Source organism: Diceros bicornis, chromosome 20 (assembly GCF_020826845.1).
Source record: "Diceros bicornis minor isolate mBicDic1 chromosome 20, mDicBic1.mat.cur, whole genome shotgun sequence".
NCBI classification, from domain to species: Eukaryota; Metazoa; Chordata; class Mammalia; order Perissodactyla; family Rhinocerotidae; genus Diceros; species Diceros bicornis.
The window spans coordinates 48,656,798-48,800,976 of NC_080759.1; the positions used below are offsets into that span (position 1 = coordinate 48,656,798).

Sequence of the window (144,179 nt, forward strand, 5' to 3'; positions counted from 1 at the left end):
GAAGCTACATTGATGATCTTAGTCACCTCTAGCAGCATAAGTTTCGTTTTTGGTCTGCCATCAATTAAATAACACAGGAGCCGTATACCTGAGTGGTTAAGGGGATGGACTTGGGGGTCAGACTGCCTGGGTGCAAAGGCAGCCCCTGTCCCTTACTAGCTGCCTGAATGGATACAACTCATTGTCTCTGGCCTCCTTTTCCTCATCAGTATAATGAGGATAGTAGTACCTGCACTGTGGTGAGGACTAAATAAATTAACATGTGAGGCGCTTGGAATAGAGCCTGACCCAATAAATGATCGATCCATTTTAGTTATCATTGGTAAGTGCAAAAGAACTGTTCATGTAGTTGAAGCCTCATTCATTTTTAACATAAATCTTCTTTAAAAGTCTTATGATCACTTCATTTCCCTTGTTCATCATGTAAAACTTTTTTAATAGCCATTACCTACCAGTGCATTTGTCCTAAGCACTGGGGACAAACTATAAATTCTACATGTGTATAAATGCTCTGGACTCGAGTAACTTGGGATTGGCTGGTGGAGATAGACCCGCGGAGGGAGTAAGAGAAATGCTGCTGGCTCATGCTCAGAAGGGCACTGCGCGATGGCGATCAAATAGGGGCACCGCCTGGGCTGGGGGGTGGAGGGAGACGCTGAGGGCGGGCCGGGGAGTGTAAGAAAACTTTTTAATCTGGTTAAGTGGGAAAAAGCTGTAATTAACCATATTGAAAGGAAATCTTCTGAACACGTGTCTCATCGTTCTTTACAGATTGCCCAGGCTGTGAACCTTTCTCGGACTCTCGCACCCTCCATTGTGAATATCAGAGATTATGCAAGGCTGCAGGGCAAACCTTCCTCCAGGGGCTTACTAAACTGCTCCTAGAGCTATTCGCTCTTAACGTGGACTCTCATTGCTGAGATTTTTAATTACTGGGTCTGCTTCTTTGGGAGGAGGGCTGGAATATTAGCTATTGCCTCCGGAAGCTGCTACTCTGCCTACATCTCCAAATTTGTTATTTGTAATTTGCTGTGGACAGGGAAATTAAGTAAGCATATTTATTAAGATTATGTTTAAAACCAAATATAACAGATCTAGTGGTCTCACCAGACAGGAAAGTGGAAGCATTAGTGAATGGATTTTTATGCGATGGTGTGTGGAGTGGGCTGAAGTGGTCTTTTGGAAGCTGATTTGCTTATTTCCCGGTTCTCAGCTGTTCTAGGTTGCATTGGATGGAACAGTGACTTCATGGAAATTAAATGGTCTAAATTCTTCTTATAGTGACATTTTTTCCAACAGAAGCTGTGCTCTTCTTCTAGTAGTTCAGTATGTAGTGGGTTCACTTTTTTCCTGTTTATCACCATCTTCATTTTTTATGAGCTTGAATGATATCTTTTTTACTCTTCCTTGTCTCTGTAGTCCTCATACTTAAGTCTAATATCCACAGCAGTTTCTCTATCCTCTTGATTTTGTTAGTTGCTGAAATGGAGCACATCTGGCACACACCTAGCTCGCTTTCAAAGCCCAGTACAAATGACCTACTCTGAGAAACTTTTTCTTAGGCTGAATCATCTTTCCCATGCAGAATTGTTTATCTCTATACTTCCATAACACTTTTAATTCTCCTACTATAACTCTTAATCTGTGTAACATGTTTATATCTATGTGACTATCTTCTTAGTTGGACTATGGCTTTTCTGAGGTCAGGTCCATCTATCTCTCAAAACGTATTACCAAAAATTTGTCACTTTCTAATTGTTGATTGCACAAAAGATGATGTTTTACGGTTTGCACTCAATCCCTTTCTGATGATACCTATCATTGTAGGATCCCCTACCTACCCATCTATTCACCCTCCATACACACACGTACACCAACATATAGAGCTCATGCTTATCGTATGAAAGATTATTTTTCTTTAACTGTGTTAGGTTCTCTTATTCAAAACTTCCTGCATTTAAGAACCTTGCATATAGCTGCAGTTTATAACTCCTGGTTTTGCATTTAGTATCTTTTGGAGTGCGGTTTCATGTGGTTGGCTTAGCTGGAAGCGGCTAAGTGAGACTTCAGGTGGACAGGAGGAAGAAGCTGACAAGTACTGTAAGTCGTATGAGCTAGAAGTCAAATTCCAAGATGTGGGGAGAGTTAGAATCTGTTTGTACCTGTCAAGCGGTCATTCCCCTGGAAACATTTCTCTTCCTTCGAGGAGGTGCTGTTTACCCACACCAACCACGTAATTCTGTTGACGGGATGTTCAGTGACCAGTCAGCAGCTCATGCTCCAGACTGGGTCAATCACAGTACTTCCCTGAAATTTTTAAAATCTGGAAAAGGGGTGGATTGGGGTGGAATTGGGGTAGGATATGAAATCTGTGGTCTAGTGTAAACATGGAGTGGCCTTCTCTTCTTGTCTGGACAAAGACTCTTCTAAGGCAGAGGAGAGCAGGCCAGTGCTCCTAATGTAGGCAGAGGTCCTGTGAAAGAAGTGGAAACCCTAGGATCCTATGGGTAGAGCAACCAGGATTCAGGCTGGTACCCTGCTGAAGCCAAGCTCCAGCACAGCATCCTTGTAGGTTTCTTGCTTCCTATCTCTACTCTCCTGTGATCAGGAGCCAGGTGGGTGAGATAAGTATCCCAAGGGAGAGAGGGCAGAGAAAAGGAGAAGAGAAAGGAGACTTGGGTGTTTCACTGTACTTATTAATATCACATTGATCCTTAGGGGCTCTGATAAAGGCATCCGTAGAAGAGTTTGTCTCTGTCTAGCAAGTTCTCTCTCTAGTAACCTAATTTTATGCTCTCCCTCCAAACATCATGGAAGCATGGCTATCTTCAAGTTGTTATTTGTATGAAACTCTATCAACAACTTTAAAAAAGTAAATAATAGTCCTTTTGAATGAAGATTTCAGTTAATATTCACTTATTTAATCCACATTTATTGACCTTCCACTAATGTCAGCCATCACAGTACATGCTTCAGAGAAAAGGTTCATTTAAACAGATACACTCAAACTGCAAGGAGCTTACAATCTAGCAGAAAGAGGAAGAAACCCAGGTAAGTGCACACCTAACCACATGCAAGGCATAATATGATAAAGATCATAAAAATTGCATTTAATGTGTGAGTTGGGTAGAAAAATAGATGATTTTCAGCTGAGGGGAATCAGAGCTGGGTTTATTCGAGATCCTTCTAAAGCCTGGGGGGTCTTATCAGGTCTTGCTGATCCAGTTGCATTCCAGATGTCACTCAGGGTTAGGATATCCAGTGTACACAGCAACCTGACATTTTCTATGTCCTCGACCTGTCAGGTAAAAAGCCTTTCTGCATTTCCAAGTTTCAAGGTAGGGAGACCAAGGGAGAATGCTTGTTACTCTTTGTAATTTTTTTTTAATGCAATATGATCCTTTACAAATCAAACATGCTCTTAAGATATTTTATTGTTTTGAAGGTCTCAAAGCGTTTTGGGGGAGATTGAAGGAAGTGCTTTTGATAGGAATTAGGAAGCTAATTATCTCATAGCTATGATGCTATTTGCATGCAGAGTTTACATCTCTGTGAGCATTCAGAGACTGGGAGAAATGCCAGGTCAAAGGAAGCTTGCGAGGATCAGGTCACCTAGTTAGAGGAGAGAGGGGACTGGCGGGCCAGCTTCGATTTGGAAGCCTTTACGAGTGGAAGAGCCAGCGGGACAGGGAACAGTGGAGAGATGCAAGAAGCAAAGAGAAAGAGTCAAGGGAAGAACAGTACCAAACTTATGAGTAGAATTGACAAATGCTAGAATTCAGTGTTGTGTAAAATCAAATGAGGAACACGATGGATGATCAATGAGACTGGTCAGATGTGGAGACCATCCATCCATACTCCTTCACTTCCCTTAAGACCAGGGGCATGCATTTTCAAATTTCTGATGTCTTCACTGAACGTGAGATCAAGGTCAACCAAGACTTTGACTTCACTTATACATGGTAGCAAATGACTAATTAGGCGGCAACCACGAATGACTAAGAGAACAGAATAATTTTAGTTAGTTAATTTGGTTAAGCAATGAAAAAAATATTTTGCATCACATGCAGTGCACCAAAGTGCTGGGACTGCATCCTTCATTGTCCTGCAGATTGTGTTCCCACCTGGAGGAACCGTGGTTTAACCAGCGGTGCAGTGCCTTAAACACAGAGGCTGATTAATAATTACCTGCTTGATTGCCTGAATTATTCATACGTTTGTTCAATAAGTACTGGCTGAGTACTTCTCTGACCAGGCACTGTCTAGGCACTGGGGACAGAGCAGTGAACCAAACAGTCTCCGATGGAGCCAGTGTTCCAGTGGATGATGTTAGATGAGAAAGGAAGCAAACAAAATACGTACAATATGTAAACCTGTAATGTTGAGTAGTAAAGTGATATGAAAAACTGGGCAAGGATTAGAGTTAAAATGGGAGTGGAGGATTCTATTTCAGATAGGAAGGTTCATGATGAGGTGCCTCTAAGCAGAGATCTGAGTGAAGTGAGTGAGTGAGCCATAATTGGAAGACAAGTGAAGAGGGAGTGTATTTGGGGAATAGCAAGGAGATCAGTGTGGGAGGAATGAATGACAGGGCAGGGGGATGGGGTGGTGGGAAGGGTATGGAGATATTTTCAGAGACATATCCAGGTAGATTGAAGATTTGTAGGGCATGCTAAGATTTTTGATATTGCACCAAGTGTGATAGGAAGCTATTGGTGGGTACTGAGCAGGGGGACGACATGATTGGCGTTACATTTGAATAGGATCATCCTCACTGCCACAGGGGATGGGTTCAAGAGTAAGAAACAAGGAGACAGGAGGCTATTTTGACAGTCCTAGTGCACCACGATGGTAGTTTGAATTGGGATGGTGGAGGTGGAGGGGAAAAGTAGTAGTGAAATTTGGAGTATATTCTGAAAGGATAGCTGAAAGAATTTTTTGATATGCTGAATGTATGATGTGAAAAATTAAAGTCAAAGATGATTCCAAGGATTTTGGTTTAAGCAACTAGATGAATGAACAAGTGGTTTCCTGGCATAATGAAGATTGGGAAGTGAGCAAGTTTGGGGTGTTGTTTGCGTTTGGACTGGGTTAGTTTGAAATGGCTTTTAGGGATCTAAGTAGAGCAGTCAAAGACAATTTGATACATGAGTCTGGAGTTCAGTGGAGAGGTTAGAATAGGAGATATAAATTGTGGACTGGTCTGCACACAGCATTGTGTTGTATGGTGATGACACTGCTTCAGTTTTGGCGTACAACAAAGCTACACTCTGCATGGAGTACTCACAATACACAGATTGCACTTTACTATCCCCTTTAAAAATCACCCTCCGACCCACACAACATAATCTTGTTGCTGTATAACACAGAGTTCTTAATTTCTTTTCTCTCACATATTTGAAGCAAATGAGAATTCTGTGTATTGTACTCAGTGACCACAGAGACAAATTAGTGCACCCCAAGGGTGCCAACTGAAAAATTTTGGAACATTCTTAGAGAGGAGCTATACTTACAAGAATTTTAAGTATATACTTAAGTAGTTTAAGCTATACTTAAAAGAATTGATAAGCAATTCTAAAGAGCTCTCCAGGCTAACTCTCTTACTGTTAACCCTCCTATTGGAGGGCATATCTAGGTCATCATACCTAATTTAGCTTCAAAGGCATTCTGAAATCACTCTGACCTAGTGTAGCCTGGATTGTTTTCTATCTAACATCCCTGAGGTGACTCCAGGGGACAGCTCCAGGATATGGTCACCAGGGAAGTTCAAGGAGAATATCCTACAGATATCCATTAATATCACCAAAAAACTTTTGGGGACATATTGCCTGGGCCCCTCCTACCTCCCCTCCATCCTTGGATTTAACTCAAGAAATTCCTGGTATCTAAAGAGTTTGCACCTTTATAGTGAAAGACCTCTTGGTGAAGGGTAACTTTTACTCTGTGTGTGGAGGGGAGAAGGGAGACATGAGAATGGAGACTTTTCAGGCACTTTTGTATTATTTATGTCTTTCTCCTCTTTTATATAGGTTGAAGCAGGTTGGCTGTGCCTTTCAGTATTTGCTTAATTTGATAGAATTGCTTCTCCTCTCATTCATTTTTTAGTGGTGGATGCACATCAGCTGTCGGATGGCTGTCAGTGGCTGCGGGTGCCCTGATGTTCGTTATCTGATGTCTATGTTTCGATCATATCTTCCACTTGGGTGCCAGCAGCTGAGAATGTCCCCCATTGTTCTATATTTTTTACAGCACAAGATGCAGTCAAAGTTACAAAGGTTTTTCCTTGATCCATTGAAGACTCACCGAGTAAACTGAAGATCATGAACAAATTTCTCTTTTGCAGGGAGAGGTCAGCTTTGGAGGCCATTGAAGCTGGGAAATAATGTTTTTTTGTGGCTACTCACCACATCAAAGTTAATTTTCTCTTACTGGAGTTATTTTTCAGAAACAACCAACTGAGAGGACACATCCAGCATTGTGGCCATTTCCTCTTTATCCATGCTACTCTGCTGTCTGAGTCATTCTGCACTGTTTGTACAGAACCCACAGCTTTTATGCTGTCCTTCAAATAGTAATGTACTTTATCACACCTAGTAGAAATTTACTAGTCATAAACTGAATTATTTAGGGGATTTTCTTTTTCTTTCTTTTTTTTTTTTTTTTACCAATTTAGACAGCTTTTAATTCAAGAACTTAGGATCAAGGCATATTATGATTATCTTAGGACTGTGGTAATATATAAACTTGTGCAATGTCATTTTGACAAGTGAAGACTGAAAATTAAAGCATATCTACAACCATATTTCTTCAACGTGATAAGTTCCTAGGGCATTCAGAGATTATTATTTAAAAAATGTGCTTGCTGCCTGCCACTCTGCTGCCAAAAATAAGCTAGTCTGAGGGGGCTAAGTGTTAGAGGACATTCCTGGGAACTATTTCATCTGGGACCATTTGTGACAAAGCATTCTTGAATTCTTTTTTACTACCTTCTTTCTCTGCCTTCCAACGAAACCAATCTCTGTCAAAAGAGGTAGGACTTTTTTTTTTTTAAACCAAATATACTTCTTATTGCCAAAATTTATAATGGAAAAATTAATTTAAGCTGGTAGTTTATTTCAACCATTTCAGAACATCTAACTGTTAAGAAGTCAGTGCCACCAAATGCACCATGTACTATAATACTGTTTTAGGAGGCAGGAGAGAGGATTGGAAAAAAATCATTGGGTGTCTGGGCTAGAAAATCTGGAGTCAGGGAACTCAAAAGTTCTTTGTTAACAGTCTGTGACCTTGAACAAGTTACTTTGCCTATCTGATTCTGGGTCTTCAGCTATGAAATGCAGCCAAAAATGACTGCCCTGAAAGAAAGCCGATTGTGTCAAAGACGTTAAGGTGTTACACTAGTGAAAATCACCATTGATTTGGATAGCCACATTGCAGAGCATAAATCCAGTGCTTTATGATTTTACACCATACGAATTTGGAAACTACTGCATATGCACGGTTTTCCGTCTACTTCCCTGCAGGTAAGGTAGCTTATTTTTGGAAAAGAACTGAGGAGAGTGTTGCCTGCTGGAAGAGAGTCCTAGAGAGGTTTTGCGGAGTAGAGTTATAGAGAAACTGGCTTCGGGGTGCATAAAACCGAGACTAGAGGTTGCAGCCACTTCTCCGGGAGAAGGAGGGATGGCATTTGAGTCCTTTACATGGCAAGGATGAAAGTGACCACGCGCCACAGAACGTTGGCACCAGGGTCACTAGGAAGAATTACTCCAGGAAATGACCCAAGATATTTACAATGTCACCAAGATATTTACAAACAAACCGGGACACTCACTGCAGGAGAGAGGGGGCGAGGAGGACAGAGGGAGAACATAGACTCCAAAGACTTCTGTTTTTAGGGCTCTGATGGATCAGTGCGAGTGCCCTTGAAGCAGAGGGCTCTGAGGGCTGGGAGCGATCGCCAGGCAGAGGCAGTTAGTCCTCAGGACCCGTGCGCTCTTTCCCGCGCCCTGCTCAGCGCACTCGGGCGCGCCCAGGGCACCCACCTCCCGCGCCCCTACTCCCACGCGGGTGTCCAGTTAGACCACCCTGGCCCCACCCACCCTGGCGCCACCGAATCGCACTTGCCCATCCAGTAACGGTTTCTTGACCCGCGGCCTCTGACCCCTCCCCGCTCGCTCACGAGAGCCGCAGTGCGCGCCGTTTGGAGAGGGGTAATCCGCCCCGGAACCGACGTGAGCGGCCCCGGGGCGGGGTCGGAGTCGGTGGAAGCGGCTGAGGGATCCCCCCTCCACCCCCGAATCCCGGCCGGTTGCCCCCGCACCCCACCCGGGGCTCGCACCTGCCTCCCTCCACATCCCCCCTCCGCCGGAGCGCCCCCTCCGCTCTTCCCCCCGGCCGCGCGCCAGCTCCTTCCATACGCCCCCTCCCCCGGCCCACCCCTCCGTTGCGCTGCTCCTCCCCCCACTCCTCGTTCTCCCACCCCCCGCCCCCCGCGGCGCGGCTCTCACGCGCAGCGGAGTTCCGCGCCGCCTCCATCAGAGCCGAGCCGGCGGCTCCGCGGAGCAGCCGCCCCTGCCGCCGCCGCCGGGCCCTCCGCGTCTCCTCCCCGTCCCGCCCCCAGCCCCTGGCACCCCGGTCCCCCCTCCTCACCCTCCTCCCTCCTTCCGTCCCTCCCCCACGCCCTCTGGTCTCCCTTCGGCTGCAGCCCGAGCCCGGCCCGCCAGCCGGGCTGGCAGGAGGCCGGCGGCGGCACCACCATGAGCTTTGAGGGCGGCCACAGCGGCAGCCGGCGCCGCGGGGCGGAGAGCAGGGACGCCGAGCCGCCCCCGCCGCCTCCCCCGCCGCCGCCGCCGCCGCCGCCGCCGGGAGAGCCGGCCTCGGTCCCCGCGCCTCCGCGCCACCTGCCGCCACCGCCCGCGCCGCCTGCATCCCCCGAGCGCGCCGCGGGGCTCGACGAGCCGCCGACGGCGGTGGTCCCGCGGCACAGGGGCGAGGACGAGCCGCCGCCGCTGCCCCTGCCGCCCGCCGGCCAGGAGGTGTCGGCAGCTGGCGACTCCGGGGAAGGTCCGAGGCGCCTTCCAGAGGCGGCGGTCCCTGAGGCGGCGGCGGGGAAGGGCGGCCCCGGGGAGCCCGAGGCCGGCGCGGGCGGGGAGGGCGAGCGGCGGGGCGCCGGCGACCAGCCCGAGACGCGCTCGGTGTGTAGCAGCCGCAGCAGCAGCAGTGGCGGCGGCGACCAGCGCCCCGGGCACCAGCACCAGCACCACCAGCCCATCTGCAAGATCTGCTTTCAGGGCGCCGAGCAGGTAAGGCCCGGCGGGACCCCACGGCAGCTGGCGGTGGGCTCGGGTCGCGGCTGGGCCGCTGTCTGTCCGCGACGGCCGACCTTTCAGCACCACGGACAGCGCTCGCCTCCTCGTTCCTCTGCTGCCGGGCATGTCCGGTCCAGCCAACTGAGCAGTGGCCGCTGTGCGTTCCCTTTCCCCTTCTGTGAAGACAGATAAAAATGCCCCGGTGGTGAACACAGAGTTTAATTTGATCTACACTCTTTTTTCCTACCTGGTCTTGCGGTTACACATTCCTCAGGTGCTTTAATGATAATGCCATAAGTATCTGTTTTGTGAATTACTAAATGGATTTTGGTTTATACTTAGCAACAAACCAATTTTCCTCTTTCTACAAATGTATCCTGAGACAGATACTCTTAGAATACAAACTGGGGGTGAGTCATGTCAAAACCAAAAGGGCAGGGTCTTTCCTTATTGCAAATTTTGGTGACTTCATCTCACTGATGTGAAAAGTGTGGTACAGTTTTTACAAGAGAAATGGGAATGTACTTTGACCTTGTGAAAGAAGGCTATTTAGCCAACAATGTACTTTATATTTTGTTAGAAACACAATTCTAAAATTATAAACTCCATTAGAGGCGCATGCAAACTTCTAGAGAGTAATCATGGAGACAACAGGATAATAGATCTTACAAAATGTGTGGTCTGAGAAAACATTAGGCTTAATATTTTTAAAAGTAAGGAAATTGCGTAAGAATATGCAGGCTTTCAGGAATATAGTGCCCTAAGTCAATATTTATGATGCTACATTTAGAAAAAAATAAAAGCATAATGCTATTGCAGGCTACTTTCTGGGATGCCATGCATTTCTTCTTCAGCAATGATTAAGAATAACTGCAGAGGAAATGCATTTGACCATCCACTTAAAAGTTATTAAAGAGATTTAATAGTACAGCTTTTCCCCAAGGGTATTGGGAGCTATATCTTGCAGACGTTTTGTATGTTGATAGAACATTTATGTCATAACTCTAAGCAATATCTTTGAAATAGTTTTAAGACTTTAGTTTCATTCCCATCAGAGGTATACAAATTTAATTTCATTTTCTAGAGTAGAGTTTGATGCTTGTATCCTGGGTAAATGGCTGTGAAAGAAAAGAAAGCAGGTGTTAGATTTTTAAAATAGAGGCACAAGCACAACTATTCATTGTGAGCCGTTTTCTTTTCAGGGGGAGCTGTTAAACCCCTGCCGATGTGATGGGTCGGTCCGGTATACACATCAGCTGTGCCTGCTGAAGTGGATCAGTGAGAGGGGTTCCTGGACCTGCGAACTCTGCTGCTATAGATACCATGTTATAGCCATTAAAATGAAACAACCTTGCCAGGTAAGCATTTGTGACATTTTTTTCCCTGAAATAATTTTGCTAAACATAAGTACACTTGAGTTATTAGTAAGGATATTTACATATACTACTTAAAAACATTTTATGCGAATGACGGTGAAACCAAGATTTAGAATTTGTAGAGATGTGCTTTGAGAAATCTGTGAGATTTTTATCTGAGAAACTCCAAAGACATTTTATTCAAATGATTTCCTTTATTAATTTGTTGTTTACTGATGAGATTATACCCATCCTTGTTGGTAAATGTCTTATACTCCAATTAAATCAATGTTATGAATTAGAAATGTTACACCATTTATTTTAGTAATATTTTTAATTTAAGCATTGAAGCCCTGGCTGGTCTCCATTTATGGAAAACAGGTGCAAGTAAAGCAAAATTTTACTAGTCTGGAAACTTTGGTTGAATCTATTAGTGCTAATCTGAACACTCTTTTCACTTAACCAGGCTTTCTTTTTCATATGAGATTTTTTCACAGTTTAATTTTGGCTAGTTTCATTCTTTGCTGTGTTCAACTACATAGTGCGTGCAGAAGCATTCCCAACAATTAGTCTCAATAATACTACTGAAATTGTATATATTCTTAAGCTTTTTGTGTATAATCACATAATAATACAATCCTAACCCTACAGATGCCTTCGGAAAAGTAAGCTTTTGATTTTTTTTTTCATGGTGGAACTGATTCAGTTCTTTGAATAGACTGGTGTAATGTAAAATACAAAATATTCAGAATGCCATCTAAAGCATAATAGTGTGTAATTGATGAGATCTGGTAGTGACGTGGTGCTGAAGTTAAGCAGACGTAAAAGAGTAGGGTTCAAAACACAGAGACAAAGGAGGTAATAGAAAAGGAAGAAGGAGTTAAAAAGTTAGGAGGAAAAGAAAGTAATAAAATCTAGTGTTGCCTGTTTCTATTTAAATTACCAAATTTAGTATGCATTGAGCCATATAAAATAGGTGAAATTGTTAGTATTTGCAGAAGGAACCTGGAAGCTGAATTACTACTGCATTAATAATTTATATTTCATGGTTGTTAATTTGCCTCCTTCATATAGTTTGCAATTAATTTGCATCTCTGATACTCACCATTTAAGGCATGATTAGCAAGCGTGAAATGAAAATATGAATTTTCTCAAGCTGACCTAAGGCTTATAAATAATTTGGAAAGAAGGGTAACTAATGTGGATGAGTGATGTTAGCATGCTGAAGATAGGCATACACCTGACACGTTTTCCCAGAACCGCTAATTGATTGAGCTACTTGGGTGTCAATTTATGGATCCATTATAGTGGTCTTGAAAAACAGATGGAACCAGGTCCAAAGACCAGGATAAGAGTAATACAATTGAATCTACAGTAATTTTATGAATAGACATATGTGGAGATGAGAAATGGAGAGCTTTGGGGATGCAGAGAAAAGTCCCATGAGACGTGCTGTGATCGAATGTTCAAGAGCTGAAATAGAATGCTAAGTATTTCAAAAACTTTAACTTGTGGCTGCTATGTATTAATTCACTTGGGATGATTACTTTGAAGTAAATAGAAGTTGGTCCTTGATATAATTTTAAAATAGAGAAGAGACACAGGGCTGGGGCAAAAAATACAATTTACTAATTCTAATTCTATAGCAAAATGAATTGATTACCACTATGTTTTGCTTCATTAAAAAAAATCATTCAATATTTCTTTTAACTAAAGCAATTCCCCCAAATATGTATATGATATGACCAAAAAATCAAATCAAAACAAAAATAACCAAAACCCAAAAATTAACCCAGTATTACTAATATATTTAGGGTTATTACGACATATGCAAGTATTACGATGATCTATAATCAGATCTGTTTGTTGCAGTGAACTAGAAAATAATATTTAGAAACAAAGTTGATATGAATGTGATGATGATGGTTCAGATCATGCCCAAGAAAATAACTTTCTAGGACTATATTATATGCATATAAAACTCAGTAATCTTAATGAACAGAAATCAGATATAGGGTTCCCAAAGTGTAGATTCTCATACTTTGAAGTAGTTTATTCTCAGATAAAGTTGGATTAATCGTCTGACATTTCTGTGATAGATGATCCACAAACTGAGCATTTACTCTGATTTTTGGTTTTCTCCCTTGCCGGTGTGAGGCCAATTCGATTTAGCATCTATCACACTCACGCTTTATGGCATGGTAGAGATCCATTTCCTCATGGTGCGGGATCAAATAGGAAGCATGTTATGGCCCTCTCCTTCATTTTCAGTATCCTTCTGTCCTAAGTATAGAGCCCTCCCATCGCCATGAGTGGGTGGTTGCTGGGATGTAGAACAGAATAGAGAATAAATAATGAAACTAAGAGAACATTTACTGATCTCTTATTCTGTGCCAGGCACTGTTTTAAGTGCTTAACATATACTGATACTGATATTCAATTTTCATAAGAAACCTATGACGTAGGGAATATTATTATCTCTATTTTACACAAAAGGAAACTGAGGCACAGAAAAGTTAAGTAACTTTACAGGTACATATCTAGTAAAAAGCAAAGCCAGGATTCAAAGTTAGTCGGTCTGGCTCCGGGGTCCATGGTCTTAGCCACTGTGCCCCATACTGGAAAGTGTTCTTCTCAACTCCATCATAGTCACCCTGAGTTTCTGGGTCTTTCATGACTTATACTGTGTAATGTTGAGTCAAGCAGGATCTAGTTTCCGCCCGGGTCTCTAAGATGGTCTAGAAAGGCTTTGACTATCTATTGCTGCATAACAAACAATATCAAATACTTAGTGGTTTAAACAACCCTCATTTATTATCTCTGAAGAGTCTGGGTTGATTGAGGTCAGCTGGGATGGTCTTCTCCACATGTGGTGTCAGTCTGGAGCTGTAATCATCAAGAGATTTGACTGGATTGGAACATCCAAGATGGCTCACTCATTTGACTTGATCTTGGTGCTGGCTGTTGGCTGGAAGCTCAGTTGGGGCTGTCAGCTGGCACCTCAGTTCTCTTTCCACGCAACTTGGGCATCTCACAATATGATAGTTGGGTTCCAAGAGCATGATAGTAGAAGTTACAGATCTCTTAAGGCCCAACCTTGGCAGTCACATGGTTTCATGTCTGCTGCATTCTCTTGATTAAAACAAGTCACAGGACCAACCCAGATTCAAGAGAAGGGAAAATAGACTCCATGTCTCCTTCCTTTAAGTAGAGTGGTCATCTTTAATCTGCCGCAGGAGACAGCTTCTGAAATGGCTCTATGAACCTACCCTGGTCTCTGCGTTTGGTCTTCATCAGGCCCAGCTTGGTCAGCAGGCACCACCATAACTTCTGTCCCAGGGCTCAGAAACAAAGAAGGTTAAACAAATGTTTGGGAGGTTGATTCCGTCAGTGGTGCTTGGTGCGTGTCCTCCAGCACTTTCACAAGTGATGATTACCACATTGTACCTCCTGGTGCTCAGAGGGACTTGGGAACAGAGCAGGGAAAGGAGCAACTAACCGGGAATCAGGTGTGTGTGAGGGAAACGTGCTGCAATGAGTCTAAAACCTTAGTTTTACTTGTTTTTCTTGTTGAGATTAGAATTCTTTGAGAATTTGGGTCTAAACCTCCCCATTTCATTGGATTTCAGTGATACTCAGCAACATGACCCGATAGAAAACTGATGTATCCTCTACAACATATTTAAACCTTAATTGCTGTATCATTAGCAGTAGGAGTTAATTAAGACATTTGAAGTAATTAACATGCATTTACCTTCCTACCTACTTGCAGAATCCATTTTATTGATTAACGTATTCGAGATGATGCATTAATGATATTTTAAGAGTAAAAGCTAATTCTGTTTTGAATCTCGTAGTATGGTATAAAATTAGTGGAATCTAAGAACATAGATCAAATTTATTTTGAGATGTTGGTGACATTATAAACTAATTAAGCTATATTCAAGTTTATGGATGCCTTCAGTACTTTATCAAGAAATATAGATGTTTGAAGAGATAACATTTACTAGATAAAATATTTTACAGGAAACTTAAAACTTGTTATTAAAGACAGACCATACTGCCCAAACATAGAAAAATACTATGTAAATTGAAGGTAATAGCTACTTCACCTTGGACAAGTTACTTAACTCTTTGTGTTTCAGTTTACCCATCTTTAAAAGATAATAATGGCCCCTATTTTATACATTATTTTTAGGATTAAATACATAAATATATGTTACATATTATATATACGTAAATATACATATTTATATACATAAATATAGTATAGCTTATATATACTATATAAATATAATATAGCTTAGAATAGTGCCCAGAACATAGTAGGTGACGTTTCAGTATGGGTTCTGATTCTTTTTACTTGTTCAGTCAACTAATAGATGGGGACCTTCAATTGCTCACAGCAACAGTGCTCACAGGTCCCTGTTGTTGCCTTCAGTCTGCTGTCACCAAAGTGAAGTTAATGACTCCTCTTGCCATATCATTCTTTATTCCTATATTTTAACTCCCTGCTTTTTCTTGGAGAGCCCATCTTGGTTTCTGATCAAATTTGTTATCATAAAGAATGAATGAATCAGCATTTTAAAAATCAGGTGTAATGAGATATAATGATCTCAGCACATGAGAACTTTACTCTCCAGATGTCCCTGCCCGTGAGTCTTTATTGACATCTGCTCATAATCCCATTTATGAGACGTTTTTACATGTGGCCAAGCACAGGGCAGTGCTATTCTGTGTCATTGGGCAGCCGTTGTTTGTTTATCCTCTGGAAAGCCTCGTGTTGGGTAGGGTGTGTGTGAGTAGGCAGGAGGTCCAAGAAGCCCCAGATCCCTGGGGGACAATCACAAAGGGGCGCTCACAGCGGATAGTGGTGTCCGTCAGCTTTCCTTCCTCCTCCTCCATTACTCAGAGCACAAGAGGAAATGACTAGGGAAGGGCTTGCCTGGGAAGGGGTTGAGACTTGCGTGTGGGCCATATACCTTCGCAGGTATTAGGCCCCTGACCACTTTTACTAGCCTCTAACATTTTTATTAGCCTTCCACTTACTGCTTTTCCTTTAAACACTTAACAGTGTGCTGTCAGCAACAGCTCTTCTCATAGCGATAAGAATGACCGGGACATCTCCTAGGAAGGAGAATGGCTTGAGAATATTTTTCATTTTTATCCATGTTCTTAAAACTCTGGGATTCACCATGTTAGTCTTGAATTAGAGAGGAAGTTGGCACCAGATGGGCTCATCTCGGCTGTTGTTTTAAGGTACAACTTCTGGACCTATTTGTGAAGTGCTAATAGAACTTTAGTTAACTTCTGGAGACCCCTGTGGTCATTATTTTCCTAAATGGGGCTCTGTCGTGAAAGGGGTATTTCCACCTTCAGAAGCGATGAAGTTGCTCTCATGATGTGGCTGATGCGCCAGGAGAAGCTGACAAATTATCATTGAAAATTGGCTGTGATTTTGAAATGTATTAAGAAAACATCAGAGCATTATTTTATCCGAGTTGCATGCTGTCATTTGAAATACTATTTCAAGGCATTTTGTGGATTAAAAATGTCTTCATACATACAACCTAGTTGACATGGTGAGCCACCGCTTTTCTTTTTTCTCTGTTGCTGTCACTAATGTTTTCTGTAAGTTTAATAGCAAAAGACAAGCTGAGGGGAAGCTCTTCATTACCATGCCTGAACAACTGAGAAATAATGCTAAAATGTAATATTTTAAAACATATGCTGGCGTATGTTATAGGTAATTAAAAATGTCAAAGTAAAGAACACATCAAGAGACAATTTCCTCGTCTTTGAAATTATTTTTGTTTCATTTGCTTACTACTTCTCAGGACACATGAATCTTCATTATACTCACTAGAACTGATTAATGATTCTCTGCTGAATAAAATATGTAAATTATACTTTGTTTACTGCTATAGCCAACTTATTCACTTTCTGGCCGTGTGTACAGTGATTTTACAATTTGTCTCAAAGCCAGATGGTTCTGAGAAGGTGGTACAAAGAGATGGAGGCCATGTAGGGTGTTGTGTGCTGGCATTTGCTTTTAACCTTTATAGAGAGAGGATTAGGGATGATGTGGTCCCGATAGATGATACTTTCCAGAACTTTCTTCTCTACACACATCTGCTTTTCTACATTTTTTTGGCTCTTTTTAGTATTTCCCTTTTGACATCTTTATCTTCTTTGCTCTCTTGGCCCCTCCACACAGCTGCCTGTAGAAGTAAGAACCTCCTCTGGGGTGGAGCTTGGCAAACTTACTGGTCAAACCAAGTTAGGGTGGCAGGAAGATTTGAGGGTGGCAAGTGGTTGGGTAGAGGAACCTTGTTGGCTCCAAAATGTCTTCACTTGATAACATTTATCTTGTTATTTAAACCAGAGGTCAGCAAATCTGTTCTGTCCAGCGCCAGATAGTAAATATTTTAGGCTTTGAGGGCCATTATAACTACTTTCCTAGCACGAAAGCAGTCCTAGACTTTATATAAACGAATGAGCATGACTGTGTTGCAGTAGAACTTCACTTGTAAACCCTGAAATTTGATTTTCACATAACCTTAATGTGTAAGGGAATAATATCCTTCTTTTGATTCCCCCCCCCCCCCCACTAGTTGAAATTTAAAAACACATAGGCTACACAAAAACAGGTGGTGAGCTAGATTTGGTCCACTGGGATTTGGCAGTATTTTGCCAACCCCTGATTTAAATAAATGGAGTATTGATATGGACTTAGGTGTTAATGGACCTCTTATAAAATTAAATGGGTGAAGTGTTTTTAAATTTTTGTATGTTTCTTTGTAATTTTGAGTGACATTATCATAAACTTATATCACTTAGAAAATCGTGGCACTGTTAGGTCCATTATGAAATGCTATTAACTTCTTAATATTAAATATTAAAACTGTTGTTTCTTCCAGACAGTTTCTTTGTTCTATCAGACTCAAACCCTAAATTTCCAGGAGTAGCTTTAGTTAAGTTAGAAGTAGAAGGCAGGATATCTCGGAGTAAGCCTTCAGTGTCCCTGGAACAAGCCACCCTCTCATCTCATTGAGTTCTGGAATGCATTTTAGAGAATGCTCGCAGGTCTGTCCCTAAAAGAAGTCCTCCCAGGCTCTCTGCAAGTCCGCAGGTGTGCTGAGAATATCGCCTTTTGAAAGTCTTAAAAGGATATTGTTTCAGTTTGCTTGGGGTTTCCAAGCTTGCCTTCTAGGAGAGCAAGCATAGCAGAAAATGAGATAGGTTTTGGAACAAATTAAGTAACGTAGCTCAATATAGCTTGAGATTCACTTTCTTGGTCACTTTGTGGGCATTTGGTGAATATTTGTGATATGAATGAACGAATGAATGAATGCATGCATAAGCAAGTGTTTTAGTAAGGTGGACAGAAACATGGGGGTCTTGTTCACATTTCTGCAGTGAGAATTTCTTAAATCATGTTGCCTTCATTGCTCACACATTAGTCATCTACTGGTCTTTAATTTTCAAGTTGTTCTTAAGTTGACCTTCTAATAATCATCTTCTGAATCTGCCTGGGCAAATATGTTCAGCCTTTTAGACCACAGGAAAAAGTCTTAAGAGTGGGATCTATTTTTAAAAACCAAGAATTAAAAAAAAAAAAGTTCCCACTGAGACATATCTGTTCTTTTCAAAAAATAAAATGTCATGAAAAAAGACTCAGTGAATGTGAAATTACCCATGTGTGACACACTTGCTTTCTTGAGGTTGTCACTGGTTGAAGGATTTCGTCTAGCGTTTGTTCAGAGAATTTGTTGGAAATTTTACTCTATGATCATGGGTATAGATGAGCTGCTAAGAATTTCTACTGGGTATAATTTTTTTGGTCTGAATTTGCCACCTGGCTGAAAACAAGGTGAGTTTTTTTTTTTTGATGAGCAGTTTATACAGTTGTAACATAATTTCAAAAATGATTTTCTACTGGTGAATACAATACTCCAACATAGGGAGATGTGGCAAGAGAATAGACTATTTCCTCGCTCATTTCCTGCTTTGCCTGGGTGTGTGGCTTTGCTGGGATGTGACTGATGTTGGCTAAAGGGATTGGAACAAAGGACACTCAGCTTCCTTCTATTTTTGGACCTTCTAAGAGTAGAATGGGATGACTCTGAGGGCAAAGTGAGAGTGCTTCCAGCCCTCCGGCGGGGCAGGGAGTGGACTGAAGAGGAGATAATCGCCTACAATTACAAGTAAATGGATGGTAGACACTGAGGACTCGGCCAAGAAAAACTACCTTGTGGCTTGTGCTTTCTATATCCTTGGATATTTGACAACGTCTTCCTTGTGAGCATAACTCATAATTCAACAGCTGTTCTACGTGATTTAGCGAAATGAAGTCCCATAGAAGTAGAGGTGGACTGGAAGCAGTCTTGTGGGTAGATGTGACAAAAACCAGGAAGCATTTCTACGTAGGCAAAGTCGATAAGAGACCTTATTGAGGAGACATTTCTTATTCCATCCTTCCTTTAGGTGTGATATGCTCTGAAACTACCCTCTAGAAACCTGCTGTCTCTCTCATTGTTATCTCTTCAAGATAGTTCATTTTGACTGATGACACCTGAGCATTGTATCCTTATCATAGTAACAGAGCTCCATTGCTTGATGTGCCTTTTGGTTTGGTTTCTCATTTTGGTATGCTAATTATGTGCAAGTGGCCAAAGTTTAATTTGGGCACTGGGGCCCTCCCTGTAAGCATCTAGCTCTTATTTTGGGAACCCTCTAGGCACTCCTTTGTTATATATGGACTGCAGTTGTGCCGTGACACTCATTTGTGTCATGACTTCGAGTGACAAAATAGTTCACATAAACAGGGAACTATTTCAAGAAATTGACCTAGGCTTGCCTTGGTTTGTTCAACCTGTTAAAAAAAAGATTTTAGGAAGGATAACATCTCTCAGAAGTGTCCAGGGAATTTTGCTTATATTCTTGTCAAAGAATATTCCAGAAGCCACAGGAAATACTTTCACTCTTTTCTCTCCCCCTACTTTCTCCCCAGTATTAATTTCTTTTCTATTGTTACATTTGCATATTTTTTACGTAAATATTTTTGTAAGTGGCTTATTAAAGAAAAAATAAAGAATATAAAAAAAATGTATAATAGAGTAGAAAAGAGTACAGGATTTTCCAGGTATATATTGAACATTCTGTATATATTTGTTTTATCTTCCTTCTATCTCTTTCTTCCATTTCTTGACAACATCTGCCTTGTGTTTTTTTAGTAGGGGCAAGTAGATAGGAAGTTTCCAGGGCAAGCTCCAGTCTTTAGAAGAGAAAGACACAATGAATAGGGGTGATGATCCTTGCCCACATTGTATATGTTACACATACCCAAGCTCATACCTGAAAGTTGAAAGAAAATCTTGAATTCAAAACCACTTTTCAATCCCCTTGCAAACTGTCTTCCTTTACCTTTCATGGTGGACTCTCAGTCATACTGTCATAGCTTCTATTAAAGTCATTTTCAGATCTAGATGAGACTTTTCAGCAATTTGAGAAGTTATAGAAAGAAATGAAAAAATGTTAAGCCGACAAGATTACAGCTAATTCTGCCAAAATTTGTTGAGTAGCTTTGGATGACACATGCTTCTTAGACTATGGAGGGAAAGACTCTTAGATATTGAAACAGTTTTGAGTAATTTGGTGAAACATTTGGTGATGAGTTCCCCATGTCCTGTCTGCCTCTTCTCTCTGATCTGCACCCTATTGAGACTGAAGGTAGTATCTGTTACAGAGAAGGAAATTTGAGATAGAAGTATGCTACTTTATTTTGAACATGATTAAGCTCAACTACAGTACACTTTAGTGGCAAAACACCAACCATTCCTTGAGTTGCCTGTGGGGACAATTTCAATGCCAAGTAATGAGTGCATGGAGATTATTAATATAATAAGGCATAGTGATGGATTTATATGTGTTTATTTTTGGTCTAGAAGATGATTTTACTCATGTCAAGGGGTAGACTTAAAATGTTTCATCTTTGTTATTTTCTACTATGAATTATATAATAAATACTTTTCTATTGATTATTTTTTCATTTATTCAACAAATTAACCACTACCATGTAGCAGGCACTGTTCTAGACCCTAGAGCTACAGAGTTGGTTAAAACAGGTAAGACCTCTGCTTCTAAATTTAAGTTCTTGATGGTGAGGGACAGACCATAAATAAGTGAATACATTTTAAAAACTAGGTGATTATAGATTATATTAATAACTCTAAGGAAAATAAACTGGATGATTAAAAAAGAGTATACTAGAATGAGCCATGCGGTACTGGATTAGAGTTGGACACATTAGTATAAAATCATGTTTTGCTTAATATAGATACAAATGATTACATGTAGAAGTATTTATAGATATGTGCTTATGCATGTGTTAGTATACACACATCCATGTCCTGGCTCTGTCTGTTGAGAGGGCCTAAAAGCAGTGACACACCAGCAGTTATGAGCTCATCTAGCACCAGATTTTAGTTTCTAATACCATTCTCCAGTAAAAGGAACCAGTCTCATATAATATGCTATTCTTATACAAGATGAGACTGGAGTATCTTGTACTAGAAAGTAAAAAAGTGCTCAAAGAACAAAAAGGTGAGGGCATAGCAAAGGGACACAAGAGCCAACTTAGAAGAGTCCCCAGTGGCTAAAACTGTAACAATTTGAGCCATGAAATAAATCATGTAGTATTGGATTATAACTCAAACTATAGTATAAACATCCGTGAGTGCATACCAATATAAATAAATGATTAAATGAATAAGTAAACGGGGGAGAAAAGATAAATCTCCTTCACAGAAGAATTCCAAGTAATTTATTTATATACTGCCCCCTCCAGGAGGTGGAGCTCAACTCTCCCTACCCCTTGAGTGTGGGCTATGCTTAGTGACATGTTTCCAAAGGGTAAGTTGGTTACAGAGTGGAAAAGGGGTGGAGGGAGTAACTCGACAGTGGGGAAGACTGGCAAACACTACTTTAGCCAGGTGATCAAGTTTAACATTATCAGTGGTAACTGATGTTGCTAAAACGCCCTTGATATGATGTGATGAGACTATTTTACCTTTGTGGTCTTCCTCCTAAAATCCCATAACCCTAGTCTAACCATGAGAAAAACATCAGACCAAAGCAAACTGGGAGACAGTCTACAAAATACCTGACCAGTACGCTTCAACACTGTGAAGAAAAAACAGGGAAAGCCTGAGATACTGTCACAGACCAGAGGAAGCTAAGGAGATGTGATGACTAAATGTAATTTGATGTCCTGGGTGGGATTCTGGAACAGAAAGAGGACATTAGGGAAGAACTAGTGACATCCTAGGAAAGCGTGGAGCTTAGTCAATAGTAATGTGCCACTGTTGGTTTATTAGTTGTGACGTGTACTATAGTAATGTAAGATGTTAACAATAGGGGAAACTGTGCGCAGGGCATATGGAAACTCTTTGTACTATCTTTGCAACTTTTATGTAAATCTAAAACTACTCCAAAACTCAGTTTATTAAAAAAAAAAACAAATGAGTATGGAGAAGCCCAAGTGTATCTAGATAGAAGGTGTAGGGAAAGTCATTCTGAAGAGGCGACGGTTTGAGCTTAGACCTAAAGGTTGATGATGATCCCACCTTTGAAAAACTCTTTGAAGAGCATTCTGGAAGGGCGAGCAGCTAAACCAAAGACTAAGTAGGAAAGAGCTTGGGGTGTTGGAGGGAATAAAAAGAAGACTGTGATTGAGGCAGAGTAGGAAATGTTGTTGAGGAAGTAGGGTTGTGCCTTACCACATAGGCCATCATGAGGAATTTGTCATTCTAACATTCTAAGCACATTCTAAGAGCAATGAGAAGTCATCGGAGAGTCTCAGGCAGAGGAGTAATATAATAATAATAATAATAATAGATGCCTTTGGTTGCTTTGTGGAGACTAGATTGGAGGGGCTGAGCTGAGAGCAGCAATGCTGTTAGAATATTCCCTTGATGGATGGGAAAGACATAACAGTAGCTCATGCTAAGATGATGGCAGCACAGCTGAAGCAAAGTGGATCCATTTGAAAAATACTTTGAAAGTAGAAGCAACAGTTTATTTTGTTTTCACTTTTGTAATTTATTTGATGACAAAACATCTCCTGAGTTGACTTGAAGCTATTCATAGGTTTTATTTATCTCAGTTAGTGTCAATATTCATATATTTTGCCATAGAAATATTGTGATTAGTTACAGGATATTAACGTAGACCCTCCTGAGGGTGTGGGATGTTCCATAATATATAGAAAATACATCATATCCTATTTAAAAAAATCTAAGCAGTTTGGAATTTTGAAACATATGGCCCAAAGTATTTTGGGTAAGGGATTTTTGCCCAACATATGATCTACCCTGGAGAATCTTCTGTGTACTCTTGAGGAGAATGTGTATTTTCCTGTTGTTGAGTGGTGTGTTCTGTAAATGTCTGTTCGGTGTAGTTGGTTTATAGCGCTGTTCAAGTCTTTTATTTCCTTATTGGTCTTCTGTGTAGTTGAAAGTGGGGTATTGAAATCTCCAACTATTATTGTTAAATGGTCTATTTCTCCCTTCAATTCTGTTAGTTTTTGCCTTTTGTATTTTGGTACTCTGTTATTAGGTGCATAAACATTTATAAGTGTTGATCTTGATGGATTGACCATTTTGTTATGATAAAATGTCCTTTGTCTCTAGCAATAATTTTTATCTTAAAGTCTATTTTATATGAAATTGGTATAGCCACTCCAGCTCTCTTCTGGTTACTGTTTATATATATATCTTTTTTTCATCCTTTTACTTTCAACCCATTTGGTCTTTGAATCTAAAGTGTGTCTCTTGCAGATAGCATATAGTTAGATCCTTGGGTAAGGGAGTCTGGATCTGTATATGGTTATTCCTGGAATAGATCATTGTGAAAATCAGCAAACATTGTTGAGCTTGATTTTTTTGTGAAGTTATCAACTTAGGAGAATCTGTGATCCTGCATCATAGTGGTTATGTGCTGTTTGAGATTATGTGTTTCCCCTAATTGAATATTCTGTTAACCTGTGTGTTTATACAATTGTCCTCTCCCGTAACTTGTAAAGGGGCTATGTGATTTTTCTCTATCCTCTCCTGCCCCCATCACCTGAAACTTGGTGTGAATGATTGAGGAATTGTGGGACCCTATGCTTTTCTAGTAAATGGGAGTTTCTTCTTGCCATTCATAGTCAACTGCTTCCTGCAAGTCTCCAGAGCCTTCTGAGTATGAGTATGTTGACACAATTAGCCTTTGTAACTTAAACCCGTCCTTTTAAAAATTTGTTACACATCTTCTGGAGGGTTTGAGATTATATGAGGATCAATGTGATATAATGGAAAAAGCATGGACTTTAGCAATATGCAAACCAGGGTCCAAATTTTAGCTCAACCACTTACTAAGCCCTGTGACCAACAGTGATACCATATTTATTAATTCCTTAATTTTGTTGGGAAGGTTAAATCAAGTAACATTTTCAAAGTTCTTGGCACATGGTGGTGTTTTATTAATTCCTGACCTTTAACCTTGTTAGAATAAGAGTTGTAATGCATACAGTTTTGCCAGATTTGGGATTTGCTGTTTATTTATTTATTTATTCATCCATTTAATAATCCAACAAATATTTATTAATTACTTACTAGTTGCCAGGCACTGTTCTAGGGACTGGGGATGAACAAAAGTAAACAAAAGAAATAAAATCCCTGCCCTCGGGGGGCATACATTCCAGACAGGGAGACTGACAATATACAAGTAAAAATTCCCAGTAAAATAATTAGTAAATTAGTTAGTGGTAAGTGCTAAGGAAAAAACATAGGGCAAAGAAGGAGAGTGTGAAATGTTGAGAAGGGATGGCTAAAATTTTATATAGAGTGATGAAGGCAGGCTACCAATCCATTATCTTTGACTAACAGAAATTTTTTTATATATGACTTTCTAGACATAGGGCATATTAGTGAATGTTTACTGTGATTAATTTTCTTACTGAAGTACGTTTCATTCTGGGTTTCAGTTTTCCATGAATGAACTGGAAATATCCATATTTATAGCCTGTAGGTTTATAATTTGCATCAATATGTTAAAAGCCTTGATAGTGGCCCAATTTCCTCGATCCCTTGTATATCCAGGATGTTATGGTGAAGATTCAAGACATTGGTTTTAGGCGCAAGGAAGAAGAGTACAATCAGACAGATATTAAGAGAGAAAGAATAGTGAAAAATGTATTCTAGATTCTAAGAATCACAGATGCTCAATTTGTTCTTCCTTGAGTTATTTAAAATATTTATTTATGTTGTCACACTAACTGTTCAATCTACCGAATAATCAAGGGGTTAGGATCTTGAAAGCTATTATATGTGAGAAATTCAGTCTATTTTGAATTATAATTATTTTTAATATTGATTTTTATAAGTATAGTGATAATAAAACAAGTAAAAAACTAATGTTGAGCCTATTTTACCCTTGGATAAGTACATTTTTTTTTCTGTTGAAAAACATACAATTTCTGAGGTGGATTGTTTTGAAGAGAAGCTCTATTATCTCACTAAATGTCATTTAGGAAACTTGGCTATTTGGAGAATGAATGTTTGAGGCTTTAGTTTTCAAGGTAATGGAAGTGGGAGATATTGAAGTGGTTTGTACATGACTTGGCCACTATGAAAGTCATACAGACTTAAAGAAGGGAAAAGACTTTTTGTGTTGCTCCTGGAGCTACAGAAATTGACATTTGGGCTTCCAAAATCCATTTGAAATAAATGGCTTCCATTAACCAGTACAATGGGATGCTGGGCAGCACATCTTTTTTGAATCTTTGCCATTGACAGAGGATATGAATATAAAAGAGTTTTGAAGGGTGAAGGCTCCTTCCTCCTCTTCAGAAAACTTTTAATAATATGGAGACATTATGTTTGAGCTTGTGATACTTAGTCAACCGAAATGGAATAATCAGTTCCCCAAATTTGATGGGAAATGTCATCCGTAACTTAAAACCCTTAGCTTTCAAAGGCCATAAGCGTAAGTGGGTTATTAAGAATCTTTATTCGGGAGAAAAGTGATGATCATTTCATGGGGAGTAAGATGTTATATTTATGAACATATGCAGGAAGAGAGAACATTCTTAGGATAAGTATTCTCCATGGAGACCTTGCCTGGGTTTCCTGTATTTGCCTTCACAGTGGACTAGTTTAGATCATCTCTTAAAAGTTTAAAACCTTTCAAAGTAAGTCAGTAGTGGCGGACAGGTCTTGAGGGTTTATTTGAGCAAGCATGTGGGTGTTGGACCCCTTTCCCCAATTAGATGTCAGAAAAGCTCACTATGCAACTCCGCCCTCTAGTGTTTCCTGTTAAATACAGTTGTGTCTTGAAATTTGTCCCATGGTGCACAGAATTCGATTGAGTTAGAGATGTTTCTATGTTTTTTCCATCTCGTTGGAAAATAAATTTAGCCCAGGTTCCATTTACTTAAAAGGCTTTCACATCTGATTTTTTGTCTAATTTGTTTCAAAAAAAGGTACCTGTTTTTCTATTTGATTAGATTTTGATTAAATCAAACATTTTCTGTTTTCTTTATTCCACTTTGCAATTTTGGGGAGTTAAATTTTACTCTGTTCAGAGATTTTGGAATACCTACTTCTTAAATAATTTAAGAATATAAAGCATGTGAACTCAAGCAGAATGCTAAATTCACTTAAAGTTATTTTAGAGAGTACATTCAAATTTTGATTGCCCTTTGAATATCTGAGTGTAACAGGTTTAAGTAGAAGATAATATTTGTAATATATTGACAATCAAGTATTTTAGATATTTTTGTCAAAGAAGACAAAAAGAATGTCCCATCTTTGGATTCATGTATCTAAAAGCAACTATTGATCAATATTGGGGCAGTTTTGTTATTTGAAAGAGAAACAGTGATTGCATTTTAGCTTCTTTTGTTTGGCTTTAGTTTTTTCAAAGAGGGCCTTTTTTTTTTTTTGCTTAGGGCAACATTTTTAAAGAGAATTAGATGAGAAGCAATTTTCAAGATGTAAAACTTATGAACTATATTTGAAAATGAGGTTTTTAATTACTACTGATTGTTTTACTGATGGCAAGCCATCTTGCTTGAGGGAGAAAATTTTTCTAAGCAGTTTAAGTTCTTAGTTAACAATCGGAGTTGTCTTAGTTAAGCAGTGACTATTGAGGCACGGCAGTCTCCTGAGGTTCATCATTGGTTCATCATTGGTGCGAGGGGGTATGGAGAATGAGTCTCTCTGGCTGGTTGTGAATCCCCAGGAAAGGCTCTGTACCCTGGGAATGAAAAAGACATAGAGAAAGGGAAAAGGAGAGATAAATAGAATTTTCTTTTTCTAAATGGGAAATATAATTTTATTTTAGAGGTACAAGGCATTTCAAGAACACATAATAGTGGGTATTAGACAAACAGATTATTTGTCTGGAAGCACTTGCATACCCTTTCCAGATCAGTGAGGCCACAATTACTCTTGGTTTGATGCATGGAAAATATGACCTATTAGTTACTGAAAATGAGTGATGCATAAGTAGCTCAAAGAACTTGGTTTGTAACACTGTCCCTGCCTTCTTGGATACTAACTCATTTTTTAAGAAGTAAACGAAAGCATGGCAAAAAGTACAAGGAATGTTATGCTCTATCAGGGAAAACCATTTCAACTCTGTGGTTTTCAAGAGTCATAGCTGGGGCTGGGCCTGTAGGAATATGAAGCTTCTGTTAGATGATAATGTGGCCATAACATTCTTTAAACATGTTTTAAATAGGGAAAAAGTAAGGGGGATTTTAAGTCAATAAATTTATAAAATAGTACACTGTCTTTTACCTAAATACATACACATAGTACTTATGCCTTACTTTTGCCTCAAAAATTAAAATGTACTTCTAGGCCAAAATAAATTTCAGAGAATATTTAAAAAGCCAAACGTGATAGCAATTGCGTAAATTAACATAATTTATAGTAGTTAGTGTATGTTTTAGTTTGGACAGCTAGAAAAATAATCTTCAGATTTTGATATAGTAAGAAAAATGATTTATGTTCCTTGGTATGTGACTTTTTCTCTCAGCAGCAAACCATAAGGTACAAAATAAACACACAGTAAATTAGAATTGTTTTGCATGGTCAGTAACATGTTTTCAGCAGTTAATCCTTTATCAAAATGCCGAGCATATTAATTTTTATGGCAAAATTACAGCAAAGGGTTGGTACAAAACTGGGACGGTTTTCAATGAAACAGCAGCAAGTTTCGTTGAGAGTAAGGAGAGAGAGGCTCATATTAAGAATGTATCTGCATGGCATGTTCTGTATTAAACATATTCATTTAACCATTTCCTAGCAGCTCCACACTGATGTAAGATTACTAAGAACTAAGAGAATATTGGCCATTGTGGAAGGCAGTTTTGTTTATAATTTGAAGACAAGGCCCTTACTTCACATAAGGTGCTAACCCTTGGGTGACAGTTGTATGATATGAAAAGTAACACAGATTTTCTCATCATTGGTGAGTCAGAATTTGCCCAGCACTTTAGAAATAAGAGTTCGTTTCTCCTATGCTATCAGAACCTGATAATGGAATTCCCTCTAGAGGTCAGATCAAAACCAAACAGTGCCGCCAAAATGACTCTACAATGATTAAATTATACAATTATTATCTTTTAACCCAAAGTATATGGTAAATCCATTCAGAACTCAGTACAAAGAATATATTGCTTTATTTACTTACCGATATTTATGGATTAAAGCTAACTTGATTGCATAGCAAACAGCAGTGGAAAGTGATGGAGATTAGACAAGCATTTATGTTAAGCGAATCCCAACGTGTCATTTCCCGGACTGAAAATATTTCTTAAGTACTGTTGAGAGGCACCTGGAGTAGGAGGGTAAGAGTACATTTGGGCATCTCCCCTAGTCCACACTTCCTCCGGCTGACTATGACTGAGCCTTTGATGAGCTCGGAAAATAACCACGTTTATTATCAAGTTTGTGTCACGCTACAGAGACAACCTCTAGAGATACTTACTGAAAATGATAATAGCTGCCATTTATTGAGCTCTTATGTGCCAGGCACCTTGCAAAGTGCTTAAGAGGCATTGCCTCATTTAATTCTCAAGCTGCTATAAGAATGAGCAGTCTAGAAAAATATGTCTTACTTTGAGGTGCTTCAGTTTAAATTGTGCCAAGATTTACAGGATCAGTCAAACTTTCTGGATTTCAGAAAAGTTTAAACCGGTTTAGGAAAATGGAAAGAACTCTTCCCAATTGGGCAGCCTGAATGCTAGTTCATGAGCCACCGTGCATCACTATGTGATTTGGGGTAAATCTAATAATTTACTAAACTGTTTTTAACTGCACAAGTAATTCAGGAAAACGTAATATTGTTAAAATGTATGTTAAAATTTAGATAATTCAGATAATATAGAAACCAGTAGAGAAAAATGGGTAATCCCTCCTTTTATTTACCTCCTAGGCCCCACACCAATCCATTACCACAATCCAGGGAATCACTGTTTAAAGATTGGTCTGTAGCCTTCTAGGACTTTTTGAAGAATGCATTTACATGTATATACAGATATCTCTGTATTTCTTTTCCCCACTTCCTGCCTTATTCTGCAGTTTCTTTCACTTGACAGAATATCAGTATGTATGACTCTCTATTATTTTTTTAACTAATGAGTTATATTCTTCAGAATGAATCTAACAGTTTATTTAACAGTTTTCCTGTTGAGGGACATTTAGGTACTTTATTATTTTTCACTGTTAGAAAAATACCACAGTGAACTCTACACACATGTTGGGTGTATTACTGTAGGGTTGAGTCAGATGTGGAAACGTTGGGTTATGGAGTATGTGCCCTTACACTTTTGATAGATACTTCCAAATTGCCCACCGTCAGCACTGTACTAACATGACTCTCCATCAGCCTCACAAGACAGTGGCCGTTTCCCCTATCCTCACCAATACTGGAAACCGTTGATTATTAATTATTAGTAAATTAAATTATTAATGTTGCATAAAAGTGGTACCTTGTTGGTTTTTTTTTTTGTTTTTTTTTGTTTTTGTGAGGAAGATCAGCCCTGACCTAACATCTGTTGCCAATCCTCTTTTTGCTGAGAAAGACTGGCCCTGGGCTAACATCTGTGCCCATCTTCCTCTACTTTATGTGTGAGACGCCTGCCACAGCATGGCTTGATGAGCGGTGTGTGGGTCCTGGCCTGGGATTCGAACCCACGAACCCAGGACCACTGAAGCTGAGCACACAAACTTAACCACTATGCCACCGGGCCGGCCGCCAATACCTTGTTGTTTTAATTTGCTTTTCCCTGATTACTAGTGAGATCGAACCTTACTTTCCATGTTTACTGACTGTTGGTATTTCTCTGTGTGTGAATTCTATGTTCATATCCTTTGCCTGTTTTTGATTGAGATCAAGCTTATTAATTTAAAAAACTTATATTCACATCATTACACCCTTTTTTTTCTATGTCTTTTTGGGAGGCTTGATCTGTCAGTTTCTGTGGTAACTTATAATCTAATTGGGAGATACACATTAACAAATCATCATGCAATTAATTTTTAAATATATGAGGATTATCTTTGTTTTGTGATTTCTAGCTTAATTGCCTTGTGATTAGAAAACATAGTTGGTATGAATTCATTCAATATTTGCTGAGACTTGAATTTTGGTCAAATATTGGTTAATTTCTATAAATATGTCATGTGTGCTTGAAAAAAATGTGTTTTCTCCAGTTGTCAGAGGCAGTTTCTCAAGTTTAATTGGATTGTTCAGTATGGCTTGTTCCACTCTTTAGAGAATTCTTTAAGTTTCTAAGGCGAAGCTAACAGATTTCCTATACATGTAGCTACAGAAAGCCCCTTGCATCACTTTCCCAACCATGTCAGATGCAATTTGGTTTAGATGCCAGTGGTGGATATCCAAAATATCTGAAACTCAGAAGAGACTGGAATTTCTTTCTTTCATGAAAGTGTCAGGTGAGGTGTTCCAGGGCTGTGAAGGTACTGCATGTGTTAGAGTCTAGGCTCTTCCTTTCTTATTGTCCTGATATATTGTGACCTCTGTTCCCAAGTTCACCTTATTGTCCAAAATGGCTGCTTTAGCTCCAGACATTACATCCATGTTCCAGCCAGGAGGAAGGCAAAAGAAGGGAAAGCACATCCCTCTAGAGATGTCTAGAAATGTCTAGAGGCCGTTTCCCAGAAGTTGTGCGCAGCACTTCAGCCTACATCCCGTGGGCTACAACTTTCTTATGATTATACTTAGCCACAGGGCAAGCTAGGGAGTGTGTGGTGTTTATTCTGATTAGCCTGTGACCAGCTGAATTTTGGGAGTTCTTTAACAAAAAAAAAGGTTGAATAGGTATTGAGCAACAATTAGTTTTCTGCCATAACCAATTCTTTCAATATATACATCCATCAATTGATATTGAATTTATTGAATACAAGTGTCTTGAAATGTAAAGAATACCGCCCTTAATTTGGTGTGCAATCTTTGCTAAAATACTTAAATTCCACCTTTTCTGCATCCTAAAACCTCTGAGCATGCTGTACCCTTTCTTAAGAGCCTTTTCAGCAACTCCTAGTTGCCTCCAGAGTGACATTCATGCTCCCTAGCATAGTAGTCAAGGTCTTAATTGAGGTAGCAACATCTGAGGTTACCAGACATATGCCCTCTCCCTGTGCTTCTTGTAACCTGTTATCCGACCAGATTATCCTTATCTTCCCAGCACAAACTGTGAATCTCTCCTAGTTCCTGTGCTGATGACACTCCTTTCTCATCTAGGATGCCCTTTCTTTACTTTCTACATGGAAAAAATCCCCTCTTGCTTTCCAAGTCTAATCCAAAAGCCACTTGTCAGCTCAGACATCTCTGAACACTCCAACGTGTGTAATCTCCTCCCTCTTGGAACTGCTGTGGCACTTCACCTCTTCTGTGCTTCTGTAATTGTGTGTACATTTGGTCTCTCCTCTACACTGTAACGCACTCAAGGGCAGGATCGGTGCGTGAGTTATTTTTTCTATTTGCTACGGTGCCTAGCCACGTGTATAACATTGGACAATACATCAATAAAAGAAGTTAAGTGAATGGTTGATTCCTTGGAAAATGCATGCATTTAGTACCATAATATTTATTTTATACAACCTAAATTATCATGTTATGTTAATGTAATTTATACTCTGTATGGTCCAAACGACATTGTTGGTGCTGGATCATAATAATAAGCAGAGAGATGCATTTAGATGATGGATATTATCACTAGCTGCAGGTGGTGAGAGAAAACTTGATACCACTTACTGGCGTATCTTAATATTTTAACAGACTTATTCTTAGCCAAATAGAGGAGGAAGGATCTAGAAACAATGCCAGTTCCTGCAGTTGGATTCATCAGGGGCACTTTATTTCATAAACTTTGGGAGAGAGTAATGAAACGTCCTGGGCTCCGTTTGTGTCTCTGAGTGAGAGTGAGAAACGGACATCTGATGTAGCTGTGAAAGCTGTTTGTTGGTAATCTTGTCCCGTTGCCCTGTACCTCTCTTGTCTCGATCAGGATTTCTTTGCACCAGACTCGATCTTGCCAACCTTTGGCTTAGTTTCTTTAAGATGAATTAATAAACAAAGCTTGATGTGGCTTGGGACATGGATCTTGATAACACTGTTATTACTCTTATGCCATACATAAACTCAGAACATGTGTTTTAACTATATTTTTGCATATTGTTCCAGAAACTTGGAATGAATCTTGTGTTTGGACAGACTGAAAAAGTTCTTGGTTAGTCAGATGGGTAGGCAGGTAGAAACTGTCTGGTTTATATCACACCCATTGTAAGTATACCAATCACTGTGTATTCATCTTGATAGATGGTCAAAAATGCATTTGGTAAATGTCATTTATTCAAAATAGAACTGTGAGTGAAATATAAATAAAAATAGAAAGCTCAACTAAAAACCTCTTCATACTTAATGACTGAGATACTGGAAACACAACTATTAATGTCAGGATCAAAGCATGAGTGCCTGCTATCACCACTGTCACTTGAAATTGTTCTGGAAGTGCTAGCTAATGCAATTAGGAGAGAGAACAAAAAAGTGGGCATAAGTGCCTTTTCCCCACACTCGCATCAACAGAGAATACTACTCTGCCTTCACCCAAAAATGACAACAGCAGAAAAAGCAAAACGAAAAGAAGTCATTATTTGATTTGCATTCCTTTGGTTAGTGGGGATATTGGGTATCTTTTCATATGTTTGTTGACAATGTTGAGTGAGGTATGAAGTGTTTACTAGTGCCGATATCTGGAGACATGGAAGGAAGAATTCTGATTGACATCGTCTTTCAATAGCTCTCATCACACACACACACAGACACACACACACACGTGCGTGCGTACACACAACTTAAACCAAAGATGCAAGACTATAAACTGCTGGGTTTCTGTCCTTCTAGGAGACAAAATAATGAATCAGTTTCAAAGAGTGGGATGTGGTAGGGGAGTGGTTCTGGGAAGAGGATTTGGGGGCTATAAACTGATCCTGTGTTTTTGGAGAGTGGTCTAGAAATGTTTTTCTGAGTAAAAAATCTTCAGTTCTGACTTGGCAATCACACCTCAAGAGGTTTTCTCTAAAGATATAATTATACAAGTCTGAAATGATGTGTGTACAAGGATATTGATTTCAGCCTTGTCTGTGATAGAGAAATATTGGAAAAGAGCTCAATGCTCATCTGTAAGGGCTGGTGAATGGTTCTGTAAACAATGGCACCTCAATGCAGTGAAGTACTATGAAGCCAATGAAATGTATTGACTTGGAAAGATTTTCACAACCTGTTGTTGAGGACAAAAAGCAGGTTACAGAATACATGTACACTCTAATCCCACTTTGTAGTTGAATAGATAGATCTATATCTATAAGTCTAAACATATCTATGAACGTGGTGAGACAGCTAGAAAAAAATTTGCTAAAATATTGGCATTGGTAATTAAAATCCATGTGGGAAGATACATGCAAACATGAACCTGTTGGGGAGTAATGGAAGATATTTACAATTAACTCAAGGTCATAGGGTTGCAGAGGAGGGAAATGTCAGCGCAGCAAGAGAGATCAAAGAGGGTTCCTCGCAGTGGGAAGCGTGTGAGTTATTCATTTGCCAGAGTGAGGGTCTGAATGGCTGGAGAGGCAGGAGCAGCATTCTAGACAGGGTAATAGCGCTCACCCTGTATAGTGTTTGTGGGAAGCAGTGAGGCAGGCACCAAGAATCACGTGTAAGTTGTGGCTTCCAGACTGAAGGAGCTTATAGCCTAGTGGAGACTAGAAGCACATAAATGATGGTCCCGTGTGGAAAATGCATCTATAAAGATGTGCCCAGGGAACTGTGAGAATACTGAAAATGGGGGCCTACCTAAGCCCCGAGTGTGGTGAATGGGGGTAGATGGCCAGGAGCTGCATGAGGGACGTTTCTAGAAGAGTTTCTAGAATTCTCCATCAGAGATGCAAATGAAGCCCAAGTTTCTAGAAGTTTCTTGAGCATGAGTTGAAACTCAGAGGATGGGTTAGCTGTGTGGAAAGCAAATAACACTGGAAATAAATATGAATACTTACCTCAGACTTGACCATTACATTGATACAAAAGGCCATCTCCAACTCACTCACAGGTAATGTGTTAAACCTGCTTGGAAATAGCAGTGCTTTTTCACGTATAGAGTCAATGTGGGCCTCTCAGCCTTGCCCACAGAGGCTGTTTAGCCTCCGTGTTCTGTAGCACCACATACTGTGTTTCTTAGGTGAATTGATTTCTGTAACTGGGGAGGCAAGACACATTTCTCCTCATCTCCATTCTCTCCAGCTTTGTGACTTGCTTCCAGGGCCTGGAAAATCAAACCTGCCCAACTCTCTACTGGTTCCAAGCAGTGCAGCCTTCTTCTCTTGGTAGACTGCAGCCAGGATTGATTCTCATTGCTTCCCTGAAGCAGACACACGACCCTTCTAACATCTGAGAATTATGTAATTTATGTGAGGAATGACTTATAGGGAATGAAGTGCACAAATCTAAAGGGTGTAGCTTGATTAATTTTTACATGTGTATACACCTGTGTAACCACCACTCAGATCAATCCCCAGCAGGCCCCCTTATGTTCTTCCTAATAGATAGTCTCTCAAAGGTAACCATGATTCTAACTTCTGTTAAAATAGATTGGTTTTATCTGTTTATGAACTTTGTATAAATGAAATCTTACAGTATTTGCTATTTGTTTTGGGCTTCTTTAGCTTAACATTACATTAGTGAGATTCATCTTTGTGGTTGCATGCAGCAGTAGTTTACTCTTTTTCATTGCTGTATAGTATTCTATCATATGGATATACCACAGATGCAGGTCTGTTGGTCATTGATGCTGTTCTCTTCCTCCTGGGACCAGTGGGCTACCCAGGGCACATTGTTTTTAGGGAGATGGTTGAGGCACAAGAGAACATGACAAAGCATGCAAGCAACATCTGCTAACATTCCATTGGCTTAAGCAAGTTACATGTCTAGGTCCAAAGTCGAGAACTGAGGAAGTAAATTTCTTCAATAGAGGTGGGAGAAACTGCAGAGTTACACTGCTGAGGGTGTGAATGCAGGACAAGCTGAAGAACTGGGGCCATATGCATTTGGTGACACTGGGTCATAAGGTATATGTACGTATAGCTTTAATGAATACTACCAAAGAGATTTCCAATTGCCTGTACCAGTTCAGACTCTCATGAGCCATATAAGAGACCTCTAGTTGTGCCACATCCTCACCAATACTTGGTACTGAATTCTTATGATTTTTAATTCTAAGCACAACCGGGAAGCGTCTGTAATATCAAAGGGCTCTTTCTTCAATCGACTGTCCATTGCCCTTACTCTTCATTTCATTTAGACCCTGGGTCTTTAAAACAAGATATACTAGTGACTTTCTGGAGAGACTCCACTTGTAGTTCAAAGAAAGGCCCTGGAAGTTGAGGCCGGGGCTTTGGGGAGGAGCAGTGTTGGACACGGCAAGGAGGACACTGGGTGAGGAGATGGGAGGAGACTGTTAACAAGGTGCCTCACTGATGGCTGGGGAAGATTTCACAGGTGGAATGGGGAACAGGTCATGGTAGGATGAGACATTTATTCCCTCTTTCTCTCTCTGCATCACCAAACCCACCACTGTGCACATGCTTTTGGACAAGGATCAATACCGATTAGAGTTCGAAGTTGGTGCCAGGAGTAGAGAAAGAGTACCAAATGTTAGAGAGTTCTCTGTAGGCCAATGAGGAAAGAGGGAAAGAGGAGAGGAAAATCTCGTCTAGTCACTGGATTTGGTCAATTTCTGTGTAGCCATTCTTTTGTAAGGGGTATAAAAATCATTTAAACTTAGGATTATGAAGTAGTGTTACATTTATGAGGTGTACATATTTTTACTTAATTATATTTTTTGCCATAAATTTAATCCTACAAGTTGATTTTCTCTTAACAAAAACTAAATTCATGCTCTCTGTTTTCTAACAGTGTACTTATTTTATATTCTGATCATTTATTAAATAGATGTGCTGTTGAAAGTGATAGAAGGCACCTTCCCTCAAATTTTTCCTTAAAATTTCCTGAAGTGCACAATGTAAAGAAGGGACAGAAGGTTAAGAAAAATGCACTTTATAGACATTCCCCCATGACGTGTTATTGCCACCAAGGGTGCACTACAGAGGCCTTGCAGGTAGCATAGACGGTTCCTGGACTGTATAGTTGTATGAACCATGAACCAGCTGTTCCTCTCTGGATTCTGTATCTTATTCAGTTCATCGACACGCTCTCATTGAATGTGGATCATAATCAAGACACTGGATAGACAGTGTGGAGGAGCGCAATGATCAATTATGCTCCCTGCCTTAAAGGATTTCTAGTAGGACATAGACAATGGAGCCGAATAGCTGCAAAGCAAGGTGCAGAGTGTTAGGAACTGCTGTGTATGCCGTACAATGTCTACTTAGCTTAAATAGATCCAGTAGACTCCACTGTCCAGGATGGGTTCCTCTAGATAACTGGGGACAGATTCCTGGTCATTCAACATACCTGGGGGATCAACCCTCTTTACTCAAAGGAGAAATGAGGGAGCCAGGCTCCCCGAGGTAATTAGTGGCTGAGTCTTCCAAGAGGCTTTGTGGGGGAGGGCATGGTTTAATAAGCACCCGGGTCAGGTTTTGAGTCTTTCTGCGTTTACTTGCTTTGTAACCTTGGGCCAGGTTTTTACCGTCTTGGTGTCCCAGTTTTCTTGGCTGTCAAGAGGGGATAATTATAGTAGTAACTGCGTCATAGGGTTTTGGGGAGGATTGAATGAGATGATGCACGTAATGCATTTAGCAGAGTGACGCATGGAGTGAGCACTCAGGAAATGCCAGCTGGCATTAGCAGTGTTTTTTAAATGAAGGGCTTTACAGTTGAAGGCGAAGGGAGACTGAGTGCTGATTCAGGGTGTTCTTGGAGCTCCCTGTAGACTGACCAGTCAGAACCTGTTCCATCGTGGCTGCGCCCTACTCGAACCCAGTCACCTCAAACATGGCGTCTACCACGGTAGCAAATGAAAGGGAGTTCTTTGGAATGTTCCTTCCTTTGAGAAAATTGATCTGAGAATTATCGATCTATTTCCAGTATTTCCACTCTGGTAAATGTGAAAGCAGTTGGCTCAGCATCTTCTCTCTGTCTCTGTTTCTGTCTTTTTAAGTTTTTTGCCACAGAATAGCTAAACTAGAATTTCTGGTTTTCTCCTTGATATCTCGTCTCCTACAAAGTACTATAATGGAAGGCCAGAGTTGTACTGCTTAAGAAATGTGGCTGCTACAGCCTGTAGTTCTGCTCCTGCACTAGCTGGACTGCTTTCAAATTGTGTTACAGCAGAAAGCTGAATTGAAATTATTGATTATCCTCCAGTTTAGCTATTATGCCACAAACTTAAAAACTTGGAAACAACCTACCCCAAACAGTTTCTACTGCTTCTCACAGCCTTTCAGATCAGAACTTTGAATTAGTTTTTAGTTAGACCTGTAGGTACCTTAGACATCATCTACTCCAAATCCCCAAGATCACAGAGCTGGTGGAGGGAGCCCTGGAGTCCTGGTCCCCGAGTCCAGAGGGCTTTTCACTCTTCCCCAAGTGGTAGTGAACTGGAGAGAGTTCCACAGTTCCGAGTTGAGGTCTTCCTCTCTCAGCGTGAAGACTCTTTTTGAAACTATGTCAACTGTCAGAGCTAAAGAGAAAAAATAGAATGCCTTTAACAAATTAAAGCCTTTGCTTAATTGTACCTTGTTTTGCTTAATTTGAGAGTAAGTAGGCATCAGCTTCCCTGAGTTAGAATGATTGGGCATAATACAAAGAAGGCCACTGTGAGAGGTTATAGGGACACAGCCTGCTCCCTTGATTTTAATAAAGTAGAAAAAAATTGAGTCTTGGCATTTAGACAGTGAGATAAACAAGATCATCACCCACTCATGATTGAGGAGGTTGATGTTATGTTCTAATGCTTTTGATTATTTACGAGATCGAGCAATTTTCTGCTGTTCGTGAAAATTATTATAAGATTTGCATTAAAATGTCTACTAACTGAATGAAACTGGATGATACAGCCATTTATGAAATTTGGGGGAGTATTAATTGAATTAGGCGTAAGGGATTTGAAATGCTTCTACTCGGAATCCTCTTAAAGATCCAGTGCATAAAAGAGGTAAAATTTTATCTAACTGTTTCCCTTGGATAAATACGGAGAAAATTTAGCTAGAAATGGAAGGAAGTTTGTTAGTAGGGCACCCATCTGAGGGTCAGTCTTGCATGAATATTGAAATAGTGATTCTGTGAAAGGTAGAACCAGTGACATTCACGAGGAAGAAAAACTTTCTTTATGCATTTGTTGGGATAAAAGTGTGTGCTCAAATGAGAAAAAAGTGAAATGGTTTATATTTTTTCCAAAATACACTTCTGTCAGTATTGACAAGCTGATCTTTTCAACATATGTATAATTTTATAAAGCATAGGTCTGTTTGGTTTTGTATTCTAAAACCACTTTTTCTTTCAGAAAGAATTGTACTAGTTAGCTTGGGCTGCTATAACAAAATACTACAGACTAGGTGGCTTAACCAACAGAAATTTATTTCTCACAGTTTTGGAGGCTGGGAAGTCCAAGATCAAGGTGCTGGCTGGTTCAATTCCTGGTGATGGCTATCTTCCTGACTTGCAGAGAGCCGCCTTCTTCCTGTGCCCTTACATTGAAGACTCTCTTGTTATAAGGCCACAATTCTATCAGATTAAGGCCCCACCCATATGACCTCATTTAATCTAATTACCTCCTAAAGGTCCTATCTCCAGATACACTCACACTGGGGGTTAGGGCTTGAAGGTATGAATTTTGTGAGGGACACAGTTTAGTCCATATCAAGAACTTAACTTCTGGACTTAAGTAGATACCTACAAAACTGAAGCGTTTTAGTTGTTAATAACATTTAAAGTCTGGGGAGGACACTGAGATATAGTTTGCAAATTCCATCCAACTGTCTCAGTGAAGAATGGGCCCTCCAACATTCCCTGGGCATGATGGAAAAGTCCATACAAGCTTGCTTTGCTCCCAAATTTATGGGCCTTTCTCCATTAAATTCACTTCTTTGTCTTTAACCATTACTCCAGGTGGCCTATAGGTAACTTAAGAGCTGTTGATACGTTAACATCAATGAATGAATTAGCTCCTTCCAGAGAACAGGGGGATGAGGTCGAGGGTTGAGGTCAGGAGAGGGACTGAGTGTAGGGCCCTGTGTGGGAGAGCTACCTGGAGATGGAGGCCTGTCCTTGGCAGTCTGGTAGCAGCGGAAGGCACCTACACCAGGGCACAAAGGAGGACAAGAAGAAGATGAAAGAGAGGGCTAATGTGGAATTTGAGGATGTAGAAACAACAACAACAAAACACAACTTACCTCTTATTTATTCTAGCCCTACAAAATGCTTACAGTGAAAGTAATTAATTTGTTTAGTTTTTCCAATTGTTAGTGGTCTTTGACATTTTGATAAACTTTTAGTTTTAGACTAGTTTTACCTTTCAGAAGAGCTGCAAAGATAATATAGAGAGTTCTTGTATACCCCACATCCAGTTTTCCCTGTTGTTAAATCTTGCATTACTGTGGTATACTTGTCACAACTAAGAAAGAAACATTGGCACATTATTATTGACTAAGCGTCACACTTTACTAAAATTTCACTAGTTTTCTCCAAATATCCTTTTTCTGTTCCGAGATCCTCTCCAGGGTACCACATTACCTTTAGTTGTCTTGTCTCCTTAGGCTCCTCTTGGCTGTGAGTTTCCAGACTTTCCTTGTTTTTTTTTTTTTTTTTGAGGAAGATTGGCTCTGTGCTAACATCTGTTGCTAGTCTTCTTCTTGTTCTTTTTTCTCCCCGAAGCCCCAATACATAGTTGTATATCATAGTTGTAGAGTTGTAGCTCTTCTATGTGGGATGTCGCCTCAGCATGGCTTAATGAACGGTGAGTAGGTCCGTACCCAAGATCTGAACTGGCATACCCCAGGCTGTCGAAGCAGAGTGTGCAAACTTAACCGCTATGCCACTGGGCCGGCCCCCAGACTTTCCTTGTTTTTGATGACCTTAACAGATTTGAGGACTATTGGTCAGGTGTCTTCTAGAATGTCCCTCAATTTGGGTTTGTCTGTTGTTTTTCTCTTGGGTAGACTGGGATTATGGTTTTTTTGGGAGGAAGACCGTAGAGGTGAAGTGCCATTCTCATCATATTGTATCCAGAGTGCATGCTGTCAACGTGACTTATCACTGTTAATGTTGACCTTGATCACTGGCTTGAGTTAGTGTTTGTTAGTTCTCTCCACTGTGAAGGTACGCCTTCCTCTCACCCCAGTCCATAATCTACTCTTTGAGAACAAGTCAGTAAGTTCAGCCCACACTCAAAGGTGGAAGATATTTGACTTTTTTACATGAAAGCATTCAGCTCTCTTCTATTAACCTACAACGTCTGAGTGAATCCCAATTATAATCTTTATCGTAAGCCCAATAGGAAGATTTTGTCTGGTGATTTGCCCATAAGCTCCATATACGATCTCTTTTTCTCAATTCTGTCAGCTGTCACTCTTAATTTTGCTGGTTTTCTGTTGTGTGCACAACGCATTTAAAATCCAAATTAAGACTGAAAAACTTAGTCAGTCATCCCCATGTTTCCACTTAATTTAAATGTTTGCCTAATAGCCTAAAAATTCAGATAACGAACTTAAAATTATTTGTTAATCACAGTGTTTGGCACTACCAAGTGATATACTTAGTCTGGCACCATGAAGACCTCACTTTGCTATTAAATTATGATATAATTTCACTGGATGTGGAGCTCTGTGACTCATATCTGAGCATTCCTCTGTGTGCTCCATAAACAGATTGCAATATGTTGCTTTGATTAAGAATCAAAATGCACACTTTAAAGAAAAGCTAAAACCCCCAAATCAATCAAATGGGCTGATGGAAAAGCAAGAGGTAGGATTATGGGATAGAGAAGAGAAAGTCAGTGAGCACAGTTTAATAGTTAATACTAGAGAGCTAAGAAATGAGAGAATAAGAGGTTGCTGTTGGAAAGTGTTCTGTTATAGAGTGACAGTGAGGACATACTGATAGTCGTACATTGAGATAAAAACACACTGGGAGAGTATTGTGGTCTGGGCATCATGGGTCAATTTGATAAATCCCATTTTAAAGAGCACAAACACTCATCTTAATGAATATTTAGACAGTATTTAAGAACATACTCTTGACTTTTTTGTTTAGTAAACTCATTTTAGAGTGTTCATTCGGAGCCTCTCTGAGAAATAATAATGAACATCTTGTTTTTCCAAGTATAAAGTGCTGTCTCATGTATTAGCTTAGTAATCCCATATGAAAAATCTGTGATGTTAATTTCATCTTTAGTCCCATTTTACAGATGGGTCCATTGAGACTTAGGGAGGTTAAGCAGTTTATGCTAGATCACTTGTTCAGGGATAAAGAACCAGGAATTTCAGGTGGTTTCAATTCAAGTCAATTGGTTTCAGTTAACACGGAGTGAGCAGCCTTCACTGCGGTCTACTGAACTTGAGGGAGCCGTGCATGTGGGTCTCCAGACTGCAGATCTCATGCTCAAATCCACTGTAATCTATTTAAATCAAACTACTTTTCTGGGGGGTGGGGTGTGGTGGTGGGCTCACCCAAACCCAGGCCCTGAAGGTTCTGGCTGCACCTCCACTCCATGCCCACACTCTCCTAGAGTAGACGAAACTCTTGAATAACTGTCTCCCTCTCCTTGACCTTGCTATTTTGCAATTAGTCTCTCTGGTTTAGGCAAAAACACTGAATCAGGGTTGAGGGAAAATGCCTGTGTTCTTTGGAACACTAACCAGGGCTGGGCTCTTGCCTAGGACAGTTCTTTTCCACGGGCACGTTGTTACTGAACAGTGGATCAGATTAGTTGATTGAGAGATCAACGGAACTCTAGAGAAATAGGGCAAGACAGGTTCGTTTCAGAGGGGAGAACATCAACGTCTGGTGGCATGGTGAGCCAGCTCCTGGGAGACAGTGAGGAGGAACAGGCCAGCCAGGGTGGACCAGGGCAGCCGAATTACCTTGGGCAAGGGGGCCAGACCTATGTTGTTAGAGGGACGAGAATGACTGGGAAATAGGAGCAGAGGGCGGGTCAAGACATGTCTCCCTAACAGCCGTCCTCTTCCACCCCACCCTACCTCCCTGACTCCAACACATCCATGGTGGTCTCTTACACTCCACCTCCCTACGCTCTCTTAGGAGTCAGAAATAGAGACAGAGGGAAGGGCTCAGCTGGAAGAGCTTCAGATGGAATGAAGAGCCAACAACAGGTACGGAAACAGAAAGGAGAAGGGAGGAGATAGAGGATAGGGTGTTTTGTCCCTTTTAAGGTCTGATACCATTTGCTTTTCTGCATGAAAAGGTAGAATGCACAAAGTGTAACCCGGGCTTTCCCTTTGAGTGGAGCTAACAGAGGAGAGGAAGGCAGTGGAAACAGTAATGGTGAACCTCCACTGCTTCACCAGATTGCCCAGCGCGCTGTACTCCATTGAAAGGCTGGCATCTGGGACTTGTAGGCAGTTTGACTCCTCAGGGCAACGCCAGGCAGCCTGGTGGTACTCTGTAATGTATTTTCTCTGCTTGCCTTATGAGCCGTCTACTCGGCTTAAGACACTGTTGGGCGTGGAAGAGGGATTTTTGAAATCTGTCCCAGTGGTCCTGGAGTGGAATTACTTTTAATGTTATTTTAACAAGGAAAGTGAGCTTGAGTGGAGGAGATGATGACATAGGTACTAGGTTACGCAGAAAACCACGTTATGATTCTAAGTTCTTGGATGCTTTTGCCTCTTAAAATGTCACCTTAGAAATGGCTTGCATTTGTGAAATATAGAACAATTTAATAATACTCCCCCAGTTTAAACTACTTGTTGATAGCTATTTTGGTTTTGGAAATAGTGATGCCAACTCTTCCAGTGAGGTTTTTAGTCATTTTGGCCTGAGTTGATACTATGTGACTAAGATAGAATCTGCTATCTTTCCTCTTAACAATGATCACAAGGCTGGCTTCTGAATTTTTGGCAGTGAGTCATGTGGAAACCCTGGGGTGGCTCTGTTTTCACTTTTAAAATCTTTGTATTATTAAAGTGATTTTCCAGGGAAAAAGGAAAGAAATCGCCTAAAAATCAAGCAACATATGGTTGCTGAAGGCCTTGAGGGATTCCTTGTGCCATGAGGTCGTGAATGTGAAGTCCGTGGATACTGGGAAGTGCTTTCCACACCGGCGATGTTTCTGGAGGCAATGCCACTCTTTTTGCTCAAGGTCAGAATATATTGTTCTCATGTGTTTCCTGGCTCTTGAGTTTCAATTCACATTTTCAAGGTGAAAGGAGAGTAGATTTTATTGGTTTTTAAAAATGTCAGTTTTCTTCAAAATAGTAAAGTGAACATGCTGTGTAGACGAGAGTGTCCCGGGCTGTTTGGCTTCTAGCGGGTGTGTTTCTTTCACATTTTTGTTTGATGACTTTCCAAGGACATCCTTCTTTTATTTTGCCGGTAGAAAATGACAGAGGTATTTACAGTTCATTGGGTTCCAGATGGCCTTCATGTCCTTGTGGACGCTGTGGGCTCCTTAGGAAAGGGCCACATTTTTGTTTTTATTTCACTCAATGCCTGAGATTTTGGGAGTGCTTACTGCTAGTAAGGAGAATTTGCACTGCTAAATTCTTCTTGCTTTTAGATTTAGGACCAGAAAGTGAGCTAGATGGAGACCGTTTCTCTCTACTGGTGTATCTCTAACACCTGGAGCAGTGTCTGGCAGCCAGTAGGCAAGCAATAAATATTTGCACACTGAGTGAATGTGTGTGCCACCTGATGTGTTACACATCAGCTGTTAGATAAAGCAGAGTGCTTTACACACAGTCTCTAAGGTGTCCTGTCGAGAGGGTCGAAAGAATTCTGGGAGGTAGACTTGAAGTGTTTCTTTTCTTCTGTTGGTTTGGCGACTAGATGATTCCTCCAACTTTCAGAATAAATCAAGAGTCCAGCAGCATTTGCTCTGCCTCCTGCCTCCTTCATTCCCACTGCCATTGCCTTACTTCACCTTTACTCTACGAAAGAAAAAAGAACAATTTTGAATAGGTGCACATCCACTTAGAACGGTGCCAGGCACATAATAAGCACTATGAAAATGTTAGTCATTATTATGATGTTAGTGATGTCTCCATATTTTTCTATTTTATTGTTTTAAAAAAATCGAAAATGGATGAATTTTAAATTTTATTCAATTCCTTCTCATTATTAGTTGAGAACATCAGATTTCTCTCTTTTTACTTACCAATATGAAGAATTATTTTGACATATTTCCTAATGTTGAGCAGTCCTTGCGCACCTGCTCTGAGCCACATTGAGCTGCACAATTCAGCTTGCACATATTTACTTTGAGATTTTTGCATAGAGAACATCAGTGAAATTTGTCGGTAGTTTCTTTTTGTGTGGATGCACTATCTTTGTGGGATGTGTGGATGTTTATGCTGCTTTCGTACGAAGAATCAAAAGCTTCCCTTCCTTTCTCATGTGCTTGTAAATAGCATTGGAATGATCTGTTCCTTAAGGATTTGTAGAATTCACAAGTGTGAAATTGATTAATTCTGGTGCATTTTGGGAGGGGTTATTCTTTGAAAATGTGCTGCAGTTTCATACGTGGTAATTGGTAATGCATAAAATCATCCATTCATTTAGGTTTCTGCATTTAGTATAGTATTTTTGAGCCAAATAGTTTTTATATTCCATGAGTAATTTGTGGTTATTATTTCTATATTCTCACTTCTATTTTTTGTTTTTTCTTTCTTTTGGTCAATTAAGGGTTTATCTCATTTATTGGCCGTAGATTTCTTGACTTGAAAAAAAGATTCTTTGTTTCCTATTTATTAATGTAAGTAGTTTAGGCTGTGAATTTTCCTGTGAACACAGCATGGCTGTATCCCAGGGATTCTGATAGAAACATTCCGTTTTCACTATTTTCTACATATTCTGTATTGTTGGTTTTGATTTCATTTTTGACACAAATTTTATTTTGGAGAATTAAAAATTTTTCAGGTGGTAGGGTCCTTTGATTTTCTGGTTTTGTTATAGATTTTTATTTTTATTGCATTGTGAATAGAAATTATTTTCTATTTCATTTTCTATTTTTGTAACTGATTGAGGCTTTATTTTTGACCTAATCAATAGTCAATATATTTCATGGAGATTTGTAAGGAAGTTGCATTCTCTGTTTTAAGATATGGAATATCCATATGGATATGGAATTTATATATCAATTAGAACAGCTTTGTGTTTTTCTTATTTCTTGTTCACATGATCATTCTTTGGCAGAAAGAGATAAATCTCAATATTTCTGTATTTCTTATACTTTTGTACTTCATATAAGTTTTGCTATATAAGCGATGATGCCGTGTTTATAACTCTTAGATGTTCATTGCGGATTGCATTCTCTACAATTTTAAAATAGCTTTTTCTTATTGGATGCTATTTGCTTTGAATTCAATGTGTCTGAAATTAAGACCAAAATTCCTGAGTTTTTGTTGGCATGCCTTTGCCCAACCTTTTATTTTCAACTTTTCTGAGACACTTTCTTTTAGGTGTTTCTTACATATAGCATACCATTTGTTTTTTCCTTTGGGAACCAGCCCTGGGGGTCTTTTTGTTTTGATTTCTTAATATAATGCAAATATATTTATTTATAGAATAGACGTGTTTAGTCTGAATTCTGTAATCATATTTTATGTGATTCCTTGTTTTATTTCTTAACTTTTTATTGTATGGTATCAGTTTAGTTATATGCTTTTTCCATTTATTTGGAAATTTCTTGCCTGTTATGTCATAACTTTTAGTGATAATCCCTATAACTATAGCTTCATAATTATATTTAGCTAATTATATTTCTTTAGACAGTATTTATGCCCCTAAGACCCATGAAGAAATAAGTATAATGCCACTTACTTCTACCTTCCATTGCTTCCTTTTACCAGCTAATTTCAGTTGATTATACTGTGTATTTTCAGCTATTCTGTTATTCACTTTTATATTTTTAATATACTTCAATTTCTTTTCCTTTACCAGATTTAAATTTTATGATTTCACCCTGGCCATAAAAGATGAGTCCATCAATGCACTTCCCCAGTTCTCTGCCCCTCTTCCTGAGTGCTCCCCAAGTTTGGTTGGTTATGCCACTTCTACATGGTCATAGTAAATACATGACCATTCTCTTCTATAGCCATAGTTCTCATGGTGCCTTTAATTCTCATTCCCTGCTTAAATGCATTCAGTGATCACTACTAGACATTTGGCTAAAGTTCTTTATTTGTCTCTTGGCTTTCTCTGCCTGAGGACTTTGGAGGCCTTCTACTATGTCTTAATATTAAATGTTGCTGGAGAGAATCTAAGGTTAGTTGATGCCTTTCCCTTCAAGATAAATTAATTTCTTTATCCTATCTGGATGCCCAAAGGACTTTTCTTTATTGTTGAAGTCAAGTAACTTCATGTTTATTGTTATATATCAAATTTTTTATGGTGCCCAGTGAGCACTTTCAATCTGTTTCTTTTATTTCTCAAAGATTTTCTTGTCTGTTTTCCTTCCTTCCTTCCTACCTTCCTTCCTTCCTTCCTTTCTCTCTCTCTCCCTCTCTTCCTTTTTTCCTTCCTTCCTTACTCAGGGACACCATTTATGCAAATATAGCATCTCTTTGTCTATCACCTTCTCCCTGAACTTTAAAGAGCATATTTCGTTTCAATCCTCCTTAATTTATAGTTGAGAAACTGAGGCATAGTAAGAGACAGGGTCAGTTAGGATTCAAACCCGGCTCTGCCCTCCCTCTGTCTTTTCAGAGGAGCACAGTTCTTCTTATTGAGGATCTTTCCAAATTTGTCCTTCCTCTCTTCCTCCCTCCCACCCTCCCTCCTCCCCCTCCCTCCTCCCTCTCTTCCTCCCTTTTTCCCCCTCCTCCTTCCCCTTTCCCCCCCTCTTCCGACCTCCTTCTCTTCTACTCTCTCTCCCTCTCTCTCCCTCTTTGGTTTCTTTCTCCTTCCCTCCCTTCCTTCCTTCTTTCTTGTTGTCTTTGATATCTTTTTTTTTACATCTTTGCATTGGGGAACATGGTCCAAATAAAAATGTGCCTGTTACTATGTGTGTAGTTGGGGGTGGCTGTGGGGGGCGGTGGGAAGGAGGGAGATGGCATGATTATCACATGCTTTACTCATACTTTTGTTGGGATATTCTCAGTAGACATGGAGACCACCTGGCCATTGTGAGCTATGTAGTAATTACCTTTCATCTATCCCAACGTTTAAATCTTTTCAGCAGTATTTTCTTTTTGTGCTACATGATGTCATTTCTCAAGAGATACTATTATTTATAATGTTTTCCTTCGCATTTCTCTTCTTAAATTGTGGATCCAAAAACTATAGATGATATTCATAAAAGACTGTACATGGCCAATAGAGTGGGGAAGAATGAATCTCGTGTTTTATTTGTCCATTTAGGTTTCAGTAATATTCTTGATTTTATCCACAGCTTCCTAATTGATGTTCAGTTTCTGGTCCACTAACTCCCGGATCTATTTCAGACACACCTGCACTCATTCTGTACATTGCGTTGTGTAATTAGTTTACCCTCTGTAAATGACCCAGCAGACTTCCCTTTTGGATCTCATCCTGTTTATTTCTGATCACCTCAACATTTAACAATGTTATTATGAATTCATAAAGTCTCCTGGTTTGGTAAAAGGCCCAAAGCTGTTAAGTTTATATGCTGTGCCCATGTGTAGTCACTGATGAAAAGATTAGAAAAATGTACTGGGCCAGGAATTGAGCTCTAAATTCACTCCAAGTCATTATCAGTTGTTGAAAAAGTAAATTTATTGGTTGGATTTGTAAAATTAATGTATGCTTAGTGTAGGGAATTTGAAAACTCTGTGTGTATGTGTGTGTGTGTTATGTGTATGCATGTGTGATATATCACCCATAATCCTAATCCTGCAGGTACAAATGTTACTTAGCATGATTTGTGTTTCTTTCTAGTCTTAAGTATAAACACACATATAATTTTATTAAATTATAGTCATGATTTATATACCTAAAATTTAGTGTCAAGTTTTTCATTTTGTATTGTTACAAAATTGTATTGGTGTCTCATCTTGGTAAATATTCTTTACATATAGTTTTGTAATAGCTACATAAATTTTAACTCTAAGGCTACATCAAAATTTATTGAGTCATTCTCTTATAGTTGAAATTCTTGAATTATCAAATTTTGGCCATATTTATAACTATTTCATTAAGATAGGGTCTGAGAAGTAGAGTTACTAGGTGAAAGAGCATGAGGATTTTTTTGTGCCCATATTTTGTTTTTTTTTTAAGTGTTTTATTATGAAATACTACATGTACAGAAATATAACATTAGCACAAGCATTTTTTTTTTTTATAATTTTTATTTATTTATTTTTTTCCCCAAAGCCCCCGTAGATAGTTGTATGCCATAGTTGCACATCCTTCTAGTTGCTGTATGTGGGACACGGCCTCAGCATGGCTGGAGAAGCGGTGCGTAGGTGCGCGCCCGGGATCCGAACCCGGGCTGCCAGCAGTGGAGCACACGCACTTAACCGCTAAGCCACGGTGCCGGCCCTAGCACAAGCATTTTTGAGGCTCAAGATATGAGACTGCTTATGAGAATGGCTGTGCCGTTTTACATTCTCACCAGGAATGTGTTTGAGTGGTTGCCTTCCCATGCCAACTTCAGCATTTAGCTTTATGAGTTTTAAGGTTTTTGACAATTTAACATAGGAAGAATGGCATTTCTTTGCTTTAATTAGTTTATCAGTGGAGTTGAGGAGATTGTGATGTTAGACATTTGTATTTTTTCTGTGAATTGTGTAAAGAGATCCTTTGCCCAATATGTCTGTTGAAGTATTAGAGTTTTGCTTATTTCCTTTAAGGACATTCACATATCTCAACATTTTTTATAGTTTTGCAAATGTGTGTGTGTGTGTGTGTGTGTGTGTGTGTATGTGTGCATGCACGCATGTTACAATTTTTTGTTCCTGTTGGGTAAGTTAGTTAGTTAATGCTGTGTAACAAGAACCTCCAAAACTCGGTGACTTGCAGCAATAGTCATTTGTTACTGTTTGTTAGTCTTTGGGTGGTCTATATGCTCTTCTGGTCTTGGCTGGACTGTCTTACCCTGTGTGCTCAGCTACAGGGTAGAGAAATGTTTCTGCTGATCTTAGTTGAGGTCTCTTACATTTTAGGTGTTGGCAGGCTGGCTGAACTCTGATGGCCTGGGCTAGGACAACTGGGCTCTCTCCCTTCGGTAGGCTAGCTTGGCTTGTTCAAATAACAGTGTTCCAAGAAGGGCATACAACTAGTACACACTTGTTTCTGATATATTTATTGGCAAAAGTAAGTCAGAGAACCAGACCAGATTCAAGGAATGGCGAAATAGACTCCACCTCGATGGGAGGAACTGCAAAATACATTGCAAAAGGCATGGCTATGGGGAGGAGTGGCTAATTGTGGCCATTCTTTCAATCTTTTGCAGTGGGTAACTAGTTTTGCTTTTGTTTTTTTATTAGATCCTTTTAGGGTATTTCTTCATCCTTTTGTTTCAATGAGTTTTCTAGGATGTATCTAACAGATCTTTTTTAGAATCAGTTTTACTTTTTTTTTTTTTAAGTGCAGGAAGATTTTCTTCCATGTCTTTGATTATTGCATCTATTCTTGTTGTTTGTGTTAATGTCAATTGCTTATTCCCATGTGAATTTTGATTTACTTGTTATGTTTTATTTCCTTGCAGTTATTTATCTTTCTCTGTTTTGCAGGCAGTTATGGTTCTATCTGTTTCTATTGACTTTTCATCTGAAGATTTTCTCTCATTAGTTTCTGCTTCCAGTTATTATAGGGCACAGCTTCTTTTATACTTCTGAGGCTTCCAAGAAGTCTTCTAAAATGTTATTTGGGTTCTTTTAATAAAACTAATGTTTTATTACTTATTCTTGGTCTCCAAGCTAACACTCCACACTATTTTGTTCTGTGACACTTTGAATATAAATCATCCATATCCGAATGCCACACCTTATTTGTGTGTTACTCAAACTTTTTCCCTATCCTAGTACTTTGCTTGCAAAAAACTCTCAGTATATGATTAGATTTCCATGTACAAACTTTCCATCATTGACATACCATTGGTTCTGGCAGTCCAGACACTGTAGGAGGGTTTTAAGGGCCACTTTAAGGAGGAAGAAGCCAAAGATGGAGATGAAGTGGAAGACCCTAGACCAGCAAGGAATGGAGCCCTGAAATAGGTACTCAGTTGAACTGGTGGAGCACACATGACTGGCCTGATGAGTTCAGACCAAAAGAAGTATCCAGATGGCTGCTCATCGCACTTTGTTCTTTCTCCTTCTCGGCTATATAATTGTTTCCTCTCATTATCTTTGCTCTTAGGCCATTTAGACACCTTGAAAATAACTCATTTTATATTTGGTTTTGAACATGGCTACAAACCTGCTTTGTAGGCAAGGGGAACAGCTGCCTTGGCCACATTGTCCTGCATTACCTGGGCAGCCTCCCCAGGCACAGTCGGAGAGGCTTTGAGCTCTTCCCACGGGGCTCTGGATCGGGGATGAGAGGAATCCTCTGTAGCCGGGTCTGGACTACACTCGAGGACTGCAGTCAGTGTCTTCGTCTCTGCTTTTCTTTTCTGTTCTTTCTACATCAGTGAACTTTAACCTCAGAGCATCTGTGACTTAATTATTGTGTTTCCCTTTTAAATGGTGCCATATCACCACTATTTAATATCTCACATCAGAAGTTGGCAGAAGTTAGAACTGAGTATGTACCTAGGAAAAAAAAAATAGGACGTGAATTCCAATTCCAAAGCACAAAGTAAAATGATCTTTCTGTTTAAGCTCCCCTTCGTGAAATGGCAATGTTCCCAGAATATTTGAGCCAAGAAGAATCTAAGAGACCACCAAGTTCAACGGGAGGAAACTGAACCCCAGAGGGGTTGGAGGACTCATTCATAATTCCAGAGTGGGTAATTGAAAGACAGGAGACATACCCAGAGCCCCCCAATCTGCTGCCTTTCTATTCTTTTTTTTCCCCTCAGTTCTTCATGCTGCTTTGCCGATAACATGACATTTTGTTTTAGATTGTATTTTTTTTCCCTTTCTACTACGATGGTCCAAATTTTTGTCACCCTTGTCCTAGTATTATTACACATTTGTATATTTATTATATTTCAAAATTGAAAATATCTCCAGAATCTATTTCTTGTTGTCTGGAAAATCATAAATAACAAACCGTAATTTAGTATTTTCTGCTTCCGTGTCTCCATAGAAGGTAATTGTAATAGGATTATGTTCCTGCTTACTCAACCGAGCTACATCACTGCATGCTGTTTCTTTCATAATGATTGTTTGCTTTCTTCCTTACAAATTAATTGGGAGTTATTGCCATTAAGATTAGAGTTTTGAACTTTTTTTTAAAGAATTACTTTTAACTGCTGTAGCACTTGCCTTAATATTACATGTGGATTCGTGTTAATTTGCCCCCCTTCTCTCTACTTCTCCAGGCTATCCTCTGTTACATGGAATAGTCAAGGTACTGCTGGCTTTAAAATGTATATTTAAAGGCAGGTGTAAATATTCAACATTATTTCATCTATTTAAAATGAAGGATCCATCAGATCATATTGGCCTGGTAAATTAACATAAGCCTTCAGGCATATGGATTAAAATAAATTTTGTCAGATAGGAAAAGATGTAGGAAGCAAATTTCAGTAAGAATGGACAATGTAGTGCCTACTATATAAACATATCTGGAGATAGACTGTCAGCGTATGGTTCCATCTCTGGCAGTGATACTAGGTTGATTTGTGGGTGACACAATTGTCTTCTACCCCAATAATTACAATACAAGTTAGAAGTATATTGTAAGCATTTATGACGCTTTAATAATGCTTTCTTGATTGTTTTCATCTATGAAATTATTGCCTTTTGCTCTTTTACGTCTGCTCCTTTCATGTATGTTATCATCAGGAGATTTCTTTTTGACCAGAACCAAGGATGTTTTATTTTCCAAAAAGCGATTTATCTTATATTTAGTAGCACCCAGCACGATTATATTCTATAACAACTCTATAGAAGTCTACAAATCAACAAAATCATATTTATAATGCCCAAATATCACCAGCACTACATTTTGTATTGCAATATCCTAATTCGTGAGCATATTTAGCGTAGTAGAAGTATTCAAGCTTAAGGTCTGTGCACACTCAATCTTATTGAAGAGCTTATGATCTTTGTTGGTTAGAAACATGGACCAATGGTTAATAAATGGTAATAAAAATATGAACACACCTATTATATGTGTGTTTATCACCTACAATTTATGGTACGTGCATTTTCACAGCAGTTAATGTGAACTGTTAGCTGAGAGGTAGACCAAATTTCTAAAATTGAATCTGGATATAATTATTGAATTTATTAAGATGAGATTTTACTCATATTTACATAATTCAGTTAGAATCTTAGGGGCAATAAATAATTATCTCTCACTTTCTCTGTAACTGATGAAATGCTTTGTCTCTATTAATTTTCTAGGAAATATATCTTGACATGCCAAAAAAAGGAAAGACATGGAAATTTTATCCATATTTTATTTCATAGCAGAAATTTGACTGCCTACTCTTTTTTTCAGTTTGGTTTATTTTTCTCTGGGTTCTTTTCTCACTGATAGGCCTTCCTCCTTCTGGTGACAACATATCCCCAGTTCCATGTAGAGAGCAAAGTAGATTGGGACAGGTGTCATAAAATGGCCTCAAACAAAAGAATTATGTAACTCATTGGAATGAACGTCAATTGGAAATTACTGTTTTGCTATCAAAACACCTGAAAACAAACTCAAGAAGAATATTACAAATATCTTACTCAGTTCTACAATTAACTTTTATAAACTCTTTTCTGGAATTGCTGAAACTCAGTGTAGAAATAAAGTGTTGCTGAGCCAGAAAGTTGAAAAATAATTTACGTAATTAAGTCATAATGGAAATATAAAATAACTCGAAAATAAATATTTTAAATATCTTTATTTGGACATCTTCATATTAATTAAAATTAAATTTGGCATCGCTACTTCAATATAAAACACTTGACTTAAAAAATAAGGAATTTTTTTCCCATTGTAAACTATAACTTTAAAAATTTATTCTATTACATTGCTTTATAGAAGAAAAGGAAGGGCACAAACTATATGCCAGAAAAACTTTCCTGAGCAGTGCCAAGAAAATATAACCAAAGAAACACTGATAATAGTGTGAAAATGATAGAAAACATTCCCAGCCATTCCACAACTTTAAATACCTATAAATGTCTTTGGATGGTTTGACATTTATTGTTACATTTGTAAGACTCGTGTAAGAACTGGAAAAAAGTACTGTGCTAAGAGGAGCAGCAGCGTACCAGCTCATGTCAGTTGCATGCCAATTGCATGAACTGTGGTGAACAGTTTATAAATTCTGGGTTACCACATAAAGGACCAAATAATCATATTCAAATTAGAGACATTCATCAGTAAGCTTGTCTTCTAATCAACCCTTGCTAATCAAGGGTTAATGAGACTTCTTTGTGTAAAAATATAAATGTTGAAAGGGGAGTGGTCTTACACACAAAATAAAAGAGACAATTGGAAAATGAAAAGAACTAGACACAAAAGGGCAGAATAAGTGAGCATCTAAGGTTTAAGTATCCATCTGGAATTGATGTTTTATGAATTACTTGTATGAACAGATGGCCAAGCTTGCTCACATTTTTTTTCCCCTAAACTTTTGAATGTTGGCTCAGTTGTCTTATGGACTCTGGAATACTCATTTGAAGTGATGTTTTCACACATACACACGCAGTTTGGTACGTGACCAGTAATCTCTAGAATTCATCCCAAGGAGATTATTTCTTTTGTTAGGGCACATTTTCCCACACCTCCTTCAGTAAGATAAATGGTCTCCCCAGCCCACATCAGCTTAGAATTACAGAGGTGGTGACATCAAGAGCATTCTACTCTATTTCTCTGGCTCTCCTCCCTCCTTCCTGTAGTGGATCCCAAATGGTTTCAAACCCTTTCCTGTCTATTTCTGGGTATCCCCAGGGGTTATCTCAGTAGGCGTGAGCATGCCTTGGCAGTTAATAGCTGTTCGGCAATTTGCAAAGCTGTGCAGAAGTAGCCAGCTGCAGCCTCTTGTGCCCACATTTGAGCTGCCTGCAGACAGGTGCCGTCCATGCGGGTCCCTTCACCCCCAGAGGTGTGAGTGCTGCCGAGGCACTCACTAGAGCCCTGGTGGGCCCGTTGTTTCTGGAAGCCTGCAAATAGCCAAGCTACATTGTGCCTTGAGTCAGGGTAGGGGACACCTCACTTTCTCTGTGTGGTCATACTTCACCTCATAGTGCTGCCTTGTGTTTTGGTGTCCTACAGACATTTTAATAAAGATAGTTCTACCCTTTTTTAATTACCTGTAGCCTGCATCAGCCCTGGTAGGAAATAGATGGATGACTCAGCGGGTTTTGTGGGTGGTATGAGCAGGGTTAAGAGAACCAGTGAGAGATGATAGACACTCTGGGTGCGAAGGGGCAGGTGGAGAGGTCCTGAAGACTATCTATCTGTTCAGCTGTAGCTGTGGAAGAGGAGATGAGCTGGGGTGTAGACAAATGCAGCTGCTGCCATGTTCATGGTCAAGTAGGGAGAGAGCAGGGGGAGCAGATGCCCCCACTTCACTCTACTCCCTGCCTCTGACCTCCTGCAGGCCCCTCCCATTGGCCCCATCCAACCAGAAGCCAGAGGGCAGGGGAGCTAATGTGATGGTTTCATAAAGAACAAGGCAGAAGAAGACAGAAATGAGATCTGGAGGTCCAAATGAAGGGTATTTGGCACTCAGCCTTCTCCCCTCTCCCATGCCACACTAGATCTGGATCCTAGGAGCTAGGTAGGAGTAGAAATCTGCAAAGCAGATGCGTTGCCACACTTAGAACAGTCCCTCTCCTCTGTGGAACAATGGCAGATTGTAATGGTGGTGGTTGAGTCCTTGTCCAGAAGGCTGACTATTCATGCTAATAAACTACTTTGTTGACCTAGGCACTTTACTAGACCTGCCCAGACATACCTTGTATTAGTCAAAGGAGGTTAGGCTGTGATGTGGGGCAGACTCCAAAGTCTCAGTGGCTTACCCCATCAGAGAGTACTGCTTACTCACTTTCCAATCCAATAGGGGTCAAGTGCCTTCCTCCATCTTGGAGATGTACTGTTTGCAGCACAGGGCCTCCAGGATCTAGAGGAGGAGAAGGAAGAGAGAGAGGATCACATACCATGACTTGCTGGCTGGGCATCATGTGGCTGACATCTGGTCACTCACATCGTATTGACCACCTAGTCACATGGCTCCCACCTGAATGCAAAGAAAGGCAGGGTGTTTGAAGAGTATAAGCAGTCTGTTCTGTGCCTGAATTCCAGCAACTAAATAACTTAGAGTGGGCTCAGACTCCTTAACACTGTTAATTGGCTGCTCAGCCCCCATGTTTGCATATGTTCATTAATTCCTGTGTCCCAGGAGTTTCCACCATAGCCTGTGAAACTTGAATGTTTCACCAGTTACTCAAGATATGCTACTTTAATTATCTAATTATTAATTATATGCGACTTTAATTATCTCCACCACTCCTTGTTTGGAAGAACCATGGGAGATGCTTTTTCTTTTGACTGAGTTGCGATGATGTAAGTAGGTAGATTTATGTTGTTATTAAAGATTTATGGCCCTTCAAAAATATCCCACCAATTTTTAATGCTTTAACCAAGTTATTAATTTGACTCCTTATAAAACGTCCACGCCTATTAAAAGTAGATGCTAACCAAAGCAGGACTTTTGAAGATACCATATCTTAAGTTTAGAACAAACAATGAATTGTATTATGATGAGCAGTTAATATGGTGAATTGATTTAATGTAAGTACTTATTAGGATCTTAACTCTGTAGTTAGAATCTTAACTCTACATGTCCCATTGAGAAATCTGAAATATTTGAAACCAAATATTTAGGACCAAAGAAAGGTCCAGAGGAAGAATTTATCATTTAGCTTTTCTTGACCTAGGAAATATAGGACCACTATATAATGCTAGTTTTTTCCATTTTTGTGAGCAGTTAGTTCTTATTTATACAACGTCTATGCAGGGCATTAAAAAAGTAGCTATTATAACATAAGAATATCAAATAGGGGCTTTGTAATTAAGAACATAAGTTTAATTCTAGATGCAAAAGTATTATCATTTGAAATAAAGTACAGAATAATTCATGGGTTAAAAATCAGTCTATCTGCCAACAGTTTCTTGTAAATGATTTAGTTAATTAGTAGCATTTATATGGTACATTCTTGGCATGTGACTTCATGGAATTGTTGAGCACTGTGAAAAAGAGAAAATGATTTATGTTAATTCTTGATTCTCCTTCTTTTAGATGTCAAGCAATCCCTGTGTGCCCCTTCCACCCACCACCCCAACTTAAAACCATCCATGATTTACGTTATAATAATGGATCCTTTATTCCTTCATTAACAATTTCTCCTTGACTGCACCAGGTTGCAACGCTTAACGTGCACAATAACTGGTAGCTGGAGTGATGTTATTTAGGAAACCCAAACTAAAAACTGTGACGGTTAAGGCATTCATCTCGGTCCTTTGCAATGAACACTTATGCTGATTACTTTCTAAAGGTTTGCAAGCAAGAAGGTATGTTCATAAATCAGAATGAGGACATTCTCATCACGTTGACTTAGTGTCTACAGATGTCAGGGGCCCAATGTCTTTGCGGTTTCTTTCTTCTCATGGAGAAAAATAAAAATATGGGTTACCTCACAGGCCTACTGGTGTTTATTGACTGAACCTGAAAGGATTGTATTAAATTGTATTAGATTTTTTCTGACTTATTTATGTAGCTTTTCTCTGCCTTATAGAGCTAATATAGTTAGATTTCCTCATAATCAGGCCATATAGTCTGAGTTTCTTGACATGTGTCCCTTTGATATCAGAATGAAGCAGTGGTCAATATGAACTTAGGGACAGCCAGGGTTCACGAGCTGAGAGGTGTCCATGGATGAGCTAGTCCTGAGGTCTTGGCTGCTTTTATAAGTTCCAAATCCATCCCTGGATGCTGGGCTTGGGCCTTGATTCTTATGGCAGCCCATGTATTGCTGGGAACTTATTTCATGCTTTAAAAGCCACATGGCAAGGGGCCATACTGGAGACTCTTTACAGCACTGAAGGCTCTAGGATAACGATAATAATAGGATTTATTGAACTTGAACCCCGTGCCATCCCAGTTCTAGGATAGTTACATATATTATCCCCAATGCACACGACAGCAGCTTTACCGATGTTTAATATACAGATTGGCTTTTGTGCCCAGTGCTCAGTTCAAACGTCAGATGGTCATGAATATGCTATCAGCAGCGTTCCAAAGAAGGAGCCGTTGGCAGTGTCACCCTCACTCGTCACGTTTCAGCTTAATGTGACATATCACGGTTACTGGGTCCCCGTGGAGTTGATGTTGCAGATTACAATACATGGTTTAAGCTCTACTTTACCATCACATAACTGACAAGAGGCTGAAAAATGTTCCTGCAAAGAAACCTCAGATTGAAGACAATTATAATAATGGGAACGTAATCAAACAATAAGAACATGGCCAAGTTGGCATTCCTAGTACTAGTGCAGCCATAGAAAAAAAATGACAAATATAATCAGATCTAACAAAAAGCTAAAAACTTTGAAATGATTAAGAGATTATTAGAAATGTGGATTTACATCTTCTATTGTTAATTCTGAATCTTGCCTTTAAGTGTATTGTTGTGTTTGACATATACGTAAACTAATGATCATATAAGTCCCTGGCTCAAACTTATGCTGAGACTTCCCTGGGGCACCAGCACCTGGAATTGTAAATTTTCAAGGAAAAGACAGCGCCATCTATTGGACATTGCGTGAACTACTAGCTCGAGGTAGCTCACAGTTCAGGTTTCAACATTAGATCTTGCACATTCCTTTTGATGATGTCATATGTTTGTGAAGCTAGATTTTCAGTGTTTGCTGTAGTAAAACACAAGTGCCCCCATGAAGATCGACATGGAACAGGAAATGGAGGTGGCAGTGTCTTTTTTGAGTCCAAAGTTTGAGAAGCTGTGCAGTGCTTAACATGGTCACAGGTCCCATTACAAGTAATTGTGGTCATTTAATGACAGTTATCTAAATTATTTTTTTAAAATAGCTGCTAAATTGTTAGGGAATAAATATTTATTGTCTTGATCCAACTCCTTGATGAACAGAACTGTCAGGTATTCTTTTGGCCTAGGAACGTGGCAAGAAAATTTACTGGGACACTAAGGGCTCTGTGAACCGAGAAAATTTGTAAACCCATGATAATCACCAAGACCTTTTCCAAACTTAATATGCAAAACAGGGAGATGAATCTCTTACGTTGTTTCTGTAAAGATAGTTTCAAATCATGTTTGAACAGGGCAGACAATTTTTATTCATGTGGCTTGGACCTTTTTGAAGGTCTTATAAAATCTAATAATTCTTACCTTGTCTACAAATTTGCATTAGGCCAATCTCAGTTCTTATCTTGAGACTTTAATTGCTCTGAATCGGTGCCTGAATTGCTAAGAATCATGGCTACCTTGGATTTTAATTTGATTATGCACCTGAGATGCAACAGGCTGAGGACATGCCCCAATCACTGAAGTCCCCATAGCTACCACTAAAGTGAATGGGTGTGAAGTTCCTTGGGACAGCATCTTTCCTTTTTCCTATAGGAAGTAGAAATCTTTATCAATAGAGCAGATAGGGAGACAGGCCATGCCTCCAGTTTTGACTCCACTTCTAGAAAACATACTCTTGTATTCCCTGCATGTCTATCATCAGTCCATTTTGCTGCCTCCAGATCCAACCCTCCACCCCATATAGAACTTCATTGGCAGCTGTTTGCCCCCTGACTCGTGGTTCCATCCCCTCTTGGATTAACGAAGAAGAGGAGTCATTTTTGTCTGGATTACTGAGTCTCAGCTTTGAGTTCAGGTTGAACTAAACTCCCTGTCATCCCCTCCGCATTCTGACAATACCCCTTGAACCGTCATTCCAGAGCTTGGTGAGAACTGTTCTTCCTTTTCTGTAACAGAAGCAAAATCGAAAAGTGTTTCCATCCACCCTAGTTATCCAGTCCTGTCTCTTCCTCCTTTCTAAGTTGCTCTTGCTAGTCTCTCCGGAGAGGCATTTTACGTAGATCCGTCTCTGGCTCTGAACCCCCAGATCCTACGTAGCGAGTCCTCATTTTCTTTTTCCATCTCATTTTCCTCACATCTTTGCATTAATTCTTTTCACTCTTCCCAGGACATTCATCCTGGGTCATTCTGTGTTCAGAAGCTCATAAAATTAGCCACCAGGCCCACAACTTCACTCTCATTGTCTCCTAAGGTCAAACATTAGCCTGTTTTAAAGATTTACTCTTGATAACTTTGTAAACACAAAAACCTGGCACGTTGCAATTTCCACTTCTTTTGGAGGAAGGTACTAGACTTTTCCTGAGCAGCCCTAATTTCAGTATTCTATCCCGTTGACCCATATGTACCTGCACGTGTTTTATGTCACATAATGGCAAAAAGTGGGTCTCTATACCTAGAGACTAAAGAAGGCTTGCGATTTATTTTTAATATGGCAAGATTGCACATTGCTAAAAATTGTCTTTTGCAAATCTATCTCTCATCTGTAAATTCTGCCAAATCATGACATTATGAAGACGTTGGAGATGCTGTTGCAATTACTGAGGTAAGATAAGACTCCACAGTTGCTGGCCTTATATCTTGTTGTAGAGATAAGCTGAGGCCACACAAAGTTTACAGAACAATGCAATTCACTGCAACAACACCATGCCACCAAACAAGCCATAAAATAAACCCCTAGGTGTCAGTGACAGGGCAGCACGGGACATAACCCACGGCTGTGTATAGTGCATGAGTCTGCTAGCTGCTGTAACAGAGTGCCACAGACTGGCTGGCTTCAACAACAGAAATTTATTGTTTCACAGTTCTGGAGGCTGGAAGTCCAAGATCAAGGTGTCAGTAGGGTTGGTTCCTTCTGAGAGCTGTGAGGAAAGGCTCTGTTCCAGGCCTCTCTCTTTTGCTTGTAGATGGCTGTCTTGTCCTGTGTCTTCACACCATCTTCCCTCTATGTGTGTCTTTGTGCCCAAATTTCCTCTCCTTGTGAGAATATCTGTCATATTGCATTAGGGCCCACCCTGATGACCTTATTTTACCTCAATTACCTGGTGTTATGGACTGAATTTTTGTGTACCCCCCCCCAAATTCATATGTTGAAATCTGATTTCCAATTTGATAGTATTAGGAGGTGGGGTCTTTGGGGGTGATTAAGTCATGAGGGTGGAGCCCCCATGATGGAATTAGTGCCCTTATGAGAAGAGGGAGGTCAGAGAAATAGCTAGCTCTCTTCCTGCCACGTGAGGATGCAATAAGGAGGCAGTCTGGGGGCCGACCCCGTGGTGTAGTGGTTAAGTTGGGCACGCTCTGCTTCAGTGGCCCGGGTTTGCGGGTTCGGATCCCGGGTGCAGACCTACACCACTCATCAGCCACACTGTGGTGGTGACCCACATATAAAGTAGAGAGAGATTGGCACAGATGTTAGCTCAGGGCTAATCTCCCTCAGCAAAAAAAAAAGAAGGCAGTCTGCAACCCTGAGGAGAGGGCTCACCAGAACTCAACCATGCTAGCACCCTGATTTTGCGCTTTTAGCCTTCAGAACTGTGAGAGATAAATTTCTGTTGTTTATAAGCCACCCAGTCTATGGTACTTTGTTAGAACAGCTCGAACTGACTGAGATACCTGGTAATACCTGTAAAGACCCTGTCTCTGAATACAGTCACATTCTAAGGTACCGGGGGTTAGGACTTCAACATATGAATTTTTGGGGGGACACAATACAGCCCACAACATATGGATGTGGGAAATAAATGTAACAAACAAGAAGTGATGAGTTTGGAAGAGGGAAAGGCTTGTGTTGGAGGGAGTGGCCTCTCAGTTGGCTTGAAGAGTGGTGGGTTTTCAACAGGAGGGACAAGGCAAGTTCATGAGGAAGTGTCACTGCATTTACAGGCTCACAGCATCAACACTGAAAGAATGACTCAACATAGGTAGTAAATGCAAAACTAAGATGGCGTAAACTAGCTTTCTAGCTTAACAAAGAGTGGCTTATTAAGTGTTGTTTTCTTCAGGGAACATGGACGTGAGTGTGTAGTCTGATTTTTCTCGAACATCTCTGTGGCCCTCTCCTTTGGTGACATGCCCTCAGTCTGAATGAAATGGGGCAAACAAACCTCCATTGCGCCGGCCTCCCTGTCTTGCTGCCAAGGTGGTTTGATATGTAATAAGGAAGGAATGAGTGGGGCAGCTGAGGCAGAGGGAAGCCAAGGTCACTGTGTCACATGTGGTGTCATGAGAGAGTGCCAGAGAGGAGGAAGGGAAAACCACAGGGCTGCACAGAGAGAGGATCTGGCCTCGATGGAGCTAAATCATCGTGGCCACCATTTTGAGACAGAAAAGCAAGATGATCCTTGGACATAGCGAAAAGAAAGCCATTTTGTAATTCTCCTTGTTTAAAATATATTTTCCTTAAATATTACTTATTTCTCCTGGGCTCTCGGAAGATAGTAAACATAAATAGCACGTATGTGTTGAGCAGTGGTATTTCAGATTGCTGACCAAGAGAGGGTCCTGGAACTTGGACATCAGACAGTAGGTGCCACAGGACTGGGTTTCATTGTGAAAGTGGAGAAGCTTATTGCAGATCTCTCTCGGGAGGCTCTCCTTCTCTCAGACCCATGCCCTGTGCTTGCTTACACATGTCGGGGAAGAGGAAGCAGTCAATTTCAAGGCTTCCCAGGGAAAGCATGATGCTTAGGTCTCAGGGCTCAAAATTTCCTTCCGTCAATGTTCTGGACAAGGCATGAGGATCCATGTGAGGCAATGTGTAGTGGATGAGAAAGGGTAGGGCCGTCAGAGCCAAATTGCCTCTTGCTCTTTAGCCATGTGCCTTCAGACAAAGTACCTAAATTCTCTGTCTCCTAGTTTCTATCACAGAATGAGGATAATAATGGAACCAGTGAGTTGAAACCCATAATGTGACTAGACCTGTACCTGGACAGTGCAAGTGCTCAAAAATTTCCCATTGTGATTATTGGAATCTTTCAATGGTGTAGCTATACTGATATTGATGGCGTAATTGATGGAGTTGTCAGGATAAGTCTACCTGCTTCCGGATGGGTAAGTAAGCTTCTTTTATTGAGCATGGAAGCTTTAGCCTTGCTTTTTGGATCTTTGAATGGAGACCGTTCCTGGGCCATTGTAGCACAGAGTCAGCTGCCATTGGGAACAGTGACATTGCTGATGTGACACATGCATGCAACCTAGGCCTTTTATATTTAGAAGAACTTGAATTTATTTGGTGTCCACTTAAATCTCATCTCCTCAGTGATGCCTTCTGTCACCACCAAATCTAAAGTGGGTACCTGCTCACTTACTACATCCTCACCTTGTTTTAAATCTCTTTATAGTAGTTATCATTATCTTATATTTCCTGGTTCATTTCTTTCATTCATTTATTCATTTAGCCAGTATACATTGTGTTCCTACCATGTGTCAGGCACTGTGTTAGTTAGTTACTGGAGACAAAGGGATGACAAAACAAGAGAAAGCCCTAGTCCTCATGGGGCTTATATTCTAATGGGCAAGGCAGAATACAAATAAATAAGTAAATATGTAGTAAATATAATGTCAGATGGTGATAAACCCTATGCAGAAAAATAAAGTAGTGTTAGACTGGAGTGGGTAGGTGGGTTTGCAATTCTGTATAGTGTGTGCTGGGAGCGCCCACTGGTGGGTCACAGTTGGACGGAGATCAGAAGGGAGTGACATATGTGGATATCTGGGTGAGGAGTGCTCTTAATGTCAGGAATAGCAAATACAATGCCAGAAGGTGCAAAGTATACTTGTTGTAGTCATGTTAACAATAAGGAAGTGGGTGTGGCAGGAACAAAATGGGTAAGGGGAGATGTGTCATTTAACTTTGCTGCATAACAAACCACCTTAAAGCTTAGTGGATTAAAACAATCACCATTTATTTAGCCCAGTAACCTGTTGGTCAGCAATTTGGCTGGGCTCAGCTGGTAAGTTCTTCTGTTGGTGTTGACTGGGCTCATGCATGTGACTCTGGCAGCTGCCAGGAAGCTGAGTGCCAATTGGGCTTGGGGACCTCAGGCAGGATAGCTTGTCTCTGGTCCACATTGATCTCTCATCCTCCAACAGGTTATCCCACCCTTGTTCCCATGGCAAGTCACTTCTGCCACATTCTATTGGTCAAAGCAAGTCCATGGCCAATCCCAAATTCAAGGGTTAGGGAGTAGATTCCACCTCTTGATGGGAAGAACTATACAACACTGTGGCCATTTTTGCAGTCTGCCTTAAGGAGTGGCAGGACATGGGGGCAAAGAGTAGCTCAGCCTTGTAAGTTGCAAATGTAAGTTTAAATTTCATTCATAATGTAAGTTGGAAAGCTGTCAGAGGGTTTGGAGCAGAGCTTAACTTGGTCTGACTTAATAATTGAAAAGTATCTCTCTGGCTGCTCTGTGGAGAAGAGACCATAGAGGGTCAAAGTGGAAGCCAAATGACCGGTTAGGAGTCTACTCTAATAATCTAAGTGAGACTTGATGGTGACTTGAACCGGAGTGGTAGCAGTGAAGGTGGTAAGAAGTGGCCCCATTTTAGATATACATTGAATGCCTTCCCCTGCTTATTCTCTCTCTCTGCCACCTTGAGTGAAAGCTCCTTGTGGGCAAGGACTGTTTTATTTTCCACAGTGTTCTCAGCACCTAGGACCATGGCTGGCGCATGGTAGATGGTCAATACATATTTGTTGAATGAATGAATGAATGAGTGAATGAAGGAGTAAATGAATCAGTTGGACTTTAGCTATCCAAGGTGAACTTGCAGGAACAAATAGAGCCCCATTCTCAGAAACTCCTTAGGGGACCCCCCTGGCTCTGGGCTGCTCATGGCATGCTGTGCGCTGCAGGCCTCTGCTTGTTGTGCTGGGACCGGCTGCTGGGATGGGAGTGTCCTTGAGTTAAGCTCTTACCAGCATATGTGCGGACATAAAGCCTAGGGGAATCAATTTGCGAAGGGTTCTTTAGTAATGCATTTTAAGCCAGTTCATTTTACTTCATTGCATTCTGCATGTTTATTTGAATCTGTGGGTTGAGTTTTTATTACTATAAATAGAAGTAATAAAACTCAGAGCCTCGGGTTTTTTGCCTTAGAGGAATAATTGGTGGAATAAACTCAGAATTTGAGCGTTCTTAAATGGTATTGTCAGCAAGTCAGGAAACATAATTGTTTTGTTGGCTGAAAGGACTTCGGTATCCCAAAACATATAGTGTTTGTGAACAGGCATTCTTTAACATTTTAAAATCTCAAGGCTTCCAATTGTCATGGCTCTAGGAATTTGGAAACATTAAAATAAAAGTTTTTTTCAAGTCCTGTGTGGAAAGCATTTCAGGGTGATGCTTCCTGCATGATCTCTCTCTGCCTGGTACCAAAGAGGAACCGTCAGCCTCTTCGGGACCCGTGCTTCTCCTCCACCTGCAGAGCTCGGCTCCCCAACAGCTCAAGGCGTTTGTTCCTTGGTTGTTTCTTCTCTTTGCTGACTCTTCGGTGTCTCTGCTCTGTTGGATTAGTCCCAAGAGTAGTTGTACAGAGTTCTGTAGTCCCCTTCCCCTATTCTAAGAAACAGAACAGGAAAATCAAAAAGCTAGCAAACAAACTCTCCTCTGACCCAGCCGCTGCTCTTTTCCTTTCTGAACCATATTCCTTAAAAGTATTACCCACTCTTAGCTGTTTCTGCCTCTTCACTTCCCTGTCATTCTTCAGCCCACTCTAAGGGGCTTCTTCCTCTGTTACTTTCCTGAAACTGTTCTTGCTAAAGCCGGCCACGACCTGGAGGAGGGGTCTTCGGACATCTCAGCAGGGCACAGTGGGCGATGCCCTCCTGCTTTATTCTCTTGCTCTTGATCTCTCTCTCCTGTGCTCCTCTTCTCTCTCTCGGCCCGGTTTTGTTTTGGTTTTTATCCTGGTTCTTCCTTCTCTATCGAATATGCTAATTCTTTCATGCTCGTCAATCCAACTGTCTACTTGATATTTTCACTTGACTGTTTAATGGGAATTTCAAACTAAATGTTATAACAGAACTCTTGGTCTTTCCCCCCAAGCCTCCTCCTCCTCCAGTTTCCCCAACTCAGTGAATTGCACCTCCATTCACTTGCCTTCTCGAGCCAACATCTGGCCGAGGTCATGGCCACCTCTTTCTTGGACCAGTTGAATGACTTTCTAAATGGATTTTCTACTTCTTCCTGCTCAGATCCATTCTCAGTACGGCAGTGAAGGAAACATCACCTCCTGCCTTAAAACCTTCTCGTGGTTGGTTCCCCAGTGAACTTGGGAGAAAACCTCAGTCCTTAAAAGGACTCACAGGCTCTGCCTGCCCCAGGCCATGCCTCTGTCTTTGAGGTCCTTTCATGTCACTCTTTCACCTGCCACGTTCCATCTACAGTTCTACGTGTTCCCCAACATCGCCACCTGTGCTTCAGTGCTCTTCCCTTTGCCAGGCACACCTGTCCTCTGCTCTTCTCCTCGTGAATTCTTACCCATCCTCAGGTCTCAGGTAAAGCGCCTTTTGATCAAAGAGGCTTCCCTGAACCCCTAAACCCAAATGAGTTCTCCCCGTTTTCCTCCTTCAGAGCAGCCTGTGCTTTCTCATAGCACTCGTCACAACTTATTGTTATATGCTGACTTCCTTTGTGCCATTTTTGGTCTAATGTCCACGTCTTCTCCTGGTCTCTAAGCACCACGTGAGCAGAAACCTGCCTGTCTTTTCACCAGCGTGTGTCCAGCCTCAGGCACATAGTGAGCACTAAGTTATAGGATCAACAAGTGAATTTTATTTCCTAGTTTATTTTGGAAGACAGTTGAATTTAAATAAAGCAATCATCCATTTCTGGGGCCGTGGCCTTCCAGAGGGTGCAAGTCCACATGTGGTTGTGGCTGTGCTCTGTTGCTTCGTATAGAGCAGTTCCTACATATATGTTGTTTTTTCTGGATGTATAAATGAAAGTTAGTTCAGGAGTGCAAAGAAAGAAGCTAGTCCTGAAGCGTGTCTACCCCAATGAATCAACTTAGGAAAAGTTTGCACCATTTTATCAGATGGCTTTAAAACATGCCGAATGGGTACGTAGTCAGAAATAAATAATTCACAGCATCCCAAATGAGCTGTATGATAGCACAGCGGATTCAGTCATATTTTATTTATCTCTGTATTGAAGAAAATCAATTTGAGAAAATTTCCTAGAGCAATTCTGGTGCTTAGCGACTGCCCCTCCTCTGTGTGTTCAGTTAGGTGGATCTCTTCAGACAGAACAGCTGCAAAACTCACCCTTTCTCTTGCTCTCATTACTCCTGGTACAATCCCTACTGCAGTCACTACTGTGGTGTTTGCACATTTCTCCTTCTCAGAAGGCACATTTCTGACTTATGTTTTAAATAATCACTCTGAGGTTCTAATTGCCAGAATGACGTTTATGGTAGAGTTTAGTTCTCTCCCATTATCTCTGTCCTCCTCAAATGTCCTGGCTGGGCAACGTCAACTTTTCTCCTTGGGCTGTTGCCCCTGTGCCTGAAAAATGTCGTAGCACCTCCCAGTGTCTGACCCCACAGGAGGTGTTGGGACGGTGTCTGAGAAAGCAACTTCTATGATGAAGGTGCTCTTTGGGAATTCTACCCATATCCAGTTTCTTAAACATTTGTCCTTAAGTTTAGATGTTTTTGTGCAACTGTTCATCATTTCATGAGGTTATACCTTTGAATTCTTTCCAGATATTCCAAAATGTGATGTCACTGTGCATGGTGAAATAGCAGCTTTTACTTATTATTCTTGTAGCCTCAAATTAATTTTTCTAGAGTCATTATAGGATCCTTTTACTCTGTCAGAGTAGACAAGGTACAATCAGTAGCTCAGCATTGCTCTCTTTTGGAAGTTCATGTGGCAGCAGAAGCTATTTTCTAAATCATCTGTAATAACAGGTCTCTGCAATTTGGGAGTGAGGGTTACACTGAGCTAAGCCCTTTCAGATACTCAAGGGTTGTTTGATGAAATCCTGTGTGTGGAGAAGCAGGCAATCCCAGCTCCCTGTTTGCCGGAGTGTGTCATGAAGGTGGTGTAGTGGGTACAGCTATTTCCTGGTGAAAGAGAATCCCAGGCCCTGGGCACCAGAGTGTGGTCAGTTTGATATCTTAGAGGTAGATTCAACTTTGTGGTTGCAGATAGACAGACAGAAAACCTCACATGCCTGAAATGCTTCATTTGAGAACACTAACTTCAAAAATACATACTGTTCATTGACTTGATATACTTAAACATCGAGAGGATGGTTTTCTTTGTTGCCTGTGGTGTCTCTTCTGACGCTCATTAATAAGTACATGCAAGTTCCGCAGGCTAGAATCATGCCACTAAACTCTTGTCTTCTCCCTCCTAATGATTCTCAGCCTCACAAAATACGTCTCATCCTGTGCTTGCAAGAGTAGTTAGTTCCCACCAAGGCTCCTGCAAAACTAATCTCCACAAAACTGCTTTCGTTGAAACTTTCTCAGAAAAAATAAGAATTTTAAAAAGTAAACAAGCCCCAAGTTTCAATTGGACTGATAAAAAATTTTTGTATAAATCTTTTTATTCCTTCTCTTTTACCTAATGCATTAAAAATACTAGAAGACTGGTAACACACAAGCTTTCTGAAAATGCTGCTTTAAGAAAAAATACTCTCCTTGCTTCCATCCTCTCTTCTCGGTTCCAGGGCTCTTGATTAAGAATCACTAATGAGCGCCTTCTTTTCTCATAAACTGGCGAGGCTGTAACATGGTGCTGCACTTCATAGCGCTCCTCAGCCAGGGAGAGAGCCAGCAGCACAAAATACGCAATTCAGAGCAGCACAGGAAGAGGGTCTGAGTGCATGTCGAACGCAAGTGTTATGACAGAAGTCGATGAATTAAAGAACAAGAGGGCACTCATTATGCAGTAATAGTTTAAATTAGTCTCACAAATTTTATCTTAATAAGTAGCTTGACTAAATATTTCATTGTAAGTTATTCTATTGCAAAATGTCCTTTCAAAGTCCCACCGCAGCCTCTATTAAAAGTGTTACTGCAGAGTCAAGACTCATGAACCTCACTGATGACAGGAATTTATTCACTGCAAAAGGATGAAATAATTGCACCAGGGTGAGCCGTGGTGTGCAGTGCAGTTAAATGCTGTCGATAAATACCATCGACTAGAAAAGCTTAGATAAATGAAACCATTGATTCCACAACACAGGTTTTTTATTCTTAAAACAACAATCCAAATAATCCAAGTAAATTTAATTGAAGGGAAAATATGAGAAACTACATTGTATTTCATTTTCATGATAATAATTAAGGCAGCCATTTCTTCTTGATTATAAAAGAAAGACTTCCAGGAATGTCAACGCTTGTACACATGCCGGTCATTCCTCCACAACTGCTGGCTGGGCAGTGTGGAGATTCTGGACAGAAAGGGGAGCTTACCACTCCACCAACAGTAATGTGCTTTCAGGGAGACAAACAATCTAGAAGTAAGAAAAAAAGGGCATGTTGGCAGTTGACCCCCAGACATAATCACTGCAAAAATGAAACATAAAAAATCTTTTCTGGATTTTAGACTCTTTCTGTACTTTTTTTCTTGGTTGTGGAATCTCAGTTTTCATCTTAAAACCAAGGTTTCTGTTACTTTTAATTCTGGCATTATAAACCAGCTCTGTGAAAAAGTGAGATAATAGCCTTCCTCTGAAAATAAAAATACTCCGTTGATATAAAATATTGGCATTAGGAGGGTGGATTGTATTGTTAACAATTTCTCAAAGACAGTGTGGTGTTGAGATTCTAGTAAGTGTCATTCCTCAGTTATGCCCTTCTTTATCCTCGTTCAAATACATGTATATTTTATTTAACTGGAGAAGATAGCTTCTCCAGTTAAAATAAAGATAAGAAAACTATCTTTTGAGGCCGGCCCCATGGCGTAGTGGTTAAGTGCACACACTCCGCTGCTGGCAGCCTGGGTTCGGATCCTGGGTGCTCACTGATGCACCGCTTGTCAGACCATGCTGTGGTGGTGTCCCATATAGAGTGGAGGAAGATGGGCACAGATGTTGGCCCAGGGCTGGTCTTCCTCAGCAAGAAGAGGAGGATTGGCATGGACGTTAGCTCAGGGCTGATCTTCCTCACAAAAAAAAATTAAAAAAAAGAAAGAAAAAAAACTATCTTTCTAACGTTGTACCTTTTTACTAGTTAGGCAATAATTACATATTGAGTTTCTTCAGTATGCTCAGGAATATTCTTCCAAATTTTAGTCATACTTGTCATTTGATCACTAGTCAACATTAATTATGGTTGTTGTATTGAAGATGTAAACTATACGTTAGGTAAAGATTACCTCCTTTGGAATGGAAATCTCCTCCACTCCCCACCACCAGAAGAAAAAATCATGATACCTTGAATATCACCAATCCAATGTATAAGGAGCTTTCTGTAAATCATGTTAGGCTACTAATAATTTTAAGGAAAAATAATATGTCAACTAGAGCCAATTTTCTTTTAAATATATCACACATTGTCTAGACTTTTAGTTTACTAGTGGTGTTGGCCATGTGTGAGCAATTTCCTCTCATAGACACCGTACAAATCATGCTTTCTGCTTGTGTCATTCTTTTTATTTGTTAGCTTTTGGTATTAAATGAATCATCTTGTCAGACCTCAAGGAATGTGGTAACTATTACTACATAGGCTGGAGACTAGAAGTATAAATCCACTCCATTTTCTGAGTGTGCTATCACTAATTGTAATGCAAAGACCTGTAACTTTTATGATGTTGGCCGTTAACTAGCTGTGTGACCTTGGGTAAATCATCTTACCTTTGCCCTCAGCTTCTATCAAATGGGAGTTTGGACTAAATTGTTTCTACATGCTTTTTTTCTTTTTTTACCACTAATATTCTCTAGTTCAAATAAATATCCATTTTATATTATATTATATCGTTATATTATATTATATTGTATTAGGATTGTGCTCTTCATATACAAAGATGCTGCTGTTCACCCACAACTAATAGCCCATGTATCAGCAGTGGAAAAATGCAAAGTGAATGGACTGGACTTTCTTCTTCAGTATATCTGGTCTCCTTTGAGTCCAGTGACACGATTTAATGATTCATTTGTGCAAAACAGTCTTACAAATACTGAAACTGAAGTGTGGATCTTGGTCTCAGTTAGTGTCCTAACCAAAAATTCTTTGCGTTATTATTTTTGTCTTTTAAAGGAGGCCTTTAAAATTGCATATATTATACAATTTTCTAAATTAATAAAAAATATATGAATATAATTTGCCCAGCGTTTCTAGAGAACCAGGAAAAAAATATGTTCCCCAATTGGGGCTTTACCCGTACATTACACTAATGGTGTGGAAAAAAAAAAAAGTGGCCGTTGCTGTATTTGCCCACTTGATAATACATCCCTGGGCTTGCTTTCTCTCAGAGCTCAGCTGGTGCATTTCTGGGACCTCTGTCCTCTTAACAGTTAATAGCTAGGTGCCATTCATGGAGCACTTATGTTCCAAGGATGCTCAACATTATATGAAAATTATCTCCCGTGATGCTCACAACAGTCTTCGTTTTGTGCTGTCCACTCTCCCACCCCCCTGGGCTTGTAATGTCAGTGAGAGCAGCTTCGAAAGATCACTGTGGGCCACCACAGCCGGCCTCCATGCTGCGCTCTCCTCTGAATCTCTTGCTTTGAAGCCCTCTCTTCTCCCTCCTTCCCCTGCCCCAGGCCGGCAGGGGCTTCTGGAAGTGAACAGATCTGACCCTCTACGTTCGTTTCTTTTCTCAACCTGAAGCTGGTTCTGCCCTGGGAACAGTTCTGCCACCAGCAGGTCCCCTTCCTCTTCCCTGGCAGACGTTAAGGCAGGACGTTCCTTCCAAGGACCACTGCAACCCTATACCTGCCCTCCCTCTCCCATCTCTTGGCCCTAAAATGCCCAGATATGGGCTTTATTTCTTTTAGTGGGGGGCACATTTAATATTGTTGTAGCTATTTAATAATTTATTAATTATTTGGGGGTATAACTTGCCTTATTTTACTATTTGCAAAGCATACTTAGCCCCAGTCATGCATTCCTACTTCTGATGACAAAACTTTTGTCAAAGAAGTTTGTAGAAGAATAAATTATCTTTTAATAGGGACATAACCTCCTAAAAAGCAATAATATGATAATCTGATTTCCAAAAAAATCAATAGCACTTCCCTCCAGCCCTCCTCTTTTCTCCAAACCCCTTAGTTTATTTTTTTCACTCTAAACCTCTCTCAGGGGAGGAAAAACTCTGGAAAATTTGCTTTCACATCTTCCATCCAATAAATCTTGTTCATAAGTAAAGTTGCTTAAAAGCTAGTTCAGCTGTCATGTGGATAATTTCATATTCATTCTTTCTGTAATGTTCATGATTTTGGAACAGACAGAAATTTCATAAGAAGTACAGGTGCAGCTTTGTAAAACACCTCACAGGCAGCCAGGCCCCAGCCGTGGTCGAGGGTCACAGGCCCTACCCCAGCCACCTCTGACATTTGGGGTAGGTCATGGAGCTGGTGGTTTCTGCCTCTGTCATAAGTAATGGGCTGGCTCCCTTGGTTGGCAAGACAGAATTAAGAGTGAACAGTGCATGAGCCTATAGGAAGGAGAAGATGACCCAAGTTGAGAAAGGGAGTGGTGTCAGGGTAAGTTCAGAGGCATCATGGCAGAGTGACAGGAACACTGGATGGATTCCAGGGGTCATGCTGATGTCCCACCAGCCAGCTCGGTGGTCTTGCCAAGCCACTCCTCTTCTTGGACGTCTCTTTTCTCTTTCTTAAAATGAAGGGCCTCAGGGAGCTTTCTGCCTCCTTCCAATATGAGGACAAGTTCTAGATTGTGTGTATTCAGATCTGGAATAGGCTGAATTTGGTCCTCAGTGGACACATCTTTCACCTGTGCCCACCATTTCTCTTAGAACCAGACTGCTTTTGCTTTTCTCTCCTGTCTGAAGAGCTGCCCCATCTACAGTACGATAATCTGTAGGGCGATTGCCCCTATCCAAGGCCTAAAGGTGGCCTGCTCCAGATTGGTACCAAAATATTAGCATCATCCTAACCTTTTTTGGATAGCTTTCTTCCAATTCCTAATCAAAAACAAGAAAGGCCAACTGTATCTACTAATCTGGGTGATTACAGTGTATGGAAACACAATGCAGGATGGCCATACAGCATGATGGATGTTATAGTGACCCTGGCTGTGGCCTTGGATGAGGGTAGCTCAGGCTGTCTGTCCATCCATCCATCCATTTATTTACCTATCATCCACCTATCCTTCCTTCCTCTCTCCCTCCCACCTTCCCCCCCACTGTCTGTCTGTCTGTCTGTCTATCTATCCCATGTTATAAAGAAATCTTTCCTTAAGCAACATGCCTTTCCCTCCTTCATCAATGCTTCGTTAACTCATCTATCATTTCAGAAATTAGCATGCTGTGCTAATATATATGTGCAGCTTACTGCATGCAGAATCACAAAGAATTTGAACTTGTTTTTAACTAGGCATCTTGAACATATCTGCACATTAGTTACCATCTGACCTTGTCCTCTCTGCACCGTTTCTCATGCATTTTCTGGACTCAGTCACCAGGTAATGCAGTTTGCTGGCTGATGAGATGACCCGTGACAGACCTTGGACATCATTGCTGTTAAGTTTCCCAGGAAACTAAGTGCAATTATCGTTTTTTTTTTAATAATTGTATTTATTAATTTTTTTTCCCCCAAAGCCCCAGTAGATAGTTGTATGTCATAGCTGCACATCCTTCTAGTTGCTGTACGTGGGACGCGGCCTCAGCATGGCCGGAGAAGCGGTGCTTCGGTGCGCGCCCGGGATCCGAACCTGGGCCGCCAGCAGTGGAGCGCGCGCCCTTAACCGCTAAGCCATAGCGCCGGCCCCAGTGCAGTTATCTTGAATCGGGCTCTTTCCCTCTCATTTCTTTTCAAAGATAAGCGTACTTTAAAGTTCAGAAGAGAATACAACTAAAACACCCACAATCCAAACACAGCGTCTATTTTAGTCTTAAGTGTGATAGATTAGAATAGGGTTTCTTGACCTTGGCACTATCAACATTTTGGGCCAGATAATTTTTTATCGTGGGGACTGACTTGTACATTGTAAGATGTTTAGCAGCATCCCTAGACTCTACCCCCTAGATGCCAGCAGGACTATCTCCAGTAATAACAAGCAAAAATGTCTCCAGATATTGTCAAATGTTCCTGGGGAGTAGGTGGGGCAAAATCACTCTTGGTTGAGAACCACCGGGCTAGAATTAGAAAATTAAAGTGACTTTTGGGATCCTTTCATGCTGTCAAAACAAGTCACTCACCTAAAGAGACAAAACCAAACCAAACCTCATTCAATGATGCAATGTTTCTTGAGTTCTGCTGATGCACCATGACACCGTGCCACGGAACAAAGACTCAGACTTCAGTAAGGTACAGTCCCTGCCTGCAAGGAGCTCACAGTGAGGTCGGTCCAGGAAGCAGATGTGTAAACAGATAAATATATACAATGGGACTTATAGAGAGAAAATTAATCATATTGTTGGATGTTATGTAGCCAAATCTATCAGATCTTTGACCACACTTTTTACTTCTCAGATGGTCTCTCTGGGGTCCTGCAGACTCAGCCTAATTTTAAACTGGGCACCACAGAAATGTTCCTTGCTCATTCCACCTCCTTGGAGCCTTGCTTAGGTTGCTCCTGCCTGGAAGGTCTTATCTCAGACTTTTACATCTCCAAATTCTCCCTGCCATTCACAAGCAGGCCTGTCTCCTTCAGGAAGCCATTCTGGATTGCTTTAGCTTACGTTGATGTCTACCCACCAAACTCCCATTATGATACTCATCATCTCTTCTGCACAGCTTACAGCCTAATTACATGCTGTGTTGGTTGCTCTCCCTCTGTTTCCCAGACACTGGTCTAATCACTCAAGTAGATTATGGGCTATTGGAAGGTGGAAACTGGATATTTACTGGATTATTCACATTAATGGGCTAAGCAAGTCACTATCTGACTGCTGTTGACTTGCAAAGCGAGGTGTGGAAGGAGAACTCAAAACTGTTAGGAAAGGTGAGTGAAAGATAAAGTGAAATTAAAGCAAAACCTACAGCCAAAGAGTGAGAGGTGTTTGGTCTTCTGTCTGGCACATTCTTTTCTGCCTAATGAACTTCTACTGATACTTCAAAACCCCAGAGCACTTGTTACCTCCTCCCTTATGCTTTCTTTGGCTCCCGATTATGAAGCGTATCTCAATTCTGCACTTTGATAGTGCTGTGTGCACAGGTGCAATTGCTGGGTAGTCCCCTGCAGTGACTGGCCGTGAGTTTGTCTTCCTCACTGGACAGTCAGGTGTTCAGAGCAAGGGTGGGTGTATCTCATGGCAGTGTCCCATCCTGCACTTCTCCCTGGCCTGGCAAATGGTGGGTTCTCAATTAAAATGTGAACAAATGACCTAAAGTTTAAGTAAAGGGAAGATCTCTTTAGTGAGGAAAAACCTGTTCTTTATTATTCCTATAAAACCCTTATTGATAGGAAAACTACAGGACAGTAAGGAATTCCAGAAACTAGAGGGAAGGCATTTGCTTGTTTGCTTTGTTTAAATATTGCTCCAAGTAAAGAAAAAATATAAGAAGATATCATAGCTGTCCCTCCCACCCCTTCCCCCCACTTACAGGGATTCATGACTTGCCAAATCTTTCTTAAGAGATTTACAATTTCTTATGTCAGTGGAAAGGATTTCTTTGCAGTCAAGTGAAGTGATATGCTTACCATAGCAGGCAGTCAGGAAATGGGACGCCGTTTGAGGTATAACTGGGAGCTGGGCGGGGCAGCCGAGCCCAGACACACTGGTGATCAGTCTTCCATCAGGCTGCATCTAGAAGCATCTAGAGGTGGAGGGCTCAGGGATTTCCCTCTCTCAGAGACGTTCTCAATTAGTGCTCTTTTGCCTTTGGAATAATAGTCATAAATTACAAATGAGCTCCGGCTATGTGTGTGTGTGTGTGTGTGTGTGTGTATGAGAGTGTGTGTGTGTATGTGTATTCTCATTTAATCCTCAGCACATTACTGTTATCTCATTTTAAATATGAGAAGAATAAGGCCCTTCTTGTCCAAAGTCATATAGCAAAGAGGTGGATATGTCAGACCCTGGATTCCAGTCTGCGCCCAGAGTCCAAATTCTATATCCGGTGTGCACCTTTCTAGGAAGAGAAAGCCTGAGCAGAGTTAACGAAAATGGCCTTCTTAGGAGTTCCCTCTCTGTTGGGTTGCGCTAGGAATTATATTTAATTTAAAAAATTAAGTACATTTGAAGTATTTTATGATAGAGGATAACACACAAACTGAGCAGGTAATTGCTGAAAAGATTTCATTCATTTTGCTATTTTAAGGATTTTTTTTTGAGGGCTTTAAAAAATAGTTTTATTGAGGCATAATTTACATACCATAAAATTCATCCATTTTTGTGTACAATTCAATGATTTTTAGTAAATTTATAGACTAGTGCAACCATCACCACATTCCATTTTTAAAACATTTCCATCACGCCCAAAATATCCCTTGTGCTTTTAAGGACATTTTGTTATGGAATTCTTGGATACGGAGAGAAGGAGATGGAGGGGGTAAGAGGAAAGGTGAGAAGGAAAGGGAAGGTTACATAATAAAAAGAAGTGAGTATTCAAAGGAATTGCAGAGCAGAAAGGGGCCTTAAAGGTGAGTTAATTGAAATCTTCATTTTAAAAATGAGAACGGTTGAGAAGTTGGGGAACCCAACTGAGTGGTGACAGTTGGTGATACACCAAGAGCATGGTTTTCTGACTCTCAGCCTCTTGCTCCTACAGTTACCATGATGCAAAGAATGATCTGCAAATGGGGGAGTTCCTCTTGCCTGCTGAAAAAACCATCCCGCTACTTAGTGGTTTAAAACAACCATTATTATTTTGTGCTTGGAAAGAGTTCAGCGGGATGATTTGTCTGTGACGACTGTGGAGTCTGCTGGGGTCTCTGGGGCTGGAGGATCCACTTCCAAGATATCTTCTTCATTCACATGCCTAGTGCCTCAGTGCTCTTTGATCTCCCTCTCCACATGGTGTCTCATCTCCCACGGCTTCTCCTTATGGCTTGAGATTCTCACGGCATGGTGGTCTCGAGGCAGTCACACTTCTTAGATGGCATGGCTTTCGAGAGGGAGGAAGAAAAAACTGCCAGGACAGTTAAGTCTGTGCTTGGAATTGATATAGGGTCACTTCTGCCATCTCCTATTGGTCAAACCATCCCTTACTCAAGAGAGTGGAGAAATTGATGCTCCTTTTTGATGGGGATTGGCCAGGTCACGTGGCAAAAGAGCATGTCGGATGGGATGTATTGTGTCCATCTTTGGAGAACACTGGAAGGGAGAATAGGACTAGGCAGGTAAACCTCTCTGAGGCATCCTGTTACATTCAGATCTGGTTCTTTCTTGGGATTATCTAATAGCCATTGCCTTATCAAATAAAGTTTCAACTCCATAGCCAATCCTGGAAACCCCTCATGAGCTGGCTCCCCCCACTTGCCAGCATGACTTCTACTCTCCAGTGACAATAAAATCTCACTATTTCCTAAACATACCAGCTCCTTTGCACGTGGTTCTTCCTGTCTGTCCTTCCCATCTCTCCCCAAGTCTTCGGTAGACTCTCTCCCCACTAAGCCAACTCTTCCTTCCTGTTCATTCAAACTCAATGCACATGTCACCTTGTCCTGGAAGCCTTTTGTGTTTCTTTTTCTGCTTGGGTGGTGATCCGATGAGAATAAGATTTTTCCTTAGTCTAGTGATTTCTATGGCACCTACCAGGCGTCCAATAAGTATATGTTGAATGAATACATTTATACATGTCAAAAATTTAAAGGGGGTGGAATTTCGTGTGCATCTTTACATGGCTGGCATTCTACTGTGAGACCTCCTTAACCAAGAATGAAGCAAAGGCCAGTTCCGTGTAGTAGACACTGTGCCTCAATGCTCAGTGTGAGGGACTGTGTCCTCCCTGTTACTGACTCTGCCACTTCATGGTTTTATAGCCACTGATTCAGTCCCTAGAACTCAATTAAGGAAGGAGAACAGGCATAGAGGTATCAGTACCCAATTATTCTGAGATAACCATGTCAAATGTCACTTTATAGAGAAGAACATTGAGGTCCTTATGAGAACAGTTCGCTTGGTAGTAGAGCCAGTTCACAGCTCTCTTTGTGCTAGCACATTGTTCTGCCTCCCCATAGCCAAGAGAAAGCCACTTTGCAAAGACTGCATAAATTCCGTGGAAGAGTTGATCTGCCTCATGCTATGGTCCCTAATTACCAAGGGCACTGTTCTGACCACCAGGAGAGTATGCAGTGTTTGGTCTACATGAACTCAAGTATTTCAAATGGGAAGGTAGTTGCTTTCTATGAAAATTCTGCTCCAAAAGCAAGGTTGAAAACAGCAACAGCCCATTGAGAGTTTTAATAAGCTCCTTTAGCAAAGATAGCTTTCAACCCCTTGTGGAGAGATCAAGTAAATACAGTTATGACCACCTACTAATTACTTAGATATAGATACCCTAGGGAGGCTGTGTTTAAACATAATTAATACCAAATATTGAGAGGAGTAGTGAACCAAAAATGCATTATATGCAGACACACACTTTTAATTCATATGGGGCAAAGTCTAGTTACTGAGACTAACTGTATTAGACATTTGGCACTTGGAGCAATTTCCCTGATTTGAAATAATGGATCGCACCTGCTTTTGTTAAAAAACAGGATTAACACAGAGAGAAAAGGCAGTATAAGCTCTTGAACACTGAAGAGTTGCAGTGTATTTTTATTTTAACTCTTGGACTGTTAAATCCGGACTAACAAACTTTTGACAAGTATGAAAATCTATAACAATCAAAACAATTGAACAAGAAATAACATTGAGAAATGAAACATGGATAGTTTTGGAATTAGGAGAAAAAAATGGAGGAATCAATACGCTTTTTCTCAAGTGAGATCCATGCTCTTTGGTATTCTTTATGTGGACTCTGTGCTCTGTAGTTGCTAAATTAATGCTTATTCGTTCAAAAAGTTGTTGCCCCTGTTAATACTCAGTCATTTGAGAGATTTTTCTCAGTGAGATGAAACCTGCCAATTAAGGATACTTGTCCTTTATAAGAAAGCTTTTCACACTTTTTACTCCTTTGATCTTCCATTGTCCTGTGTCCTGAAGATAGCCAGATAGGATAGTCTTCAGTCTCCTGTTTCCAAAGACTTGGCATCTGGATAAAGGACAGCTTCTGTTAGAAGGGTTTTTCTGGACAAACGTTTCTTTGGAAGGCCATCTCACTCTTGTAATTAGTGTCCTGGTCCCTGGCCGTTCACAGATACCTCTCCTGTTTAGCATCCCTCCCCATTCCATGTCTCTGGGCTCTGCTAGTTTTGCTTCTCACTCAGTAACCAAACCTTCACTTTGCATTAATTTCCTCCCCCCTCAGAATTGAATTTTCAAACTTTGCAGACTCTCTGGTCACTCTGGCCTAGCCCTGGATCCGTGGTCCCTTTGCTGCTCCGTGTGTGGCTTTGAGCCAGTTTCACCTTTGTCTCAATTCATACAGGCCTTTATTCTCCTGGCCCTGAAGTCAAAGCACCCTTGCCTGTTCATGTCTCCAGCTCAGTTGAGCCCAATTGTCATGAGAAAAGCTGGGAAGAATCTTCCCACCAGAGTGAGGTCTTCTAAGTGGTCATCCCCTCCCAGAAGCTTCCTTTCTGAGGGAAGAAAATTTCTCTCCTACTTCGTACTCCTAGGACCCAGGCACACAGTCCTGGACACTCATCCCAGGAGCCCCGAAGGTGACCCTCACCTTGAGGTGCTTGGTTTCTTCTCCCTGAGCTGCAAACCATACTGAGCACATCTCCGTAGTCCTGGAACATGGCTTGTCAAACTTCTTGGGATTTCCAGGTTTCTGGAAGAAAAAATTTTATTGATGTTCTGAGTTCTGTACAATAACATGAAACCCTCACAGCATTCCCTAGTACACATGGGGACCTGCCCATTCACCTCTCTGCTTTTCTGTTAGTCACATGATCTAGTTCCAGGAATTTCAATTAAACAAAGTGATGATCTGTGGCCAAGACACTGTTCCTTGGATGATATGTGTTACCGCCAGCCAAAAGAATGGTAGTAAAGATTGTTCCCTACAAGAAAGTGTGTTCAGAGGGTTTTCTGTGCTGAATTCTTGTGGAAATTGCAACTAATGATTTGGAGATTTTTTTTTTTAATCACTGTGAGTTAAAATTAGATGAATAACATCAACTGATTGATTATCATTCTGAATGATTGGCCTCTTTTTAGAAAATGTAAACAATATCAAGAAACTTTTGTTTTCCTGTGACAATTTTTCTTCAATTTTAACTTTAAAAGCTAAATTTAGAGAGAATGATTATCTGAACAATAGAGAGTCTTCTAATCCATAACTGCCATTTATTTAGGTCTTCTTTAATTTCTTTTGGCAATGATTTGTAGATTATCTTTTAAAAATTTTAGTCCTAAGTAATTTATGATTTATGGTGTTTTTTATCTCGTATTGTTTTTGTAATTTTATTTTCCAACTTTTTGCTGCTGGTATTTAAATACAATTGATCTTTGTTTATTGACCTTGTATTTTGAGGCTTGCTAAATTAACTTTCTAATTCTATTAGGTTTTCTTGTCGATTCCCTAGGATTTTCTATGTAGATAATCATGTCATCTACAAGTAGAGACAATTTTATGCTTCTTTGTTACAATCTTTATATCATTCTTCTTTTTTTTTCTTTCCATATTCCCTTGACTAGGACATCCAGTTCACTATTGAATAAAAGTAATAAGGGTGGATATTTTTGCCTAGTTCCTGATCTTAGGGGGGAAAGCATTTTTTATTTATTTACTTTTTTTCCTCCATTAAGTATAATCCTGTCTTTAAGTGTTTTGTAGTTGCCCTTGTCAGGTTAAGTTTTTTTTTCTGTTTCTAGTTTTCATCATGAATGGGTATTTGTCATATAATTTTACCAGATCTATGGTGAGGATCTTTTTCTTTTTCTTTTTTAGTTTGTTTATTTATTTATTTATTTATTTATTTATTGTGAGGAAGATCAGCCCTGAGCTAACATCCCTGCTAATCCTCCTCTTTTTGCTGAGGAAGACCGGCTCTGAGCTAACATCTATTGCCAATCCTCCTCCTTTTCTTTTTTTCTTCCCCAAAGCCCCAGTAGATAGCTGTATGTCATAGTTGTACATCCTTCTAGTTGCTGTATGTGGGACGCCACCTCAGCAGGACCGGAGAAGCGGTGCATTGGTGCACGCCCAGGATCCGAACCCGGGCCGCCAGTAGCGGAGCGCGCGCCCTTAACCTCTAAGCCACCGGGCTGGCCCTCTTTTTTAGTTTATTAATATGGTCAATTACATTGATTGATATTTGAATATTATGTCAACCTTGCATTTCTGGGATAACCCCCACTCAATCATGCTGCATTCTTCTTTTTATATATTGCTGGATTTGATTTGCTAATATTTTGTAGAGAATTTTTTTTCATCTATGCTCATAAGGAATGTTGGTCTAGAATTTTCTTGCAATGTTTTTGTCAGATTTTGATATCAAGGTTTTTCTGACCTCATAAAATAAGTTGGGAAATAGTCTGTCCTCTATTTTCTGAAAGAGTATGTATAATGTTGATATTTTTTCTAAATGTTTGATAAAATTCTCCACTTAAACCAATTCTCTGGTCCTAGAGGTGTTCATTCATTTGTTTATGGAAGGTTTTTGATTAAAAATTCAATTATTTCATATAGGGTTAATCATATATTCTATTTCTCCTTGAGTCAGTTTTGATAACATGTTTTTCAAAGAATATGTCTATTTTATATATGCAATTGAATTAATTGGCATAAGGTTGTTTATACTATTCCTTTATTGCTCTTTTCATCTGTAGGATCAGTCATTTTCTATCCCTTCTTTCATTTCTTTGTTAGTCTTGCTAGAGTTTTGTTAATTTCCATTACTTTTTCAAGAAGCAGTTCCATGCTTTTCCTAATTATTTTCTCTAGGTTGCTTAGATTTTGTCTTTCTTAGGCAAAGCAAATTCCTTTTGTCTGACTTTTATCTCTGCCCTGATAAGTTTATGAAGATGCTTTTCTAGCAGAGAAGACCCGCACCAAATCATGAAATCACTTTTGACATGCAGCCTATAAATACAACTCTTCAAAGAATGGGCATACAATTAACTGAATGTTGCATCTACATGTCAAATTGATTACACATCGAGACGTTTTCTGCCAGCATTTCCAATCCCAACTTTAGTGGTTTAATTTAAACACCATCTAAAGATGATTGAAAATAGGTTTTAGCTAAATTCATTTTTCTGAAGAGGACACTTCTTAAGAGCAGGTGTTCTCTCCTGTGACACTGGTAAGTAATCCCACCTGTCATCCTGCATGCTATAAATCATTGTACTACAAATCTGTTAGCTCATGATTTGTATCTGGTTTGCCTTGTAAAAACCAAGATGAAACAGTATTTAGACTGAATGATTGAGTGCACACTAAATGAATCTACTTTCTCTGAATTCAGTCTCATTCCCTCCAAGCACGTGTTATTTTCAGGGAGGAAATTGGGTTCTAAATTGAGAAGCTGCATTAACTCTTTCAGACAACAGAATGACAGGTACGTCTTTCTAACTAGCTTCATGGAGGTGTGATGGAGTGTGTACCTTTCTCCAGTTCTTATCTTAGTGGCTTTATTTATTTATACAAGCCGGAAAGCCTCAGTCTTACTTTGGCTTGGGCTCCTATCATTTCTTTAAAGAAAATACCTGACTTTTTCTTCCATCCTTTCTTCTCTGAAGGCAATTATAAACCTGTGTTAATTCATCAGATTTCATTGATAACGGCAACAATTTTTGTCATGGTTTCAGGGCAGTGTGTGGTAATTATTGGGGTACTTAATTTCCTATGAAGAGTGCCACACTTACATGGACACTCAGACATGATGACACCCAATTTGGGGCCATTGTTTGGGTACGTTGTTTGTGTCTTTTTAGGACTGGTGGACCTTACTTGGTGCATCTCTGAACAGCTGTTTATAAAGAGAATATTAAATAATTTCCTATGTGAGTTTAATTCCTTCCAAATTTCATTAAAATTAAAGAGATATAACTCCTTGAGATTATCTTCTTCATGTTAATATTCATTTAACAAACTGTAGCTTGCAGACTCAAGAAGTATTTGAGAATGCCATTTAGAAAGCTGTAGGTCAGATTTAGTTGGCAGTCTGCTGTGCTCACTGCTTTTTGCCTATGTTGACTCTTCTCCGTCCCTACAACCTCCTTTAGAAAGGTATAATTATGCCCATTTTGTCTTTGTGTTTGGTTGTTAGGATGTGTCAGTTTAGGTGGGCAGAGAGAAGGAGCGAGAGCAGGCAGATAGTAGGAGCGAGAGCAGGCAGATAGTAGGCAGAGGAAGGGCAATTTAGAAAGAACTCAGGTTTTGGAAACAGATCTGAGTTTCAATTCTCACTTCTGCGTGTTGGTGGTTTGGCCAGAGCTGGAACTTTATCCTGTAGGCAGTGATAGAATGGATGGTGAGGATGTGAATCTGGCAGTCGGGTAGATGATGGAAACTGAAGTCAGGAGACCATGTATTCAAGCATTTACTGGGTGTGTTCAGCTGTTTGGGGAATACGAGGGAGGGTGAGACTCAGCTTCTGCCTTCATGACATCTGTGGTCTGTGGACAACAGGTGTCATGATAAACAATGATCTGGGATCCAAGTGAGGTGGAAATCCACACTAAACAGGATTATAAACAGTGGATTGCGGGATCCAGAAAGAGGGATTCTGCTTAAAGAGGAGGGGCATGAGGGGACAGCTTTTTAGAAGAGTTGGCATTAGAGCCAGTTATGGATGAGGAGAGATTTCATCATGTGAGAAAAAGGGAGAAGGGCGTTGCATGCTGAGGAAGGAATGTGCTCAAAGGCAGAGAGGGACCAAAGTAAAAAGTACAAGGCATTTGGGACAATACAAAGAAGTAAGGTGAAACGGAACTGAGGAGCATACACCTCTCTCCCTCCTTCCCCCTCCTTTCTCTCTTTCTCTCTCTCTCTTTCTTACTCCCTTCCTTTCTTCGTTCCTCTCTTCCTCCCTCTCTCCCTTCCTTCCTTCTTCCCTTCCTCCCTTCTTTCCTCTCCTCCTTCCTTCCTTCCCTCCCCCTTCCTTCTCTTCCTTGTAATATTCCTCCATCCCTTTCTTTCATCCTTCCTGCAACAATTATGTGCCAGGCATTGGCAATATGTGTTGAGCCAACATTGAGCCCTACTTCGTGGGGGCACTTCTCCTTTCATTAGGACCTGTGTAGACTTGGGAGTTACATAGAGGATCAGGGCATGACTCATGACTAGAAGTCCAGCTGGAAACCTATTTCAGTAGACCAGAGAAGACAGATTCGAAGCTTTTATCAGGATACTTGCTGTGGCATTGCAGAGACTGAGTATATGCAATTAATTGTTATCAGAGCTCAGTAGAATTATTATACCGTATAGTATAAGGGTTAAGAGCATGAACTTAGGAGCCAGACTGCTGGGTTTATATCTCAGCTATAGTCCTTACTGGGTGTGTAACCTTGGGCAAATTGTTTAACCTCTCTCTGCCTCAGTTTACTTATCTGTAAAATGGGGATAATAATAATACCTCTCTCATAGAGTTGTGGGAATTAAATGAGTTAATACATATAACCTCTTAGAAAAGTGCCTGGCACCATTGGCCCTATATAAATATAGGCTATGATTTTAAATTACTACTTCTAGTGCACTGAATGAGGATGAACTTCCAAAAGAGGAGCCAGTTGGTCCCACTTTTACTAGAAACAATACATCCAGTAGTTTGTGTGGAAGTGAGCATCTTTTTAGGAATATAAAAGAGTCACACATACTCAAATATTATGGAAAGAAATAAAAAATAGCAATTATTTAGAGTGAATCTGGTTATTGTTATATTACTTCCCTTTCCAAGCTTGGGAAGAAATGTAAATGAAAAAAAATATGTATACATACATATCAAGTTTTAGAGGAAAAAAGTGTGTTCAGCAGTTGACAAATTTTGTTCCAGATTTAGAAATATCTTACAAACTGAAATCCAGGCCTTGGATACCATTGGGGTAGAGAGAGAAGCCCGGAGAGACTCATCTTCTATTTTTATTGTCTAAGCTAATGGTCCATTAACACAACTCCTTGAGGCTGAGCCCGTTAGATAATGTACGCCTTCCAGGGCAAGGACGCTAGGTGGGTGTTTCCTGGCTACGGGAAGCAGCATTATTTTTCCTAGGGAAAGAATGTGAGCAATCCTACTTTTTGCACATAATGATAAAAATAAGAAAGAGCAGTGTATAATGGGCAAAGAAATTACCAAGATGGTGTCAGTGGTCAAAAGGAAAAATCTCTGTGTTCAAAATTGGTTTAATAATTTTGGTTTCAACAATGGTTTGTCCTCATTAGCTATTCAGTGAAATGGTGCTAATTTTAAGGTTCATCAGAATATGAAGAACATCTATGCACTTTTAGACACATTTGCATTATTAGCAGAGTGACATAAAACCAAAAATTTCATTATAAAGTTTGAATACTTTATCCTTCTTTAAAAATAAGCTTCAGAAATCTCAAATTACTTCTCATATCCACAAGGAAAAATAATGTCTATGATAATTGTAAATAATTAAGCTTCCCAGTGTACTGTAATCAAGAGTTCTTTTTTTCCTAGCTTCCTGACATAATTTTAAACACATTAAATTTCAAACTGCAAGGTATTTGAATTTTAAAACATTTTAAATTTGGTGTCACCAAACAAGTGTGAAGCGTCAGTGTTTCCTGTTCCTAGTAAGTCTATCTCTTCACTCACTTACTTTCCCTGCCAAGGAACAGCTAAGCCTCATGTGTTAGAAGCCTGCCATCTGAGCATGGCCTCCCAGCCCTTGAAGTCATGTTGACTCTGAGAAGAGAACCACCACAATTTCCTGTGTCTAGGAGACACCACAGCCATGTAAAACTATCCCCACCAGTTCACCCAAATCCAAGTGTTTAGAAGGGCCTACCACCTTGTGCCTGTGGCCACCATATTGTTACTGAATTGGCATTCAGGCTGTCTTGGATCAATTAACTAGTAGGCCTAATCGAAGATAAATGTAATTAGTTATACAATAGTGAGGTGTACAAATTTAACTCCACTAAAATTATATAATGAATCTGGAATGTAAAGGATTACTGACAAAAGGAAAATAGATACCAGTTAACATCATTCTTGGTGAATCCTCCGCCCTAACCTTTGATTACGCAAGACTCCTGTGATTCAGGCGTATGTATTTTGAAACATGTGGCCCACCATGTGAAAATCAAACACACACACACACAAGCTGGACACCTTGGCCTCATGGATTTAAAAGTATGCTTCGTTTTCATCTATCTGATGTGAGTAATAAATTAATAAAGGGTAACATAATGCATATAGACATGATAGCACCCATCTAGGATGGATATCACTTGGTAGTAGTTTTTTATGTTGCTTACCATATTGTTCTATTTAATGCAAATTTTAATGAGCATCAAAACTAAACAAGAACAACAGACAATGAGGGAGAGAGGGAAGTTATGGGTTGTAATAGATTCGCCCTCTGGGAATGCACGTGTTCAGGCTTAGTGTAAGTAAGAGTTTAAGGAAATATCAGAGTCACCCAATGGATGCTGATTGTTCAAGCTCATTTGTTTTTAAAGGTTATTTAAACTGTTTAGGAAGTCTGCTGGCAAGCCGTAGGTTGCAGCAGCAAGAGCTCCTTCATACAGAATGAGACTGTGCAGGTTGTTTTGAGTTTCATTGTTTGCTGGCAAACCATAATAGCAATTCTAGTTTTGTTTGTCTCAATTATGCAAAAGTGAGAACATGACTAATTAATTCTCTCAAGTTGATAACACCCTTGAAAGATTTTCGATCATTTGTACTGTAAATCCTCTCAAATATTGATAATTAGGACACCAAACTACTCTCCCCCTTAAATAGTATATGCTTACACAGTTTGTGAGGTTCAAAGATACTCCATTTGTGTACAAATTCCAAATCTTGACAAAAATGGCTCTGTGGATTACCCACTGATAATTAAAAGTCAATAATGTCTGAGTATATGACATGTACCAATAACAGATAATGTACCATTTTATAGTTCCCTTATAATTATTCTAGCGTGTTAGGTTAAACGACTTGTCCACTGATGTTCTTATGTCACTTATTTCTTTTTTACATTTTTCCACAAAAACAGGAAACAATTCCCCTTTTTGCAATAGCCAAATGTGTTAAGAGCAAAATAAATTTCCACATAGAGGAGTCCTCACCGTGTATCATCAGAGTGTATTTAATTTCATGCATGTGTGAAAGATAATAATGTGATTCCCAGGTGCTAAATATTCCTCAGCCATTCACTCTCAGGACTGTTATCTGGAATAAAACTAGATTAAACTTGCAGAATGGTGAATTACTGAAAATAATGAAGTTAAGGCCATTCATTAATCTTTATCTGCTTGTCTATTTTTTATAGCCTGAATGAAATGGAAAAATTCATTTGGGGGCTGATCAGATTGAAAAGGGTTTAACATTTTGAAGAGAAACATGGGGCTGAAAATGTTTTGTTTTTTTTTTTCAATTATACAGAGCACCTTTTTCTTACATGCCTCTGTTTTTCTTTTAGTGGCAAAGCATTTCTATTACACTGGTTGAGAAAGTTCAGATGATTGCTGTAATCCTAGGATCCCTGTTCTTAATAGCAAGTGTGACCTGGCTCCTCTGGTCTGCCTTCAGCCCCTATGCAGTGTGGCAGAGGAAGGACATCCTTTTTCAAATCTGCTATGGAATGTATGGTTTTATGGATCTAGTGTGCATAGGTAAGACCGTGACGTTCAACATTAACAAAATGTCAGTAATCCATTTCTTACAGCGGTTATATTTTCGCCAGTCGCATCTAATAGAGTATGCCATGGTTTGCGTGATCTTGGTTCTCCAGTTAATTAACTATCTGGGGCATCACAGTCTGTCCACTTTTCTCAAAGAGCGTAGTATCGATATTCCCAAATAGTCTGAAAAAATTAACGGGATAATGCTCATTTAAAGTGACATATTTTGCAACGAAAAAGAAGGAGGAGTTGAAGAAATTATTTGGGGCCGGTGATATAAGGACAGTCATTTATTTCTAAGGAATAAGAGCAAATTAGTCCCTCTTCACAAAGCTGGGAAAGCACTGACTAATGCCAATGGCAATACTGTGCATTTGGGGAAGGGACCCTCACCTGGAGGTCTTAAGTCATGGCAGGGTGACTCAGATTCCCTGAGGGCATAAAGAGCTCCTGGGAAGGGTAGGGGCTTGGGGACAGTTTTCCTTGCTGTCCTTTGCCTCTCTGTTTCGCTTAATAACTTCAGTGGCTTAGAAGAGAAAAAGGATCAAACATTTTAGCTTAAAGAGACCCTATAAAAAAGATTACTTAATGCATTTCACTTCACTGATCCATTGTTTCCCTAATAACCACGAGAAAAAGGAAGTCGATTCATGCACCATTTATTCGGTGTGTGTGAGGTGCTGTAGGCACCATGAGATGGCCAGTTGGCAGTGGCGGGTAGGGCTGGAGAGAGGCAACACGGAGTTAGGAGACTTTCCCTGCTCTAGTGTGGTTAACGGTTTAGTGGGATGTAAAAAGAGCTAAGGGAGGCAGCTGTGGTTTAAAGCAGCGGTTCTCAAACCGTGGTCCTCAGACCACTGGCAGCACCACCCTTTTGAGAAATGCACATTCTGAGGCCCCACCTCAGACCGGCCAAATCAGAAACTTCATTGGTGGGGCCCCCAGCCATTTGTGTTTCACGAGCCCGCCGAGGTTCTGATTCTCGCTAAAGCTTGGGAGCCACTGATTTCAGGATATGGATGCCCAACTTGGCATCAAATGACTTGGTTTCTGATCTTGGCCTCTGCCTGGACAGATCAACTTCATCTCTCCGTATTCCTGTTTTCTCACCTATAAAAATGGGAATAATACTCCCTAGCACACAGGCCTAAATAAAAGAAGTAATGATTGTAAAACAATTATGTTATTAATTGGAAGTTGTAGATTAAGGATATTTGAATAAGTCACAAACTTTGAAATAGTTTAAATCACTTAAATTAATGCCGCTACCCACTAGAGCCTTAATTTAACTAGCAGTTTTAATATTCTTAGCCACATGTTTTCTAAAAGAACTCTATAAATTTTTAAAATATGATCAGCCTGAATTTTCCCTCCTTTTCTTCTTTCCTCCTTTGTCGCTAGTACAAGACTAATAGGAAAGAAAATGATCAAATTTCAGGCCAGAAAGGAAAAAAGAATGGAGAGAAATGTCTTGAATAGTATGTAAACTGAGCAGATGTCGCCTGAATAATTGAGCTAATCATTTATATGAACAGTTTGCATTAAACGTGATAATGCACATGTAAGCATTTGGAAATTCCAAGTTTATATATAATCTCGTGGGTATTGGCTAAATAGAGAATGACAAAATTACTCCACAAATCCCTCAACAAATTCGGAGATCGTGTTTATTCTGTCTTTCAAAATAAATGTTATAAAGTGTGGTATTCCATTGATCTTAAAAGGGGAGATGAAAAACAAAAAAGAACCATTAGGCTCCCAATCCATCCTGGAGGGAGAAAAAGTCCAGCTGACTTTTTTGATATCATTATAGCACTAAAAAGAGACGTGTATTTCCTGGCTAGGAAATCGTTATCCTGAATTTCACAGCTTGCATTTAATGCTGTTATTATATCTTAAATTTTGGTGCCAATGCCAGTCTTTTAATCAAGATTGTTAGAATTCTGGTTTTAAAATACATGCATATGAGCTACTGATCTTTTGGCAATATAGGAATATATGACGTATTTGGGCTTACTTGTTGAAATTTGGGTATTTGCCCATTTTATAAAGTCAAGTTTGCTAGGAACAAAATACAATTGACATTTTCCTGGAGATTCTTGGAGACTGAATTTTTATCTGTTTTAAATATTGACAATACTTTTCATTGTCTTTTGGCTCATCAAATCTAAATCTCATCATCCAATGATTTATTTGTATATTTTGAAAAATATTAACTCAGATTGAACAACTTTGTTTATTTCACTTGGCAATCTCATTAATGAGTCTGTTTGGGACCAGAGGAAATCCCCTTGTTTTTTCCTAAGAAATTGGGAAACTGCTATAGACAAGAAAGCAAATGCGCCTAGGCTACCAAAAGTCAACTGGATCAGAGCTGGGAATAGCTCCTGCTAACACTTCAGATTAATTCAACTGTCTGTTAATTAAATGTAGACAGTAACAAAGTAGATTACATTTATTATACCTCTAATACCCCTGACTGCAAGACTTAGAATCAGAGTTAGGGTGAAAAGCAGGCTTACAACTTTGAGTCCTATTTGCTCAGCACAGTTCAATACATATTTCTTGAGAACTTTCTATGTGTCAGGCACAGTGTTAGGTGCTGGGAATACAAATGAGTCAGTCGCTTTCCTGCCCCCAAGGAGCTCCGAGCTGCACAGGGAGGACAGACGTGCATGTAGGTAACTAGAACACAGTGGGATGTGCACAGTTATGAAGTATGCACAGGAGATCGTAGTTCGCAAAGTAGGGAGAGAGTAGCGCTGGGCTGTTGTATGCAGGGAGGAGACAGTTTCAGGCAGATGTCATGGGGAAGTGATAGCCAAGCAGGCTGACAGACGAATAGATGCTTGGCAAGTGGGAAGATAGCCCCCTTGTCACCTGTGGGGGATATAAGATTAGCTTCCCATTCAGGGGACTTTAAAGTAGTTGGAAACATTCCCACATTCTTGTTTGTCCAAGCTTTTCAAACTTGTTTATATCTAAATGAGAAGGAGCAGATTGGCAGCTTCACAGATATTGTTTAAAAAAAAATTCTGAAAATCCATAGAAAATTATTCCAGAATCAAAAAATGTTATCCAGCCAGTGTATGTAACGCTTAGGAAGAGATTACTACTGGATTGTTAAATAGAAATGTAAAGATTTGCAGAAAATTTATTTTCTTTGGAAATTTGTTTACTTATTTCCAGACACAGTGACTTTGTTGCTTTCATTCATTATTAATTAATACATGTTCTGCTTTTCCAAGATCCAATTTCTTCTTGCTATTAAAGTTTTGAATTCTGCCCAGGGTCGAGGTACTGTTATAGTTGAAATACTTAGATCATCACTGTCTAACAGAACTTTCTGCAATGATGAAAATGTTGTATGGCTATGCTATCCAATACCGTAGACATTAGCTACATTTGACTATGGAGCACTTGAAATGTGGTTGGTGAGAATGAGAAACTGAATTTTAAATTTAATTTTATTTAACTTAATTTAAATTTAACTTAAATAGCTACTTATGGCGAGTGGCTACCATATTGGACAGCACCGATTCTGGATGCTGGAATGAAATGTGTAAGGGTTTGATTAACAAGTTTCACCTCCTCTATATAAACAGGTTGTATTTCCTATGATAAAGAAACTCTGTTCCTTGAGAGATGAATGAAGTGAAAATGAGTTCAAGAGGATTAAGGGAAGTGTCTTAAAGATGAAAGGGTGGTGGTCAAGAGGTAGACAGAATGCCATAAAAGGGAGATATGTCTTAGGGACATGGAAGTACAAAGAGATATAACTTTACATTGTATTTGGGGAGCTCTTGTAAATATTTAAATAGATGGCATTCAGACTATGATTTTGCACCAGGAAAACTAATATAAAAGATTTAAGTCACTGAGATGCATAGGCCAGGGGCAGTAATTTAGGGAGAAGTAATAAGCAAAGCAGGCTGGAGTTGGCTTCCTTCTAAGAAGAGTTGCACAGTGGACAAAGGAAAGTTAGCAAACTTGAAATCGAAGTTTTCAAATGCATGGCGGAAAGCCCTGGGCACGGGATTTGGTTTTTAACTCCGTACTTTGCACACTGAAAAAATAGAAGACTATCACTTCTGTTGGTCATGTGATTCAAAGGAAGCTTGTGCCACAAGAGGAATACGTTTATTAATGACCAAAAGATTGAGGGACTAATAGGTGGCCGTGAGGATAGGGAGTCATTTGATTAACTTGCATCTAAAAAGTGAGGGCAGTTACTGAGGCACTTTAGTGTCTAGTTGAACCTGAGGAAGTGAGTTCAGTTTCTTGTAGAAGCAATAGACTAAAACTAAAACCCTATTATGTTAGTGGGATTACTGAAATAGAGAGAAGTGCTTATACCTAATCTCATCAACACCGGCAATTAGTGCCATCCATGTCTGGAAAATGTTTTGATCTTCCCTGAGATAATAAGGGAAGGAACTGGTTATTGTTACAAAATTTAAAAACTTGGATTACTTTTATTCTTTTAAAAATTTTCTTAATTGTCCACATAATATAAATATATACATATTCAAATAATCCACATTTTGTGAATATATAAAGTTAAAAAAAAGACCACTTCACTCACACTGTCCTTTCTGTTATGTCACTCCATTTGCAGAAATGTCCCCTCTCAAGATTTTGGTGTATATCCTCCAGGCCTTTTTCATTAGGTTTACACTCACATGGGTACACAGACACTCAGGTATTTTATTTTTCATATAAGCGGAAACATACTCTTCATGTTGTTGAACAAATAGTCTTTTCATTCAACAGTATGATCTAGAGATCTTTCCCATTAGAACAGACGGACAATGATTTACTTAACCTTTCTTCTACTGATGGATATTTAAGTTGTTACCAATTTTTGCCTTGGCAACAATGCTGCAAAGAACGTCCTCTTATGTGAGTATTTCTGTAGGCAAGATTCTGAGAAGTGGAAGTCTGGGTTAAGTGATAAGCATATGTTACATTTTGCTCTCTAAAGTGGTTTTACCACTTTATACTCCCCCCAAATATACGGGAGTTCTGGTTTTTCCACACCTTGACAAACATGGGTATCACTTTTTTGACATTGTAATTGGTAGTTTGAACTATATTTAATACCATTAGAGTGCTTTTCCTAAAATCCATTCTATAGAACTGTATAGGTTTGTGGGGTAATTTTATCTAAGACAATAAGGGCCATGCTAATGTGCAGCTGGTCCCTCCCTGCGTCTTTGGGGATCCTGGGGATGTGATGTGCAGGGACGTAGACTGGATCTGCGCTGCAGACACTCCACTTATGCTTTCTGAAAATGAAATCCAGCAGGGGTGATCGAGATCAGAGATCACTGCCTCTCAAAAACCCTGCATTCCCCAGCACGTGTTGCTGGGGAGCTCATCTCTTAAACAGTCAGTTTCTTCTATCTATTATACTGTTAACCCTGAGGGGATTTCACTTCTCAATCTGTCTCTTTTTTCATGTAGAAAGTGCTCCCTGAAATTGCTGTAAGAAAAATTACCTCCCTCTGTCACTTGGCTCTATGGCTAAAGTACTGATTCTATTATTGTTTGATCTTTGTATTATTCTATTTCTCAAATTAAATCACAGGCATGCAGAATGGAGGAGATACACACTCACATGCACACACACACACACACACACACACACACACACTGATGTACCCACCAGGAACCAAAGATAATCTCTCAGGGCTCTTTTGAAATATTGAAATAAAATATCATATGATTGTTTATGCTGTCTTGCTTTTGAAAGCTGCACAGATTAGGGAATTTTAAGAAATAACCTGAGATATACTAGAATGAGTATCAGATCAAAATATCTTCTCCTTAATGTACCAATTATAGTCAATACAGAAAAAATGTCCTTCTGCGGAAATTTCATACTCTCCAACATAAAGTTTTATTTTCCTATATTTTTATAATTAATTTTTTAAAAACTCATGTAAATTCTTATAGCTATTATTATAGCCCTTTGGAAAGTCTGTTTTTCATAGTTGATAATATATCTAGCTAAAGCTTCTTGGGCATACACGAGAAAACTAGGTAGAGTTACCAGTTGGTAATACATTCACATTTCATTATAGAACTTCAGAACAATAAAGAAATACAACATATTCCTGTGGTCTAAGATTGATTATATTAGACATATGTTTACATTTTTAAAAGCCAAAGTAATATTCCTCTCCTGCTTTTGATATTGCTTCACTTTGTTGTTTTTTTTCCAGGCAAAGCAGCTAAAAGTAACACATGATTTAACATGTTATTGACACAAAACTTAAAACGTACATTTTCTAATTCTGTGATATTATATGAGGAAAAGTGAAGAATTTTGACAAAGAATTTCATGATAATTAAACTCTTGGTTACCACGAATGAGAGTTCTCTCCATTGAGGTTGACCAGTCGTCTGTTTAATGGCAAGCTTGTTGCCTCCTAAAATGGTGCTTTTAGGTCATCCTCCTTCCTGTGGCTTGCTTTCAACAAATATAAACCAGTTAGCATAAGCAAAGCATAATTAAGAAAGTAAATCAATTAAGGAAAAAAACTTTTAATGCATTCCAGGCAAAGTATAAATGACTTTTAGACTATCTTCTGTTTAAAATTTGTCATGCTCTCTGGCACTTCTCAGCATGATTCAGAAGTTGACAATATTTCTTAAAGTATTTTAGGTGAAAAACATATTTACTGAAAGAGTTTGAAAGAAATTAGCATTGAAAGTTGGAACATGACATCATTTAGAGCAGAAAAAAAAATGAGTTTGCTGGAGCCCACAGGAGAGCCTCCAGTTCTTACATTGCCACACAGGGTCATCAACCATACAGGTGAGTGTGCTTGGAAGAGCAACCTTTGGCAAGATTTATGAAATGTGCAGCCCTTGGGTCATTGCAGAAAGGCAGCATTTTTTTTAGGCTCCAAATATTTACCGATAAATATAGAATTTATCAAATAATTCCAAGTAAAAAGTGTAAAATCACCAAGAAAACAGTCCTGTTCACCACACTGTTTAGGGCCTGTGTAGACGCTGTCCTGCACAGAGGAAATTACAGAGATCTGATAGAGTAAGCTCCTTCCTAGCCCTCCCTAGGAGAGCCAGGACGACAGGATCCAGTGTGGTCCATCATAGGTCATCACTACATTGAAGATACTTTCTCTATGGCAAGTGGGGACAATAGCTGTCACCCTCCAACACCCCCCACGTACTTCTTCTTAGGGCCACACAAGCAGCCCCACTGCATTCAAAATTGTCAACAAGTTTGATCATAAGACTTCAAACCTATGTAAAGTAGATTTGTTTTCATCACAAAACATTGGGAGCCCACATCCAACCTTCCTCACACCCATCCCCTCCCACCCCAGTCACCACCACTGCCACCAAGTCTGGGATCTGAGCCACTGGGATCACTCAGGAGGCAGTGCTGTGAACGTCAATAGGTCAGCATTCAGCCACAGAGCAGGGATGCAGAAGTTGACTTGAGTGCTGCGGTTGGCGCTTTGGGTTACAGCGGAAGGCGGATTGTAGGAGGTGTTGTTGCTGTTGTTTGTCTCATTCTGAGTTTCACAGGAAGTGCTAATGTGGATAAGCCTACATGAATCATAGGCATGTGAAAAAAGCTCAACTTAAACACTGTTTGGCAAAATAAGGGAATGTTGATTCACCCAGTATTTCCGTTTTGAATCTTCATATCACAATTTTCTCTGCTATAAGACTGTCAGCCACCTCTGCTCCAGGAAATGCTTTCATTTCCTGACCCTTCATTTTTTGGGGACCTGCATCCCTTCAGCATCACAGTTTAGCTACTTAGGAGACCTTCGCCCAGCCGCTAGTGCAAGGAGGACAGAAACGTTCTTCTCTCGCCCAGAGCCCCTGTGGATTTCTCTTCCAACTTCCTCCCAAGTGGAGGACTGGGTTGTGAGGTTGGCCGCGCTGGTGGGGTCTGTTAGCGCTGCAGCCATGACTGTTACCAGATTTGCACGCTCTGCTACCTAGTTTGGAATCATTTCTTAAATAGAGTAGAATTCCTTTACAAGCACAGATTATTATTTCCTGAATTCAGGATATCTTAGCTTGCTTCATGCCTCAGGAAATGCCACAACTTCATTTAGAAAGAGTCAACGCAGTCAGCCTGAAACCCAAGCAGGAGCCTCTCCTCCAACACCAGTCCCAGCCTTGGGTCCTTCGCATTTCTGATTTCTGAGCACATGCTGGTCAGGCCTCTTGGAGGGAGAGGTAGAGTGGCCCTTTGTAGTTCAAAATTGTTAGAGGAAAAACCAATCTTTATCCTTTATATGCTTTGAGAAGTAGACCATTATTATCTCTTTACTCTGGAGGTACAAATTATAGGCTTTTCTATGCCTTAATCATAGTGATGTTTACCAATTTTTCTAAAGATATTATCATAGTTGGTTATCAGTGATATTGCTGCCTTGAAAACCCCAGGAAATAAAATAGAAAGGAACTTGTTTTTGCTACTTGCCCTTCAGTGCTGTGCCTGAAATGGTCTCTCAAAGCTAATTAACTCTTTAGGCCTCCTAAGGGGGGAGCAAACCCAACCCACCACCTTCCTCTTATTTGACCTTGTAAAGTTTAAGTTGTTTCAGAGAAACATTAACATAATTAGCAGAGCAGCAGACCAAATATATTGTTATTATTGACTTCCGTTTCCTCCATAGGAAACAGTATGACTCCTTAGCTATCTCTCTCATTTGGGGGCAGTTTAGCCAAAGAAGTGTTAGTCATCTATTGAGCCAACATTTGCTGAGTCTTTACTGTGTCCTAAGCCTGGAGTGCAAGATAGAGATATAAGTAGTACCAGGGTCCACCTATTTTTATAACCTTATGATTTAAGAATAGTTTTTACATTTTTTATTTATTTATTTTTTTCCCCCAAAGCCCCAGTAGATAGTTGTATGTCATAGTTGCACAGCCTTCTAGTTGCTGTATGTGGGACGCGGCCTCAGCATGGCCCGAGAAGTGGTGCATCGGTGCGCGCCCGGGATCCGAACCCGGGCCACCAGCAGCGGAGCATGCGCACTTAACCGCTAAGCCACGGGGCCGGCCCCGGTTTTTACATTTTGAAGTGGTTGAAGAAACATCAAAAGAAGAATATTATTTTGCGACATATGAAAATTATATTAAATATAAATTTCAGTACCCATAAATAAAGTTTTGTTGGAACACAGCCATATCCATTCATTTATGTGTTGTCAATGCATAGTTGCAACCTCACCATGAGAGACCATAAGGTTCTCCTAGTCTAAAATATTTACTATCTGGCCCTTTACAGAAAAGGTTTGTTGAGCCCTGGAATATAAGATGCTCCCTGCTCTCCAGCTGCTGGAGAGAGACAGTCAGGAAAATAAGCAATTAAAATACAACATGGAAAGTGCCAGGAGAGAAATATATGTGAGAGCAGAAGGAGCAAGGTTAATTATACTTAGGGTCAGCAAAGTCTATGGGAAGGAGGAAATCTTGAGCTAAAAAAGAAGAGTGGGAGGGGGGCCAGAGAGAGGCAACTGCCTGGACTTGTCATCTTATGAAAACATGTAATATTTGTGAGGAATGATATGTGATTTGGTGTGGCAAGAGAAAAAGATGCTTGTTGGAGAGTAGCAGTGAAGAAATAAGGCCTGATCATCTAGAGGGGTGCTGTGGGGGGAGCTTGGGAATGGGACCAAATTGGGAAAGTTCAAGGAGTCCCTGAAGAGTAGTCTGCTGTGCGTGATTGCTCAACTTGATATGGAAGAAAGGGCCTTGATAGCCAGGGAGGTTGAAGGGGAGGTGGGGGGAAGACTATGCTGGAGAAGGTGAGAAAGATATTATAATAATCCAGGAAGGTGAGTAGGCCTGCATTAAGACTGATGGGCAGCTGCTAGAATTAAAAGAGGTTAATCACAAGATATGGCAATCAGTTCTCTGGAGGTAGGGTGGAGGTGGGAGGGTAAGGGAGAGGGGCCATCAGGTGTGATTCACAGAGACTGATTGGTAGATGGGAGAGAAAGACAGTTGGTTCCTTTTGAACATTTTCTTTTTGCAGAATTTCTGGGGAATCTAAGCAGAGATGGCTCATAAGCAGCTGGATTAGGAGTCTGGAGCTCAGGATGGAAATTTGAGCTGGAGATTTATATCTGGTAGTTAAAACCAGTGTCTGCAAGGGAAAGTGATTCAGGCAAGATGAGCAGCAGTTTGAGGAACACAGTGAGACACAAAGAGCAGGCAGAGAGAGGAGCATGACTAGTGAAGAAAAGAGTGGGGTCGGGCAAGGTGAGGGAGAAGATACTCCAGGGAGGGGGAGCAAGTGGCCAACAGCCAGATGCCATGTCAAGAGTAGGTGAAATAAAACCGAAGTGTACTCACTGGCTGTGGCAATGTGGTGGTTGGATGGATACGCACAAGACTGCAGTAGGTTGAGAATGGCTGGGATAGGCAGAAGGGGGCTCAGAATATAAGTTCACAAATCTTGGCTGACAAATGACACAGTTAAATGAGGGCAGAATCTAGAGGGAGCTGTGAAATTTAGGAAGGTTCCTGTTTATTTGTTTTAATGGCCGAGTTAGGCATGGGCAAATGCTGAGAGGAAAGACCCAGAAGAAATCAGAAGAAAGATCAAAGATCCAGCTGGGAAGGGACAGCTTGGTGCCCCTGAGAATGCAGAGATAACCCAGCACACAGCAGAGGGGCTTGTCTTGCATAGGAGGGACACCATTCCCCTGAAAAGGGCAGGCATGAGAAGAGGGTGGGCACAGCTGGAGATGGCTGTATATGCTGCTCTGGGAGAATAAACTGAAGGGCCTCCTTGCAAATGACCTCTCGTTTTTCAGTCAAGTAGGCAGTATGGTCATCTGCTGAGACGGAGAAGGCACAATGTTGAGAAAAGAGTCTGAGGAGAGCATTAAAAATGATGATCAGCTGCAGAGGGCTTTGGGGAGAGAAGCTGAGCCAAGAGACATTAAGAATCACTGGGCATGATTGAGTGCCCTCCTGAGGCTGGAGCAGGAGTGGACCCAATCTACGTGGCTGTGTGGCTATTACTACGAGTAAGTGCAGAGCGGAGAAATGGTGAGACTGTGCTAAGACGCTATGCTGAGTTGCTGGAAGACAGCAGCAAGATCAACCTTGCCTTTCACCTCAAGTGGTGGCAGAGTGATTACAGGATGGGGTGTGCTTTCGCAGCTACCAGAGAAGAAACCAAAGCCAGAAAGAAGCTGGCAGATTGGGGAAAGATTACCACTCCGGGGGCCCAGAGTCTTCAGGAGATGGAGCAGGGATTGAGATTAAGAAAGTGGGTGAGTGATTGTCGTCAGCAATGGGTGGTAGAGTTTCAGAGCTTGCAATTGGAGCGGTTTCTGGAAGGGAAAGGCCCAGGCTGGAGTGAAGGAGGGACAGTGGAGGGCAAGGGTGATGCATGTCAGGTCGTGGCCAAGTCACCCGCATGGACCTGAAGTGTGTGGATCTAGGGGGCTGAGGAGATCCAGAAGCTGAGGGGCCAATCATCCATGATTGTGGAGAGCAGCTGAGAGATCAGGAGGGGACATCTGTGGTTCACTCTATATGTGAGCGCGTGTGCACGTGTTTTGTGTGACTTTACTCTCTGTGAGTTGACTGTTTTCCAGAAGAGTGGTGGCGGGAATTCTAAACACATGAGGCTCTGGAACAACTGTAACAACTTGAGAGAGATCTGAGTATATCTCTAGGCCACTCTGAAATGAGGTTATTACTGAGGCCAACTCAACTCGGGAATGGGAAGTTTCCTTGGAAGAGAGAGCTAAGTAGAGTGTGTGGTAATGGGAACCATGATAAGAAGAGGCAGCTCCCTCAACTAACAACCTGGAGATTGTGGTTCAGAACTAGCACCCACCTCTTGGGGATCTCCTGGGTCCATACTGTTTTGCAGTGACCTTTCTCACTGAAGAAAATGTGAACATGATCATTCTTGTAAATGATGCTTCTGTGGAGAACACAGAGAATGCAGGACTGGGGGTGTGCTGACAAAGAGCGAGAGACAAACTTGTGGGCCATAAGGAACCACAGAGATGAGTACAGAAGTGAAGCTCAAATATGTTTTCAACTGCTTCCAAATACGTAGAAGTAAGGTTTTAAAAAACTTTATCTCCAATGTTATCTAAGATCGTCTTTTCTATGATCCAAGCAACAGTCTGAGTGCTTCACCTCAATTTTCACACTTAATCCTCACAACAGCCCTATGAAGTGTAGGTGCTGTTACCATTCTCCTCTCAGAGATGAGAAAACTAAGGCCCCCTTCAGTAGTTTCCCTGAGGTCACACAGATTGGAAGGAGAAATCCAAGACTGGAATCCAGACCCAGTCTCTCTAGAGCCTGTGTAAGATATTTGTGTGATTCAGTTAATTCTATTTATTATGTGGTTAAAAACTCCTCCTTATATGCTGAGCTTGAATGGCTAATTTACAAAATGTTGTGTAGTCAACAGAGTGAAACTACGTGTTTAGTTGTTGTCTCAAACCTAAGGCATGACATCAGGAATAAATAGTTTTTTTAACTACAGGGGAACTGATTTTAGATCAAAACTAGAGGGAAAATTTTCCCTAAAAGTCCAAAGTAATGTGGTAATTTTGTAAAATCTTTATTCACTTATTCTAAATCAATAGAGCCAAAAACATACAGAAACATTAATAGAGAGAATGGAAAATATTTAATACACCATACCGAAAGCCATCTCTCTCTTTCCATTGATCTGAGTAAAACAATTTCTTGATCAGAATTATTTATGTCAAGACTCATATCTTAACCTCGAATTTTCTTGCTAGATCACAGAATAGAATATTAAGGAAACCTAAGATCTGAGCATTTTTATATTCAGGTTAAAAATTTAATTAATATTTTCAATTAAAAATATCTTACTGATGCTATGAATGAAATTGAAAAGTTAGAATTTTTATTTATGCTTAGGTGGTAGCTTCTGTTTGGAACGTTTACCCACTGCCTGTATGATTTAAGAGAAATGAAAAACAAAGCCAACAAAATTGAAATAGCCTATTACAGGTCGCAAAGGTAAACAGGTTTTAATTAGATATTTCAATTTAGATCTTTTAAAATGTTGTTCTCAGCCTCCAAAGTAGAACTACCAATACATGTATGCTTCACCCTGAAGAGTAATAAAATCATGTTCTGTAAGTTTGCAGCCGATAATTTATCCATCGGAGAAGAAAGGGACAATTAGCTGTAATTTTTTCTACTTGCCTCTAGGAAAAGTCCACTAATAGTCTGCCTCTAAGAACTGGCTTTAATCCATATACCAGAGTGTGGGAAACCAATGGAAATATACCAAGTAACTTTCCAATCCTAAAGGCTTTAATTAACACAGAAGATAGAATTTGATAGGCTTTTTTGACCGAATACTGTTACATCAGGTGTTGCAGAGTTACTTAATTTCATAAATGGTGAGGGTCACTGTAATCCTTCTATCTCCTATCCATATGCTGCAATGTACCCTTTAGTATAAAGACCAGAGAAGAACTTACCATCCCAGCTTCTGATATTACTGAAAAGAGATTTTGATTCTGTTTACTTCATAGTCGGTATAATATCACTTGGGTCAAAGAGACACTAGTGAGGACCAGCTTTGGCCAAGGATGGCCCCTGAGGGCTGAGTTCTTGCAGAGCAAGCGCCCTGGACCAGGCATCCAGGGTCTGGCTCTGATTCTGGGCTTGGCCACTAACTAACCGTGGACCCTTGGTCTAGCCATGTCACTTCTCTGTGCTTCAGAGTCCTCATCCCCCAAAACGAAGGGGTTGCATTAAATCATACCTAATATTTTCTAATTTTGAAATTCAGTGACTGTTTGTCCACTTCTGATCCCTGTGATACGCGATGTTACCCCAGTGCCCCAAGTTGTTCTATCTGTCCATGAATTGTGGGACAGAATTGAAGTTACATTCAACTGAAATTAAACTGATTATATTCCATGCTCCCAGTCATTGGAGAACCCTAGCCTATCTTTATTATCTATAAAAGTATTGGGCTCATTCCCTTATTTCTTATATTGAAATAGTCATATCCATAGTTTTTTTTTTTTTTTCTCAAGCACTTTTGGGTAGAAACTTAGATGATATAACAATTCTTCTCTCCACTGAGTTTTTTTTTTTTAATCCAAAATATCATGTATTTTACAATGTGTAACAAAGTTGGCAGCTTTTGAGGAATATTCTGTGAATATGCCAACAGTAGATTTGTGCTCCAGGGCTAGCACTAGAAAGATCAGGGCATTCTTCTATCTACTGAAGAATAAAGAAATCATTAAAATAATTGATTGAAGGATTGGCTTCTTAGGAAACCGAGTGGTCAGATGAATGGACAGCATCTTTTTATTCTTCCTTTCTTGCCTGGAAATAGCAGCAAGGAATCCATGTGTGCCTCCTAGGCTTTAGGTCTGGGCACTCTCATTTTGGTAACTGTCTGGGTTCACGATTGGTGCAGCAAACATGTGATGGCCCTGCCAACACGACAGCGGGGGAGGCTGCTATAGTTTACTAGAGCGGAAAACAAATCCTTGAACACAATGTTAGCTCCTCTACTCCTGCCGGACCCTCTGTGTATAAGCCACTGTCACAAACCATGAGCCCGATCCCTAAACCCTTGTCATCTCTAGTCTTGGAGTGTATGTCTTGGTTGTCTTTGGTATCTTAAGATATTACTCTAACATTTCAAAGAACAATGCTTGAGATCTTTTTCTGTTTTACTAGCACTGTCACAATCAAATTAAATCACTCCTTGTCATCTTTTAGATTCCAGTGATGGTTCTTCTTCTCTTCTCAGTCCCTCTCGTTTAGCAAAGATTTATTGAGTTCCTACTATGTATCTGGCATTGAAGTAGGAGTAAGATTCCTGTCCTCAGGGAGCACATAGCTGATTGGGGTCACAGGCATATAAACAAATTGTTACAATACAGGTAATAAATAAAACAGTGCAGGTATTTCCTGTGTAGAGTGGCAAAAGGTAGAAGGAAGGAGTGATTAACTTTGTTTGAATGAGTCAGAGAAGAAATTGAGAGAATCTGGATCTTGAAGCATGTTTGATACATGCAAATCATGCAAATGCAGGAGACTGACCATTCCAGGGAATTCTCTGGTTGTATGGTTTTATCTCAGACTCGCCAAGAAGACAGAATTAGCAGAATTTAGTGCAAGAGGATAGAGGAGGAGTCTAGGAGATTCCCAGGTTTCAGCTTAATTGACTTGGGCAGTTGTCATTAACTGAAATAGGGATGGCAGGTCAAGAAGTAAATTCAACCCATATCAGGACCTTTCAGAAAAGGGTGAGCTCCACTCACTGCCACTTAGTAAAAGATAATACTCCATGTTAAAATTTGCCATCGCCATCTTGTTCTATTGTTGTCAGCATTGAAGATCCAGCGCAAATGTGCTCTTTGCATCCAGGCTGATGACTACAGGTTTCATTGAGTGGACAGGAAGGCAGAGAGTGGTGGTGTCATAAAACAAACACCATGAATTCCCTTTTCTGGGGTCTCAGAGAAACAGTCGTTTAGAGTCTTCACTACTATAATAGTTGTTTCTTCGTGTGCGCTGTTTTCTACTTTGGGGGTGGGGGGTGGATTAGATCATTGATATTTGGAATTTAGCCAGCCTTTAGTGTCAAAAGTTTTCATGTTGTGGGAAGTTTCTGAATAATTTGTTGTCCTTAGTAGGTTTCTTGCACAGAAGATTTTATTATCAATGCTAATGATGAATCTGTATTTGAGGCCCTGAGCTTTAAGCTCTCATGACCAGCCTGCCATTCTCAACTTGGTTCTGTGTGTGTGTGTGTGTGTAGGAATATATATATATATTTATATAATGTATATAATATATGTATAATGTATATTCAACAATAGAAAGAGCAACTCATCTTTTATAGATATAAGTGCATTTTATGTGGGATATTTCTTTTCATTATTTGTTCTGCTATGGGCAACATTGGAAATACGTATCCACAAAAATCCCCATATATAATCAGGACATTGTAGTTCTCAGTGGCCTGGATTTCAGAATTCCAATTTATGATAGCTTTGTTTTGTGAGCTTAGTGACTTCTGTGATGACATAATTTTTGTCTTTCAATCTTCATCTCTCTATTTAAGTTTTATATTTCTGCCTTAAGCTTCATATATAGTTCAGTCCAACAAAAAAATTTCAGTATACATAAAAATGACTTATGGTTATTTCTTCAAGATTCATGTTAACAAAATTCAACAATAGGGGAGTGACTTTTAAAGTGATTACCTCTATACTCACATCTAAATTTCCATAACTGTTGGGTATTTAAATTTGGGGTGTGTTGCAAAAACGTGCCAGGAGGATTAATGGCATTTTATTACGTTCTAGCAAAGATTATTATAACAAAGGGTATCTTGGACCACAGTCTCATTTAGTTAACCCTCTTTGGTGCAACCATGCTCTGGTCTTCACCAAGTAGTAGTGGAAATTAAGGAGTCAAAAATGGGACCACTTGATGAGATAGACTCTAAACTGTTCTTCTTAAATGGAATTGAATGGGACCTAAAGCTACCATTCTGCTTCTGGTAACACTGACTTCTCAGTATGACATGAAGTATATTTATAGAGTTTGGTTATGTGCAAATTTCACTGAGAGAGATGGAGAGAGGGAGAGAAGAATCTTGATAATGGAAAACAGTGAAATTTAACCTAGAAATCTTCGACATTTTCACAATCAAGAGCTTTTTCTGGTGAAATATCTGCTGTGAATTGCGAGTTCTTGAGCTTTCCCAAGGGTCATTTTGACTGAACAGCCAACAAGGCTTTACCCTGTGTTCCTTTGTGGTTTCATGAGGGCCTTGCCTTTCTTGGGAAGGCTCAGGCTGAGTGCAGCTTACCAGATGAAGCTCTCACCACTTAGAGTCTTGCCTCCAACAAGCCTCCCCAACCCTTTTCTCTCCTGTGGGCGAGAGGGGAGGAAGGGGCTGTTTCATTGGCACTCCTACAGATATAACAGTGTTGGTGACACACAAGGATATTAAAAATGGCCACTAATTGTGTAACTTTGCCCAAATCACAGTCTCCAGGACTTTTTACTCATATTTTAAAATGAAGGTGATGTAGGTCTACAAGGTTTGTCTTAGTCTGTTTGAACTGCTGTAACAAAATACCACAGACTGGGTGGCTTAAATGAAGAACATTTATTTCTTACAGTTCTGGAGGCTGGGAAGTCCAAGGTGAAGGTGCTGGCATATTCAGTGTCTGGTGAGAGCTCTCTTCTTGGTTTGCAGATGGCTGTCTTCTCATTATGTCCTCACATGGCCTTTCCTTAGCGTGTGCACAGGGGTTGGGAGAGAGAAATCTCGAGTATCTTTCTCTCTTTATAAGTGCATTAATCCTATCACCAGGGCCCCACCCTCATGACTTAATCTAACCCTAATTTCCTCCCAGAGGCCCCACCTCCAAATACCATTACATTGGGGATTGGGGCTTCAACATATGAATTTTGGGGTGATACAAACCCACGGTTCATAGCAAGGTCTCTTTTAGTTGGTCATTCTATGATTAGCAGAGACTGCCATACATTGGACATTTAGCATGGGTAGGACTGTAGTACTCAAGGTTTGCATACAGACAAGTTTTTGGGCTCCAGACTCAGCTCTGATTCTCATATCTTCATAATGTTGGACAAGTTGTTAAATCTCTAGGGCTTAATTTCCTCAACCATGAAATTGTTCAATAATACTCTCTATTTGTAGAGTTGCTGTGATTAAGTGATTAATATTAAGTGAAAATTAAGCATGTAAAGCACTTAGCACAGTGCTTGGTACAAAATAGATGCTTGATAAAAATTTAGCTTTTAAATTATGAAAAACGGCCAAACCTATTTGAACAAAAGCTGAGACTGGTAACACAAGAAATGAAATGGTTTGACCAGAGGATTGGTAGTAATATCAAAATTTGTTTGGATTTGACAGTAAATTTTTACAAGTCGCTGTTAATTATAACACACCATTTGTCTATGTTTATTTTAACATAGACAAATTGTGTGTGTGCACACGCATGTGTAAGCATGTGAACATATGTACCTTGATAGTCTTCCCCATCATTTCTTTGGATAATTTGTTTATCTTGTCCTACCATATAAGAGTTTCAACTTGCATACCACTTCAAAATTTGAGATATATTTTACTTACATAAACACTGTGTTTTTATTTCATTGATACTAGTAACTATTTAAAACTGCTTTGTTTTTTAAAATTATTCCCTAGCAAAAATGTTCCTGTACACACCTGTAAGGGAATGTTCCAATTAAATTCACTGACAAGAAAATGATAAAAACCAGCCAACAACACATACACACACACACACACACCACACTCTCCTCAACTCTCGAAACCTAAATTTCCATGAATCATACCTTGTTGACATCTATGTCATTAATAATGTAGCAAGTATCTTTGTCATTAATAATGTAGCAAGCATCTTAAAATATTTAATATTGACATCTTTTGGAAAGTATCATTGCTTTTCCCTTCAGGTTTAATGACTTAGATGAAGAAGTAAATCTAAGTCTGTTCTCATATGACCTGAAATGTCCAGGTGACAAATTCATTTTAAGGCTTAACTTGAGGTATCACTCAGAGAGTGAAGGCTACTGGAGGAAGTGAGTTATGAAACAAGCGGGAGCTGATCATTAGTAAGAAAAGATGGCAGTACGATTTTCAATGGCTGGATTTTCAACACATGAAATACAGTGGAATGAATCCTTACCCCTGGATTTCAACAATCATAGTAGTAATGTCCTCTCATAACCACTAGTACAAAAGGCATTTGCCATAACACCAGAAGACTTAAGGAAAAAAGGGGGGAAATGCACGTTACAGAGGACAACCTTGGGGGTGAGATGGAGTTCCTCATGTTTCAGTAAAGTTGAAGCTTCTAGAGGGCGAGGAGTAATTCTGATTGCTCATGGGGAATAAAACAAAATCTAAACATCATGCATAACTTGAAATGCAGTTAAGAAGCAGCGCATGGAGCTGGAAATTTGAGAGAACTGTGTCTCCATGAAAACTTCAAGTAATTCTCTCTCTTTAAATTGAGTTCAAAATGTACTATAAATACCTGTGGGATTTATTTCTGCACATTGGGTAGATTTATGTATTTAGAAAAGGGCTACCAGGAATTTATTCCTAGAAAATGACTTTAAGCTCTAGTAACTGATCTGATTTCTGGCCTTTCAAAGGAAATCAATAAAAAAAGAATAAGATCCTCTGAAATGCGTGGTTTCCCATGGTGAAGCTGTCCCCTCATTGCTGTGCTTATCCAGAATGACCTGTCGCAGGCTGTAATGGTTTTGTGATTAGTGCGAATGAATGGTCCTCACCACATAGATTCACTATTGATTTTTTAATTAATAATAATGTCTCCTGTTTATATAGTTACCATCTCTGAGGAAATCTGAGTGCTTTATAGTTGTTGAATTCCAGTTTATCTTCTTGCTATCCTGCTGAATGTATAGATTAGGTGTTCCAGTTGCACTTTAGGGAGGAGAAATAGAACCAGAAAAGTTAAATCATTGGCCATGGAAATTTCAGGAAGCTAATAATAGAATCATCAAGTAAAATCTGGTAGTCTTGATTTCTAATTCTGGCTGTTTTCCAAAAACATCTGCTCAGTTGAGTCAACTCTAATTATTGCTTATGAAAAAGAAGTTGATCAAAACAATTATTTGACATTGCTATGATTAACAGAATTTTACATTTTTCCTCATTATTTTTAGAAGAATTAGGCTTAAAACTTTTATTTTAGACCACATGCATTTTTTTTAACGGCTTGTGTTAATATCTTTGGAATGCTCTTAAGTCACATGTGTCAGAAGTTTATCGCCTGGTAAGGGAGTGATATAAAACTTAAAGTCTCATATTAGGTAGGTGTGATTTTCAAGAACTGGATATCTCCATCACCTATCTGGCATTGTTTTAGCTGACAAAAAAAATGAAATAAAAATGAAATAATGTCCTCAACAAAAACATGTTCAAAACCCTTACTCATTGTACCTGTGAGAAGGTTATTGCCGTCCTTTCAATCCCATTCCTCTAACCTTAAAAACGTGGGATACTGATTTTTTCCCTTTCTTGCATTCCAATTGCTGTCACCTTTTCCTCTGACAAGTTTATTACTTTGTCCCTCCATCTTCCCCTCACTGCCATTGCTCTACTTCTCACATATAGTGTGGTAACCTCCTTATTTGTCTCCCCTACTTTGGTTGTCGATTCTTCAGTCCATCTTAGATCAATTTTCCTAATAAATTATCTGTGATTTTTGAAATTATAAATTATTCAGGTACACCAAAAGTATACAGAATATGTTGAACATCCATATCTCCACCACCCAGCTTTAAAAAAGTGACATTAGAGATACAGTTGAAAGCCCTCTTTGAAGCCCCTCCCCAATCTCATTTCTTTCCTTCCCTCCCCACTATCGTGAATGTAAAGGTTATTATTTTTGTGCATGTTTTTGTACTTTTACCTTATATACCTGAATCCATAAAAATGTGTAATATTTCTTCACCCTAATCATTTCTTTCTGAAACTTTCATTTTTTTTTCACGTGGCTTTGAGATTTCCACTATTGTTTTAACATTTATCCATGTTAGCACATGTGACTTTTTTCCCTTCTGTTTCACTGCTGAATGTAGTGGATCCACACACTACAATTTACCCATTCTTTTCAGGATGGACATTGAGATTGTTTGTGATTTCTTTCTCAAATACAAACAATTATGTAATAAACATTTTTTTGTTGTTGTTGTTGAGGAAGATTCTCCCTGAGCTAACATCTGTTGCCAATCTTCTGCTTTTTTTCTCTTTTGCTTGAGGAAGATTCACCCTGAGCTCACATCTGTGCCAGTCTTCCTCTATTTTGTATGTGGGTCACCACCACAGCATGGCCACCGATGAGTGGTGTAGGTCCACACCTGGGAACCAAACCCAGGCCACCGAAGTGGAGCTCACCAAACTTAACCACTAGGCCACAGGGCCGGCCCCAAGCAATAAACACTTTTGAACACGATGTCTTATTCACATTTGTGAGAATTTCTCTATGTCCCAAGGTCTAGATGCTGGGAGGTAGGATCTGCTCATTTTCAGATTTATCATTAAAAAGTGGTTGTGGCCGATTGACACACTCTACTTACGTGCCGTATTCCATCTAAAAAAGACTCTTCATTGGCCTCTCCACTGCCTTTCAATAGAATTTCAACCTCCTGAAGGAGAAGAGCTCCTCCTCACTTCTTGGTCTGAAGGGACCTCTCCCCAGAGACTCCATCTGTGAGTGGTCACAAATTCAGAAGCTTGTGGACTACATATTGAGATGTAAATGGGTGAAAAATGCAGCCTGTAGTGGGATCTGGGGTGGATGGTGGAGATGGAGCCATGTATCAGGGCGCCATATCTGACTTATGGACAGTCAGTTTATGGTCCCTGAGGTCCTTGTATTACCTTGTTTATTTTCCTGAGAGTCTGTCTCAGAAATGTGCAGTCGTCAAATTCATTGTATGGCAGCGAAGAGCAAGGCCTCTGGAGCCAGCCTGCCTGGCTCCTGAATCCATGCTTCACCACCACTGGTTGTCTGCTCTTGAGCAAGTTCCTTGTTTGTAAAATGGGGGTCATGCTCGTACTTATTTCACGAGGCTGTGGTGGGAACTAGAAGAGATTATATACATAAAGCTCTCAAGTAGGTGCTTATTAAATTTTTGTTGAACTGTGGAGGAGAGTAAAAATAACAAAAAGTTACATCATACCTCCTGTGTGTCAGGCATTGTTTTAGGAACTGGGGAGATGGCCATGACTTTAATATCTGTCTCTTTCCCAAATTAAGTGGCCTGCTGGGACCAAGCCCCTAACACATTGCTTGGCTCACAGCAGGCACTCGAAATATACATTGAATTGAATAAATGAACCTAATGATTCTCCTCAGGCAATGTAAATGCCCAATGTATGTTCTGAGCCATTATGAAACAAGTAAATTACGTCCACGATTATTTTCTGCATGTTAGTGTATTCTTATTCTTTGAATATTGATTATTCCTGTGTAATATGGGTAGGAGCTTGCCATTAGCCATAATATTTGAGTAGTCAGAATATCATATATTTTAATAATGATGTACAGAGAATTGACTATTTCTTTAATCCCTCATTTGTATACAAAATAATATTCTTAACTTTTGATTCTAAAGAGTCCTTTCTTTCTCAAATTTTAGGTCTCATCGTCCATGAAGGAGCTGCAGTTTATAGAGTGTTTAAGCGCTGGCGAGCTGTTAACTTACACTGGGATGTATTAAATTATGACAAAGCCACAGACATTGAGGAAAGTAGCCGGGGAGAATCTTCCACAAGTAGGACTTTATGGTTGCCATTGACAGCTCTGCGGAATAGGAACTTGGTCCACCCAACGCAGTTAACCTCCCCAAGGTTTCAGTGTGGCTACGTGTTATTACATCTGTTCAATCGGATGAGGCCCCATGAAGATTTGTCAGAAGATAACAGCTCGGGGGAGGTTGTGATGAGGGTGACCTCAGTGTGACAAAAGTCTGTGATGGCACAGCGTGGACCACCCTGCACAGTTGGAATGTAATTGCAAAACCATAGCACTTCTAAAAACACACATCTATGAACTTTTTAAAATTTATGCTTTTTATATGAACATTTGAATTGCAAATACATTTTTCTGAAAAAAAGACTCTTCTTGTTCTTTGCTTTCTGATTTATCACATCTTTTATAAGTTGGTACTTGAAATCATTATACATATAATTTAACTCTACTTGGTTAAAAGAATGATGAAAGTTATCCTTAAGGCCAAAACTATTTTTTCTTGCTTGTTTTAAATATATTTTTATCAAACTTTTTGCTCCATGTGTAATTTTTGAGACATGCTATCAATGGGGAAGAGTTTAGAATGCTGTGGGCCATTCCAAAGTGCTGCTCATGTTACGCAGCATAGACGTGCTTCCGTGCTGTTCTGCACTGGTCCTCCTCGTGCCTCCTGCTGGTTGGCAAACTTGAGCATGACTTTTTGCTGGGATGAAATAACTTGTCACCAGGAATGCAAGCTCTAGGAATTATGGCTTGTTTTCTTATTTCCGAAACAGTATAGAGAGCTTATAAAAAGATAATGATGAGTGGAATAAAATAGTGTTACTCTAGAACATATTACATAGGCAGGGCATTCTGCATACTTATAACCCTAAAAGCTCACCAAAACGTGGCATCATTGCATGTGTAATAATAAAGCTGCCTCACATTTGCATAGCCCTCTCATAGACGTATCACAGTTATTTTGGTTAATTTTTAGTATCTTGATTTCTATAAGCACTATCTTAATCAGATTTTCTTTTTGTAAAAGCTTATATACCTACTTGATCATTTAAACACTGATCCTGTTACTTGATTTAATGAAGTCCTGGGAAATGTATTCACCAGCAGCAAGAAGTGTTTCTCTTTCACTAGATAAGTGTTTTTTAAATGAAAAGAGGAGAAGAAAAATGAGGCTATTGACTCCCCGGGAACAGGTTGCTAACTAGTGGTACCTGGGGATTTTCCACCTTTTTAATCCTCCTAATGGAGGTAAATGGCACATTTTAATGGGCAATGACAGAATAGCTGAGGAGGCAGGTGGTCATGCTTTCCTTAGAAACATGAGTCGAACATGTAGGTCATTTGAAGTGTTTGATGATTAGACTTAAAAGCATATGAAATAAAATGCTTTACATTCTCTTTTCTAAAAATGAACTTAGATTAATAATAGAATCGTTAATGTGTACAGGTAGCATTGTGATTCCTACATAGCAAATTCTACCAATACTTGAAATAATATTTCCCAGTTAAAAAACTGTCACAAGTGAGTTAAGGTTGTGGCAGTCTGCAGAAATGTGAAGAATGAATCAGGAAGTCATCAAAGAAGGAAAATTCAACCACTAGGGGCAGATCTAGGAAGTGAGAGTATTACACATTTATTCCAAATGTTGTTTGTTTTAATCTAACGTCACATGAGCACAATCCTCGGTCAGGCACTGAGGGGTGGAGGTCAGGCCTATAAACCTGGTCTCTGTCTCAGAATCCTGCTGCCTGGGATAGGAAGGCAGATTATTTCATAGACAGAGACACCAGGGATGCAAATCTGCTGTCAGAGCAACAGTCTACAGTGTAGTCACTAAGAGGAGTCATCAACAGCACCACATTTAATAGAGAATAATTGTGGTACTGTTGTTTAGAGCACTGTGTTAAAAAATACTGGACTGGGGCTGGCCCGGTGGTGCAAGCAGTTAAGTGCGCGCACTCCACTGCAGCGGCCCGGGGTTCGCCAGTTCGGATCCCGGGCGCGCACCGACGCACCGCTTGTTAAGCCATGCTGTGGCAACGTCCCATATAAAGTAGAGGAAGACAGGCATGGATGTTAGCCCAGGGCCAGTCTTCCTCAACAAAAAAAGAAAAAAAAAGAGGAGGATTGGCATTGGATGTTAGCTCAGGGCTGCTCCTCCTCACACACACACACAAAAAATACTGGATTAAGAGACTGTAGACACAGATTAAACTATTACTGCTCCAGTATTTAGCAAGCCCACCCTTCTAATTAGTGTATATCTTTGTAGTCATATCACCTTACTAGAAAACAAAGGGGAACAGAGGATGAGAGAGAAACCCTCTCTCTGTAACTTCTGTGTGAGGTACACGAGGTGGAGATGTCTGGAGATGACAGTGCAGAGTGCATTGGTCAACCTGAAAGGAATATGCACCCTAGCCTCCCCTCCCAGCACCTTACCCTCTGGGTGTACCTCTTGTCTACATTCTATATTTCCTCTCGTTGTCTTCATAGCCCCCACCTCCTAACACACCCACACACACTCACACACACACACACACAGGACCTGAATCAATGTTGGAATAAGAATCTGGCAGAATTTCCACTCAACAAAATATAACATCCCTGAAATGATTACACAGAAACTCAAAAGAAACACTCTGGGGATTGGGGTGCATTTGGAAAATTGAATTCGCTGCTTAAAAATAATTAAAATTCTAATATGAAATATGAGTTACGATATAAACAATTAACTTTCAATTGCGAATGCTGTAATTCAAACTCAGGCTGCCTTAAATTTCAGAAACATTTATGGTAAGGAAATGAGTTAGGAATATTTTAAATGAATTATTTTCAAAATCTTTTCCAATATTATAGAAGTTTAGACCTGCGTGCAGTCTGTCCTTTTTCAGTCTCTAATTTGCAGAGCAGACATTTATGAAGCACTTTTAGCGGGCACTGTTAGCGCTGGGCGAGAAAATGACCCAGGTTCGCAGGGGGACTCAGTGTGTGGAGACGTGCTGTACCGTATCATGTGTGTGGGGTTACAGGTGAGTGCAGCAAAGTGGCAGCCCAGAGGAGCAGTCAGTTTTCCCTGGGGCAGTTGGAGAAGGTGTCACTGAGGAGCTGGCAGGACTTGGGTCTAGAAGCATGAGTAGAAGTTTGCCAATCAGACAGGTGGAGAAGAACAATCTGGGAACAGCTTGGGGCTAAAAGAGAGGCATGTTCCAGTAATGGTGAGAGATTTCACATGGGGACCATAGGATACGTGTGAAGACATGATCCAACCATATGGGGTTGGCTAGGTAAGTGCGACTGAATCCTACAGGGAACCATGAGAAGATCAAGTTCAAGCAGCAGGTGGCAAGAGTTGGCAAGGTCATCTCTGGGGGATACTCATAGGTATGGACCTATGGGTAACACTCACAGTTCTCAAGGTCGAGGGTAAAATGTAATGAACTGTGGTCATATCCTCAAAAGAGTTTGGAGAAATCCTACAAAATGAAATAGGCAGCAGTCACTCAGGTGCTATTGCTGTAAATCGGACAATAGAGAAGAAATATTGGGACCTCAAATGGGCTGTGCTGCCTTCCTTGCCTCTCCCAGGAGACAGCAAAACCCATAATTGCAAAGAGGAAAGCACTTCTTAGACCTGTGAAATAGAAGACAGTTTCTTCCTTATTAAAAGTGCCCCAAACATTTCCCAGAGTAAAGAAATTTCATCATCTGATTTATCCTAAACATCTTTTTAAAATTTTTTATTCTATGTGTGCCATTAACTAAAAATATGCCAAAATAAAGCAAGCTCTCTCTGTTGCTTTTGTTTCCACCTGGGACTGCTATTCTTTTTCTTTCTATTTTTTTCCATAGCTTTGCAATATTAACAAAGCCTATTATTATTTTTGTGTGTGTGTGAGAAAGTTCAGCCCTGAGCTAACATCCACGCCAATCCTCCTCTCGTTTTGCTGAGGAAGACCGGCCCTGAGCTAACATCTATTGCCAATCCTCCTCCTTTTTTTCCCTTTTTCTCCCCAAAGCCCCAGTAGATAGTTGTATGTCCTAGTTGCACATCCTTCTAGTTGCTGTATGTGGGACGCCGCCTCAGCATGGCCTAACAAGCGGTGTGTCGGTGCGCGCACAGGAGCTGAACCCCAGGCCGCCAGTAGCAGAGCACGCGCACTTAACCGATAAGCCACGGGGCCGGCCCCAAAGCATATTATTTTTGATGATGCGCTAATGCTCACTCTTCCGTTATAGATGGAGTTAAACGTCAAAATTAGTTTGTCTTGACTAATCCAGAATTAGATTAGCTGTCATCCAGCAAATGATGTGCCATTTTTAAACTCAGGTCATGCTTTGTTCATGTTTTCCTTTACAGCTTATTTTTTTGACTTACAAATTTTAATGACGGGAGGTTTCAAATATTTGATATTTAAAATTTTTCTTTCCAAGCTCATCCTTTATCAAACATCAGTGGCAAAGTTTGGTTTTTTATTTTCAATATGTATGTCTGTATAAAATGACATAGCATGTAAAAATAATTTTATGTCCTATATATTAAGAAATAATTGGTTAGAAACCTTAAGAAAATACTTTAGGCAATTAGTTATCTTCCAGTTTAGAAGTTCAGAAAAATATGTTCCCATCATGTTCATGATACAGAATTACAGTGGATGCCACTATTTATAGCAAAGCTCAAAGTTACAGGCCCCACTGGGGCCTAGAGATTAAATCGTCATCTTCATAAAGCTGCCATTTTATACACAGTAGATTTATCTAGTAAATTAGTCAAAGACTTTAAAGTTATTTTAAGGAATTTTTTTTGCTAGGAAATATAGGACCCTGGGAGCCAGTGGGAGAATGAAATGATGCATGATTTCCTGTAAAATTTTGGTGGTGTTTTTTCAAAAAAACATCATAAGCCTTACCCCAAAGCATTTTATATTGATTTTCCAAAACAAGTTAGTGGTCGCTAAATTTTATTGTAACTTTTTCATATTTTTGAGAAGTTTTCTATATGCAACATGACTTTTCAAGGGAAATTATCTTTTTCTAGTAATACAAGTTGATAAAAGGGGTTTGCTCTAAGACGCACAGGGAATGGAGTCTAATGTACGCAAGTGGGTAATGGTGACCTGTGCATTTTAAAATCCTGCTGTATGGACCCATCAAGTAGGAATATTTATCCCAGTGGCTGGCCCACAGAAAGGGCATCAGCTGTGGGCGAGAGGAACCACGAGGAGAAACATTGTCTTACAGTGCACTTTTAGGTCTTCTTCACAGCTGCACAAGGGCTTTGGGACCACAGAAGACCTGCCCAGAAGCTGCTATGACAACAAGGACAATGTGAGATGTTCCGTGGGATACTCTTCCAAAGATGTTCTTGGGAATGTCAGGATTTAATAAGAAGAAAGAGTCAAAGTATTGATTCAGAGACCAGGAGAAGAAAAAGTAGCACCATTAAACTATGCCCTTTACAATGTACTTAATTTTGTTAGATGCAGTTCTCAGGGTGCTTACCTCTCCACTTCCCCATCCTTATTCATTAGTCCTGGCTTAGGCAAGCAAGGTGGCAGTCCTATTACACCATCGTTAAAAGTACTATGACCCAGGCCCACAATGAGGTCCCCGGCTGCTGCTGTTGGGCACATCACTAAGGATTAGCTCACCAGATGGACTGGAGAGGCTGCCCCCATAAAGAGGTAAGGAATAAGTCAGGAGAGGCAGCAACAATGGAGGGACAAGAGGCAGCAGCAAGCTCAAGGGACTGCTCATGAGGTGACAAGGAAGGAAGGCTACCTGGGAACAGGGGATAAGAGACAGGCTGATTTCAAGAAGTTCATGGTCTTATGGGGGCTGAAGTCAAGTAAACTGGCAGTTCAATAAAGTAGTTCCAGTGCTGGGATCAAGTGCTCAAAGTGAGAATTTAAGATAGGAATGCACAGGAAGGACAAACAACTCAGACTGAGTGTTCAGGAAAAGTTTCCTGAAGAAGGTAACCTCCAAACTGAGAAACTAAAGATGGAGGAGCTGAGTAATGAGGCAGAGAGAGTGGTCACGCAAAGGAGGCACATTTGGAGAGGAGCAGAACAACTTAGAGCTTACACGTAAGGGGTGGAGGGAGAGAGAAACCAAGTGAGAGCTGTCCAGGATGGCTCCTAGGGTCTGGAGAGTAGAGGTGCCATGTGCCCACCTTGAGACAGAGAGCACAGGGCAGGAGGAGGGGCACAGAAGGAGATGGCAGAATGATTCTAAGTTCTGTTGTGGATGCGCTGAGTTTGCGTGCCTATGAGACAGCAATGTGGAGATGTCCAAGAGGCAGTTGGATGTGTGAGTCCAGAGCTCAGGAGCAAGGAGTGATCAGCATACACTGGATGAGACCAGTACCTGGGAGAGAGGGTGAGAAGGGGCAGCCAGAGTGGGGAGAAAAACCAAGGGAGCTGAAAGTTTAGAAGCCAAGGGGAAAGACTGCTTCAAAAGGGAAGAAGCGGTCAAGAGTAACAAACGTAACTAAAAAGTCAGATCGGGACTAGGAAGTACCCATGGCATTCAGCAAGGGGGCCTTGGTGCTCTTGACAGCAGCGGTTTCAGTGAAATTGCGGGTGGGCAAGAAACGGATCCAACTGTGAATGACAGTGAAAAGTACGAGACGGCTGTATTCTCAGAGCTGAACTTTCTTTTCCTCCTCCTTTTTAAAGACAATTCCCTTTGCTTTTCTTCCTTAATTTCAAGATGTATAATGAGCATGTATAACTGGTGTTGGAAAGGAGTTGGGATGGGGGTGGATGTATGGCTGAGAAGTTGAGATTGTAAATAAATGAGAGAAGGAGATGATCCTTACCCAACCTTCCTGAGGAGGGCAGAGAGGATGGGATCTGGAGCCTATGAACTGTGTTTGAAGTTGAACTTCAACTTCAACCAGAGGGTTAGGAGGAAAGAGTGGGGATAACTGCGGGTAAGTCTGTAGCTCTAGGGAAAGGAAATTAAGGTGCCTCTGCCTATTTTATTTCTGAAATAGGAGACATGGCATCTCACGCTCTATCCAAACCAGAACTCTTGATTTCTTGTTGAAAACCTGCTCCCCTGCCATCACCGCCAATGGAAACTGCCCTGTTGCAGTTAGCTGCTCAGGCCAAAAATCTTGGCATCATCCCTAAATCCTCTCATTCCCTGTATCCCACATTTAATCCACTGATGAATTCTGTCAGTTCACCCATTGACATAATTCCCGAGTCTGATCACTGATCCTCACCTCCCTTGCTGGTCTAAACCGCCATCATCTCTCATGGGGATTATTGCAATAGATTCCTGAACCAGTTGTACTGGGTTGAATTATGTTTCCCTAAAGTTCATGTCCGCATGGAACCTCAGAATGTGACCTTATTTGGAAATAGGGTTTTACATACATAACTAGTTAAGATGAGGTCACACTGGAGGCAGATAGGCTCTAAATCCAATGAGTGTGTTCTTGTATGAAGGCCACGTGAAGACACACAGAAACACAGACACACAAGGAAGAATGTCACGTGAGGATGGAGGCGGAGATTGGAGTGATGTAACAGCAAGCCAAGGATTGTTGGCAGCCACCAGAAGCCAGGAAGATGCAAGGAAGGGTGCTGCCGTAGAGCCTTCAGAGAGAGAGCATGGCCCTGCCAACGACTTGATTTTGGACTTCTGGTCTCCAGAACCATGAGAGAATAAATTTCTGTTGTTTGAATCTGCTCAGTTTTCCAACCTTTGCTATGGCGGCCCCAGGAAACTAATACACTCCTCTTTTTCCCCCACAGTCCTCCCTCAACAGAACAGCAGAGCCATCATTTTAGAATGTAAGTCAGCTCAGGTCACTCCTCACTCCCTTCCCACTGAGAATGAAGTCAATGTCCTTGTGAGGTCCCACAAGGTCCTGTGTGATCTGCCTCTGGTTGCCTCTCTGACATCAGCTCCTACTACTCCTCTCACTTGCTCAGACTGACTCGTGCTGGTTTTCAAAGATATAAAGCACATTCCCAATTCAGAGCTTTAGCACTTGCTTTTCCTTCTGCCTGGAACACTCTTGCCCACATGTCCTCATGGCATCACTTCACTTTCTTCTTGTCATTAAGTCCTTCCAGACCACTCTAAAATGACACCCTCCTCCCATCCTCTGTTCTCTTACTCTGCTTTATTTTCCTTGTAGAACCTGTACCCACCCAACACTGTATATGTTTATTTGTTTATTACTCTTTCTCTCCATAGAGGGAAAGCTCCATGAGAGCTGGAGCTGTGTTTGTTCACTGTGCTTCCTTGATGCCTACAGGAATGGCTGGCACAGAGTGGGCACTCAACCAATATTTTTTGAAAAAAATCAAGAAATGAATCTGCTAGGAATGAGAAGGGAGATGTTGAGATCAAAGGAGATTGTTGAAAGTTTAAAAAGAAACTGATGAAGAATGGGAAAGAAAGGGGACTGAGAAAGAGAAGGACTGCCTGGCACATTGAGGTGACAGTTGATATTAGAAACTGAATTTACAGGGTCATCCATGTGAGCGCTACACTTGGGTTTAAGCACAAAATAGGTTAAACTGTTCAGAGAAGGCCCTGGTCACCAGTGTGTACATCAGTAACCGGACAGCTTTTGCATTAAAAAAATCATGTGACAATTTTTTAAAAAATAAATAAATCACTACCATCTACCTGTAGGAGATTGCAGCGCATCTTCTGGTCAGATTAGATAACCTCTAAGAGCTTTGTTAACTCTAACACTTGCCAATTCTCCTCGTCCACCTCCTTCTCCTTCTCCTTCATCTCCTCCTCCTCCTCCCTCTCCTCCTCCTCCTTCTTCTTATTCTCCTTCCTCTTCTTTTTCTTCTTCAGCAACACCACCATATCAGAATCCATGATTTACTTCTTTTTTTGCCACAGCAGACCTCTTCTTGACTGTCATCATTTCAGAAAAAATAAAGGAATATAATGTATATTAAGCTTGGAAAACATTTTATCTTCCTTGAATAGATCATCTTTCCAATAGGTATTCTGCCAGCTAGGATCCTTGAAAAAGCCCTACAAATATCTTAAGGGCCTGGAATAAAATCTCCTGAAGTGAAGAAGGAATTAGTGCTTTGTGAACACCACAAGATAGGCGGTCTGCAAGCTCCTGGTTTAATGTATAGGGCTATGATTAATCTTATCATTGCATACCTAGAACTGGTCTAATGCCTATTGAATAGTCAGTTTTTCTTTATGTCAGCTTCCTGGAGACTCCTTGGTGGGCTGCAAAAATGCCTGTGCAGTTAATGTCTAAATGCCTTCTGCAGCATGTTGGTGATCAACGGAGCCAAATAAAATTAGCCCTTTAGTTACACAGAGGTCTTCCCACCCAGAAAAATAGTAAGGGTCTAGAAAGAGCCAGGTTGAGCGGTCCAATGTCAATTTACAAAGAAGCATTTGATACAGGAGTTTGCCAGAGTTCTTCATTGTGGAGTAACTTCATAGACCGTCAGCTGAATGGACATTGACTGTACATGGAGAAGGTGTTTAAACACTTTTCCCCTAAATAGTTTTTCAAACTCATAATGCATATGACTCGGGAGTTTGGATTTGGCGGTTGTAGCTTACTGAGACCACGCTTCAAATAAATCAAATAAATCTGGATTCCACAGCCTCACTTTTGGTTGCCATTTCCTGGTATTTAATGGAACTATGAGGAAAAAAGGCCCTATATCCCAGATGCATCTGGGATACTCCACGACCTAGACTTAGTGCCTACAGAAGAGAGGCATGCATGTGTGTGTGTGTCTGTGTGTGTGTGTCTGTGTGTGTGTGTAGGAGGGATGAGCAGAAGAATGTGGCCTGAAGGAAGAACCAGCTGTGACAGTTCATGTCCCAGTGTTTCTCATTAAACACCTTTCATCCTGGCCTCCTCTCTAAGAGAGATTGAATAATTCATGAGAAGGAGAGTGTTGAGACAAGTAACCATGAAATAAACAAATGATAAGGTCTTATATTAGTTGCCTGTTGCTGCTGTAACAAATTACCACATACCACAAATGGCTTAAAACAACACAAATTTATTATCATACATTTTTGGAGGTCAGAAGTCCAAAATGGATCTTAAGGAGCTAAAATCAACAGGGCTGGTTCCTTCTGGAGGCTCTAGGGAAGAATTTGTTTCCTTGTCTTTTCTAGCTTCTAGAGGCCACCCGTAAAGTTTAACTTGTGGTCCCTTCCTCCATCTCCAAAGCGCATCACTCCAACCTCTGCTTCCCTGTCACATCTCTCTTACTTGGACTCTCCTGTCTCCTTCTTATAAGGACCCTCATAATTACTTTTGGTCCCCCCAGATAATCCAGGATAATCTCTTTATCTTGAGATCCTTAACAATCACCTCCACCAAGTCCTTTCTGCCATGGAAGGTAACATCTTTACAGGTTTGGGGAATTAGGACATCCTTGTGGGACCCTTATTCTGCTTACCACAGGTGTGATCTTCAGTCTGTGCTCGTGTGCGAGCACATTATTCTGAGCATCTAAACTTTTGCTAAGGCTGCCTCTTCCAAGCTTGAGTCCCAGTTGCGCATGGGTACTGCTGAGCACAGGTCTCTGTAGGAACCAGATGTGTTTCCAGAGGTGTCGTCATCATATTCAAGTCACCAAATTATTTGCAGTTAAACCTTAGAAGCATGTAGAGTCTAGGTCACCCACTAGCCCACAAGGGAGGGAGTGGCGGAGGGAAAACACTGTTCTGCTCTTACCTCCAGGACCCAGAGCTGCTGCTCTACTAAGAAGACCAAGCATTGAGAGCGCTGGTTTCAGCAGTCCTAGTGAAGTTGCAAATTGCTTACCTGCTCAGGCTCCATGAGGACCCCATCACAGAGCAATCTGCTTCAGTTTCTTAGTAGTCTCTTTATGGCAGAAAGCTCCTTTACCCAGGGACTGTCTCTTGATTTAAGAAGCCCAGTGGAATTCGCTGGCAATGAATGGGTTCGGCTAGACCTGCAAGCAGAATCATGTCACTCTTAAGATTTTCCTTGCTTTTATTTTTATTTTTCATTTGTTACTGTTATTTAACTCTAGAATTATTTTAAACATACAATTGTATTTGGAAATTATGGCTGAGAATGGTTTTGAAGGCGCAGCTTTAGAAGATAAATCAGTTGAATACCTCTTTAAATGTAATTTTTCATTATAATAATTAAATATAATGACTTTTTCAGAGACCCTCAGAGTACTTGATTTAATAAAAACATTAACACATTAACCAGTCATTGCTCTGTGCTAGGCACTTTTTGGGATGGTTATTATTTCTGTTTTATGGATGAAGATACTCTGGCATAAAGAGCCTAAATGAAATGTGGAAGGCTTCCCAGTTGGTGAGTGGCGGAGCTGAGCACAAACTCAGGCAGCCTGATGGAAATTCCCCTTATCTTCAACTCAGTGGTATCCCACCTTCCACTTAATTGTTTTAGTGTCATCTGAAGACAAAACTTTCCAAATCAGCTTCTTCTTTTTTTTCTTTTCCCTAAATTTCCAAATACAGGGATTTAAAAAATCTATTGGTTCAAAGTGAGGCCTTGACTCGTAAGTAGTATAACATCAATTCTGCCATATTCTGTTGGTCAAAGCCACTCACAGACCAGCTCAGATTAAAAAGGTGGGAAAATAGACTCTACCTCTTGATGACAAGAGGGACAATTAATTTGTGGTCAAGTTTAATGACAACACTTTATGTAGTTTCCATGGATTCTTAAAAAAATATGCAGGGCCGGCCCTGTGGTGCAAGCAGTTAAGTGCGCGTGCTCCGCTGCGGTGGCCTGGGGTTCGCCGGTTTGGATCCCGGGTGCGCACTGATGCACTACTTGGCAAGCCATGCTGTGGCGGCATCCCATATAAAGTGGAGGAAGATGGGCACGGATGTTAGCTCAGGGCCAGTCTTCCTCAGCAAAAAAAGAGGAGGATTGGCAGATGTTAGCACAGGCCTGATCTCCTCACAAAAAAAATAAATAAATAAAATACGCTTATGCCACTGTTGGGTGTGGTGTTCCATAAATTTCTATCATGACAAGTAGGTCGCTATTGTTTAAATCTATATCCTTAGATTTTTTTCTATCAATGACTCCACTGTGATTGTGGATTTTTGTCTATTTCCCTGTGTAACTTGCAAGTATTAGTTTTGGGTGTTTTATAGCTCTGCTTCTAGGTGTATATTATATATAGGATCATTAGGTCTTCTTGATAAAGTGACCTTTTTTCATTATGAAATATTTTTTATCTCGCGTACGAAAACTTATTTGGTCAATATTAATTTTGCCATACCAGCTTTCTTATAGTTATTATTTGCAATGGTACACATTTTCTCATCTAGTTGCTTTTAAATTATTTGTGTTTTTATATTTAAAGTTCATCTCTTGTAAACAGGATATAGTTGAGTCCTGCTTTTCTATTCACTCTAAAAATGTTTGCCTTTTAACTCCCCTTTGCCATGTAAGGTAACAGTCAACAGTTCCAGGGGTTAGAATTTAGACATATCAGGGGGCTATTCTTTGGCCCACCATACATCTCTTCCCTGCATCCTCACCTCCCCCTCCTTCTGGGATCCAGTGTAATTCTTCTCAGGGAAAGTAATCATCATCATCATCATCATCATAGAATGAACAATAAACGAAACAAAAAAACTGTCCATAACAGGAAAAAAAATTCAAACACAGCCTTGAGGGGAAGGAATAATTCTTCTCTTACTTTTTAGTCTCCCAAGGAAATAGAGGGGAAAAAAGAAGTTAATAGTTAACCATCAATAAAAATCATTATGTCTCCACAGTTTACTTTCTTCTCCCTCAAATTCTTGAAACTTCCTCAAAATCTCTAAAGCTAAAAGTACCATTAAAACATCAATTTGGGGCCAGCCTGGTGGTGTAGCGGTTAAGTTCGTGTGCTCCGCTTCAGTGGCTCGGGATTCGCAGCTTTGATTCCGGGCACGGACAGATGCACCGCTTGTCAAGCCATGCTGTAGTGGCGTCCCATATAAAGTAGAGGAAGAGGGGCACAGATGTTAGCCCAGGGTCAATCTTCCCCAGCAAAAAGAGGAGGATTGGCAACAGATGTTAGCTCAGGGCTGATCTTCCTCACACACACACACAAAAATCAATTTGTATAATTCTTTGTCAATATCTTTGCCCAGAGTACCAATCATGAGTTTAGGCAGAGATGGATTCCTGGAAACCTAGGGACATTTTGAATGTCAGAGAATGTCCAGGGAGAGAGTGTCACATTCCTTTCTCATAGGTTTAATCTTTTCTTGCTTGCCTTAGATCTGAAAGCCTTACAGGAAATAGAATTCTAAGCGCAATTTTGGATTACACCCTGAGAGAATTATGCCTCAACCATCTCTGTCCCATTAGAGATCTACACACAGCTATGTTTATAAAGAATTTGCATTAACTCCCTTCTAAATAAAAGTAAATTAAATTTATTGACAAAATTGCAGGCTGAAATTTTTCTTCTACTTTTCACTTTAATGTAAAATACCCTGGGGTATAACTTACATTGGTCTTTTTCTGGAAGAACTAAGTTTAATCAAAATGACAGGCAAAGTCTTCTTTTATAGGACTTTATGACCCAAGTCCTTTATGTGTGGACTAAAATAGCACTAAAACACCTGGCTCGGATTAACTAAAACAACTACTTCCATGAGTAATGACTTTCTGGACATAGCAAAGAATGTGCTTTGAAACCTAGCACTAAAATGAAGAAAGTGGGTTTGTGTCTGGGACATATGCAAGTTTAGAAGGTCTGTAACTTATAGGTCTGGTGAATTACATAGTGTGCTGCTGCCATTTCTGGTGTTGGACTTGGCAGTTTCTCTGGTTCTGCAGAGTCTGCTCTGAAGATAGAACCACGATAAGTAGTTCTTTTTAATAAATCTCCTACAATGGAATACTACTCAGCCATAAAAAAGATGAAATCATGCCATTTGCAACAACATGGATGGATCTTGAGGGTATTATGCTAAGTGAAATAAGTCAGAGAAAGACAAATACTGTATGATTTCATTCATATGTGGAAGATAAACACATAGATAAGGAGAACAGATTGATGGTTACCAGAGGGGAAGGGGGTAGGGGTAGGGCAAAAGGGGTAAAGGGTTACATGTGTATGGTGACGGATAAAAACTAGACTACTGGTGGTGAACACGATGCAATCTATACAGAAGCCAAAATATAAGGATGTACATCTGAAATTTATACACTGTTAATCTAGTGTGACCTCAAAATAATTAAAATTCAAAAAAAGAAAACAAACACCCTCATTTCTCACTAAAGCTTTTGTTATACTTAAAAAAATGCTATAGGGGCCAGCCTGGTGGCATAGTGGTTCAGTTCAGTGTGCTCTGCCTTGGCGGCCCGGGTTTGCAAGTTCAATCCTGGTTGCAGACCCACACCACTTATCAAACCATGCTGTGGAGGCAACCCACATACAAAATAGAGGAAGATGGGCACAGATGTTAGCTCAGGGCCAATCTTCCTCACCAAAAAAAAAGCTATATTCAAGGAATAGTGAATTTAAAGTATTTGAAGAGCTATAAATATGAATTAGTGAAACTTTATAAGTTATGAAATAAGTAAACTTTTCAGTATTTCCATGGGATATTGTGATGTGTAGTAGGAATTTTGAAAAATTTGTGAGTAGAAATAAATGAAAATGAAAGTGTTACCAAAAAAAAAAAACCTCCTAAATGTGCAGTTACAACAGTCTACAGAGCAGCAAAGTGACCATGAGCTCCAAACACTTACACTTTACTTGGTTGTCTTTACCAGAAGAATACATGTCCTTGGGTAGGGAGGTGGCAGTCTCAGCTGGGTACAGGTATGGGGGAGAGATTACAGGAGTTTTGTCAGTGTTAGTGGAGAATGTCATTGTCAGGACAAAAGGATGGGATAGTCATTGCTCACACTTCCATTCTCAAACGTCTAGTGCTTGCATTGTGCCACCATTCGTTGAGCCAAATCTAATTCTCATCCATCGTGCTTGCTCTTTACAGTCACTTACAATCAATTCTAGCTGTGCTCAGAGGTGTGCGGAAGTCTGGCCCCTATCCCAGCTCTATGACCTCACTCAGGGCTGACAGTCTCAAACTCCAGCAGCACCCAAGATTGAAAATGTAAAACTTGCCTTTGGGAATAAGACTACCTTATTCTGTAAATATTTATTGATCCTCCATCATGTGCCAGACACTGTGAAAGAGGGTGGGGGAAAGGTTTTGGAGAGAAACACCAAGTGGGAGGTGGGGTCAGTACTGTCCTCAGACCTGAGAAGAAGAGCCCCTGTCATGTGTCCTCACTGTACAGGGTGCTGCTCTAGTCCCCTCTAGCTACACTCTTCCACATGGCACAAGGAGACTGTGGGCCAAGGCTACCTGCCCACTCAGAGTCCATCCAGAGCCCAACTCTCCTTGTAGACCATGCTCTAGGCACTAAGATCCCAGAATTTTCTACCCAAATGGCTTCCTGAGCCCACAGGGGATTCTTTCCTGGGTTCATTCTCCCAGGGTTAACCATCCTCTAGGCTGACCATCCCTAGGACCTGGGGCTGGCCGAGATGTAGCCGATGGGGCAAGAGGATGTGTGAATGAAGCTTGGATGTATGGGCTGAGGTTACACACATGTGTCCAAAGCCCTTGTATGAGGAAAGGATCCAAGGGTAGAGAGAGAAGGGGCATAGCCATGAAGACTTCGAACTCAGATCTGGCCATTTAGACTTCATGAAGGTATTTGTAAAGTTAAGAGGATAAAACTTATTTTATTTAACAGTTTTTAAGTTCATTTTTAACTTTTAAATATTAGACATCTGGTATTAATTTGTACTTCTGCCTTGGACCCTATAAATATCAAGAGCTTGTCTACAAGCCTGGAGTTAAGAAATCAAACAAAATTATTATGTATCATCAGCTGCTATGTATGGTTTAGTAGGGGTATCTGAATTTTTTTTCAGGTATATACCAATATAATTCTGAAGTCAGAGATCTAGTTTCAAAACTAGGCTTTATCTTTTAATCCTCGTGTAATCTTGGAGAAATTCCAGGGTAAGCTTACCTAACAGACCCTCTGGTTGATCTGTGTTCTCCATTCCCTCTGTGAAATATGCCGGTGACAGCCAGAGCACTCATTCCAGTTACCTACTGCTGGAACAGTAGGTAACAAAGCACCAAACTTAGTGGCTTAAAATAACTATCTTTTATTTTGCTTACTAATCTTTGATTGGGAAGTGCTCAGCAGAGAGGGCTCATCTCTACTCCACATCATAGAAGGTAGAGGGGCCTGACTGGGACTGGAGGTAGTTCATTCACATGGCTGGCAGGTTGGTGCTTGGTTTCTGTCCATGTGGCATCTCTACGGTTTGCTTGGGCTTCCTTGAAGTGTGAGGCTGGCTTCTAAGAGGCAATGTCACAAAAGAACAAGGCAGGAGGGTGTGGCATTTTTATAACCTAAGTTTGGAAGTCGCATAGCATCATTTTCACCATGTCCTGTCAAAGTAGTCACCAAGGCCCCTCCAGCTTCAAGGGGAGGGGCATAGATTCTAGATGAGCATGTAAGATGGTACATCTTAGAACACAGAATCCTCTCTAATAGTCCCATACATCTGTGCTCTCACCAGGTGAGTTGTCTAAGAGTTAATTCTTAAATATCCTAATACCACTTGTCATCACATAATTTAATTAAATATGATAACTAATGATGAAATCTGAGTGTGAATAATGTGCCCTTTTCCCCTGCGAATACTAGGCTGAATGCTTCGGGTAAGTGTTCACTGGATAAGAGTGAGCCATGCAAGTTGGGTGTTGGAAAAATAACTAGGAAAGATTATAACAAAGAAAAAAGAAATCTAGAAGGATGCTGCATTGGATTGCTTTACACGTGTCTCCAGGTTTATTTCACATCAAAGAAACTAAAACTGGAAAATGTTGAGCATATGCTATATGTGTGGTTTCTGCCAGAAAAACAGTTCTGAATTCCAACCAGCAATTTCTACCGAGAGAAAAGGCCTTGTCAAATTGGCATACGTTCATATGTTTTAAAGAAAATAGAATGCTTAAGGTATGCATGAATCAGTTTTTAAAAATTCCTTGTTTCAATTGGCATTTTCAATTAACTAATTACTGCATTCAGTATGAAGTCTTCCATAGCACTTGACCCTCTTTTGCTTCAGGTTACTCATCTGTAAAATTGATATCATAATTATGATACTTATATCATAGAGTTTTTGAAATAATAACTAAAACAATCTACTTCAACATTTAGTAAGCATTTGATTATTATAGTTATTATTATTATAATTACTTTGGGTCACAAGGAGGAGAAAGGCTTGAGAGACCTCAGGTGATGGGGATCTAGCATGAAACACTTAAGGAAGTGAGGAGGGTCAGGAAACCACCTCCACTCTTCCACAGTAGGTGGCACAAGGAATTGAAGCATCATTCCAGATCTCAGGAGCTCTGGGACCCTCTGGATCTGTCAACAGCAGTATTGGGACCTACTCTAGTGAGTTTCCTTTTCCAACACTCAGCTTCTTTTCTAGCTGTTTCTTTCTCTAGTCTTGGATTCTTTCGTATGGCTGCCCTGCCTCTATTTCTTGCTTCCACTTCTGCGTCACTCATTCAACTTCTCCAGAGAGAAGGTCTCACTAGGTTGGCTTGTCTTCATCCAGAAAGGAGCACACATCTGGCACTTGCCCACCTCGTAAGCCACTGGGCTACCACATATGTCATGTGGCTTTAAGCTGGGAAGCTAGTCTCTGGTTCAATCCATTGTGGCCAAGATATCTGTATCTAATGACACAGAGCAAGACAACACATGCATTGCCACTATAACCGTAGTTGTAGCAAGGATGGCGAGCCCCTGGAATATCAGTTTATGGCTGACGTTCAGCTCTATGCATAGTTACAGCCATGCTGGAAGTTTACAACTGACATGAATTCTGTTTGAGCGGTGCTGGGGCTATACCAATTGTATCTTTGCATGGTGATTATTTGATGATAACTGTTTAGAAGACAAGAGCATTGTGCAGTAGGACATGGGCGGGAATCAGACCTTGATTTTTAATCTTGGCTCCATTAGAATCTCTCTCTCTCTCTGCCTCTTTCATGCGTGTGTGTGTGTGTGCGTGTGTGTGTCCCTCTCTTTTTTTCTTTCTTTCTCTCCGTCTCTCTGACTATCTCTGTCTGTCTCTCTCACATACACAACACACTTATCATTACTATTACTCCTAAAACTAATTTGAAATAAAAGTCATTTATTATTATTGCAAAACTTCTCAGAGTATGCACCTGAGCAGACGTATGCGCAATTCATCCCACAAATTCATCCTGTGATCCCTACCCTGCCAGAGTTTCTGTCTCAGATGCATCTTAGAAGCTCCAAGACAAAAAATCCCCACAGGAATTGAAGCCATTTACCCAAAGTGACACTTGAATGCAGCAAGATTTGCCATCGTAGTTGCTTAATATTTCAGCATCCTTCAATCTTTAGTGAATATGTACATTCTATCTTTAGAACTCATTTAGAGAAAACAATTCCAAAAATGATACAAAGAGAATCCATCTGGAATTAATTCTTTAAAATGCTCAGCAAAACTCTCCTTCTCTTTGGAGCACTCCAATCTCCTAATAGAACCAAGATTAAAACAACTGTCTCATCTCACCCCTGGCCAGAAAGAGGGGGGAAAGGGATGTTCCAACATTACGGAGTAAGAATTCCCACAAAAGATTCCTTTATATTATGAAGAGAATTATGTCTAACTGGTTTCTTCTGGCCTTAAATCTCCCTACAGTTGCTCTTAGCTTACATGAGCCTAGCAGTTCATTTCTTTTCTAAATAGAGGAAAGCAGGAGTGAGCTCACCCTGAGATGGAGAAGTTGGCACCAGGAGGTACAAATAAAATGATCTGTAATCAAGTGGGCTATCTGGGCATCACACCTAACTCAGCCGACAGTATCCTGAGCGTTGCTCAGTGGTGTGCATTGAACCACTTGGGGCAGAAGGAAAAATGTCTTTCTACACAGGCTGGGAACAGAGGATCTATTCTTTAATAGGGAGCCAAACCCACTCACTCTTCCCAGCTTGGACCCTTAAGGCCCCTTCAGATTGGGTTTCTGGGAGTGCAGTTTTATCAGAAATATCCTTGGTTCTTACTACGTGCAAATTTCAGGGTATAAATAATGGACCAGACACTAGATGAAGTGATTTTCCAAAACACCAGGAAAAATTGGGTTCCACCTATCAAATGGCTTTCACTGCCCATAATCCCAAGCTTCACATCTCCCAGCATCTCTTTTTATTCATCCTAATCAGCAGTAAGTGAATCCAGTTGTGTTCTGTGGTCAGCCAGCGTACAATTGGATTTTATGTGCCCTTTAGACTCAGCAACCTGCCTTATCCGGCTCCAGACACCTCCTCATCTATGCTCAAGGTGAGTGTCTGCTTTTGATTTATTTCTACCCAGCAATCAAAAGGTTGATTCTGTGTGCACATCTGACACCCAGCGACCATGCTCTTTTTATACATTTCTCATTTTCGAGAAGTTTCAAGTTTTACCATGCAACGGCTGATTTATGCTGCTCTGCTGAATGTACGGGGGTGGGAGAGGGCATCAGGATTCATTTTGTAAGGAAAAGCTATCCAAGGTCACAAGTGGTGATGCAAAGGCAAGTGGGATGTCTGATAACGGAGAAGGACGGGCATGTTGTTAACAAAGGAGAGTCTTTCCGAGCAAGAATGCAAGCACAGTCCTCTCTGATCTGAGGCCACCTTCATGGTAAACTACTTGGGAACATTCTCTGAATCCCCTCTCTGTCTGTCCCCCACCTCCATCTTAGTGAGCAGCACTCCGTAGTTAAGACACAAATGCTTTTATGAAGAGGAAAAAATGAGCTCTGCACGTATAATCCAATTCAGGACAAAAAACGCTCTCAGCAACAATGATTCGCTATCCAACTCTCACAGATCATTTTCAAGTGATATAATACAGACCCTGCTCCCTTTTGGGGACTCCTATTTATCCCATCCTGGGCTCAGGCTGGGCCCCCTTTGATTTCTTAGCTGCTTCTTAGAGTGGGAGGGGACCGCTTAAAAGCCCCAAACATCCCCCATAGGGTAGACCCATGAGCCGTGAACAGAGAGCTCCACCAGCCTCTCAAAATGCCAACCCCCAGGCTCCCATTGCCCAACAATGACCAATTTCCTACCGATAATGTCAGACTTGAAATTTCAAGGGTCTCTTTTTATTCATTCTAATTAGCAATGAATGGATCCCACTTAGGGTCAAGCCCTTGAAAGAAGCCTGGGAGACAAAGCTTCCTCTTGGGTTGGCCAGAATTTGACCTGAAGGTGCAAACCTCTGTTACACAGCCAGTCGGGCTCAGCGGTCCAGGCAGCTTGGCCACACCCCAAGTCCATGTGGTTCATCCTTCTGGAGGCCAGTGTGGTCCTCACAGCCTTGAGGAAGGTGCTTCTTACTCTGTCCTAGGTTCCACATGAAACTCATGACCAGAAGCAGCCTCAGACACCAGGACTGGCCAAAGACCCTGCCATCTTCACTGACGGTGTCGACTGACACTGACCACTCATCCCTCACTGGCCATCATGTCTGTTATTATTCCTAAATAGCTGCTTTTTCAGAGGCACTCGAAAAGGGCTCCTGGAACCTACTGAGTGCCATCATTTTTATACTGGTCCCTCTAGGGGGCGCTCTCTTAAGCCCTACTTCTCGCTGAGTTTGTTCTCTCAAAAGACCTGGCATTACCATCGATTACACAGTCTAAGCTAGTCCTTTCCAAATCATCTGTACTTGCAAATACCCTCAGTATTTGCAGGAGGAAGGGAGGATCTAAATACAGAACTATGCATTCGTTCACTCCAAAAATATTTATTGAGTACTTATTATGAGCAAGATGTGATGGGTGCACGAATTACAACAAAGAAGAAGACACAGTTCCTGATCCCAAGGACCCAACCAATACACAGCCAATGTCCAAGAGAGTATGATAAGGCCTTGGAGCGGTCAGCCCTGGGGGCTGAGGGGGCATGGAGCAGGGGGTCTGACCGTGCATTGCCAGGGCAAGGGAGGCCATCATAAGACGTCTACACACCCAGGTGCTACTTCAAATGTTGTTTACGGATTGAATAAATTACGCCTCAGGCATATTATTTTTTCAGCTGCATGAGATTAATTTAAAAGTGATACTGGATGTATGGAATCCTTGTGTCTTCATGAGACTTGTTTTGCAATGAAAGCACACCTACAATCAGGAAAAGCACAGCATGACTGTTAAAAGGGGGACTATGGAGCCAGGATGCTGGGTCACAGCTCAGCTCCCCCCTTCCAGCAGTGGTTTGACTCTGGTCAAGCAACTTGAGCTTCCATGTGCCTTGGGTTTCTCATCTGTGAAAGGGCATGATACTATTTACCTCACAGGGATGGAATAAACATCAACAGAATCAATACACAGAAAGCATTTAAACGCGACTTGGCACATGATAGGTCTTCTAAAATGATAGCTATAATTATGATCATGGAACATTTAAAAATGGGTTCTTGATACTGGAAAAGTTTGGGAATAAAACTTTTTTTTCCAGGGGTCTGGACCCGGTTCTATCAATGGGCATAAATCCCACAATCTGTTGTCACCAGTCCCAAGTCAGCAACACATATTGGGCCAACCCTGTTCATATTTGTCCTGTCCATTTCTTGCATGTGCAGTCTGTCCATTGGTAATGGCCTGTGAGGATGCCATTGTCTGAGACTCTTCCCTGCTCAAGGTGTATGAAACGTGCGATTATTTCAGGACATCTAGTCTCCATGGACTCTGCCCTAGCATGCTCTTTCTTACAGCTTCTACCCCTGTTCACTCAGTGTGACCTTAGCACTCCTGGGTTCCACAGAAACAGTAATTTTAGTTACCTCTCAACTACACAGTAAAAGCTGAGGTCATGGGCACATTTGGCAGGGGAGAGGAGGTGGGAAGGGAGGGGAGGAGGCATTTATTGAAGTCATGATGGAGTTAGGGGAGTTGAAAATGTGCCATTCGAGCGGGGAAAATATATGCTTTCTGCCATCCAATTTTCATTTGAGCCCATTTTTAGTATTTGAGTAGGTTTAAGTTTTTTCTTTCTTATCTATGACCTCCATTTTCCTGTGATGTCTCATTACTCAATAACAAGAAAAAAATATAAATAACCAGGACCTGCAGTGAAACCTCCTAAGTACAAACATCATTTGCAATTACTCAGGTTTTGGACTCAGGGAGATTAAATGGTGACATCTCAAGGGTTGTGGGTGAGTCAAGAATAATACTTCAAGTCTCTGTCTCTGTATATCTCTATTTATCTTCCCATCAATCTCTCTCTCTATCATCTATCTTTCCATCTCTCCATCGATACATTTCTTTATGTATGTATGTATGCATCATATATTTCTTTCTTCATATCTCTCTACTCATCTATCCGTTTATCTATCTGTCTATCTATCTATCTATCCATCTATTTGTGTCTAATGTCTCTAGACTGAAGAAATGACAACAAGACTGTTCCCAAGAGATCTGAACTTTGGGGATCTAGAGAGTTGTTGGAAACATGTATGTTTGGTACAACGGACAGGAGCACATGAAAACCCACCCCAAAAATAAATTACTAAGCAACCGCTCTGTGCCAAGCATTGTCCTAGATGCCTTACATAGATCATTTCATTTCATCCTCACGACAACACCATGTGGCAAGTCGAAGTCTCTATCTCACAAAAGTGGAAATATGAGGCTCAGAGAAATTAAAAATTTTTCCAAGTGTCATATAGCTAAGAAGTGGTAAATTTGTCTCAGTTTAACCTCCTGATACACAGGAAAGTGGATTCAGGAGAAAATAATTTTAAAATAATTAAAAACTAAATAAATAATAAGGTCTAAATGCGTGTTTTGGGGATCCAAATGGTTCCCACAGGTGCACATAGCAATTTAGTATCCTACTGGACCCAACAATTTAATATCTCTCAGTCTGTGTCTCTGCTCCATCTGTCTTCTCTTTCTCCTGCTGAACATTCTTTTACCCATCACTCCTTCCTGGACAAACTTCCTCATCTCTCAAAATGGAGCACCTTGGCCATCAGTTTCTCACCTGGTCTGGGTGCCCCACCTGTGCTGACTGTGTAATTGTTCTCAGGCTGCTTTCAGCAATGGCCCCTTCACTGAAACAGACCTCTATAAGCTCCTACGATACTCACTTCTTATGCTACTTCCATCCCCCCAAATCCTCACAAATGAATATATGGGAAGTGTTCATTTTTTATTAGATTTCAGTGAGGTGGGATTTTTAAAAATATTAAATATTTCAGGTAACTTTTTGTTCATAATAAAAATATGCTTCCATAAGTACTTCAAAGCCAGGGAGCTAAAAAACTACCTGAGCGAACTTATAGGAGCTATGATCAAGTCCATCAGCATCCATTGTGCTCTGCTGGAACTGAGTCATTGCTGTTAAGCCTTTGCCCTGAGGGCAGAACAAAGTCAGACAGCAATTGAAGAAGATATTGGTGGTCCAGTAAAAATAATATGGGACACACATCTGCCACTAACGAGCTTAACTAGCTATGAGACCTTGGTTAAGTCATCTTTACTCCCTGTAAGATAAGACTTGTAAGATGGATCTTGCTGGCCCCAGAAGGTGCTGTATCAATAAAATGAGATAGTGGCTGTAGAAGAGCTTTTAAAAGTTTATTTTATATAAAGATATATATGTATATGGAGTATTATATATAATATAAACACCACTTCCCTTAAGCCAGGCACTGAGTCACTCAGATTGGCATTGAGCAAATGATGAAGGAGGAAAGGTCATGGGAGATCCAGATGTAATACTGAGCTAAGTCATTCTCCTTGGGCCCTCACTACATTATGGCAAGTCAATCAATGGAAGGTGACACAGTGGAGGGCACATCAGGTGAGCTGAAGGAGAGGGGAGGGGGTTGCCCTTTTGTCTGTGAAGTGGCTCAGGTGCTAGAAGGTGAGTGAAATGGGAGGAAAGTATTGGTAGCTGAGGACACCCAATCAGTAGGCTATTATCCACCCATTAATTGGTTCAATCAATCAGTCACTCTACTCACAAGTAATGAGCACCTACTGTGTGCAAAGCATAGGGTTAGAAGCCATGGAGGATTCAGGTTGCGTGACAGTTCTTGCCTTCAGTCATATAAGTAACAAAGCCTAGTGAAAGGCAAGATGAAAATGAGGTACAGTAATCTCTCCCTGGTCATGTCTTAATCTCTGCATACATTTTAGGGAAGCGCAAGACACCACCCCAAGAAAGCATGTAGGACTAGCCCTTCCTGTGTATGTGAGAGTTAGACATTCCCATTTAGGGGCTGGGTGTGTGATGGGGAGGTAAACTAGATGGCAGTGCTGGAGTAGAGGTTTGGTTGTTTTGAAAGAAGACCTTCAAAGGAAGACCGCTTAGGATGCTGAACGATACGGCTTGGTTGCCAAATATGGTATAGAACATTTGGCCTACTGGAAAGGAGTCAAGGGACAGTTCTAGTCATGGTTCCAGGGCACTGAACTACCTCAATCCACTCAAGCCTTTAAGCCATTTGTAAAATGAAGATCATATCCACCCGTTTGGAGTGTTGTGACAATCAATATGGTAATAAACATAAATCACCAGTCACAGTGCTGGGCAGCTAGATGCTCAGTAGGGTTAGTGGCTCCTCATGCCAGCTTCTCCCCAAGAGTAAACACTGCCTTCGTTACTGTCTTCTGGAAAGAAGTGGATCTTAATAATACTTTTCTACTGACTACAGAACAGATACCATACCAATACCAAGCTCCTCCTCCCACAGCTTTTAGGATAGTCTCAATATTTAGAAAGGACTCCTTCCTACGAGATCAAATGTCATTCTTCATCTGGCAGGATGCATGATAGGTTGGGTTAGTGAACAGAAGGACTGTGCCTTGTTGCCTTTGCATTTGTCCAAAGAGGGGCCACATTCTTTGGAAATGTAATTTTCAAAGGTATTATGTGACTCTTCTCTGAGTCTGCTGTAGGCTGCAGTGGACAGAAATAATTTCACCTGCAATATTTAGAGCTGGGACTAATGAATCTTCATATCTTTTCAAACTCATCTATTCTTATTTAAAAGCGAGGAATAGTGGCAGTTTGGAAAGATGTACTTGTTCATTGGCGCAATAAAAAATAGATGGTATTGCGGCACAAAAGTTCTTAATGTCCTTCCCCAAGGGGAAAAAAATAATTGCTAAAGGAATTAGAATTTAACTCTTCGCTCTCATGCCTTCAAAACTGTTCACTATCAGTTTTACCTTTTTTCAAAACTTTTTTCTCCTATAGTTTGCCCAATTCAAGTGCAGAACATTTTATGTTTACATAGATACATTAATATTTTCTTATCTATATTTGGTATATTGATAAAAAGAAATTTTAATTTTTGAATTATTTTTCTAAAGAACTCAAAGGGCTTTAGAGGCACGTTCAACATGCAGAATTCAGACTTTGGGTATCACTTTACCCAATTTACAGATGACTAAATAGTACATAGAGGCGACATTTATCCCAGATTTTCTAACATGAAGAATCTCAGCAGAAAATATCTCTAACGAAATGCAAAGTAAACATGTCCGCGAGAGAAGAGTGGAAATGTGTGTGTTAGGGAGAAAAGGCTTTTAGCACTACTTTCCAGATTACAGTTTCGTTAGAGGATAAAGACCAGTATTACTGTCTGAGGGCAGAATTAAGTTACATTCATGCTGCTAGAATTTTTTCAAGGGTGCTGTAGAAATGGAGTCAGGATGTACTGATTCCGACTTTGGCTTTTTTGCTAACTAATTATATGATCTTGAGAATATCATTTAATGCTTTTGGAACACAGTTTCCTCATCTATAAGAAGAAAGGGTTAGATTTAGAGATAAAAAATATTTAGCATGTCTATCACTCCCCAACCTTGTGCCCACAACAGACATCAATATCCATCTTGGCATTATTTCCTGTTGAGCCCACACTTGACCGTGGCACATTTTCAACATCATGCTCTAGGTAGAAACAATCCATTTATAGGGGTTAATAACTGAAGCAAAATCTATTTGCCACCATGGACTAGAAGATTTCAAAGGTACCATCTACAATCCCAGGCTTCTCTTCCTTATACAACCTTCCTACGTTTAATAACAATGATTTAAAACAACTGAACATTTGGAAAGCACTCACAACACCCTTTGTTAGATGGAAGCCGTAGGGAATGTGGTCCCAGACTAATAAAGTACGTAAAGCATCACATACATAGCTGGAGGCATTTGGCAGGCGAGTGCTAACTGATGGGCTGTCAGGGTCTGACCTCAGGATATAGAGATCTCATCTGGTTTCTCCTAAACATAAGCTGCACTACGTGATTTTAAAACTATGCCACAAGCGAAGGAGAAGGAGAACACTTAGCAATAAAAAGATCCAGATATTGGCAGCAATACACTTTTAGATCTCTGTGGAATTTTCGTTGTTGTTGTTGTTGTTGTTGAGATGACACTACAGAGGCATATAGCTCTAAGTCCAATTTTCCTTAGCTTTCTGGACCTAACTGGAGAATGACATACATTAGCAGTCTGGGTCTGTAGGAAGGAATTACATATTTGCATACATGACCCAATGTGAATGACTTACCGAGAACATATTGCTTCATGATTGCACTGATTACATCTCTATGAATTGATGCTGATACACATTGTCCTGGCTTGTTTTGTTTTACTCTGAGGTCTAAGTTTCTTTGGCCTGGACATATCATGACATTCATAAAAGAAACAAGGCATTTTGAAACACACTCTTGATTTATACTTGCAAATGGTCAATAGCCTTGGGGAGAATGAGGAATCCTTTTGTTTTGTGTGTTACTCTTGGTATGATTTGAAGCTCAGTCTCCTTCCAAAATGAGTCTATAAATTGATACCGATGAGGATGCTCTGCTTTTCCTCTGTGTGCAAGTAGCTGCCATTCTTCCCAGAATTTCCTCGTTGATTTAAGAAGACAATCCAACGATACTGCTCTGGTGCCAGAAAGATGGAGCTACTTGAGGTAGTCCAGGGAGGTCAACCCAAGGGGGAAAGTGTGACCATGTCAATTCTTCTGTAGTGTCCCATCTACATATTCATTTTTTCTTCCCTGCCTTTCTCATCTCTGTATAGCAAACATAGATTGAACACTTGTACGGCATGGGCTGCCATAACAAAATACTACAGACTGGGCAGCTTAAACACCAGAAATTAATTTTCTCCCAGTTCCGCAGCCTGGAAGTTCAAGATTAAGGTGCTAGCAAGGTTGGTTTCCTCTGATGGTCATAAGGGAAGGATCTGTTCCTCTGTCTCTCTCCTGGGCTTACAGATAGCCATCCCTCTGTGCACATGCCCCTCTGGTGTCTGTCTCTATGTGTTGTAGGGGAGCAGAATTTGCTACCCAAAATGTGTCTATTTGGCTTGACTATTTTTAAGAACAAAAGACTCAGGAAGAAACTTTGACCTTCCTCCTGACTGCCTAAAAACATTTAAGACAGCAAGCTATCACCACAGATAACTATAGTATAATATGAACTAGATGTGGTAGACAGGGAGGAGCCTAGCAAGGCCCATTTGATCAAAGTCCTCTCCATGTCCCATTGTCTCTGCAGGCACGGCAAACACTTGTTTACCAAACATTTGCTTTTCCATCTCCATGTGAATTGCCTTCCTCCCCTTTGAAGTCCCAAACCACCACCCCCAACATCCTCCTTAGTCTATAGCTGAAAATGGTATTTAAGGTGGTGGCTTCAGCCATTTTGGTAAGTTACTCAGTTTCCCTGGGTTTCTACTATGCATACATGTTATTAAACTTGCTTTATTTTCTCCTGTTATTCTGTCTCATGCCAATTTAATTCTTAGGCCAACCAGAAGAACCTAGAGGGGTAGAGGAATATTTCTTCCTCCCCTATAGTGCCCTAAGTGCTTCTTATAAGGACACCAGTCAGATTTGATTAGGGCTCACCCTAACAGCCTCGTTTTAACTTAATTATCTCTTTAAAGGCCCTATTTCCAAATACAGTTACACTCTGAGGTATTGGGGCTTCAACATAGTTCATCTCATAGTAGCATTCTTGGTAGGTTAGGCTCTCCTTCTGAGTTCTTTACGTATGTTACCTCATCTAATCCTCACAGCAACCCTATAAATTAGGTACTATTATTGTCTCATTTTATAGGTAAGAAAAAGGAGGTCCAGAGAGGAGAAGAACTTGCCTAAGATCCCAAATATACACATATGCAGCTATTTTATTTGACAAAGATTCATTTCTTTATTCTTTGAAGAGCACTATAAAATGAGGTTTATTATATTTGCTAATATAACAAGAATATCTTATACTTGTGTGTAAACTTTAACAATTATCCTTTTTCAACATATATCAGGATTCGTTATTGCATATAGTGCCTTGCATTTATTAGATGCTCAATATTTCATAATTTGATTTGGAAATTTTGGAAGGCAGAAATAGAATATAGAAACTCTTAGAAGAGGTCAGAGGGAGGGGACTAACTAGATGGCAGTTTAGTCTATGGTGACAGGTGCCACATGAATATCAGGATATTGAAACTGTGATCAATACATATTTTTGAAAGTTTGGTGAATATAAGGAGATCTTATATTTCCTTATTATTATAGAAAGCGTTGATTGGAAGTACCAGTGACTCCCAAAGAGCTTGAAGAAATATGCATAATTTTATAAGTTTCTCTAGTAATTATCCTTATGTAATTGGGAGAAGAGATGAAGTACAGGGAGGAAAGTTATTACTCCCCCAACGTCACCAGGCAGATGTGAGGCAGAGGCAGGGCTGACACCCAGCACAGCAGGATATGTAGATGCATATTAAATATTTTCCACCACAGGGGATTTAGGCTCCAATATATCAATTTCTTATACATTCACTCCCCTCTAATTAAAAGATCTGTCAGAGCAGATAATGTCTCCTGCCACTGGCACATACATCATTTATGTGGAAAGGCACATAATAAATCTAGATAGAGAATATTTGTATAGTCAATATGCAATGGTTATTTTGTTAGTTCAAATTTGAAGCCTCCTCTATTCACACAAAATTCCACAGCAAAATTGTTTTCTCTCTTCATTATCACAGCCAGAGGAAAACCCCTAAGTCCATTTCAAAGGTAGAATTTGCTTAGATATAACTGAGGATTTCCCTTTGTTCCAAATCTACAATGCCTGGACAGGGATCCCATAATATTGTACCCTGGATTTCCTTTGTTCTAATCTTGTTTCCCGTTTAATTTCCACCTAGGAACTGTGATGAATGCCACCATTATTTTTCATTTAGGTTTTTCCCCCTCCAAGTTCTTACTCACTGAAAGTGCAATTCCTTCAAAGATGAAGGCTTAGAAGGTATGGTGGCCCACTCCTAGATTTGGAGCTTACTGAAAGCGATAAGAAAACAAAAACAAAATAGAGTCTTGAACCCTGCTTTCCAGACCTTCCGCTTGGAGGGATTCAAAATGACTGGTGATCAAACAACCTCACATAAAGAACCAGATGAGCAGAGGAGCCTTGGCATTTTGTGGGGTGTTCTGTGGCTGGGAGACTTGGCGTAACCTTGACATTACCCAAACTTGGATGGATGTGAGCCAGGCTCTTAACTCTATTTTAATGTGGTTTTTGAGCCTGAGACCCATACTTACATATTGTATACAGCTGTGGATGCTTGCAAAAGCTAACCTCTGTGATAATGATTTTGTTTGCTTTGGAAAGAAATACCATACTTGTATTCCTCCATAAACCTCGAAACTTTTCCTCTCTATGAAACCAGCAGTTTTATCTGGCCTTTGGTTTCTAATTTATGTCTCTAATTTGGCTTTGATGCGACGTGGATGGCTTCTTCAAACGTTATTTCCCTTGAAGTCATCATTTGTCTGATCCCGCTGTGAAGAAATAGCTCTATCTGTGCCTATGTTATGCTCCAAAATTTATTTGTGAGTCAAAAACCTAAGTCTATTTGTCTTAAGAACACAGGTAATTATGGAATAACTATCACCAAAATATGCCTTTATGGCTATAGATGCCCAGAGATAAATGAGAATATTTCTCAGGGTAGTGGGTAGAAAAATTGGCTTCTCTATGTATCTATGTCACTTTAAGAAATCTAACTGAGAGGCTGGGCTGAGTCAGTTTTCCCCCAACCATAGAACTTATCAGTCTTACGTTGTGGCTGTGTCTCTGTTGTGTTTCAAAAATCCAAGAGAAACCAACAAGCAAATAGAACTATTATATTGAAAACTGTAGATTGGTAGCATAGATAATGCTATGTAATATCACTGCATTTTCCCTTTGCATAATGCAGCCTTTCCCTCATTAAGTCTAGGCCAGGAGACTGAGGTTTATTGCTCAGGAGAGGAAGGTGGCTATCAATTAAAATAATAATGGTGATATTAATAGCAGTTAATGCTTATAAGGTGTATATTATGTGCCTGGTATTGTTCTATGCAGTTTGCATTAGCTCTTTGAATCTAGTCTTATCCCTTTGACTAAGCAGGCCAACATATTCCTCTAGGCTTACATATGAACCATCTTAGGCTACTGAATTAGGAAACAAGATGGGAACTTGGGGTTAAAGCCTTATTTAACAAAAAAATAATTTTTTCCATGACATTTTCTCTCTGCATATAGAGAAATTCCAGGAATTTTCATATAGGTTCCTCTGTGTATATAGATTCCTCAAGGAATCTAGTTTGGATGTGGGAATATGGTCAAATGTTTTTCATCAGACTCTCTGATCATTCCATGGGATATGGATGTACTCAGCTGCATACTCTTCTGCCCCATCTTTGGGGTAATCTCCAGGTATCTGAGTAGATAGCATAGGCATTGAATTTAGGTAAAAGTTCATATTTTTAAACACTCTTCTAACTGACCATCTCTGTGTTCACATAGAATATAGGCACAGGTCACTCAAGGTGGTTCTAGCAGTGTTAGGAAATTCTGTCATTCCTTTTCTATAAAATGCCTATTTTCATCAGAATGCCTTAATATCTTACAATTAATTATTTTGGTCTAAAATTTGTTCATCTTGCATTCAGCCTGAGCGAACACTGCTAGTACGGAAAGGACATATCCTTTCACAATGTATACGTATACCAAATCATCACGTTGTAGACTTTAAGTACCTTACAATTTTATTTTTCAATTATATTGACACATCTGGCCATAGCAAAAACAAAGCGTTCTTCATTGTTATGTCCTCTGGCTTCACCCCAGGACTATGTCCCTAGTCTGTGCCTTGGCTGCTTTCCAATGGGCAAAGTATGTGGCTGGCATGACTCAAAATTTTGTTTTTCTCTCCCGTTTTGTTTGGCCTATGTTCTAAGATATTCTTTTATTACAAGTAGAAGATATAAAATGTACAGAAACATAATTTTATAGAATATGTATAGCTCAGTACTTATGTATGAAAATGGATAATTAATGTTATTAAAATAACATTCTGTATGTCCCCTTCCCCCCCAGAAAAGAAAAGTAAAGATATATTTACTAAAATTTGGAAAGAAATTCCTGAAAGCCTCTAATAAGAAACTTGGATATACTACAGAAGTATATTTCTTTATCCAAGAAATGAATATTATCTCAGGGGTTTGCATGGTGCAAAATTTCTCATTAACCCAATAAAATTTCTCAGTCTACCCTTACTCACTGGCCAATTTTCCCAAAATCCCTGTAAATAACACTCTAGAGAGGGGAGGAAGCATGCACCTGAGTGAGAGTGGCCCCTGCGTCCGGAGGTGAAGGTGAGGCTGGGGTGTGCAGATGTGGGGTGGCGTGAGTACTGAGGACATCTCCAAGGAGCTCTGTCTTCTCTTGTGTGCCCCTGGGTTGGAAGTGAGCACTTGACCTTCTGTCTCGTCCCTGGGGAGGCATGGGGAGAGAGAATGACCATGCTGAGATGGCAGGCAAGAACTAGAGGCTGGGTCTCTTTGATCTCTCTCTCTCTGGGTGTAGGAGAAGTCAGGGAACCTGCATTTTCCATTGAGGGCCAACTGCTACCAGAAGCATTGGAATCCAAATTCCCAGATGTTAGAGACTTTGCAACTCTAAAGTAATCGCAAGAAAGAACAAAGCTAGAGGCATCACACTTACTGATTTCAAACTATATTACAAAGCTATAGTAATCAAAAGAGTATGGTACTGGCATAACAACAGACACATAGACTAATGGGTCAGAATCAAGGTCCTGGAAATTAACCCTTGCATATACAGTCAATTAGTATTTGACAATGGACCCAAGAACACTTAATGGGGAGAGGATATTCTTTTCAATAAATGGTGTTGGGAAAACTAGATATTCATATGCAAAAGAATGAAATTGGACCCCTATCTTACACCACTTATGAAAATTAACGCAAAATTTATTAAAGAATTAAATGTAAGACCTGAAACCATAAAACCTCTAGAAGAAAATATAGGGGAAAACTCCTTGACACTGGTCTTGGCAATGACACCAAAAACACAAGAAACAAAAGCAAAAATAGACGAGTGGGACTACATCAAACTAAAAAGCTCCCAGCAGCAAAAGAAACCATCAAAGAAATGAAAAGGCAACTTACAGAATGGAAAAAAATATTTGTAAACCAGAGGTCTGATAAGGGGTTAATATCCAAAATGTGTAAGAAACTCATAGAACTCAATAGCAAGAAGACCAAGTAATCCAATTAAAAAATGAGCAAAGGACCTAAACAGACATTTTCCCAAAGAATACATAAAAATGACCAACAGGTACATGAAAAAGTGGTCAACGTCACTAATCATCAGGGGAATGCAAATCAGAACCACAACAAAATATCACCTCACACCTGTTAGAATGGCTACCATCAAAAAGACAAGAATTAACAAGTGCTGAGGAGGATGGGGAGAAAAGAGAACCCTTGTATACTGTTGGTGGGAATGTAAATTGGTACAGCCACTTTGGAAAACAATATAGAGGTTTCTCAAAAAATTAAATATAGAACTACTATATGATCCAGCAATCCCACTTCTGGGTATACATCTGAAGGAAATGAAATCGCTATCTCAAAGATATCTATATTCCCATGTTCATTGCAGCACTATTCACAATATTCAAGACGTGGAAACAACCTAAGTGTTCATCGATGGATGAATGGAAAAAAAAAAGTGGTATATATACACAATGGAATATTATTTAACCATAAAAAGAAGGAAATTCTGCCATTTGCAACAACATGGATGAAACTTGAGTGTATTATCCTACGTGAAATAAGTCAGAGAAAGACAAATACTGTATGATCTCACTTATATGTAGAATCTAAAAAAGTCGAGCTCATAAAAACAGAGGGTAGAATGGTGATTGCCAGGGACTGGGAGGTGGGAGAAATGATGAGATGTTGGTCAAGCATACAAACTTCCAGGTAAAAGATGAATAAGTTCTGGGGATCTAATGTACAGCATGGTGACGATAGTTAACAATACTGTATTAAATACTTGAAAGTTACTAATAGAGTAGATTGTAAATGTTCTCACTATAATAATAACAACAAAAAATGGTAATTATGTGAGGTGGTGGATGTGTTAACTAACCTTATTGTGGTAATCATTTCACAATAAATACAAGTATCAAATCATCACGTTGTATACCTTAAACTTACACAACATTAATGCCCATTACACCTCAATAAAGCTGGGGGAAAAAAAAACTTCTCAACTGGACACAGTTGCACAGCTCCCTCTCATGCTGTGAGCCCCAATGCAACCCACCAGCTGCTTGATTTAACATCACCACAGTTTATCATGTGTTGTCAAAGAATGAGGGGTTTCTCTCAGAGACCTTTCTTCAAAACCTACACGTCAATTCTTTAAGAATAAAAATTTATTTTGTTTTAATTATTTTGAATAAAAAATTTCTGAAACATACCATGACTTTACCTAATTAAAAAAAGAACCCTACAGGTAAAAGCAATCTTATCTTGATTACTTGGGATTATAATTATGAATCATGGACATATACAGTATGTGTTGCACGGTGTTGTAGAGGCAACTTCAGGAGGGAAAAAGAGCACACTCTCCAGAGGCAGACAATCCTGGATTCAAATCCTGACTCTCCCACACATGCTGTCATCATCAATAATTCCTTGCTCTGTAAAATACAATATGTGTAAAGTGTGTATTACAATGTCTGGCACATATTAGGCACTCAATCAATGTTGGCTTCTCTCC

The 144,179-nt window shown here is 40.2% G+C and overlaps 1 protein-coding gene across 1 annotated transcript; it reads left to right on the forward strand.

Moving 5' to 3' along the window:
• The first annotated feature begins 8,756 nt into the window (after window positions 1-8,756).
• Window positions 8,757-110,240, forward strand: MARCHF11 (membrane associated ring-CH-type finger 11). The gene is made up of 4 exons (XM_058563497.1): window positions 8,757-9,302; window positions 10,511-10,666; window positions 87,383-87,575; window positions 109,818-110,240. The coding sequence occupies exons 1-4, from the start codon at window positions 8,757-8,759 to the stop codon at window positions 110,138-110,140; spliced, it is 1,218 nt and encodes a 405-aa protein (XP_058419480.1). The 3' UTR covers window positions 110,141-110,240.
• Window positions 110,241-144,179: the final 33,939 nt, after the last annotated feature.

Bases quoted from the DNA above. Each gene is read 5' to 3' on its own strand.
- MARCHF11 (XM_058563497.1), top strand. From the start codon at position 8,757: ATGAGCTTTGAGGGCGGCCACAGCGGCAGCCGGCGCCGCGGGGCGGAG. The intron at 9,303-10,510 runs GTAAGGCCCGGC...TTTTCTTTTCAG, and splicing joins GCTTTCAGGGCGCCGAGCAG to GGGGAGCTGTTAAACCCCTG. The intron at 10,667-87,382 runs GTAAGCATTTGT...TTTTTCTTTTAG, and splicing joins AAATGAAACAACCTTGCCAG to TGGCAAAGCATTTCTATTAC.